The sequence below is a fragment of the Stegodyphus dumicola genome, chromosome 3, assembly GCF_044657685.1.
Source record: "Stegodyphus dumicola isolate Sdum_Otavi_A_Nest chromosome 3, ASM4465768v1".
Classification (NCBI taxonomy): domain Eukaryota; kingdom Metazoa; phylum Arthropoda; class Arachnida; order Araneae; family Eresidae; genus Stegodyphus; species Stegodyphus dumicola.
In genome coordinates this window covers 266,875,882-266,989,897 of record NC_140770.1, presented here as the reverse complement: position 1 = coordinate 266,989,897, position 114,016 = coordinate 266,875,882, and the positions used below count along the sequence as shown (strand labels likewise).

Here is a 114,016-nt window from a genome sequence, read left to right as displayed (position 1 = left end):
CGTCCTATTTATTAATTTTTTTTGCCACTATACTCTCCGCACTCTTTAATGTCTACCCGCCACTGCAAGCTAAAAATTATCGTGAATTAACCAAAGAAAAGTAACATAAAAAGCTACTTTATTTTAGCCAATGCCAGCCCTGGGCAGTCCTCCCACTTGGCAACAAGCTTTCTAGTATAGGCTGGACGTGACGGTACGTTGCGAACTCGGTATGTTGGCAAGCTCACTGCAGTTTCGCAGATACTCTCCATCCATTTTTCCATCCTGACGGATTAGGCATGTGTCGCTGTATGTTAGACTAAAGAGGTCGTGCCGGACCCTGAATTCCACCATCGTGACTGCTCTGGATGGAGTTCTTGGAATGGGGCCTTTTGAAAATAAGATCTTCTCTTGAGTTCTTGATGTTCCTTTCTACTGAGGTTTCAATGGTGCATTTGGTCGATGTTGGGGAGGTTAGAGCGTGTGCTTGCAGGAGGATTATTCCCTTCTTAGCTAACTCATCAGCTAATTCATTTCTGTCGATAAGAACAAGATTTGGAATCCATTGTAGGTGGAGGATAACATAAAAACTGTAACATAAAAAGTATTCCGCACATTTAATTAAGATAAATTAGATCTTCCTGTTTTGAACAATAAAATATATTTCTTTTTAAAACTGTATTCATCTGTATTACAATCTGAATAAGTGCATTGCCAGCTAATGAAGATCTATATTCTGATAACTAAACAATACAATAAGAAATGCATTTTCTCACTTCTATTTATATTTATAATAAGCAATGAAGAATGATAGCGGAAAGTATTTAAGGCTAACGAATATCTTCGTCAGTCTTTTTTCTGTTGTTTCTTAAAGGTACAGAAAGCACAATCAATAATATCTAAAAACCATGTATACTCTGTCGAAGAATAAAATTTATTAAGAACCGCTTAAAATACAAGGCAAAGCACAATCGTAAGCAATGCAAAATATCTTGATATTTTCTATCTCTTAACGTTTTCATTCTCTGAGGAAGAATGTCTCAATAGTTCTATTAACTTTCCAGTTGAAATGTGATAAATTTTATGATGCAAAGTGCTGTACCATGTAACTCTGCGCATATTACTCATACACCGAAAGGGTTACAATTTTTTAAGCTCTATTTAAAGGAAGAAAATAATTTATATCTTGAAAATATTGAAATATTGAAAAAAAAAGAATTAAGTGATCACACAAGATTGCATATATCTACGGGTGTTGAGTCTTGATTATTTATTATTTTTAAGAAATTCAATTTTTTCTTCTACTTGTTTTTGTGTGCTATGTACTGAGTGCTCACTATTGAATGAATATTTATGACAAGAAATGTCTATTTATTATATTTTAATTGTTAAAATCAGATTTTAATTTGGTATATTTCTTAGTTTAATTCCGGATTCAATTTTAGGAAAGGTATTAAAAACATTTTCCTGTAGATGGTGTACGTCATCTTAGTTAGTCGGAATTCAGACACAGACGATGTATAGATTGAAAACTCAAAATCAAATTCGAATTAAATGTTTCATAAAAATGAAAACAAAGTCAAAACTAATATTCTGAAATGCTATAACTCAAAGCTACTGAATCAGCAATCTTGACCGTCGAAGTAGCTTTTAATCATGTTGTTTGCGAGGTAAATCTCATATTATAATCCATCTTGGAAGATGCGTTGGTTAGCGAAATTCACCTCGTACTGGTAAACCAGACTTGGAATGGATCTTTTAGAATGCTGTTTCTTTGAACGCAAGGGCTTTTATTCGCAATTTATCTGATAATTTTCAGAAAACCTTTAGTGGCTGAGAAAGATGGCTCTGATACCCTGAGGTTCAATTCCCGAGGTTATTTTGGACAGAATTTTATTAGAGAAACCTAGATAGCATTTATTTGTTTTACCTTAATTAATTCAGTCCACATCGAGATGTAGACCATAGAAAGGTAAAACAAATATGGGGCTAACAAAAGTGCAGCGCTTATTAGTAATCTTTTCAACGAGGTTTTCTCGCATATCTTTATGTCTTTTAAAGCAAAAAGAAAAACAAACATTGCTGATTAATCCCATGATTTAAGATTTTAACAATTAAATTAAATGAAATTCCTATTAACTATTTTTAATATAATTTTAAGTCATAGAAATTATATCTCTATTCCTTTATTTTTACATAAAATTTAATATCATTTTTCATAAATAATTCTGTCTGCGTTTTACATTTAAAACAAAATTTGATACTTGAGATTGTTGGCCTACTTATCTCACATATCCCGGAATTTAAAGCTATTCCAGTGCCCTTATATATTTTTTCCAGATCATAAGTGCCACAAGTAATTCAAATTTCAAAGTATCGCTGAAAAGCCGATTTTTTGTCATAATTTTTTATTTACATGCGTCATGATTTTCTGAATTAGCTGTAAGAAATTCTTAAAATTTTTCATCTCCCATAAAATCGTTCGAATATACAAAAGCTTGGATAATTTAAGTATTTTAAAGTATGCCTGATATTACCCACGGGATATCATTAAATTGCCATTCGTTTCCAAAACCAGAAGTAAAAGGAATTTATGAAGTACTTGTAAAATTTTTTAACCTGCATTATATTACGTTTACCTTAGAAAATCCCACATATTTTTCAGGCTTGCGTTTTTTATTAATTTATTAGGTTGAAATTCGCATTGAAACCAGAGTAGTTCAGAGAACTTATCTTCTCCGTGTAACATCTCCCTGTAAACGTATCGTAATAACGCAGAAATATTTTGTTAGCTTTTTTAAGTATTTGCCTCTTTATTAATGCTTGATGCTTTGTGAATTTTGATAAAAATGCCTAACTAACAGAAGTGACTGTATAATGTAATTCTCCCACTTTCCTAGCATGTCTTCGTGGTGTGGTTGTCTGCACACTGGGCCGGTATTCCAAGAGTCCGTGGTTCAATTCCCGGTGAAGGAGATTGCTAATTTTTGCTCTTCCTTGCTTCCAAAAAATTCCTAATGTCTCTACAACTGCTTTAACGAAAATGCAATATGAATTATCAAACTATAAATTAGTTTTATAAGACAAGACAAATTCTAGAAATTTTTGAAGCTATACGTTGTTGTTATTTCAACTGGACGGGCACTTGCAATTTAATGCTTTCGTTGGAAATAGCATTGTTACGAACTTTAGGCGTATGTAAATAACTTTTACATACGCCTAAAGTAAAGGCGTAAAATTTTAAACGAAACTGTATGTCAAATCGCAGCATTTTTGTATAATGTAAGATGAAAATCTAAAGATGCGGAAAATAAGATTACAGTGGTAAGTCTATTTAACATTGAGTAAATGGATATCTGTCTAAATTGGCGAGGTATCGTCAAGCTGGCGCTGGTTTTGGCGACTAATTTTTGTCTTCAAATTCGGCGAGAAATTGCCAAAAGTCGCCAAACTTAGCGACTACTTGGCAACATTTTGTTCCTGTCCCTCTATAACTCTAATGGGTATTTTAATTAAATAACTGTAACTGATGCTGTAAGTCACTGTAACGTATTCGGCCCTCATAAGCCTTTCAGTAATTTCGAGAAATACTAGAGATTTCTCTGCGGCCGGGTGAAAACTATACAAAACCGGAAAGAGCATCTTCTCTCAGTCGTTAGTTCAAAGCTGAATTAGGAGTACTGAGATACCAGTCTCAGTTTCGCTTTTTAGATGCGCTTTGCACTGCGTTGTGTTTAACGTTCTTAGTAGTTTGAAATGTACGTTTTGATTGTATTCTGTGATAAAGTGAAGAGCTGTACAAGATTTTTATAGAAATCCAGAACTGCGAAATGTTTCTTTAGCCATCTCATCGTTGAGAATGTTGCCAATATCCACCACGGAAGGTGTCCGATTTTACACCCTCGAAAATTGAGAAGGTCCGTGCCAGTTTCATTGAGAATACCAATGAGAAGGATACGAGATCCCATTTTATCAACCACCCTTCTTTTATCTACCACCAAGAAAGGAATTTTGGCTTGCAAGTATTTTAAGTGCTTCCATGTGGCTTGGCACTATATACTTACAAACACAGAACTCTCCCTTTGGATTTGAATCCAGCTCAGCCATACAACTATTATACAAATCAGAGCGGTTTTTGTTGCTACGTTTTCAAAGTATTTTATAAAAATGCAAAATGTCATGTTAGGTAAAGAATGGGTAACAACAAGAATAAAAAGCAAAAGTAATGAACTTATTTATGTATTCATTAAATAAGATAATTTTCAATTATATTACTGGGTATGATTTAACGTGATGAACTAGAAATAACATTCATATTATAGTTGACACGAATTGCCTAATATCCCTCCAAAAATCTGAAATATATAGTATAATATATCAAGTGTAATCTTTCTCTTCTGCTTCTTGAGAATTAAATGAAAACACTTCAGTAAATTTCAGTTTTATAAACTATAAATTTCACGGTTTAAACACGTCAGTTTCAAAATGAATTAAGTCAATCTGTAAACTCGGACTCAAAATAAAAATCACACATATTAGAAAAGAATTTTGGGCAGACTTTTAATCTGAATAAAATGCAGTAAAGATGTGTTTCCAAAATGTGTCATTTGGAATATAAATATTTTCTATATCTACCCAGTCGGAACTAATGAACTTCTCAAACGGATTGAAATTAATGAATAATTCTCGTTAGTTGCAGTGGCGGTGAAATAAGAATCATTAGCAAAAGATAAACTACTTGAATCATCTAATTTGGTGAATTCATAGTTTAATTAAGTAGACATCAATTCTGTCAATGCCTTCCAGTGCAACAATGCAGGAGACAGTTATTTATAAAAGTTATGACAGTCGCAATTCTGGCGTTGCTTCTTGTGTCTGTTCGACAAGGCCGATGTGTCTCTTGAATCATCTTCAAAAAAAGAATAAATGAAATTGAATCTTCCGACGTAAAGGTATTCTTTCACTAATAAAAGCTAAAGTAATTAAATGAGAAAAAAATACATTTCGAGACTAATTTTATTACGTTCATACTAATTATTATAATGAAAGATGTTACCTATTCTCACATTTTGCTGAAGATGTCGGGCATATAATTAAGCTTTGACTGCCTCATTAATATAAGGCAATCTTTTGACAGAAGAGAAGTTTCTTAACAAATAAATTGCTATTTAATTATTTATCTTAGACAAATGCTAATTAATAGACGATTATTGACGCACTTCCTTTGTCTTCAAAAAGAGAAGCATTGTTAAACATATTATATTTAATGACCTAAAATGGCATCTAGTCTTTTGCTGAAAGAAATTTAGGAGATCAATACCTATTTAGGAATATATTTGGACAAAAGTGTCTAAATGACTTGTTAACATATTGAGTTTCGAAAGTTATCCTTCTTATACAATGAAAGTGAGTTGGATGAAACTGTAATCATTGAAGTTCCAAATTCAAACTTTCATTGCCAAATTGGATGCATAGTTTTGGCTGAATGTACGGGAAAGCTGGATAGCTCAGGCAAGGTACATATTTATCATATAGATATTCATAAGCTATTCATTATATATATTATGAGCAAGCTGAACAGTAAAAGTTGAAAGTCAAGTTTCTGAAACTCATTGCACAGCACAAAACAGCTGGTTAAGAGATGCATACAAGCTATATGAGTTATATCAAAATCTCATATAATATTGATAAAAATTTATCACTTAGTAATAACATAGTTATTCCAAACGCTCATTGTTTTTAAAGCTTGTAAGGTATATTTAATTTTTATAACAATTATTTTAATTTAATTGTGCTTTCCTATCTTCCCTCGTTTCAACTTACAACTCTCTACCAGAATGAATTTTTAGAATCGCGTTGAATGCAAATAAGTAAGAAATAGTATTAAAGGAAATTTCAAATTACTTCGTGAAAGAGAGCTAGGAATCCTGAGTAGCGCGCGTTTATCAATAATTCGCTTAAGAGCTCACTAGGTTCTTTGACATTTAATTTAACAGAATCAAAGTGAGGAAATCTATAAGCTAATTTACTAAAAATAAGATTTACAAAAGTTCATTTTACCTTTCGTCTGAGGATATTATTTTCCCCGTTTTTAACTATTTAGAATAATTTATTGATTAATTTATCTGGCTTTCATAATTCACTTTCAATGAAAAATGATTTATCAAATGAGTTTCTCTTCATTAAATGATTGAATTAATGGTTAATTTCTATTACATTAACAATCATTTTCGATTTCAATTGATTTATGGATTAGGTTCTCCAAATGACTGTCATTTTATTGTTGAAAGTGTCTTGTAAAGCATATGTTTCTGAAGTTAAATTTTCTTAGTTCAAGGTATGTTTATAAGGTATTTCTCCTGCCTTCTTAACGTGCCTTCGTGGTGCAGTGGTCAGCATGCTGGGCGCACATTCCAGAGGTCCGTGGTTCGATTTCCGGCGAGTAGCGTTGCTCGTTTTTCATCTCTCCTGCTTTAAAAATACAGTGGTGGCCAAAATTGTGGCAATTAAATGCAACTTATAGATTATACTTTTCATGAAAAAATACCAGTAAAAACTTTATAAAAATGATTTATTAATGGCCTTTGTTAGTTAAGTATGTCGGTTTAACATTTTATTAAGTGCTATAAGTTGTATTAATTTTCTAAGTTTAAATTTCCTTCTTATTTTCTCATCAAAAATTTACTAGTTAATAAAAAAGATAAAGTAAAAATTATCCTTCTTTCCATCTTGCGCTCACAAATCATTAAGGGAATATCCATTTACAGTTATTAAAGCCTGAAAAAAGCATGTCCGCGATGTTATCGTCATGCGATGATTTGTAGATACTTCATTTTTTACCACGATATTTTCGACGACGATGTTTTTAAACTGCGAAGTTTTTGAACTGCTTTATTTTCGACGACGATGTTTTGTACTACGATGTTGTAGAATTGCGATGTTTTTGTCTTTGCGATGTTTTCTCCCACGATGTTTTGTAGCACGACGTTTTCGCCTTACGTTGTTTTCTCCGCGACGTTTTCATCCGCGATGTTTTCGGCTGTAACCGGCGATGAACGTAATGTTTTTTTTTTTTTTTTCTTTATTAGCTTAGATGATTTTATAATTTTGTTCACAGTTCCTATAAATATATTTACGAATATTTGGAAAGTTCTTCATAAAATCTTCAGCTTAACTTCCGTATGCGTTGTAAATTCAATCACAAAACTTCGTTCTTCTTCTTTAAATCCCATCTCCATCTTGCAGAAAACTATACACAAACTAAAATTTTAAGTGGTAAACAGAGGGTGTTCACACAGTTTTGTAACGAAGTTGCAGAAGATTTTGTTATAGCTCTTTGAACGGCTGGATTTTCCTTTAAAACATGAGAGGCAAATTTAGAGTTAGAGCAAATTAGAGCTTTACGTACATTTGTTGGGCATGCATTTTTTGCCTTTTTCTCTGTCAGATATAAATGTTGACGGTTGTTTCCTATCACATTAATTATGCCATTTATTTTACGTGTAGAAATATTAAAACCATGTTTTTCACATCTTTTCTTTATAATTGAATATAAGTATTTCTCTTCGGACAGCGCAAAAATATAGCCTTCGATGCATTCTTTATTTTTCAGCGACATTTTAAAGGAAACATTTTTAACGCTGCAGACGATAATTAAACCTTATTCCAAATTGATGCCAGTCACGCTTGTATTTTAAAATATATATTTAAATTCAGGGATAAAATCAAAATCGTTACAAAAATGTGTAAACACCCTCTATTTCATGTACCAGAATAGAATGTCATATATTGAAAGAGTTTGCAATTAATATCCAATTTAAAACTTGGAAAAAAACTGCAGTCTTCCACTTATCTCCTGATTTAAAAAGTTTATAGAAGTTTACAAGAAATAATATCTTTTTCTAATTCATACGCAGCATAAAACAATTATGTGGATATCACAAGATTTCCTTGCACGGCCTATCAGTTTTTGCGCATTTTTTGCTGAAATTCATTTAAACTTATTTCCTCGAATTATTCAAACTTAATAAACCGATCCCTCGAATCAAGTTGAAAATGACATCGAAAATTGCAAATTTTGAAATGAAATATGCCAATGAATTTTTGTCGTACGTTAGTCATATTTCTTATAACTTTATTTTTTTCACAACGAGTTTAAAACTTTCCCAAATATAAGTAAAGGAAGCGGGAGACCGCATTAAAAGTTAAAGTCCATTATTTGTTAACCATTAAAGTTTTATAAAAATTTTCATCATTTAAAACACTCTGCCAAATAATAATACAACAGGTGAAAACTCGTTTCAACTTCAAAACTCGTTTTAATTTTTCTTCTAACGTCATCAACGTATTACCTAAATTCCAGGATATATACAGAGAGGAAAAACGTAATATCTGTTAAGGTATTGTTTTGATACATAATTTTCCTTGACGCCTTGTATACGCATTCGTCAGTAATGCTATTTATTTATAAAACGCATTCTTTCATGCCGCATACTCTTACTCCTTCGTTCTTTAATCGGTCGTCATCTTTAATGGAAGCCAGGAAATGGCAGATGTTGTAAAGTAACATAGAAAATATGAAAGAAATAATGCGTGCCTTGTTTATTAGCAACAACGTTTCTACGTGTCTCTTCGAGAACGACGACGGATTCGAGAAGAAAAAGCGCAAAAAGGATTGCATATGTACATAAAATGTGCCATAACATTACGCACCGGAGCATAAAATATGCAATATATCTGCGCGCTTCAGACATAAGCCATAAAACGTTTTCTGGTTTATTCAGACTTTCGAGATGATGGTGGACAAATATTGCGGTGTTTCCTGATGGTAGTCGTTTAACCTTTCCTAATATACAAGTAAATGCAGTTTATAGACTTATGTAATTATACTTCCGATGAGTTACTTTTAATTTTCACCCTGTAAATTAATTTTTATTCATTTTACTGAATTTGTATGAATAAATAAGATCAGTTCAGAAGACGGTAAAATTTAGCTGACGCGGCACACACACACACAAAATCTAATGTGGACGCCACATGATTTCTTTATACGCCGTATTAAATCATACACATCTTTTGCTGCGTTTCATTTAAACTTGTTTCCTCGAATTTCATTAGAGATATATTTCTCATTCAATTAATTCTGTTCTCATTTTGCGGCAAGGCAAAAATACATAAAACGTCAAAACATCTTCATTAAAAATTGTAAAATACAGAAACGCCTAAATCACCAAATATAGTTAAAAGTAGTTTTAAGAAATTTACAACTGAGATTAGAGTTTCTACGCAAAACAAGCAATGGCACCGTTGGGCAGGAAGACTGATTTTTTGGTGCAGAAAACGGAAAGTTTACTTTTAGTCCCACTTTGCAAAAAGACACTGTAGTTGGTGCAGAAACTGACTTAATTTACTGTTCTAATAACAGTTTCAAATGTAAACAGTTATAGGTTTCGTTAGGCTTAGTAGCACTTAATAACTTTTAAACTGTTGATGATTCTACAGCTACTGCATGCAAATTAAATAAAGGCATAAAACATTTATAAAAAAACATAATTCCGTCGCTTTCAAAGCAAAAAACGCACAATTTACCAATGTAATAAGAATAAAAAAACTGAGCTCACTGAGCCGAGTAATGGAGTATCAGAAGTATACCATTATATACTTTTGGTACTGCCCATTGCAACCAAAACGGTAGATGCATAGCTACTAGTTCTAGCAGTCTCATATATAAAATTTCAACGCTCCGAGGTTACTCGTTGAGTTATGCGTACGTACCAACGTAAAGACATCACGAAAAATATCTTCTGAATACATCTTAAATCCATTTTACAATCCGTTTTGAGAAAAAAATAGTCCTTTATCCTGTACGTACGTAAAGATATCCCGCAGAAATATCATTTAAAAGAATTCGACAGCTGTCAAAATGTCCTTGAAATAAGATACCCGAAATTTTTCCCGATTACATTAAAAATAAAACTAATTTCTTTTTATTAATGTAACTGCTTATTTTCGACATACTTGTATATACTAGAACATTAAAATGTCATAGAGTATTTAGCACAAACGTATTTGAATGCATTTCCAAACAAGTAGACTTAATATTTTGGATTTATAATAACATCTGCAAGGAGATAAATATAATACTATAATTCCAAGAAATTTAATTTAAGGAAATACACATATGCTTTTCTTTGTTTATATAAAATTACTCAGCTCCTGAAGATCATTTTTATGCAGTGGAGCTTACATTCCATTAACCTCGATCTCTTCCATGTTTCTAGCGATAATTCTTCGTCTCATGTAGAAGCTTCAATATGAAGAGTTTTTTACTTCCTTGTAGGAAGTAAAGAAGGGATTGTAATCGCAAAAAATTTCGGATATCATATTTCCCCCCAAATATCCATTTTGACAGTTCCCGAATCCATTTATACAATTTGTTTTGCATAATGTTTATACGCACGCACAGAATAAAGGATGGTTTTTTTCCTCCCAGAATGGATTGTAAAATATATTTTTTCTTGACGTCTGTGCGTCCGTATGTATTTCGCATAATTCAATAGCTGTAGAACGTTGAAAATTTGTACATGGGACTGCTATAACATCGGCTGTGCGTCTGCCTTTTTTATTGCAAACGCCAATACCAGACATACATATACAGGGTGATTTTAAATTGTCTTTATAAATTAAGACAGGTGATAGTACTCATCCAGATGAGTAATAATTACCGTAGAACATAGAGTCGCACTCCACTCTGAGAGGCAGAAAAGAAGAATATTAGTATTCCAACCCGAACTTACAGCAGTATAGGGAGAGCGAAATGAAAGAGACCAAACGTTGCACAAGCAGTTTAGTGAAAAACTCACAGAGAGTGCACAAAATGGATAAAACCGAAAACTTGGGGTTCGAGTATTAATTCGTGCTCAGACTTTGATGGCAAATACTCAAATGTACATCTTTGGTTCTCAAGGTCTCAACCTCGCAAACGATTGCAACAAGTTAATTATCTAATTAATGGCTGGATACCTTAATATTTTTTCAAAGTATCACTTTCCCGCTCCCTTCGTCATCTTCTATCCTGTTCGTCCTGGACATACTGTGCTGCGCTCATTTTACTGGAAGCACCCTTCTATGTGAAACGAAGTTGTAATATCCAAAATGCAGCATGAAAGTTTCACGGCAATGTCGGCATACAGCGAAGGTTGGAGTTAGTTGATAATATTCACCCCTTGATTAGATAATTAACTTGTTGCAATCGTTTGCGAGGTTGAGACCTTGCGAACCAAAGATGTGCATTTGAGGGTTTGCCATTAAAGTCTGAGCTCGAATTAATATTCGAAAGCCAAGTTTTCGGTTTTATCCGTTTTGTGCACTCTCAGTAAAATTTTTCACTAAACTGATTGTGCAATTTTTGGTCTCGTTCATTCGCTCTCCCAATACTATTGTTAGATCTGGTTGGAATTCTAATACTCCTCTTTTCTGCTTGTCATGATGGAATGCGACCTTATGTTCTATGGTAATTATTGCTCCTCTGGATGAGTACTATCACCCCTCTTAATTTGTAAAAGCAATTTAGAATCACCCTGTATGTATTCCCACCCCTAACGCGGCTTAAAATTTCTTACCTAGCTTTTACTTTCGCAGTCGTTGGTCTTAGCCACATACTTCTAATTACAGAAAAGCTTTAAAGGACGAAAATATTCATGTTTTGGCGATGTCAAATTTAAAGAAATTGGACAAATAAGGAAATCTAACTTTTAATGCAGTCTCCCGGTTCCTATAATATGTTAAGTGATATGCTATTAATATGTTAAATGGTATGAAAGTCAATAGTTTCAGAGTGTTGAAAGGTGCTTAAGGGTGCATTAAGGAGAATTATAAGCATAAAAAACAAAAACAAAAGGTAACTTTTTAATAAATTATATATGTAAAAATTTGTATTAACTTGCTAGAAACATTAGTATAGACTTCTTTTAACCAAGGCTTCATTTTCTAGAGCCTTACTTTCTACAACCTGACGTAATAATAATATACCTTCGATTTAAGCTATAATTAAAGCCGATTTTAAAATGGAACGAACTCACTTTTAAGAATACTTAGAAGGTTTCGTATATATTTTACGCTGATTATCTAATTCATATATGAGGTATATGTGATGGAGATTCATAAAGCATTTTATTTTCGGGAGGAAGCTATTCTTCTGAAGCCTAAATGTACGTAATAAAATCATTTACAGTGAGTAAATGTTAACCACAGTCACATTCTGAGTCACTCCTTGACTGTTGTTTCGATAGTGTGACTGTGATTTGATAGTTTTATTTTGATAGGTTTGGGTGGATTAAATAATTAATTTTTTTACCGAGTTACGTTTTCAAGATAACTTGATATGTATAGTGACCCGTATAGTGTTTCAGGATATTTGGAAAGGAAGCTCTGTAAGCTGAAAATAAACGTCACTGCTACTATCTAGGATATACAGAAAGAAGATCTCAATACGATTGCTAGGGAATGATGAAATGTGTGGACAAATTAACTAAACTGAAGGAATATCAACGGCAACATGGGTGTAAGCAAGATATATATCGAAACATGTTTACTATCTCTGTGAGGGTCTACAACAGGGGTTCTCAACCGGTGGTACCCCTACCACTGGTGGTACGCAAGAGAAAAATTGGTGGTACGCAAAGATTCAAAGTATTTGAACTATTAAATTCAAAAATTAAAACCCCCAACATCCTGATTTTTCTCTCTAATACTCGTAAATTTATGCGATCTGAGCTTTGTTCAAGAGTGTTGTTGGTAGTATTACTTTGTAGTGGTGGCAGTAAAGGTTTTCATTTTTTATTTAGATGGTACGCGTTAGTCTAAATGTTGAAAAGCGCTGTCTACTCCTAAACTGGATACCCTGAAATTTGTGTCTTAAATTTAAGTTTTAAATAGCAAAAAATTTTAGTTCAGCACCTGAAAGAATGAAAGTCCGCTTTATTAAAGATCGGTACAACGGAGTAAAAAAACAAAAATATTTTTACAGCGTGCTGTATGCAAATATTATTTATTAATTTTATTTCCTTTTGAAATTGAATGCGTCAGCCATGAGTTCTCTTTGTTCGCCCTCCAGTCCAGTGAAATCCAAGAAACGTGTCTGCAAGTCCTCTTTGATTGTTTGCGAGCAGTATTGCTTCAAGTGATTGGAACGCCGCACTATATCCAGGAATGTGCTCCGGGCGAGCTCTCCGCATTGCAGGTTGATTCTTATGGACAGGCATGCTACCTTATAAGCTTGTACGCTATTGGAGGAAAGAGTTATTAGATTTTGAAAACAGTAATTTTACTCATATTTGTGTAGGCAAATGTTCTTGGTGCTATATATTAAACAGTAGACGCCGCTTGTGCCATCTTACAGTAAACAAAAATGTAATATATAAAACAGGAATTTTGAAGAATAGATTCTGACTTATTTTTCTATTTGTTCGGCTCAAAAGACTTACTGGCAAGTGTGTTGATCGGAAAGTAATGCAGACTAGTGGCAAATATTTTCCAAAAAAAGAAAGTATTGCTGAATAAGTTTAATTAATAATATTGTACCCATCATGTTCTGTGGTTTTCCCCATGTGTAACATGTATACGAGCCAGTTTCCCTTAGAAAGTTCTCCACGAAGGCATCCCTCCCCGTAGGCAGACAGCCCTCGAGGCTTTGCCATAATCACACACTCACACCCATCATGTTCTGTGATTGTTGTCTATTTTTGCAGTCGACTTGTGTCCTCTTTGAAGAATTCTTTTGGTTTTGCTTCGAAACGTTTATTTATTGCATTTTTTGAACTTCTCTTAAGAATTTTTCATTACGTTTTCGTCCAGTAACTCTTACAGTAAGTGATTTTGTATTATCTTGCTATGAAATCACTTCGGGTCTTTTAACCAATATAGAGATCTTTTTTGTGAATTCCATTTCAAGTTATTTAATTGGATTGCAATACACGTCTGCATTATGCGATTTAATTGATTTAGTCATTTTCAGACCAATCAAAATAAATCACACATTTGGTACACCCGCCATATGCAGATCAATCTATAGATGCTATTCCGGTTTATGTTGCTTAGCCTTTCTCTTGGCCTCAGCCACAATCGTTTTTGAATTCCATTAGCATAAAAGATTTATTTCCGTCTTTTTTCACGATACGATAGGCCTTTAAAAAGGTTTCACTTCATTCCTTGTGAAGAGATAAATACAAATCGATACGGATTCCCGTCGATACCTTGGAAGTTCAGATCGATGCAGTTCCCAACAACGGATTCATGTAAACCTCAAATACCAGCGCTATAAAAAGCTTTCCTATTCGTTTAGAACAGTGGTACCCAAACCTTTTGACCCATGGACTCCTTTCTATACTCAAAACTTGTCTACGGACACCCAAGTGAAAAAGCTACATAAATGCGTAGAATAAAAATTACAACTAAAAAAATTGTTGAAGAAGTATTTATTAAAATTAAACTTTTTAAAATAAAATAAAAACAATTAATGGCTTGGATGAACTTGATGAGATGTTATAAGTGTATTTATGTCCGGCTCAATGTTTGTGAGTAGCAACCGCAAATCCGCACGAGCACTAATTTCTAGTCGGTTTCTTTTTTTTTTTTTTTTTTTTTTTTTTTTTTTTTTTTTTTTTTTGTTATTTCGTTATTATTGTGTTGTTATGTTCTCGTTAGCGTGCTGATGAAAACTGAAACCTTAAATTTGACAAATAACACTAAAACAATTTATACGCACCCCTGTTACTACAAGTGACAAATCAGTGGAAATAAGTTTTGTCATTGTTCATTCACAAAAGATATTACATAACGCTCAGTACTTGAGTAGCATACTGTATTTTAAACACCCACCTATATTTACATTTTACTAAAACCTTAAAAATCGTTATTTATTTAAATTTTCATAGTAATAAAAATAGATCACAATTTTACTATTTTATATTAAAACTTGAGCGGACACTCTTACGTTTTCAGGGACCTCAAAATCAATTTTAGTTTGTCACGGACCCCAAGAACCCCTGGGGGTCAGTAGGGACTACTTTAGGAACCACTGGTTTATAATTATATTTTGTTGTTGAATCAGCATACCGAAGCCTTCCAATTACTTCTTCACTGGTAATACGTGGATTTTATTTTATCACATTTTGAACCTACGTCAGAAGCTCACATCTTATAGGGTATTTTCGCCCTCTTTTCTGCATACCTTCGTGGTGTAATGTTAGCACACTCGGCGTGTAATCGAGAAGTTCAGGTTCGAGTTCAGGCGAGGGCATTGTTCATTTATCAAGTCTCTCACATCAAAAAAGTTCTAATGACTCTACATTTTAGGCTCGTATTTCAGACTAAAATTTCCGTTTGACGCTTCTTAAATCACTCTTCTATATCCCTTTCCTGATAACATTCGATTACGTTCATAAACGAATCATTAATTGGCTTCTGCAGCAGTTTTTAGCGGGCAGAATTTATGAAGCATTATGAGTAATGGCACCATTATGGGTAAAAAAAAAACGAATTTGTTTTTTAAATACAGTGGAATTGGAGATGTGAGTCTTTGGGTATCAATGTTACAGCAATTTGTGAAAATTTCAATTTCTTTATCGCTTTAGTTTATTTTTATGTACTTGAAGTTTAACAAGCTCAAGTATTGCATTACTTTGCGATCATACTAAAATTTAGAGAAAATTCGCATTGCAATGTTTAAACGGTTTCTACGAAATTCTCTACCTTGTTTTGAGAAATATTGCAAGTTTACCTTCACATGTCTAAAACTATTATTTAAGGAAGGAAATAAGAGGGAGGTTTATTTATATTCCCAAAATTTGACTACGGGCGTTACATTTCCTTCTCGAAATACCTACTTTATTAGAGGTATTTAACGTGTGTAGTTGCACACCTTTCATTCTGACTTAAGGGGGCTCATACACCCTAAACCCCTTATGATCTCCGAATATGTCCCTTGCAAGAATTGGGATATTTTATTTATTTTAAAAGCAACTACTTCCAACTTTTTGCAGCTGACTGCATTTTATAGTTGCTTTGGGAACTAGTAGCCAGAAAGTTTGTGTTGCCGCAAATATTTTTGTAATTTAGTCCGCTTTGTGACAAAATATTTCGTCATGTTTCCACTTTGCGCTCACGATATTTTAAAAATGGCTGACGGTACGTACTTGAAATTGGATGAAGTTCTTTATATGGGCACTGTTTTCTAACTGAATCAAAAATCTGATGAATATTTTAATACTAAAAAATTTATGCACGAAAGCATTACAGGTTTTTTTTAATAAAATACATTTTATAAACTCAACCCCAAATAAAATAAAAATTTAACATGGAATTCTTAGAATTTTTGGTTCACAGTAATTTCGAAATGTTATAAAATCTATATATTAAATATGGAATTAAATTATGCAATAGAATGTTTTAAACTGTGCGCGCAAGGTGGAAACATGACGAAACATTTTGTCACAAAGCGGATTAAATTATAAAACTATTTTTGGCAACAAAAACTTTCTGATTACTATTTCAGAAAGCAGCTTATATTGCGTAGTCAGATGTAAAAAGTTGGAATTAATTACTTTTAAAATAAATACGTTATCTCAATTCTTGCAACATTCACATATTCGAAGATCTTTTGGGTTTCAAGGTGTATGAGTCCCCTTAAGGAAGACTTTGGGAAGATAGAAATGTAAAATAAACCATAAAAACAGGCTATCAAGTGGAATATATTCTTTTCCCTCTAATGCAAATGACGAATGCACACTGGCAAAACTCTTCCTCAGAAAGCTTAAAATTCTCCATTTTTATCAAGAAACCATAAGGTATTTTCTCCCTTGCGGTATTACATATCCTGGCACAGGGCATTCCATCTGTTATGCCATCTAAGAGCTGGTTATTACATTATGGATATTTTTTTTACAATTCGGTGAAGAAGTTCAGATAGGAGCTTAATTTAATTAAGACTTTGGAGTATATTTCGTGTTTTTTGTTAATACACGTATTTCTTTCTCTGGGTTCACATTAGTTTAAATGTTATTTTTAAGTTATACATTCATATATCAAAAATATTAACTCTTAAATAATAAGGAATCCGATTAGAGAAATTTCAGCAGATACGATTTATGACAAATAATTTTTCGAATTGGTGATATTTTTATGTTTTTATTTTTTGCATATGGTTCCGATAAAGATTAAAATAAATTAAAGATTAACTTTTATATTAGCAAAATTTATTTACTGTAGCAATGTTTTCGAAGCTGATTAAACAAATAATTGAAAGTAGCTTCACACAGTTCTGATAGTGGACGTCGCAGAAAAAGCGATTTTACTCAATTATTTGGTAATGTTATGCACAATATTTTCAATTTCTTCTATAACGATAATTTTAAAACGTTTTAAAAAGGTCCTTTACTCGAAGAGATATTGTTGATTGAAGCAAATTTCTTCAATACTTACAAACAGTATCTGTAACGTCCATTTTTCATTTCTTCCATTTCCTCGGTATCTGATTGTTGGTACTGCTTATACGTTTGAAAAATGGATCCTGCGTGATTTTCACATGCCTCCGCTGTACTAAGAAGAGATCGGTAACAATCAGCATTGCTCACGTAATCTGAAATAAATCACAATACTATCTTAGTAAAGTACAGAAAAAAAAATCTGAAAGGTTTCAGATTTTAAGGTACTTCCAAAGGCGCTTTTTTTTTTTTTTTTTTTAATTACATTACCTTTATTTATTAAATATCATTTTCTTCACACTTACAACATAAAATTCAGTTCAAAAGCAATATCGTAAAATAATTTTAAAATAAACATATCTTTAGAATTTCCGATACACAGGCTCGCGCACTGGAGATAGAAATGTTTTTTTTTTTTTTTTTCGTACAGTGTTCCCATTGTTCGCCTTGAAATCGTTGTTGAGTTTGTTAATTCAAAATTCGCTGAAATGTTACAAAATATGAAATCGATAAGAAAATAAATTTCAATTTTAAATTAGGTGCTTCCACATCCCACATTCTATGGAAGATTACGTTATTCAAATTTCGATGGCTCTATATACCGTTGTTTTAGCACAATGCGAGAAACATACATACATTTATGCAGATTCTTCATTATTTAATTTCTTTAAAAATAATACAAGGCGATAATATTTGGTGGAAACAATTTGAAAAGTGAAACAACGCTTATCGTGAATCGACGGAAAATGCCAAAACGAAATTAATAGTCCTTCTGGGCAAATTGAGGACTAAAACCTGTCTTTAGACACTTGGGCTAAATAATTAAATGCTCTAATATAATGCTAATTAATGCGTAAATGGTCTAACACTGAACAGCGATATGCCAAATTTCGCAAACAAATTTTTATACCTTTATTGGGATTTTAGAAAAATGCCTTTCATGCTTATAATAATAGACTTAAGCACGATAATTAAGCACGTAAGATTAAGGCAAATGTGTTAAATTAATTTCAGTCTAAGCGGTGGTTTTACAGACTAAAAAAATGTTTTGAAGTCTTGTGTAAGTAATTTTAGGTTCCGAATGTACAGAAATGTACACAAGCCAGAAAATGTTTTCAGTATTCATCTACTTAATATTTTCTCAAACATCATTTCTGAATTCAGAACTGTGACAAGAATACGAGATGTAGTGTTCATAGTTTAATAGATATTACATTCGAACAACCGTGTTTTGGAAGATGACATTATAGTCAATAGCATCTATCACTGGAACAAGGAAATCCAACCCAAGAAAGGAGAATGAATTCTATACACATATAAAACTCGAAATTTCCTTCAAATTTCGCAGATGGCGTGAAGTAAGTTTTGTTCATTTACAGTGTCTTGAAAACTTATTGGAATACCTGCTGAACTAAACATTTAAACAAACTTTTATCTATCTAACAGAATATCTGCACGTTTGGTTGCTGCTTTCAGAACTTCGATTCACTCGTGAAAGATTTTCACAGGATTTGGAATATTACAGTTCACATTTATTGCCACTCTTTAGGAAAAAAAATAGCAGAGCTGGCTATGGTTTTCGAGGTCAAAATTCCATTCTTCATATTTATCCCGCAAGGGACCGAGCGATCATTGAACATTAGTAGCTGGTACAGGATTCGAATTCCGAAAACCGTGTGGGGTGCAGCGGTTTTTCCGTGATTTTCCTGGTGTGTAATGTAAATATGAGCCAATTTCAATTAGAATACTCTCCACAAAGTCATCCTCCCTTTTAGGTAGGCCTATCAGGTTCAATGTTTCTTCTAACCTTCTTCGGAAACATACAATGACCTGACTAGAACAGAGAGCTTACTAAAGCTATGTTCACTAATTGTAGTAAGTAGACAGGATACAGACGAAGGGTATACAAAACCCTTTATTTTTTTCTTTATATACAATGACTTTACAATGACCCTCCACTCGGGGTCTAACTTAAAAGATATCAAAATAAAACAAAACTCTAATTTAACTTTAGAATAAGATTGGCCTTATAATAACAGAAAGCGTATGTAGCACAGAGACTGTGAACACTACAATACGTTTAATTTATCAAGAGGATTAAAACCTCTGGCCTGGAAGGCAAAGTAGCAACTGCGTAACTTCTAAGGTAAGCGGCCTGCTTCGAACTCACGGCTTCCTCTCTTTTGCTTGGCAAAAAGGCCACACTTAAATACTTGGCGTTCGCCAGACAACTTTGCATAAACTCCTTCACGCTTATAATTCTGGCCGGAAGTAGAAAATAAGAAGTGATAGTAAAGATTTAAAATAAAATAAACGTTAGTAAAACTTAAGATCCTTACATACTTCCCGCCAGAGTTAATTAGTTTGAAACTGAGGTCTAAAACGACCTTGTTGAAAACTTTTAGCTCTAGAAACTAACGCGAGGCCAACCTTTAACAATCATAACTTAGCTAGAAACTAGAAAATTTTAAAAGAAAGAAATTTGTTACAATAGCAGCTCCCGGAATATACAACAATCTTTTTTCTTTTTCATCTGTACTGCATCAAAACAGGAGCTTTATTCAATTCTGGTTCCTTCCAGATCTCTGGAAGGAAAACTAGTTTAATGAAATGTTACAGAATGACATTGTAAATAACATATAGAATATACTTTTCTTAACATTCTTATTTCATTCATGACTATTTTAATTATCTCTCCCCGTGCTCTCTGACATGTGTTGTAAAAACACCAAACACGAATGTGTTTCTGTCTATGTGTTCAACACTTCCTCCTACAATCAAAACACTAACGTGTTAAAATTCAACATACGAGACCTCTTAACACACCCTAATTTCAACTCTAGACCCTGAGGTACTATTCTGAAAGTGGCTAACTCTAAAGTGTAGCGTCAGAGAGCCTAACTACATCATTCAACCTTTAACACATATTCACCATGATTTAATCTTTCCAGTCACACGAATAACAAATTTTTTTAACATTACTTTCACTTTTACCATATCACGGTATTTCTAAACATTCAAAATAACAGTTCACATGTATACAAGAACATATCAAGATGCCGTTAATTTTACACATTTGAAAACATACATTAGTAGTACATTGTTAACTTCTATTCTTTTCAAAGCAAGTGTCAATTCTTTCTACATTGAAATAATACTACATTTCAAAAAGTCTTTCAGACTAAAACGTCTTTCTTGTTAGAATGTTTTAAATAAAATTTATACAATAACTTTTTACAATATTTAAGTCTTTATACAACGCTATTATACATCAACTTTAGTTTTACGCGCGAGTAATTGAAAAACATAATAAGAAAATCGGTCACAACTCATTTCTCGCCCTTTTGGCGATAAAGGTAGACCTCGCATGAGGTAAAACTTCTTGAAATCTGCCACTTGCAGTAAGAATGAAAGATTAACTTAAGTTTGTAAAGTAACATAAAATTTTACTTATCTTTGTAATATTCAGACATCCTTTTCTGGGCCCAGTCTTTAAAGGTGCTGCAGACCGTAGCTTGGTTGATCCTCCTTCTTGTACGGGCTCGCCCTTCAGTGCTTTCCTCTGGAAGCTTCCGTTTTTCACCACTACGGCCACCCTTGAACATCTTCCTTCTGTCCTCTGCTTGTGGTCTTGGCCGTTTGAAGGCAGCTGGTCTTGGTGGAACCGGGAAACTTCTGTCGTGATCCTGCTTGGACCTCGTTGTTGGCCGTTCAAATTTTTCTTGTACTTTTTCCTCCGCCGCTGATGGCCCTTCCGCAGTTCGGCGACTTTTGCTGCGGAGAGTTCTGTCGGATGAGTCAATCTTCCGTTTCACAGCCGGGTTATAGTTGCCGTCCTTTCTCCCTTCTTCATTCTGGGGGTGTTCGTGAACTCTGTTTTTTGGACGGTGGAACGGCTTCTTTTTCTTTGTACCTTCAATTTTTCCGCGGGGCAATTTTCTTTTCACTTGCTTCTGTCTCTCATTGGCTTGCCCTTGTACTTGTCGTTTTCCCACCTCTGGAACTTGTACCTGCGGTGTCTGCCGTACCGGATCCTGCAAAAGATCTGAAAAGATTTGCATTTTATTACGGTCATAGAATGGTTTTATCTGGTCAATGTTTGCGGAACAGGTTTCACCATTTCTTGCCTTTAACACTACAACAGCGTGAGTTATTTTTTCTATAACATATGGTCCTTCAAAGCGTGGAAAAAATTTGGCAGTTTTATCTTCTGGTGCTGAAGAAAGTGAATGCTTAATTTTTAGTACTTCATCCCCTACTTTATAAGTTACTCCCCGTCGTTTCAAGTCATAATACAATTTTTGTTTTCTTTGTGCTACTTCCGTATTCTTTTTTGCTTCTTTTATTAGTTTTTCTATATCACCCATTTTAAATTCTGGGGCTCTTTGTTGCACATAAAATAGTTTATCTAACGGTGTTATAACCTTTCTGCCTAGAAATAACTCAGCAGGAGTTTTGCCCGTTGTATCATGTTTTGCGGTCCTAAGGGCGAAAGCAAATTCATTGACATAGTTATCCCAGCTTTTATGAAAATTTTTAACATAACTACGGATAATTTTCACTATATTTCTGTTGACCCGTTCCGCTATATTTGATTGCGGCCGATACGGGACCATTTTTAAATGACGTATGCCCAGTTTTTGGCACATGTCTTCAAATATATTACTTACAAATTGAGGACCATTATCCGATATAACTTTTAGGGGCGCCCCGTATTTTAAAATATATTTATTTAAAATAGAATCGGTAACTAATTTCGCGGAGGCTCGTTTTAAGGGAACAATTTCGGTCCATTTACTAAAATGATCAACTATAACAAGGAGATAGCGACTTTTGTTTAACTGACTTTTTGGGAAAGGGCCCAATAAATCGATGCCGATTATTTCATTTGGAAATTCGGATTTAATACTATTTAGAAACCCGGCCGGGCGGAAATTAATATAATTAACGGCTTGACATGTTGGGCAGGACTGGACATACGCCCTTGTTAACTTTTGCAGTTCAGGAAAGTAGACTGCCTCGCGTACGCGTTGAGTAGTTTTTCGAATACCAGCATGAGAAGCTAAAGGGCTGTCATGGAGCTCTTGCAGGATATTTAATCTAAGACTAGCTGGGATAACAGGTCGAAATTCGTTGTTGGAATTCGTAGTTTTTGTGTAGAATAATAGACCATCTATTAGTTCGTAATGGGCCGCCCTATTTCTTATCGCCACAATATCTTGGTGGCTAAAATTTTCAGGATCCTTCAAATACTCATAAATACTTCCAAACTCAGGATCCTTACCCAGTTCGGTTATTACAGTTTCTCGGGAATTTATTGTACACGCTGTCAGCATTGCAACTTTTACGGTATTACCCTGTTCGTCTAATTTAATTCGTGACAGGGCATCTGCTACGATATTTTCCTTTCCGGGGGTATGCTTGATTACCAGATTATATTCTTGCAGCTTGAGTGCCCATCTTATTAACCTTGGGGATAAATTTTTCCCAGAGTACAATCTAGTTACCGCCGCATGATCAGAATATACTGTTATCGGCGCCTTTCCAAAATAGACTCGGAACTTTTGCACTGCTAACAGAACTGCAAGTGCCTCTCTCTCGGTCGCGGAATAGTTTCTTTGTGTTTGATTTAAAGTTCGGCTAAAAAATGCTACTGGCTGCTGATTTTGCGAAAGTACCGCTCCTACCGCATAATCCGAAGCATCCGCTGAAATTTCTAAATTTTCATCCTTTTCAGGAAATTTCAACACAGGGGCTTGCGTTAATGCTTGTTTTAATTTTTCGAAAGCACTATTGGCTTCGGCCGTCCACGAGAATCTTGCCTTTTTCCTTTTTAATTTTAACAATGGCTCAGCGATAGCCGCAAAATCTTTTATAAAGGACCTATAATATGAACAAAGTCCTAGAAAAGAAGAGAGCTTCTTTGCCGTGTTTGGAGTCGGATACTTTTGTACAGCGATTATTTTTGATTCATCTGTCTCGATCCCTTTTTGCGATATTTTGTAACCTAAATATTTTAATTCAGGGGCTGCAAATTTGCATTTTTCGACATTAACTTTTAGACCGGCCTCATTTAATAAAGAAAACACCTGTCTTAAATCCTGTACATGTTGGTCTAGATTATCACTAGTAATAATGATATCGTCTAAATAGATAAATGTGGACTTTCCGAGAACAGGTCTTAACACAATGTCCATGCATCGCTGAAATGTTGCTGGGGCGCCTGAAAGGCCAAACGGCATTCGCAAAAATGCATAAGTGCCAGACTTGGTTATAAAAGCAGTCTTAGGCACGTCCTCAGGCCTGATCCCTATTTGAAAATAACCATTCGTTAAGTCTAAAGTTGTCATAAATTTGGTTGATTTTATGTTCCTTAAAATTTCTTCTATAATCGGTAACGGATATACCGGATATTTCGTTATGGAATTTAATTTACGGTAATCAATAGCGAATCTCCACCTTTTTGGATGCTCCAAAGGATAATCATTATTTTTCTTACATAAAACCACCGGACTAGCATAACTACTTGAGATAGGCGTTACGATCTTTTTACGTAGCATATCGGTAATATGCCATTCTATAATTTTTTCCTTATTCTTATCATACCGGTATGGTTTTTGACGAACCGGCAATGCATCTCCGGTGTCAATACTATGGTTAGTAACCTGGGTAAATCCTGGAATATCACTAAATAAGGAAGCAAATTCACTTACCACTTGTCGGATTCTATCTTGCTCGTCATTAGGCAGGTGGTCGAGATTTAACCTTGGCGGTTCAACCTTTTCTACACGCACTGGTTTCATCGTCAGCTTAAGAGACGCTTCATTAAAATCCAGTGTAGCTTGTGCGTCTGAAAGAAAGTCTATTCCTAATATTAAGTGTGCTTGCAAATTCTTTACTATAAAAAACATCACCTTTACTTGTTCGTCCTTGATACGGATGTACAAAGGTACTTTACCTACGCACTTACATTGTTCTCCTTGCGCCGCTAATACTGTTGTATTATCCGCATTATATATGCGGTATTTGCGAAAATACTTTCTAAAAAAGACTTCTGCCACACAGGAACACTGCGCGCCGGTATCCAGGAGTGCGGTGGCCGGGATATTATTTACCAAGACTTCAATCTTCGGAAGAGTTAAATTTTTCACCATTACTGTATTTAACTTGTAGGAAGAGGGGTTTTCGTGGCCTTCGGATTTCCGCACCCTCTCGTCAGCAGAAATCCGTTTTAGTTTAAATTATTTTTCCTTTCGGTGCTTTCCTTCTTTCTCCACTGGCCTTGAGACTTTTTTCCTGGGTTGCTATTGAACTGTCGACGTTCGCCGGCTATTTTTGAATGCTCGGGTTTCCTTGCCCACTGATTCGCTTTTTCTCCGTAGCCATGTGCTTGAGTTTGCTGTAGTCTTGGCGTACCAAATTGGTTTCGCTGTTGATATTGGCGTCTTCTTTCGACGTCCGCCGTTCTTCTACTTTCAAACTGGATTGCTAGCTCAAATAATTTTTCCAGTGTAGTCGGATTTCTCAATTCAATAAAGTCTTGCACTTGGGGTAGTAACCTCGGCAAAATCACTTGAATTATTTCAGGATCCGGACGGTTTCCATACAAGAGCTTGAAAACGTGAATTTTTCTTAAAATAAACCTGGAGAGGTTTTCCATTCTTTGTTGATATATACTGAAAAGTTCTGTTTCTAATTTCGCACGATCCCTTACAACAGGGAAGGCTTTAAGTAGGGCAGTCTTGAAATTTTCGTAGGTATAGGTGGGACTTCCTGCTTGACCCAAGAGACTTCTGCCGATACATTTGAACCAGTTAAGCGCTTGGCCCCTCAAAGCGCTGGTAGCTAAGGTAACTTTTTGAAACTCGTGCACGGGGTAGAGCATGAAGTGGTCATCCAATTTTTCCAAAAAACTGGTTACCTGTGAGTTTCCATTAAACGTTGCTTCTGGTTTCATCGAAGCGCGCATGGTCTGGACAATATACCCAAATCCTTCCAGGGCGGCAGCTGGCATTTCTGGATTCTGAGCTGTTTCTGCAGGCAGCACAGGTTCTTCTTGAAACTCGGCCATGGTTATTCTTCGTCGGGCGCCACTATCAGGTTCAATGTTTCTTCTAACCTTCTTCGGAAACATACAATGACCTGACTAGAACAGAGAGCTTACTAAAGCTATGTTCACTAATTGTAGTAAGTAGACAGGATACAGACGAAGGGTATACAAAACCCTTTATTTTTTTCTTTATATACAATGACTTCCGTACTTCGGAATACAATGACCCTCCACTCGGGGTCTAACTTAAAAGATATCAAAATAAAACTAAACTCTAATTTAACTTTAGAATAAGATTGGCCTTATAATAACAGAAAGCGTATGTAGCACAGAGACTGTGAACACTACAATACGTTTAATTTATCAAGAGGATTAAAACCTCTGGCCTGGAAGGCAAAGTAGCAACTGCGTAACTTCTAAGGTAAGCGGCCTGCTTCGAACTCACGGCTTCCTCTCTTTTGCTTGGCAAAAAGGCCACACTTAAATACTTGGCGTTCGCCAGACAACTTTGCATAAACTCCTTCACGCTTATAATTCTGGCCGGAAGTAGAAAATAAGAAGTGATAGTAAAGATTTAAAATAAAATAAACGTTAGTAAAACTTAAGATCCTTACAGGCCTTCCTCGAATTCTTTGTCGTAATCAAATACCCCTTCTCCAAAACATCTATCATATATGTTCGGCTACTGTTTATTATCCACTCTAAGCTTTATTTGGTTTTACTAGCTTCCAGGTAACCTCATGAATCCAATTTATAGTTCTCGGCCATCCGATGACATTGATTCTTGCAAACTTTCCATAATCTTGAAAACTTTCTGAAGAAAACGCATTACCTTTTTCCAGATAGTGTTGCATTCTCCCAAAGAAGTCTTGTTAATTTAATATGCAAAATCATGTCGCATTAGTAAATTTATTTTGTAAAAACAACTACTTCAAAAAGCAGCTGGGGACTCCATCTTTGAAATAGTCTAGCGAACTCACTTTCTGTCATGAGAAACTTATGCTTCTTGATTTATTTTTGGCGTTTTTGGCTCCCATTATTATGTCTCATTCTTATTTTTAAGCGAACTAGTGATTCTCATTTTATTTGTTGTTTCTTTTTTTGTTTTTCGCTTCACCATAACATAATACCGGATATTCCATCAAAAACGCCCAAACTCTGTACAGCCAGATACCTTGCTTGGAGATTAAAAAAATACCCAAAGAACTAGACTTGTGCAAACTATAACTTTTCAGATAAATACGAAAAAAAGAGTATGATGTTATGTCTGTTGGCAAGAAGAAAAACTTTACTGGAAACATGAACATAAGCATTTTCATATGTTTATATGGAAATATGTTGAAATTCAACGCACGCTGTTGTATGGCATCTAACTGGCGATAAAATGTTAAAAGGCTGTGTCTAATACGTAGCGATAATCTTTGCATGGTGGCAATGTATTCCGTTCGCTTTTATGGTGGCCACAATTGCAAGATCTGACATTTTTAGATTTCTTCCTATGGTGCTATACGAAGGAATTGATATATCAAGACTTGGGTACTGCAGAAAGTGAGTATCTTCATGCTGCATGTGCTTGGTGGACACCAGGCAGCTGCAGTATGTGCAGTCAGCCTTTCTACGGCGCGAGTATATATGCTTCGATATGCGCAGTATACGTTTTGAACATTTTACCACTTAAACATGCGCAAATGCCGATACTCAAGCTTGCAGGTGACAGGTGACAGGTGACGGAGGACGGGGCTTGCAATAAATTTTCTATTTCCCTTGTACCAAATATGACGCTATACTTTTTTCGCATTTATCTCGTTAAAGTATGGCCGCCCAGATATGGCCCTACAGGTACTATGGCCGTACGGGTACTGTTTATGCCCCCACAAGTTTTAGGTATTTTGTTTCCATTCCAACGGTTTTTTGATAGTTTGACTATCTTGATCGGTCCCCGCATTTTTGACAGACCTATTTCCGCCAACTAATACTGTTTGATGAGGGCAGGACCATACGCGTGTATCCCAAACCTGTCAAAACCTCAGAGCACCATACTCTTATGTGTACGGTCACGTACATCTTTAGAAGGGGTACAGATAGCTTTTAGACATTATGTTTGACTTCGAAAAAGTTTCTGGATTATTTTCATTCAGTTAATTTAATATACGGTGTAGTATATTATAAGCTCTCTGTCGTTGACAAATAACATAATAGAAAGCCCGGCGGTCCTAAGAAATGACCGCTGTTCTAGATAGTATAAATTTTAATTAAAATGATTTGTGCAAAGGTATCGGCTAATTCAAAACTGAATTACCCAGGGCAGTCGGAGAGGATGCCCCTTTGCTTACTGCCCCACGGGGTTTCCCTCTTCTACTTGCTTAAAGTAGAGTGCAGTGAAGGAAACTACTGGCGGTACATTTCTTAAGAGCGACCGCTAGCTCAGTAAATAAAGGTGATTCGAATAATAAAATGTTAATCAAGGATATTTTTGTGCACAACATTTGTGTAGATCTTACCATCATTTTTAAGCTCGCCTAGCAGAGGACCATCCATTATTTTTTATTTTACGTCCGTTCTTTCGCAAACTCTTGAACAGGCAACATAAAGTTGACCGTGTCCGAATGCAGGCTCAGGTAAAAAAATGCCAACACGCTTAAACGTTTGGCCCTGAGACTTATGGATGGTCATAGCAAAGGCAAGTTTTACAGGAAATTGTCTACGTCTCAATTGAAACGGCAACCCTGTGCCGTGGCAACTTTACCCCATTGGCTAGTAAAGTTACGCAAGCAACCAATAAACTATCGGGGACAAACAGACACTTAAACCGCATATATATATGGGGTGAAGTAACATCATCTCCTCCGAAACGGCTGGCTCCCGGGCTTAGTGAAACACACCGTTGGATTCCGCAGGTCCGTGGCACGCCATTTTGACGATTCGCGTCTTCGTAGGACTTTAATTAGCCGAGATATTAATTAAAAACTAATTTTCGCCTAAGTTTCCCCTACATTTTCCACTTTCTTGGTTTTTCCGTATTAGAGGGATTTGGCTACGTGCCTATTTTTTTTCTCGAATATCTACAGCGCCGAGTGGAAATTCGAGACGCGTGTCGTCGGATTCCAAAAACTTCTCCGAATACATCGATACCGTTCTCATCTTCGTATGACTCTAAGCGGCCAAGATATTAATTACAAACTGCGGAAACGTTAATTTTTGTGCTCATTTTTCCGAGTGGCAACAACAATCTATTGTCGACAAGCACTTAAGCCGCTTATATATATAAAGATAATACAATCTGCCTTCTTTCTATAGCTTTTGTGTTCACAATACTCATGAAGTATTTTTAAGAGTTACTGAACCAAAAGCGAAATGAACAAAATTAAATTCCATGTTTTATCGGCTTTAAGAAACATGGAAACGGATAAAATACCAAAAGATATGAATTTCGAATCCGTTAGCAGCTTACTTGCGTGCAAAGTTGAGCCTTCGTCACACAGTTCATCAAGGACTGCCTTTGATCCTTTTATGAATTCAACGAAGCCCTCGTGTTCCGCAGTTTCAGCTTCTCCGCACTTTTCTATCTCCTCAACCATGCAATTCTTATTTCTTTGCAAACTCCTGAAAACAAGAAAGATATCAAATATATAAAATGTTACAATCGATTTATTATCTGCAAATGTTCCGGTAAATTTGAGTTTCGAATTACATTTTAGTAAAGAAACGGCAAATTATGTCAGAATAACTTTATTGAAATGCTCTTTATTATGAGAGTTTTAATAAACTTCTCCATTTCATTTCTAAGGTGCAATGCATTATTATAAGAGTAACAAGAGGTATATATGTCTAGAAATTTGTCATAAAATTTTTCTTATAAGAGACGTAAAGTTAGTCGGTTAAAAACTAAATTTATAGCTTTAAATTTTGAAGGAATTATATTTTATGTTCAAAGAATTTGGAGGTTTTGAAAGAAATATTTATGATCTCGATCCATAATATTTAGTGCTCCGGTTATCAGATATTCACTTGCGCCGCCAGTAAGGTTTCAAATAAATTTTATAGATTTTTAATAAGATATCCATAAAGATGAAATTATCTTTTCGCCTAGAAATGGAAGTAGATAGAAGGTAGTTCGTTTTTTTTTTTTATAAAATATCGATCAGCATGCTCCTTACACTTTAGGGATTAAGTATTGAAGAAATTAGTATTCTGAGAGCATAACTGTAAAAAATTTTTATGACTAGTTTTTATTTTCTTTTATCTTAAAAAGTGCGTTTTGGGTTATTACTCACACAAATTGGAAATTTCTTCTAAACTTTTACTACTTTATTAATATTTTATCTATCTTCGCAAGATTTAACATTGCTAGTTTCAGTAAGCAATAGTTTTTCACTTTCTTTTACAGGAGATAAACCTAAATAGAAAATAATTGTTATACATACATATATAAAAATTCCAAATCAAATTATCAAATCTTCGCGTTTGAATTAAAATTTTAATAGCAAGGAAGTTAAATTACTGTGTTTTTATTAAAATAATTACTGCACGCTTAATTATCAGTTCTGATGCCTGATGTGCACTTGTTTAACACCATAAACTCAGAAGTCCGAGGAGTGTGTACTATGCAAGTGTAAGCCCACCAGCGGCCGAGCGGTAAAGACGCTGAACACTGGAAGTTCGGTCTGAGCTTCGAATCCCGCGAACGGGCTGGCTGCATGGGTGTTTTCGTGGTTTTCCCCATGTGTAACGTATATACGTATATACGAGCCAGTTTCCCTTAGAAAGTCTTCCACGAAGGCATCCCTCCCTTTAGACAGATAGCCCTTGTGTGCTTTGCCATAGTTAAATAATGCAATTCTATGCAAGTGTAGCTCCAGCAGTTCCCGGATGGTTATGAAAGCTAGCACTTCAATTCGGAGTTGAATCTTGCTCAAGGTTGGTTGCATGGACATTTTTGGAGATGTTTCTGCATAATATTATTTAATTATAGCAAAGAATGCGAAGGATATCTTGCCTTCAGATGCTTTCGAGGAGGTCTTTCTAACAGAAATTGATACGTATTCATGTACATATGGGAAAAACCACGAGAACGCCTATAACGCCGGGATTTTGTGGGCTGCACGCGTGACTTAAATACATCGCTTTTGTTCTCATAAATTTTTCATAAATGTGAATTTAAAATTACTAAAGAAAAAATCTCGAGCTTAAAATTCAACTAAATATTCGCAATCATTAAATAATGAATAAATGGTGTTTGTTACCTCAGATTTCAGTTCGCGGGTTTATATTTAAATAATAAATAAAATACGTTACAGAGCAATTTACAAAATTATGGAGATCAATTATGCATTTTTTTGCATGTTGCTTCAAAAATCCGTTTTGTTAATACGTGTAAACGTTTTTAAATAAGTTGTAATGATTATGTTAATTTATTTAACCGTTAAATTTCCAGTTAAAGCTCCTTTCCTGTCTTCCTGAATTTCAACTTACAACTTCAAGCCAGAACGTAGTTTTAGATTCGCGTTTTAATGCAAATGAGGAGAAGTATTTAACCGCGAAGTTCTACTGACTTCGTTAGAGAGAGAACCAATGATTCTGACTAGCGAGATTTCGCCTTCTTAGGCTACTCTCTCTCTTAAGCTATTATCACGCTCGGCCGTACTTTAGACCCTTGATAGCTTTGTCGTTATTTAAAATTAAGGGGCCAACTCTGTTAGAATCTTAATAGCTTCGGCTATATCTTTTTAGCTAAGATTAGTTTAGTTTTAGTTCTTAGTTGACTACGTTCAAGCCCGAACGTCGGCTTTATTGTACAACTCCAAGACGGAGTTCCGTTACACCTTATTGGAATAATAAAGGGTTATTTCACCCGTCTTACGTGTTGTTCTCTATCTCACGAACTCAAGCGATTATTCGTTGATCAGTTCTCAAGGTTCTTAAACTTCAACTGTAACTTAAACGTACACAGCACAGAATCATACAAAGTTTTAGGAAGTCCTGGAATTAATTCTTGTTCTAGTATCACGATTCTTGCCAATAAGGAATGGAACAGTTATAGCACTTGAATGGAATAAAAAATCTTTTGCAGTAATGAAATGAATAAACATGAAATTACGGGCATATCTCTCTGAGCTCCTCTTCGGTGGGTGTCAGTCCAACATCTCTTGCTTTATTCTTTTCTTCTCTCGAAAGAGTGGGATCACAAGCCGTAAAAGCACCGGGTATGCAGTGCTGCTGTCCATGTGCAGCTGGAATGGAAAAGAAAATGTCTTAAAATATTTAAAATGTATTGTTAGAAGCTAAAACTTGAAATCGGTGCTCAGTGGGTTTGAAAATGGAGATCTAACAACTTTCATAGTAGTTTCATGTATAGCTGATAAAAAGAACAGTGTTTATTGCTAATTATGTGTAAATGTATGTATTTAAAATTGCATTAGTAAGATTGTGGTCCATTCTATTCAAGGCTATATCTCAGCGATGCAAGAAGATTTCGAGTAACGTGCTACAAGATCGTAATGCAAATTTGGCTAGAGACTAGAGCTTTGAAACTCTAAACTAACTCTAAACTCTTAACTATTTATGAGCCAATTTATGTAGTCAGATTACCAGAATGTACTCCGGTGCAAATGTGAGGCTAAACATGGAAACAATTGCTTTTAGATGTACACAATGCACAAAGAAAAAAAACTGAAAGGTTTCAGATTTTAAATTACGTCCAAAGGGGCGTTTTTTTAACGCTTTGAGTGTTACCTTTATTTATTAAATATCATATTCTTTGCACTTAAGCCATAAAATTCAGCTCAATAGCACTGTCGCAAAATAATTTTAAAATGAGCCTATCTTTAGAATTTCCGATACACAGTTCCGCGCGCTGGAGATAAAAAGGTTTTTTCCCCCCGTAGAGCCATTGCTCTCTTTGAAATCCTTGATAACAAACAAATCTTTAACAAACTCAAGGATTTTGTTAATCAAAAAATCGTTAAAGTTTTACAAAATATGAAATTGATAATAAAACAATTTCCAAATTTCAAATTTGGTCTTCCTCATGCCCATATTTGCAGGAGGATTACGTCATTCAAAATTCGATGGGTCTATGTACGGTTGTTTTATCACAATGCGAGAAATATACATACGTTTATGGAGATTTTTCATTATTTAATATCTTCAAATATAATGCAGGACTCTAACATTTGGTGGCAACAGTTTGAAAAGTGAAACGGACATTTATAGTGATTCAACGCCAAATCGCAAAACGAAAACAGTAGTCCTTTAGGGATAAAGCCCCTTTGGACTAAAAAGGGGAATAGTTCTATATCTCCTGTTCTAGGAGGACCGATTGTCGAAATTTAAGTTGCGTTTTCCATGTCGACTTAGCGTACTGTCATCTTGATTTCAAAGACTTTATGGTAGCTCCGAAGAATAAATATACAGTAGACGAACTTTCTTCACCGATTTGACCCGCCGATTGATTCTCGCTTCCTACTAACTAACCGTCCTATGAAAGTAGGAAATGTAAGGGATTAAAAAGATGTTAGACTTATATACCTTTGTCGTTACAGCCCTTTTACAACCGTTATCACATCATGAAAGCAAGTAGAAATTCTCAAGCCCGAATTCCAGCGACAGCTTTGTTGATTTGTAGATATTCTTGCGTAGAAAAAATATAACGACTCTACAAACTTGGAAATTTGTAAAGGTCTTAATTTCTAAAGAGATACGAACCAAACAATGGGTATGCTATCATTATGCCACACAAGCTAATATATGCATCCTTATCTCTCGTGCACGCTCACCAGCGACCAAGTGGTTGAAACATCTAAACAATATTAATAAAAAGCAATAACTATTTTTGTCTTGTCCTCAATGTGCTAAGCGTCCTTCAATTAAACTGTTATAGACGGGATTATTATAATAATTAACAGAGCTAAAGGGTGAGGATTATTAATACATCTTAAAATGCGATAAAATCCTGGTTGCATGGTAGTTTTCATGGTTTTCTCCATTTACAATGCAAATATCAGTTTGTTTTCCTTAGAAAGTTCTCCATAAAAGCATTTTTATCTGCAAGAAGAGTTTTCAGGATCTATTTTGCGTTGCTCTATCGAAATAAACTAACTTATATATTCAATAACGATTTGGGCATGAAAACAATCTCCATGTGCGCAATCTGTGAGTTTTTCATTAAACTGATTGCGCAAATTTTGCTCTCGTTCATTCGCTCTCCCAACCACTATTGTAAGTTCAGGTTGGAATTCTAATATTCTTCTTTTCTGCCTCTCAGAGTGGAATGCGACCCTCTGTTCAATGGTAATTATTGCTTACCTGGATGAATACTATCATCCCTTTTAATTTGTTAAAACAATTTGGAATCACCCTGTATATATATATATATATATATATATATATATTAAATAAAACGTAAACTAAAAATTATGCAAAAATGGACTTCCAAAGCCAAAATCGTGCTCTAACATAGCTAAGATTAATTAAATGTATAAGCTAGAGAGATTATTTTCCCAGAAAAAAACACAGTTAATGTATGTATGTATATATATATATATATATGCATAGTATATATGTGTGTGTAAGATAAAAAGAAGGAGTTCTTTTCCTGTAGTGCTTCATTTCTAAATTAATACATAACCATATTACTTTTACACAATGATGGTGGCAAAGCTAATTGGCAACTCAAAACGTCAAAACGACGAAAGCCAAACCTTTCCCTTAATAAGCTTTCAATTATTGCATAACTACGCATGTTGCTTCTACCTCTGTTACCGCTAAGAAGCTGAAGCACTGCTATCTTCCTTTCGCAACAATATCAAAAATGTAAAATTCAGCGAAATGTAAGATATGTATCTTTCATATTGAATCTGTCTGTTATGGTTGAAAACAATAAATGTATTTCTTAAGAATATTATTACCTTACTTTTAAATCCGATTGGTTTAAATAATAAAAATGCAGTTATTTCACCATCTGTATAATTAAAAATATACAGTATTTTCGAAGAATTACTTTATGTATTTTTTAGCCCAAGAAGAGAATTTGTCGAGAACAACTATTAATTTCGTTCTAGCATTTTGCGTTGGTTCACTATAAACAGTTTCACTTTTAAAATTGTTGCCACCAAATAATACAACCCTACATTATATTTAAAGAAATTAAATAATGAAGGATCTGCATGGATGTATGTATGTTTCTCGAACTGTAAAAAAATAGCAGTACCTACGGACATCAAATTTTGAATTACGTAGTGCTCCACTCACAATGGGCATCTAGAAGCCCAAATTTGAAATTTGAGATTAGTTTTATTATCTATTTCATATTTTGCAAAACTAACTTTTTATCTTAACTAGTTTTTGATTAACATACTAAGGATTTCAAAGTGAGCAATGGTAACACTGTACGGGAGGGGCATTTGTTCTTCCAGCGCGCGAGACTGTGTATCGGAAATTCTAAAGATATGCTTTTTCAAAATTATTTTGTGATATTGATGTTGAACTGAATTTTATAGTTTAAGTGGGAAGAACATGATATTTAATACATAAAGGTAACGCACAAAACGTTAAAAAAAAGCCCCTTTAGGCGTAATATAAAATCTGAAGGCTTTCAGATTTTTTTAATTTTATTTATTGTTTATTTAATATTTTGTAAAACTTGAATGAATTTTTAATAACAAGATAAGTGGTTCATTTTTAAGACATGCTGTAATATTTTGTTATTTTTGTGTTGAATTGAATTTTATAAGGCGTTAATACGTGATATTAATTAAGTGTAATATAATGTGTAAAATACGTGATATTAATTAAATAAAGTTAGCCAGGAAACGTCCATAATAAAAAGACAGAAAAAATGTGTTATTTAAGCAATCTTACTAAGGAAACTGGACATGGATACGATGAACTAAGTAAGAAAAGATTGAAAAAAATAGAAAAATGCATGATAATACTTAAAGCTGAATCGGGATATATAAACATATGGCGCTATTCTGCCTTTAAAATTTTAGGCTTTTTTTTTATTATTGAATTGTGTATGGCAACAGGATGAAGAAAATGATACTTAATAATACAGAAAAAGAAGACAAAAAAAAAAAAAAAAAAAAAAAGCATTAGTAGGAGTGAGCGCAACAGCAGACTGTAACACTGCGAACTCAGTGAGAGTGTTAAAAACCTTAACAAAGCCTTTTGAGCGCGACCGTTAAAATCTGATCCATAACTGCGTTCCAAGTAGCAATTTGAAAAAATTGCTACTTACATCATATTTTTCCATATGAGTAATTTATAAGTTTTCAAACGCTAAGAGTACTTTGCTCGTGGGATTTTATTAATTTGAAAAACATGCCACTTTGATATCTTAGAATATTTTCGACAATGACAAAGTGGTTATTGAGATATAAAATACCGCAGCTGTAATAACTGTAAAATACTTCAGCCGCAACTGTAATAATGCAGTAATAATGACAATTGTAAAATAAAATCTTGTCTAGAGTAATATTTGATTTTTAGCATAGTAATATGAGAAGACATATGTCCAATTAAACCCTTTCGTTAATTTATTCTTAAGATTTAGATCTTCATAGACTGCTCTCATATTCGGAAAATCCGTAGCAAGCTTATTTAAAAAACAAGAGTCAAATGGAAGAGAAATTTTGAATTTTAAGTTAAAAAACACGGTTTATTTGGAAATATAATTGTACTCACAGAATCAGGTTTGATTTGCTTGGTTTTATGTTTTATGCTTGGTTTATGACAAAGCCTCGAGGGTTATATGGCTAAGGGGAGGAATGCCTTCGTGGAGCACTTTCTAAGGAAAACTGGCTCGTATACATGTTTCACACAGAGAAAACCACGAAAGGGCACATGCAGCCATCCCGTTCGCGGGATTCGAACCGAAATACCAGTGTTCTGCGACTTTACTGCTCGATCCCTGGTGGACACTGACGCACGTAAAATTAAACCCTCATATTTTATATCAACTTATAAAATACTAATTTTCATGTTTCTATTTAATTTTTTAATTAACTCTTAAATTTTAATAACTCTAACTATAATAATACAGAATAGAGGCATATTCATCTTCATTCCGTGTGGCAGGAAACAATAGTGCACAAATTATATAAATAAATACTATTGTCTGAAATTTGTAACAAAGAATAGAATATCATATTATCTGCGAAACGTTTGAGAACAATATCGAAATCCTTACCTTTTGAAGCCAATAAAATAAAAGCAAAAGCGACCCACATCGTAATTAATGTCTGCAAGTACCTACAGTTTATGCACGAGTGAGCTAATTAACTTAGTTTGCACATAATTAAAAGGAAAATCTGAAAAAAAGGCTTCAGGATACGGAAATGATATTATCTTTTTGTTCCATACTTATTCATGGAAGGAAACCAAGAACATTCCTTTTGCTTATCAGCTTAGGAACGACACATCCTGTGCTTGTAATTGGAATATGTTTGATTTAAGATATCAGATGTTACAAGTACTCCCGATTTGTGAGCTATTTAAACATATAAGTTTCATAGGGAAATATCCTGAAAATTAATAAAGTTCTTAAGATTTTAAAAGTTGTTTAATTATTAATTGCTATGTGTGGCTATATTATGGTAATAAAAGTTTAGAAAAAAATTTCGTTTAATTAATTTTAATACATGGTAATCAGACATTTATGATTCTTTCATTTGGCTGGCTATAGTTCATTACTTTACCATTTCATTCATAGTCTCCATGGCAATCAGTGACTTCATACGGTTGCATACCGGTTGATCATAAAAGAAAATATTTGTGAATAAAATTCTAAAGAGTTTGACTAACGATAAAACAAGGAAAAAATGTTTTTAATACCGTGCATTATATTTTTCTTTTAAAGAAATTTAAAACCTAATAAGAATTTGCTTTTTAATTCAAATGTCTGGTTGTAATATTTTATTTTTTACAAATTAATTCATCTTACGGTTATTTAAAACCATTTCCTGCATATTGCTTTTATAATCATTTCTAAGTATCATTTCCTATCATGATAAAGAATTTCATTTTTAAACAGGAAAGAGGGTCATACACGCGTTTTAAGCAACAGTCAAGAGAAGGGATGAATTTCTGCTCAGAATTTAGTAATGTAATTTAAAAATAAATAAGTAGATTTATAGAGAACGCGTTTCAAAACTTTATAATAATTTTTAATTAATGTTCCTAAAATCAAAATTATATGTAAGTTTAAAAGTAATTAAATATTCGAACCCTCTTAAAATGCTTCAGACTAGATTTATTTCGTTTCTATTTAGTCTAAATTTATTATCTCGACTATGTTTGTTTATTGCTTATATTAATATTTCTGAGTTTTGCTTCTGGGTGATGTGGTAATATAGAAAATCCAGTCTCTTAGGAAATTACTTACAGTATATAAAAAATTATCAACTGCAAGGAATATTTATTGCTAGCTTCATGCACCAGCGATCCAATGCATAATATTTTTTGCTAACTTTGTGCAGTTATGGGTGGGTTTTTAGAGGCAGGGAACGTGAGAAATCTGCTATATCCTAGTCGGAATTCGAAATCTGGACCTCGCGAATGCTAGCTGGACGTTACCGTACTTGCTTCAACATAAGGTTTTCAGTGATAATGCAGATTTTGAGATGATCCAGAATACTAGCATAGTTTTCGGTTACGCAAATGGCATTGTTTGCTGCAATACTAATTGAGATTAAAAATCATTCTTATTTGATTTAAATAACAGTAGATATACTAAGTGAAATAGTTATATGTAATGCGAGAAATATCCCAATTATATTCAAAATTCACGCAATTACATACATGTTTTATAAAGAACGGAATAAACTTATATTCCGCTTTACTATATTCCGTTTTATAAAGAACGGAATAAACTATATAAACTTCGTAGTGTAATGGTAACACACTCGACGCGGATTCGAGAGATCCAGGTTCGAGTTCCGGCGAGGACATTGCTCATTTTTCAAGTCTCTCGCATCAAAAATATCTAATGACTCTACAAGCTGTCTCGTCAATCTTGAATCTCGAATGTAAGAGTAATTTCTTTCGAGAAATACTTGAATACTATATAACGAAGGTTAAGAAATAAACAAACGTTTTCTTGTAAACTTGAAGAAATAAATGATAACTATTGCATCATTTAAATCATCGTTTGGTTTAAAATTGTGGAACATCGCAAATATACAAGGCATAAATAAAATTCACTGTTTACAAAATACACGTTGAAACAAATTAAAGCTTTCGATTGCAGGAGCAAAAGCTTATAAAGTTCAGTCAGAAACCACTCAAAGTTCAGCTAAATGCATAACTCATCTCGAACAAGAGTACGCGGTTTAAGTTTTCTATTCATGCTGTCAATCAGAAGGTGAGGAATTCTTGCAGCAACAAATTTCCCCTAGCATCTCATCTAGTGATCTTGGTGACAAATTAAGAATTATCTGCAGTCTGCCCTGCTGAGCGAATAAATGAGTCCTGAATTAAGGTTAAACGAGTGAGCAGGCCATTATTAAAAATATTGTTGATTGTTACCATTTGCGCCTACAAGTTCGACGTCAGCATCTAAGCCTTCATCTCCGTAGATTCTCGCCAGTAAGTGATGTGACACGTATTAGAGAAGAAGCGGCTGTTTGTGCGATCATCAAAAGGATCACACTCCACATATTAACTACATTTGTAGAGACATCAGGTTATTTCGAAGCAGGAGTCATGAAAAATGCGAACCGAATACTTTCTTCAAGTTACATTCCGGATATAAACATTACAGCGAATATTAAAGGAAAGAAGCACATGACACTTTCATAGAGACATCAGGTATTTTTGAAAGTAGGGGAGATGAAAAATGAGCAGTACCCTTGCCAGGACTCGAACCTTGGACCTCTCGAATACGCGTCGAGTGTGTTGACCATTACACCAAGAAGGCATGCTAAGAAGGCGGGAAAAATACCTGCGGCTGCGGATTAGGCGACCTAATTGCCAGATCCTGGTGGTGGAGAATCGTTATCCACCATCTTTTAGTTCGGGCGCCCCTGTAGAGACATTAGGTTATTTCGAAGCAGGAGCGGTGAAAAATGAGCAATGCCCTCGCTGGGACTCGAACCTCGGACCTCTCGAATACACCCCGAGTGTGCTGACCATTACACCACGAAGGCATGCTAGGAAGTCGGGGAAAAATATCTTACGCATTGTCTTAATATATGCCAGCTTAGCTGTTTGCTACTTATGATATCAGATGTCTCTTTCTAACTGTAACAAATTGTGATGAAGCATATTCTGCAGTAAAACATGGTTTATGTTCAAAAAATTTGATGGCCATTTTTGTCTCATCGATATTGAATACTCACAAGCTTATTGTAGTCAACTTCTAGATGAAACCTGTTCAGTTAGTTTTATTGCATTCTACATCTTGCACAGGTTCTTTTCCTAACAGATGAAGGCGAAGTTCGTCGTCTACTTGCTGCAAAATGACATAAATAAAAAAAGATAGGGTGCAATTCCCTCACCTTAGAGCTATAAAGCAATCATTAGCTGCTATTCTACCTTGCAGATGTTCCTCTGAAGCTCTGCGTGAAAATATATTTGTTCGTTTTGGAACAAGTTTCTAGATCTGTGGACGTATCTCACAGTTCGAAACGTACATTTAGCCGATGTGCGTTTCAAAGTGTGAGGTACGCACTTCCATCCAAATCACAATCTTTCATATTAAGGAATTGATTAAACAACAATTCTGGGATATAAACTATGCTGGATCTCTTTTCATGTTATTTATAAATGCGTTGTTTAAATCATTACTTGCTACCCGGATGTCTTCTCATTCTAAACTTATTTTATCTGCTGTTTTCGTTTTTACACAACGGAACGTCTAAACGTTGCTTTCTGCTTAATGTTTGAAAGTTATTATCGCTTAATGTTACCTATTAGAGTCTTTAGGGTTTTTTCAAAGCTGAAGACGTAAAAAATGTGCAATGTCTTCGCCGGAACTCGAACCAGGACCTCTGGAATACGCGCCGAGCGTGTTACCGCTACACTACGAAGACATGCTGCAAGAATGGAGAAAGTACCTTCTAACATTAAAGAAACATGCAAAAGCTTCAATGTGATTCTCAAAAATAGTAAATTAACAAACATCAAACTGCATAGCATATTAATTGATCAAATAAAACTTCAACTGAAGGCAATGAAAGTGCTTGCTCGACATAAAATGGATCAGGCTCTTATTTCCGTTCGAAGATGTACTCTAGTTGCATCTACAAGCAGCATCGGATTACACTGATAAGGGTTTCTTGCAATTTCTCCCTTGAACGTAATCGATGAATATACTAGGTCCACTGGATGCACTTTTATAAACGAAATTATTAAATATATTGATTTTAATAGGATGTCAAAGAATTCATTTATCAAGCTTATTAAAGCATCATTTGCAGGAAGAAACTTAAAAAATTATTTATTTCAAAATAGAATTAAATCCATTGGTTGCAATAAGGAAATCAACAAATGCTTGTACTTTATTAAATCATTTCTTTTTCACACAAAGCAGTTTACCGCTTAACAAAAGATAGTTTTGTCTATTTCATTATTCAAAATCTTTCATTTTCTTTTAATATCGAAGGCCAAAGTTAGTAGTCTTCTTTCAGCATCGTCCTCTTCCATGAAGTCCAGAAACATTGTATTCAGCTCTTCAATCACATCTTCAGAACAAATTGTCCTCATTGAATGGGACCGATGGACCACTTCTAGGAACGTCAAATAGGCAACCTCATCACAATCTTCCAAAATAGACAGGGAGATGCAAGCAATTTTATAAGCTGTTTCACTGTAAAGAAAGCAAAACCTTGAATGATTTGTCACATAATATGTGTTTCATCAAATGCTAAGCAAATCAGCCTGTTATAAATTTTTCGTAAAATATTTATTCCATTCATTCATTTATTTGAATAATTTATTTCCAATGCTTTTATTATTTGTTCCAATAAATTCAAAATTTAGTTGCTTTTTATCGATTCACAAGAAACAGAAATAACAAAGAAGACAGATACAATGTATAGACTTTTATTGTACCAGTAGAAGTAGTGCAGAGTGAAATTCGTTGCCTTTTAGTTTTTTACATCACGTAACATTACGAGATGTTATTACAATAGTTACAGTGCTATGTTTGAAATGTGATCAAATGCAGAATATTTATACAGTAATGTGAACATTACGTATGCATTATGACCAAATAGTAATGTATGGTAATTAAATTTGCTCACATTATTGTTTGCCTCCACATTGTTCAGTGCTGCTGAAACCTAATCCTCAAATTTTTTATAGTTCTTCTTTCCCAAGGAGCTATTATAATTTGCTGCGCATTGGTGCCTACTTAGTTCTTGTTCCCTGAAGTGCAGTACTGTCCTTTAAAAGATTTTATCGACATAATAATTCTTTTAATTGCTTCCTAAGTTAATGCTTTAATTTCATCTGGACCGCCTTTTTGAATAAATAAATTGCGGCGTTTACAGGGATGACGCATTTACAGTTGTTTCCATAAGAAGAATTAGAAACTGCGAAAAATAGGGAGCTAAATCTAAGGAGTGTCATTATGTGTGACTCGTGACAATGTGGAAGGATTGAAATTATAAACTATTTCTCCCGCTTTCCAAGCGTCCTTCGTGGTGTAGTGGTTCTGCACGCTGGGCCGGTATTCCAGAGGTCCGTGGTTCGATTCCCGGCGAAGGTGTTTTTAATTTTTCATCTTGGTTGCTTCCAAAAAAATATCCTAATGTCTCTACAACATGAATGCTTTTACTATGCAGTAAGCTAGCATCTCTTAGTATCATAGTACCACATTCTGGTTTCAACGCGACAAAGAGTATAACTTGTAATATCAGTTATATATTACATGTTAAATAATAAATGTATATGTTAAATTTTTTTCAACCTTGTTATTTCCATCTTTTATGAGAGATATTTTTCTGGACTCTGCAGGTTTGCTGAATTACTGTTATGATTTAATACTTAAATTTCATTAATTCCAATACGTACATTACAATTTGAATTACTTACGAAACGTAATTTAATATAAAGAAACACCATAAGAATAAGTGGAATAAAAATGTGATTTAGTTCTATTAGTAAAGTTCTGGTTGAGAGGCCTTTTAAGCAGGGCAATTAAATTTTAAACTTGCGATATTAATTTCTTTATTTTATGATTAGTAGAACATGCACTTATTAGAAACTGATGTCATTACAAGATAAGCTAGTGCTTATTTAGAGCGTTAGGTTTTTATTTTAAGTTCTTTGTCATTCAAATATAATCTAATGAATTCAAAGCTTTTCGCGCTATGTAACACTGCAACGCAGTTTTCATATGGTGATGAATTGAGTATAACACAAGAGAGTTTTGAGTTAATTTAGCTGAATGTGATCTTTCATCCTGCCCTTTCGTTTGTTAATTTAATTAAAGCAAAACTCACAAGGTTTATCTTAAGAGATTTTTCACTTGTCATTGTGAAGAAATTTTTAAGAAAAACTGGTTCAAATTCATGTTACAGGTGGAAGCCCGTGCAGCCAACCCGTTAGCCGAAATTCAAACCCGAGTCGAATTGCGGGCTATCAGTGGTTTTTAGCTACTTATTCTAGGTAGGCAGAGCAGGCATGTTTATTACATCGAGAATTTCCAGATGAATGTTTATATACAAGAGACTCGCTGCTGACAAATAAATATACCGTATAATTAGACTCACATGCTAATTATGCGATAGAAACGACAGTATATGGTTTAATATATAGCATTTTTGAAATATGGAAATAAAAATTGACCACAATAACACACGGTTGGGTAGAATTAAAACGTAATTATCAGGAAATATAAACTTTGATGTCATATATAGCGTACTTATTTGAATAACATGGATCACTTAACTTCTAGACCATTAAAATAAATATCAAACTGAAATAGTGCTGTAAAACGCATTAAGTGTACAGCAATTAGATATTTCTTAAATGAGCATGCGACATCTTTCCACTTTGAATATTAAGTTTAATACTTTTAATTCGACTGTGAATATAATTAATTGCTTGAGGTAAACGTCTTTCCTGGAATAAATAAAGGTGTTTTATATGGCATGGGAACGATTCAGATTTGTTCTGGATTATGTTTAATTTTCTCTTCACCAAATATTTTGGAAACAAAAAATAGCTAAAACAGAATTCTTGAAATGTTCAGTGAGAAACAAAGAGCTTTCTTCACTTCCTTATACAAAATAAAGGAACCATTGTAATCACGAAAAGTTTCGGGTATCATATTTCAACGGAAATATCCATTTTGACGACTCCCGAATCCGTTTCGATGATTTCTTTTGCATGATATCTGTATGTGCAGAATGAATAAAGAACTTTTTTTTCAAAGACAGATTTGTAAAATGGATTCAGAAAAGAATTTTTCTGACGTCTCTTCGCACATACGTATATATCTATGTATGTCGCATAATTCATAAACAATTAGCCGCAGAACGTTGGAAACTTGTATGTGGGGCTGCTATAACATTTAGTTATAGATATGGGCCTACAGTGCTTTCATTGTAATCGGCCGCACCAACCGCTTTTATATATATAAGAAAAAAGAAGAAAGAATAGTAGAGAAAATTATTGAGGTTATATGTTAAGAAATATATGCATCCCTTTATAGTAAAAATTTAAAAGTTTAAGAGTGCATAACAAATTAAATTTTACTTTAATTTTGGCATTGAATATGATTCTCTAGATACAAATTGTTGTCAGAATGGTTCAACGAATAACTCCGAAATTAATCAATATCCTGACACGTAAAAATCTGCTTCAGTGAAATCGAAGATATTTCTATGAATTTTCTTAACCCTTTGCGGCACAGTATGTCCGGTCTGGACACAAATAAAAATTTCCTTCTGTACGCACAGAAAAATTGAATGAAAAAGGATTTATAGCTTGCTATAGGTTAATCTGAACCTTTTTTATTTATAGTAGATGGCAGCTGAACACGAACCAGTCCATATATTTTAGCCATGTTTGACTTTTTAAGACCCTCATTTTTCAAAGAAATCTTCCAGATTTTTTTAGGGTATAAAAGGAATCGTTTGAAAATAAATCTATATGTCCTTTTTTTGGCTGTATGCTAATTTCCTTATTTATATTAGTTTTAAATTTTTTCCTTGAAATCTTGCCCAAAATCAAACGACGAACCCTAGGTGTGCCCAGATCGGGCTCACCGATAATCTATTACAACTGAGAGTCTGTATTCTTTGTCTCTGCGCATCCCCTCGGTCAGTTCATTGACACCAATGCTCGTTTGAAAATTCTTTTCGAAGCTCTATTCAATTAGTGTGCCCACTTTGGGCACACCCACAGAATAAACCGATAAATGCTATCTTCACAAAATTTTACTTGTGTACTCCTCTTGGCCTAATTAGACTGCCTACCTTTTTTTTTTTTTTTTTTTTATCAAAACTCCAACTTTAATAGATAGCGTGCCGGAAAGGGTTAACTGAGTTAGTACAATAATTTGATTGCTGCACTGAATTTCAAATGCTCAGATTTGTAAAACTAATTTTGAAAAATGTCCCGACCGCATTAGTTACTGTTCAATGTTATAGAGGTATAATGCTCAAAATGTTTTGGACAAAATGTGTAGACACATTCTAAGTAGATCTTTCAGTATATTCTACTAAAAATAATTAAGAATTCTTCAAGCATTCTGAATGTTTAAGAATTCATGCTTTAAGAATTCTGAAACTCAAGTGGGATACATCTTATCGAGTAGCAAAACACAACAACGGCGCTCCCATAGGGAAAAAGTGCCATAAGTTTAGCAGAATCACTTCTGTTGATTGGTAACGTCCACTGAGGATTAGATTTGGAATATATATACTTACATGCAGTATCTGTGACGAGTTCTGTCAGCATCATCCACATCTTCAACTTCTTCTCTCAAGAAATGAAGGTAAGCATTATAAAGTGCTTCAGCCCGCCTCTCGCAAAAAGCACCCACATTCGATTTCTCAAGAGATTTATAACACTGGACACTGTGAATGTAATCTACGAAATAGGAAAGAAATAAGTTATTCCTTTGAGACACATATTCGTCTGATATGAACCACTGTCATAACATTTATCTTTTTTCTTTCCGCGATTCAGAGCTAAGTGTCAGATCATGCAATTGATATAGACATGACACGAATTACGCAGAGTTGAACTGTACGATTTTTTGATTATGCGCGAGTTAGTTTTTATAAATATATTGTACATTATTTGAGGATTTTTAGCAGTCTGAATACGAAAACTGGTGTATGCTGGTGTATGTATTACGCAATTAATATATACATACACGTGCTCCTCAAAACACCTTACCCAGCTTTTATTTTCTGAATCGTTGGTCAGTGGTAGACACATATTTGCACTTTATGTTTTAAACGAACACATATTTGCACTTTATGTTTTAACACTAAATGTTTTAAAAGACGGAAATATTCGTATCTCATCAATCTTAAATTTAAAAACAAACATGAAAAATTATTTCAAGCGAGGACGTTGTAAGAAAAAGATGAAACGATTTACTAACTTAGAATTAGCCGATATGTATTACTCGTGTGGAGCCGTGGACCAGTCGTATGGCCACCGCAATCCCCCGACCTGACTCCTTTGGTTTTCTATCTGTGGGGATACATGAAGTCCATAGTATACGAGACGACCGTAACATCGCGCATGGATCTCTTCACCAGGATCGTGGAAGGGGCGGCACGTGTTTGTAACATACCTACCCAATTTGAACGGGTCCATGAATCCAAGCTTCCAAGTTGTCAAGTATGCATTGTGGCGTTTGAAAGGAATTTCGAACATCTTCTGTGATTTAAAAAATCATATTAACACCCCATTTGGACTTGTTTTCGTTCTCCCCCTCTACGCCTGCGAACCTTGTTCTCTAGCACTCACCGTCTGCATTTTCGGACACAAAGTGATAAAATTTTAATTTATTTTTATCCCCTTTAATATTATTCTTAATAAAGAAGATCTCCCTTTAAGTTACAACCAATTTTACCACATGCGATGCCCTATTTTATTTCGATTTAAACTTGAGGCAAATGCGTAGTCATTAATTGGCGGCCTTTTGGGGAAAATGCCTGAACTAATGTAAACATTTTAATTGCTTTTTAACTATGTAATCGTAATTCTTGGCAGTCGTGTAAGGGGCGCCGACTCTCATCCAATCCTATAAGCCGAGCTCATTAATAGGTACTTATGATTTAGTAATAACAGCCTCCGGTGAGATTTGCATTCCCTTGCAAAATTTCAAGCGAAAATCGCTTTTCTAATGCTTGAGCTCTTTGAATTGAGTAGTTTGTTACTTGTATTTCTTTTATTGTCTTATTACACGCCTTGAGTATAGGGAAACATTATAATCTTGAAATTAAAGAAACGTTTTAAGGTTGGAGATTTATAACACCTATATATTGCTTGATTTTGTTTACTTTAGTAATGTTATGAAACATTAATCTTTAATAAACATGGCATGTAACAGAATTAAACTCTTTTTTCCCCATATCTCGACTCATTTTGCTATTACATATGTAAACTTTGAAATTTGTTGTAGCATGCATGCGCAGAATGCTTGTAGATGCTAATCTGTTATCATTTGCTACCGTGAAATGGATAAAAATCAATAATACAAAACTAAATCCGCCAGTATATTAGTGGACAAAATCTTTCATGGCTTTGTTAGTAATGAAATATAAAATTAATGGGAACAAACAAAATATTTGCTTTCTAATCTTTTTGCTTTATTTTTACTTTGTTCAGTAATACATACTGTGAAGCTGAAATAATATCGCAGCCACACACCGCTAGTGAGTTCAAGTAGTTATTGTGAGTCTCCACTAAAACTATGTCGAATGAGTTTCGATATTTACGCCTGTACAGTCAGTCACTTCAGTAAACTGAGCCGCAGTAGCAAAGCGCGATTTTCTGCAATAAAATTTCATCATATCTAGTACACTGCTGCACAGCTTAATACAATAGGTGCTTAAAGTATGTAAGAAATTATTTTAGTTTTAAACTAACCAGTTGTTTCGGTTACATATCTTTTCTAGCTTTCCTCATTTTCGTTTCCTTCCAGAATGATACTTCTGCTTCGAGTGTTATGCAAAGTAGGGTAGAACGATATATTTAAGCTGGTGTCTGAGTTATTTCAGACAGAGTGTGTTCTGCCACGTTGTTTCTCTGATTTACACTTGCTATTTTAAGGCTATGCATATTAATTTGCGGTTTGTGTACGCCAGTGGTAGGGTTAAAAGCCAGCTCGCCTTAATTATCTCTGTGTAGCTTCGGTTGATTACTTAACTTAGTTAATGCAGCCACAAGTATCGGCTAAGTTTGTAAGCAACAGAAGTGCCGTAAAAATTACATCTTGAGTTGAATAAAAGGGTATTTTTACTCTTCACGCGTCTTATCATTGGTACAGTTTGAACTCAGCGAATAGACGCTCTACAGTTCAAGTAAAGATCTAGCCAGTAAAGTAACTTTATAGGTAACAGTTTACAGGTGACAGGTGACGGAGGACGAGGACGCCTGATGTTTAACAGAGGTAAACGGCATGCGTCCCACTCCCTCCCCTACCTAGAGGCAACAACTCCCTGGAGCCGCAAGAGGCCCGCCCCGGGAGTTTATTGAGACATTGAAATGAGTTTGCTCACGTGACAAAACAGGGGCGTCTTAAATGTGGTAACAGTTTACAGGTAGACAGACACTCATGTTAAAAACTTATCTTCAGTAACCCTCATACGACACCCTCACAAATGTTTCTGAATTGACGATCTCTGGCCCACTGACGTACAAGTGACGTTATCCTTATGAAAGCATTACATCAAGCTCTGTGAATCGTGGACCATTCCCACACAAGGACAACTAATGGACTAAAATATTTGAAACAAACTGAAAGCGATAACCAATCAACAAAAAACAAAAATCTTTCATTCAAATGTAATTACAGTCGCTGACACTCCCTTCTGTTGCAAGGCTTCAACTGTAGTCCCCGTTCATGAAGAACACCTCTATAATATACTGTTTTTTAGGACAAATAATGATCCAAAAGGCTTTCTTAAATGATGTTTAAATCTTCTAAGAGATAACAAGATTGTTAGCGAGGTCTGTGCTAGAGAAGCTTCCCTGTTAGTTATAAATATCATTATTGTAGTTATTTACATTTCTCAGATAAAACTAATGAAAGGCATATATATCATGGTTTGTTATTCAGATGTTCAATCGAAGCCTGCTTGTACTATAAATCTTATGTAGAGTAATTAAACTTTAAAATAAAATTCGCGGTATTTATGTTGCAATTTAGACATTTGAATTATTAAACTTCGCCAATAAATTTCATGACGTAACCTACGATGAATGATAAATCTAAACACGGTAAACTTTAAAATTTGGCATTCTAAGTTGCATTCTTAAAGGTTAATATGTGATAGCTTAAGAACAGTTTAAATCCAAAGCAAAAAATTTAAGATCCACTTACCAAACATAACAAATCGTTGCTAAAAAATAAAAATTCAAAATTTTTAATATTATTCCCTTCATTTCTTAGAGAATTATCAGAAAGCATACAATACTGAATTCGACGTATGCTTTAGTTTACCCTGATTCGCATCTACCGCTAGGAAGAGTGAAAAGTCCCTTTTATTTAAATAAAGATAGAATTTACAGATTGCACTGACGGTGCTTACAAACTTAGCCAATTAGGCTAAGTATGGAGATACTTAGACTAATTGGCTAAGTTTGCAAGCACCATCAGTGCAATCTGTAAATTCTATCTTGAGTTGAATAAAACGACTTTTCACTCTTCCTGCGCTTTGTCATTAATGCAGTTTGAACTTAATGAATAGTCGCTTCACAATTGAAGGAAAGATCTAGCAGCAAAGTAAAGTTAATTTAGCTAGAATTTTACAGGTATTAAATTATTTCAAGAATCGTAAGTAACACAAGAAATATTAAAGAAACTCCGAAAGTCGTTTTTAAAATGCTAAATGTTTGGTTCTAAAAGACAGAAAAAATAAGCTCATAACAATTCTTTGGGGAAACACTGAATTGCTTGGTATTAGAATTGCCTGAAATAAAACCTTGAATCGCTTGCTACGAACTAAGAAAATTCTTGAAACATTTCCTTTATTGCAAAACATTTCAGTATAAGTTTAATGTTTGCTTGTTGATGAGCCCATATTTTGTAAGATTTTCCTTATTTTACATAACAAATTTATTTTAAGTTGATACCTTTTTCTAAACTTCTCAACTTCCCCTCACATTCTCTCGTCAGGATGTAAATTTAAAATTAAGTGAAAGGCTCATTTAAACGGGTGAATCTCTGAGTTTATTCAGAGCGTGTTTCGCTAGCCAAGCGCACGTTTCGTTGTTGTTGCGGTATTACGCTAGTAAGCCTCTTTGGCCATATCGCATTAATCATCAGGCAGGTTTATGTTCTTGTGAGTCTAGCTGGTAGGAGTAACTTAAGTGTTATCTTGCACTATTTATTTTTAGTTTGACTTAAATTATATTCTACGTTTTAGTTTCACCGCAAGTTGGACGGTGCCTTTGTAACGCACGAAGACTGTGCCTTTCTGTTAATTGTTTTGAATTATATTAAAGGGTTATTTTTCACTCTTCTTCTCGAGTCAGTAGTTTTCTTCATGCCTGTGCAAGAATTCGAGAGATCATTTTAGGATCTACTCTAGTTTATGTGGAACAAGAGAGTAAGACTCTATAATTGTATGAAAAAATGGTTGCCAGAGCCTCAAGAATGCTGCTGGATTTCTACTTCTCCCCAGCTTTGAGGAAGAGTATCCGGGGAATTGATCAGAGGGTCTCCTACCGCTTTCCCTTCCAACCAAACCACAAACTTTTCGCTAGCCATATATTCAGAGTGCCCAATGCCGCAAAGGTACTAGACATTTACAAATATCCATACTTTCTCTGGGATTTGGGTCAGGGTCTTCAGTAACGTATACGGTCATTAATAGTGGACGTTTCAGTCTCGAAGATGTTGCCCTTTGTAGACGACCATCTTCTATAAACAAGGACCTGTTAAAAGGAAGTCTTACTGATAATCCTAAGTGTATATAATTCAGGCACTATCAGACAGAATGAATATTCCAAAAACACAGTCAGCTATGTGATCTTTTTTCAAGACTGCTGTAGCCGAAATGTCAACGAACAGAATGATTATATCTACTATTTAACATGGCGGATTATTGTTTTGCATCCCAAACTATGCCCATGTTCACTTCTAATTACGATAAACTTAACAAGTTAGGATAACCCACCCGTCATTTATATGCAAACATTTTTGGGTTTCATTGGTAAATCGTAATAGAAAATATCAGCTGTATGCAACCAAGCAGAGCAGATCTACTTAAATATTTTTCGCAAGCAGACGTTATTTAAAAGTAAAGCGAATTCTGAGTATTACTAATAACAACCGTTATTAATTCTTTGGTAGCTTCGCTGGACCATTTACAGTGATTCGGGCATAAAACCGTTTAAATGCGTTGCTTAAATTGCTTCCCAAAGAAGTGATTGGAAACACATTTTTACCTTTGTGAATATCTGAATCCTCATCGCAGATTTCCTTAACAAGGTCACCCGTTACCAACAAAGACTCTGTTGTTTCGTCACCTGGTAGGAAGCAGTCTGACACAAAATTCTTAATGCAATCAAAGAATTCATAAGCACTCCTGAAAAAAAAATAACATGATCGTCTATGTTTTACGAGTCAGCGAGAGTTAGCAGGAAAAAATACAAAAATCAATGAAAGAAATAACAGCATTAACTCTTGAATATAACAAATAGTACTTTTAATACTGGTACTAGCAAGGAAGATCTGACAAACTTGAACTGTCAGCATTTTGGGAACAGTTAGACATGAAACTGTTCAACTAAAATTACATAATACTAAAAAATGAGCAGCTAAACTATTTTGCGTAAGCAAATAAAAACATGTAAATTATAAGTCTATTTTCAGAATTTCAGAATACTATTTTTAATATTATTAGTCTCGAAACGAAAATAAATCGTTAATAAATAATCGAGCTAGGACACTATGAAGGTCACAAAAAGGAAGCATCGTTATTCTAATAAGAAAGTAAATAATAATAAAAAAATAATAAATTGAAAAGAAATATATAAATAACAATCTGTAATTTTTAGAATGTCCTTTTATTTACAGGTTCAAACTTTCAAATTTGAGCTTCAAAGTTGCTAATAAATGTGAAGAGAAGAAATTCTGTATTAAAAATCGTTAATAATCGAGCTAGGACACTTTAAAGGAGACTCTCATTTTAATAAAAAATGTCTTAAAAATGAAGTTTAAAAAATGTCCGTAAAGCATTTTTTAATGAGGACACAATATTATTTTTAAAAGGACGTGGAGAAAATTATAATTTAATTTTTTGAAAAAAAGGATGAAGTTAAAAATATAAATACTTAAAATATTAAAATATATTTTTGAACAAGTCCTTATGCGAAGAAAAATGATATGACAAAAGACGTTAATAAGATCTTAATGAAATGTTCGAATGACAAAAAAGCCATTAGAATAAGTTTCGCTTGGAAAAAAGAGAAGAAAGGAACTTTTTCCCCCTTTTTGTGAGAACGTTATCTGATATTCCACTTCCTGTCTCAGTTTGGCTGAGCTCTAGTCTTTGAAATCGTTCCAGTACTTCATTTCATTTGGGATAAATTGTTTACAAAATGGATTAATTCCTCCTAACAGGAGGTAGATACATAACAGACAAGCGTTGCGCTTGGAGAAATAACGAAATACTTTTCTCTTTTCGAACGCATTTTTTAGAGGAGAATGTAACATTCAAATAACACAATCCAACACCCGGTAAAAGATAATTCCGATAACAAAACAATATTGTCTAAAAAAACATATCTAGAGATGATATGCACTAAACGTTTACTCTCGATGATAACTGTTTATGATAATCTTTGATATGATCAAATATTATGCAGTCTACCTTATCTTTATGTTCTAAAATAAAAGGTTAAAAACCGATATTCAGAAATAATTGTCCATTCTACAGCATTTCAAATTCCTAATCAAACGTTCAAATAATTTATTTGTCCTCAGATTTTCTGGCCAGTTCATATCCGTTTATATAGGATAATCTTTTTTGTAATTTTTAGTCATAATACTTCTAATTTATTTTACATTTGAAATTTAAAATCTCCTCATTTAATTTTTCAATGGCTTCATCAGGAAATTTACCATAACACTTTTTTAAATTATAACGTTTTCATTATCTGTTGCTAATTTACCTATTGTTAAACCTCCATATTTTGATGTGTTTTGTTTAAAAAATATCAGATTATATTTTCCTGGATTTAAATCATTTTCATTAAAAATTTCAGTGTTAGATCCCAAGCTGTTGAATTCTTCTATTATTTTTTAATAATAAAATTTTTAGAATGGCCTAACGTTCTCTTGTGTATTCCATTCACTCTCCAGATCAAAACAAGTCTATAATCACTGTTCAGACCATAGTTGGATTCATTAGTAAACAACAGTTGGGCCTAGTCGTCTTGGCTCTGTTGAAGGTGACGACGGCACTAGTTCGCATGAAAGGATGTTGTGATACTTCTTTGGCGAAATGAAGCAACTCCAATGATGGAACACAGCAATAACTTTTATTTAACACTAAAAAAAATGGCGACATACAAACAAGAAGAGAAAACATATTCTCACATTTTAAAAATAAATTACATTCTTCATGCGAGAGTCGCACGAGGCACTCGAGTCTGGTTTCAAATATTGTCATTCACAAATACCTTAATGTTCATCTATTTAAATTATTTAAACTATAAGATTTTAATACTATTTAAAGCTGTTACAACCTCTCCCCCAACGGAGAGACTTTTTCCGAAGGGAAACGTTCTGTAAAATTTGACAGTTTAATAAGCTCGGCTTGCTCATTTGCTTAAAGAGAAAAGGTAACTTCTCTCATAAGTTTCCGAATTTCAGGTCAAAAATTTAAAGTTTTAAACAAATATTTTTTCACCACATTTAAATAAGAAGAAAATGGACAGTGTTCAAATTAGTCTTCTATTTTTTTCTTGACGGCGCCAGATCTCTTCCAAGTTGATGTTCTAGATCTCTTCCATGTTGGACCAGTTCCTTGGCTATAATTCACAGCAAAGCCTTTCCTCAGTTTCTCTGTGCCTTTCGGATAATATTCAATTGCCATTTGTTTCAGCAATTGTTTTCTTCGTCTATTAGTAGCGGCTTTGATATTAAATCGAAAGCCGAAAGATGATGATAATGTTGCGTGGCAAAATGATTCTCAATATTAATTTCTTTATCGTTTTCCAAAATTTACGTGAAAATCTTCCACGTTTAATTCCGGTGATTTAACTTTTTCTTCAAAGATATCTCTGGATGCTTTATTTTCTTGCTTCATCGGTTCCAACATCTACTCTTCAGCTATTTTTGTTTTCCTTTGAGCTCTAGTAGAAACGGCATTAAAATGGTATCACTAAGTTTACGTTCAAGTGATGAATTAATAAAATAAGGCAATTTAATATCAACAGGAAGTAATAATCTGGTATCACTAATATTACGTTCAGTGATGAACTAATAAAATAAAGCAATTCAATATCAACAGGAAGTTACGTTCAGTGATGAACTAATAAAATAAGGCAATTTAATATCAACAGGAAGTAATAATCTGGTATCACTAATATTACGTTCAGTGATGAACTAATAAAATAAGGCAATTCAATATCAACAGAAAGTAATATCCTGGTATCACTAATATTGCGTTCAGTGATGAACTAATAAAATAAAGCAATTCAATATTAACACGAAGTAATAATCTGGTATCACTAATATTATGTTCAATGATGAACTAATGAAATAAAAATACGCACGATTATTCGATTTCGTCGGTGCCTCCAAAATAATTATGACTGTGATACTTCTTTGGCGAAATGAAGCAACTCCAATGATGGAACACAGCAATAACTTTTATTTAACACTCAAAAAAATGGCGTCATACAAACAAGAAGAGAAAACATATTCTCACATTTTAAAAATAAATTACATTCTTCATGCGAGAGTCGCACGTGGCACTCGAGTCTGGTTTCAAATATTGTCATTCACAAATACCTTAATGTTCATCTATTTAAATTATTTAAACTATAAGATTTTAAAGCTGTTACAATGTGATTATTTCAAATGTCACGCGCAACCTAAAGATGAGAAACCACAAACAAATCCTTTTAGGACAAGCTCTCTGCATTAAACTTATACAATGCATATGGGGTACCTGCACGTGTTACTGCATTAGAGGAAGGGAAGAAAGGAACATGGCAATCTTGGTCGTTTCGGGCGGTTGTAGTCTTTTAAATAAAAGGCTGTTTCGAGCGTTTAGGCCTTCAAATGGTTAAGCCTTCGAGCAGCAGTAGAACGGCTAATTCGAGTTCTTGTGGCAGCCTGAAAATCTACCACCAAATCTTTTGTGGTCGCTTTGCGTTTTCTTCGAACCGGCAGCAACAGAAATGGTTTTCTTATGCAGTTGCTGCTCTTGGTCGCTCCTTGAACTGGCTGTCTATCAATTGATTCAGTGCTTAAAAACAGTCTCCAAACTCTGGATATGACAATCTCAAGAGGGATATTCAAATCTTGGATGACCTTGGATTATTAGAAGTTCATGTATAAGATCAATTCTTAACAAAGCGTACGTCCGTTTTTAAAACGTATTAATAACGTCCTTCTAAAACGTCTTCATTAGCGCTTGTTTCTGTCTTTTTCGAACATTCGATTGATATCTAATTTAGTGAGATAAATATTTACATAATTATATTACATAAGAAATTCAAGTACTTTAAATATTGTTCTTAAGAATACTTCGTTTTCCTCTGTAATATTATTTTACGGAAGTGTCCATAGTGATAAAATATTATCTATGTATCTGAACTTTATAAAAATTATTAAAAGAATAAAAAGCCTTCGTGCCTAATCTTATAGAAGCCTATTTATTCTACTGAAAAATTCAATTCTATTGCATATTTATGTTTAGTGAAATTTCAGGGTATGTTTATCGTCTATAATACTTTACCTCTGTGTTGGAAACTTAGATGTATATCTTTGGATTACTTTTATATATTTATGTTTGTACGAAGTTTTGCCATCTTTGCTGTATTTTTTAGGATGTTTTCGTGAAAAACGTATTCTGAAAGAGAGGTACACTAGAATGTTAGACAGATAACAGCACATAGATAATTCGAAATTTTTATCAAGCTCAGTTAAATGTTTCCATCAATGAATTTTATTTAAATTGACCTTGACGTTTATAATAACTCGATATTTCTTTATATCGATGTTATTCAACAAATGCATTTATTCATTTATTGGAATACACTGAAAACATTGTCTTCATGTTTTATTATTTTACGTTTAAATTTATTCTAAATCTTTCCGTTTCAGTGTTTTCACATTAACGTTTCAGTGTTAAATGCTGAGTAACTAAAACTTTCATCGATTTATGGTCAATAATTCAAAGATGAATGTAAGATGTAAGGATTATGTTAATTTATCTAACAATTATTTTGAGTTAAAGATACTGTCCTATCTTTTCTTAATTTCAAGCTTACAACTTCCGGCCAGAACGTATTTTTAGAATCGCGTTTGAATAAAAATGAGAAATATTTAACTGTGAAGTGCTACTGACTTCGTTAGAGAGAACCAGTGATTCTGACTAGCGCGCGTCCGACTTTTTAGGCTACTCTCTCTTAAGCTATTATTACGCTCGGCCATACTTTTGGCCCTTGATAGCTTCGCCGTTATTTAACGTGTAACGTTTTCGCCGGTTAACTCTGTTAGAATTTTGATAGCTTCGGCTGTACCTTTTTAGTTTAGTTAAGTTCCTTAGTTCCTGAGATAAAGCCCGACGGGAGGCTTTCTTGTAAAACTCCAAAAAGGAGTTTGTTAAACTTTATTGGAATAATAAACGTAAATTCACCTTTCGAACGTTTTGTTCTCTGTCTGACGAACTCAAGCGATTATTCGCTTATCAGTTCTTAAAATTTTTCAACTTTAACTGTAACTTAAAAGTAAACAGATTAGAATCTTACAAAGAAAATGCCCTCTCGCTTTCTGGAGTATTTAAAGTGTAATAATTAATTATACGTACTGCTTTCTATAAAAAAAACTAAAATTAGTTTAAGAAGTGAAATTTATGTTTTTATTCAGAATGAAGAAAAATTGGTCTGTTTGGCCTTCTACCCTTTTATTCTTTGCCTCAAAACACTAAACAGATTTTCCTCCAGAAATAAAAAATACTTTTTTAAATTTTATTTGTTTTATTGTTACCATTTCCATGTTTTACTGTCGAAACCACTCGTGGTAATACCTGTTTACAAAATATCCACTTTATCTAATAGGTCCCAAACTATAAAAAGTTATTTCTGCGAAAACATTCTTTCCTACGCAGAAGATGCTTTTCTTTGCCAAATCGAACATTCTTTTTCTGTTCTTAAATGCAAAGTTTTGAACAATTTTGTGTGTATTTTTTTTTTCGTCCTAGCTTGCACTCCTACTCGAGGTTTCCAGATTTTGCATGCTCATAAGGGTTTTTGTTTTTCTAACCTTCTCTTAGAGGTTTTCCGAGTTTAAAAACTATTTATTCTGTCTGATAAAGTTGTTTCATTTGAGAAAAGTTCCACTATTATGTTTTTCTCCGTTCTCAGAAACTGGCACATTTTGTTAGATTTTGTTAAATTTGTACGTTTTGAATAAAAATTAAAGTAACATCCATTTTACGCATTATGCATTAAAATCTAAATGCGCATGTTAATGCATTAAAATCTCGAAAGAATATCAATCGAATAAAAAGTTCTTATTTTAAGAGTAAATATTAGTTTTAATTTTTCAAGTGAAATTAAATGCTCACAAACTGAATTGATATAAAGTTTTAATATTTCTGAATCCCATGTTAAGAGACTGCTGGAAAGGAAAAAAAATTTCGGAGCGATTCGGAATCAAAAAAGAGAAAAGGCAGGTAAGAATTCGACAAAGCACTTTTAGAATGGTTTCTCGAAAACTGAAATCGTAATGCATTTATTAATCTGACTAACATTGAGACAAAAATGTGAAGGACTAGTAATTATGAGCTGACTACAAAGCTGCAAACGATAATGGAAAGTATGGCATGAACTTTATGACGCTCTTTTAACGGTGCAGCGAATGAAACCCCTTCCTGTAAAGTAAATGGAACTTCATTTTCTCGCATATATAGTTCGCCCTAAATGTAGATGTATAAAACGTAAAATTATTTATACCGTTATTATTGGTTTTTATTAAACTATCACTTTACTGCATCAGGCATTAAACTTTCCTGCTCAAGGGAATGTATTTATTCGTCTGCATGATTTTGTGTTATAAATCTTATCACATAATAATAACTCGCACTATTACTTTCAGCTCATCAGCCATTTTCAGAACATTTCCAAATGCTATATTTTTGCAAGTTACCATATGTTTATTTCTTTTAATTTTCAATTGTTTATTTTTGTTAGTTTTCAGAAGTGTCTTGGTTAGTTCCGAGTTTTGTTTTACAAGCAATGTGATGGTAGAAGAAGATAAAAACGAACAGGAGATGGAACCGAGATTCACAGAAACTTAAGGAAAGTTTAAAAAACACTTAAACCCTCTTCACTAAGCTTAGCATCAAAACGACAGCAGTCATAACAGTCTCAAAAGGTTATATTTTCAAATGAAGCAAAGTTCCATCTACAAGCAAAGGACAATGTACTACTTATTTGAAAAAATATGGAAACACCTAATTAAAAATATATTACTCTGACTAATACTGTGTAGGAAACTCGTTGGCATTCAAAACAGCATGCAGTCTTCACGGAGTGGATAAAATGAGGTGTTGTTATGCTTTGCAAAGTCTTGTACCATTCTTCCTATAAAACGTTCTCAAGTTCGGTTAACGATGACGGAGGTGGATAGCACTCAAGCAGATAATTCTCAAAAATAACCCATAAATGCTCGATATTATGGTAACTGTGGTGGCCATGTAGATGGTAAAGTTCACCCTTATGCTCAGAAAACCAGTCCTAGACGATGTGAGCTAAATGAGCTTACCATAGAGGAACTAAAAATGTGAAATGCACTCAGAACTGTAGAGAACACTGTTTCGATAACGAATGACACTTACAACGTATTGAGGATGTATAAAGATGGCGTTAGTGAGCATACACATCAGCGCAACCAACAGCTTTTGCAAGAATAAATACTTCAGTTTAAACATGCATTTTCTGTCTAGGGCTGTATATCAAAAATTGTGTGCATTCAATGCTTCAGAAGTGCAAAGTCTTAAGTTCTGCTTGAGGAATGGAATGGATAAGAGGTTCTCAACATATAGACAAAAATTGAGAAAGTTTAGTACTACCACTACATTTTACAATGATTATTTTTCAATTTCTCAATTGAAATATTAAAAACATATATATGTATTGCCATTTGCACAACCTATTGGCTATTTGTATTAAATATGCATACATAAAAATTAGATTAAAAATTGGTTATCGTTTTAATTATCAAAATTTAAGTTATGATAATTTAGTTCTAAAATTTGTAAAGTTTGGGCCTGTTTAAACAGAGATCAATTTTTTTTTTTATGTTTTATCTTATTTCACTTAGTTTTAACCGTAAATTAGGATCTACTTTTAATTTTGTTCTCTATTTATTTTTCAAATATGACATCGAATAAAAACATTATTTGCAAAAATAAATTAAGCAAAAAGACAATGAAAAGTTAATAGCTTTATTTCAAATGCCTTTAAATTCTTTTTTTTTTTTTTTTTTTCGTTCAACTAAAAGTTAACAAGTGTGTTATTTTTGAAATGTTCAGTTAGATTTCGATCACAGGAAATTCCTATCAATTGTTCTTTTTCTTCACGAGAAAAAAATTTCAGCTACACTTGAACAACATAGATCTCTAATCCAGTTTTCTTTTTTTATAATCCTCGAGAAACATGTATCGAAAATATTTATTAATGAAAAAAAATGATTTTTAATGTTCGATGCTTATTCTTCTTTTTTCAAATTATCTTCCATTAGAAAACTTTCTAAAATAGTAAAAACTGAAAATATTATTAGCTATTTCTTTGATTATTAGCTCGATTTTTTTATCATTGCTTTTGTTTTACCTCTAATGGTAAATAAATTAACATTTTGTTCTTGTAATCCTAAATTTAATGCATTTAACTTTCCAAAAAATATCAGCAACATATGCCAATCATAATTTACTAAATGAACGATTTTGCAATTCAAATTTTGAATCACAGAGGAAAATTTGAATTTCTGATCGATGTTCGTAAAAGCGATTTAATATTTTGCCTCTGGATAACCGCCTTACTTCGGAATGTAACAAAAGCGTTTCATGTTCACTGCCCATCTCTTGGTATAAATCGTAAATAGTCTTGAATTTAAAACTCGGCATTAAATAAATTTAATAATTTCCACAGTTCTTAGCGTGCCTTCGTGGTGTAGTGGACTGCACACTGGGTGCGTATTACAGAGGTCCATGGTTCGATTCCCGGCGAAGGCGTTGTTTATACCTTATAATTTAAATCTTGAATCTGGAAAATTTCAATAAGAAAAAAGTTTCATATTGGAAAGTTTTGGAATCAGCTTATAGAATTAGGAATGGAACTTTTCCAATAAACATATCTCAAAGAAACCGCATTCAGTTTTACCTCCTGAAAAAAAAATGTTCTTTCTTGTCTCTTAAAATGGCGGTGTCGTAGAAGACGCGTTGAAAAAAATAACAAAATTCTAACCGCGAATGATTTTAGAAGATAATATTTACATTATTTTGAAGACTATCACACAAAAAGAATTATTCTGGATTTTCTAGTGTTCAATATGTTTTAGCTCATCACAGTTATTATGAGGAAAACTTTGTTTAAAAAAATATTATAAAAAATTACAATTTCTTTAAAAAATAAGGCATATAGTTACGGGCACACAGCAGTGAGCTCATCTTCATCTGGAGCTACTCCAATTTCATCCATTTGAGTTTTGGGATAGAGATGCATGCACGCTCGAAATGCATCTTGAGAACATGTCGCTTCTTTACTGAGCACTCCTAGGAAAGAGAAACAGAATAACAAAACTTTCCTTTCTGGGCATTTTCTTTTCTGTTGATTTATCATGTCAATAAATAAAGCGTAAACACATTTTGCGTTTGCCCGACTTGACAGCCCCAAGTCCTAGTTGCTCGTAAATATGAAAGAAAGTGACGTGAGACCTTTTTTTTACTTCTCCGTATTTTTCAAAATTTAACCATTTTTTGAAACGAATGCAATGAAAGCGGGGAAAGAAAGAGTTTATTTTGAAGAATACTTTTAAATGTCAAATGTCAAATCAAACTTAAATGGTATTTTTATATTTTGCCGTAATCTCGCGATATGTTTTGAAAAAAATCAGGACGTGTACTGTCGGCATCATGCCAAAACTTCCGAATCTGCAATTTTCGTTGTTTTCATTTACATGTTTTTCTTGCATTATGTTCCAAAGAATTACATTATATTCAAAACGAGCAATGCAGATATTTTAAGATAAACGTACGATAATTCTTATGTAATGTAGTAGTACTTCTTATGTATGTAGTAGTACTTCTTATGTATTCTTATGTATGTAGGTACTTCTCCCGCCTTCTTAGCGTGCCTTCTTGGTGTAGTGGTCTGCACGCTGGACGCGCATTCTAGAGGTCTGCAGTTCGAGTCCCGGCGAAGGCGTTGCTTATTTTCATCTTTCCCGCTTCCAAAAAATACCGAATGTGTCTACAAAGTCATAATTCGATTATTTTCAAAATTAATAATGCGCTAAATTTTTTAATGTGATTTTCTACATGCATGGATTTGCGTGGCGCTAAACATATTTTGTCGCTTAATTATAGAGACTATTATTCAACGCACTGAGATAGAATTTATTTTGTGTTGCAGTAAACTGTATATTGTTGCGTGTGTACGGGTTCATAACGCATTGAAATCTCTAGTACCTTCCACTTCTCAAACTTACTAGAAGGCATAGGAGTGCCGGATACGGTTACAGTTACATATAGCTATGAATTACACTTATTCAGTTCCAGTACTGACTACAATTATAAAACGACCAGATCCAACTGCCGTCAAATGGCTGTCAATTTTGGCCACTTTTAGCAGTTTTCCGCCTATTTGGAGACCATAATTAATCTCCAAAACCGATAAACGATAATTTTTGAGGACTAATTGCGAAACTTTGCGACATTTGGTCCGTTTCCTGTAAAATGTAAATGGCACGGCAAATGAATGAATGCAATTTATCGGTATATGTAACTGCAACCGTATGTGCCTTTCAGTCATTTCAAGAAATGAAACGTACTTCAGGTTTCTCGGTGGCCTGGCGGGGAAACGATCGAAGACCGGAGAGAGTATCAGTTCTCAGTTTTTCAGTTCAGATTTCACTTTGGAGTATTGAGATATCTCAGTGGATGTTGCAGTTTTAGATGCGCTTTGCATAACATTGTGTTTAACGTTCTTAGTAGTTTAAAGCGATAACTTCTGACTGTGTTCTGTTCTGTTATACTGAGAAGAGTTAGTAAGAATGTGTTAGAAAATGCCTTTTAAATGTAGCCTTCTTGAATATATTAACAAACTCAAATGTCATTGAGGTGTTATAAAAACTAATGTAAGGTTGAATTTTTATCTCGTTTTATGGACAGAAAAAGTTTTATATCAATATATTTAAATTAATCTTTAAATCGTCTATTATAAATAAATAAAAAATTCAGGTTTCATTTTCAGAATTAGCTTAGGTTGTTTGCAAACCTTAAATTTTCCATCAAATATCTCTGAAAAATACGTGACATGGCAAGAGAAAATTCTTAGTAAGCATTCTGATTTATAACTCTTTATTAAATATTTTTATTTGTGTCTTTTATTTTTATTTTTGTTTGACTAGACGTTTGCTCAGCCAACCGCTAAAATAGTTCCTAATGAAAAGAAAAATATATAAGCACACTTACGAACACTTACGAACTCATTTTCCCTTCTATTTAACTCAAATTACTTCTGCTTAAAATTTGAATACTTTGCGCGTTCTACTAAAATTTACATACTCTGGCATTGTCAATTCCAGGGGAAAGTAAGGCTTGACAGGAAAGATAGTTTAAACTTAAAATAAATGTTAGTTAAAATAAATATAAACTCTACTAGGTAAATTAAATATCCTTCACTTTACGTAATGGCATCGTACCGGCGCGTGGAATATGTAAGTATTTTAATTTTGGGAGTGGCAACATATTTCTGTTAACTTTGCTGAGTTTTTCGATTTAATTTAAAAAATAAATATTCTACGATTTGCCTAGGGGCAGCATATTACTTTTAAATTCTCGAGTTTTATAGTCAAAATGTTGTCGTATTCACATAGAATAAGACGTAAATAAAAGAAATTCGATATTTAAAACTCGAGCTCCGCAGTACGCATGTTTGGATGAAAGACGTTGTGTGTTGAATATCTGGTGGCAGTAGGTGTTTCCCAATGCGAAGAACATATATATATACATACAATACAAATTCTTTATTATTTAGTTGTAGAGATTGAAAATGAGAAATTATTTTGCTGTCGATATTTTAGACCCTTCTATTTATTACAGAAAACTTAATTCCCTGCGACAACTTCATTAATTCTTTAAGCTTTATTAATACAGTAATTACTTTTTATCAATTTAAAAGGAATTCATTTACCTAGAACAATACTCGGGATAAATTATTTATTATTTCTATTTTCCTCTTTGTCAGAATGTTTATTAAAAAAGAAAAAACAGCATTCCATACATTTAATTTTTCTAATAAAGAAACTAATTGTTTATCTTTCTTTCAGTATGGAACTTCGATGCGAAGCGAATAAAATATATTAAATGTCAGATGATATATGCCTTAATAGAATTAATTTGAAAACGTAACGTTTTAATTACTTCCTTTTTTAAATAAATCAATTATTTCTTTACTTAATTAAGTAAAATTACAATTTTATGAGAGTTTCGCTCTGGCGGATAAACCGATTTGCTCGGACAAACAGTTAGGAATTAATGAAGAGAAAGCATTTCCAGGTACGTTTTATTCTTACAATCAACAACGTATTATCCTGCAATAAAATTGCTTTTTAATAAAATGTTACTCAGTATAGAGGTTCAGTGTTGATTAATAATAAAAATACACTCTTTTGCAAAAAAAAAAAAAAAAAAAAAAATCGATGCGTCATGAAGGAAGTCACATAAATGTCGTCATTTGCGCTTTTGCAGCTGAGGATGATGGTTCGGTAAAACCATCGAAACTAGTCCTGTGAAAATTTGAAAATATAAAGCTTATTTTTGTTGCTTGACTTCTAAATTGATGATGTAATGTAAACAGTTGAGATTCCAGTGATCAAATTTTGATATTTTTTGCTGACAGGGTGCTGCTTAGCACCAAAAATAAACTTTGTCACAAAATCCAAGTGACTACAACCTTAACGATATGTAAAGCTTCACACATACACAAAAAAAGACCTGATAATAACTGTGATTTAGGCATTGAAAACTTAACTACCACATGTGGTTAAAATAAAGTTAAAAATGAGACAAAACGTTAAGTTGACATGTCTGAATCATGTTTGAACACAAGTAAAATACAGATTGCTTTTGCAGATTTTTTTTTTTTTTTTTTTGAGTATTTAAACATTGTTCTGGTATATCAATCTAGAGTTAATTAAATATTAATTAATAATGAAACAAAGGTTTAATTTTTAATAATAATGTATCATATAATACAGTGTACTATACATAATGTTTAATGTGTATGATACAGAATTTGTGCAGTTTTCTGATGTTAAGTGAAAGTAGATCACCGCATACATAGGAATAACTTAAACGTCGCCCACTTATAAAATGTAAAGAGGTTACTGCATACGGTAACATGCACTCTGTTAACAGAAAAAAAATCAGGTTTCCTTTGAATCATGATAATAAATACCTACTTTCTATCAATTCAGACTGTCCGTCAGTGATATCCTCGTACATACCGCAAGATGCTCCGTAAACACCTGGAATTGCATTTTCTTGTGTCACAGCTCCCGTCTTCAACATTTGAATGTTTGTCTAGGAACTGATGCATTACAACAACCAAACATCTTTATATTTTTGTATGTAAATGATATTTTTTATTTCTCAGTAACATATTTTTAAATTATCTGAAGATAAATAGAGTAGAATATGTGTTGAGAAAGCGTACGTATTGGTCGGTTCATTCAAAAAAATCTTTAACTCCAAACGTTCGTGCTTTCCTAAAGTACTGACAATAGATAGGAATTAAGTGACTTCAACCTTCTAAATATTCTGTGATTGATTCTACATAAAACTCTTTTAGAAGCGTAGCCATAAATTCACTTTATGGTTCTGTTTATTTCGTAGCCGAAAATAAATAAAAGTGCAGCGATAAATTTTATTTGTAACTATTGTTGACGGAAGTATTTGCAATAAAACCAGTCTCTTTCATAAAAACGTAAGAATAAAATGCTTCACAATTTCTGTTAAAATATATAGGAGCACTCAAAATTCATGTGCTTTCATCTGTGGTAGGCTATTACCATTGTAAATAAACGTACTGTAATAGTAGGCTTTCATTAATTGTTCTTTACCAACAGCTGAAACTATTAAATACTGCAACCAGAACTAATGCTATAGTGAGGCGATGGACAAACTAGAAGGGTGCCAAATCAGCTATGAAAAATTAATTCATTCCGAAAACGGAAGCGATAGCTGTTAACTTTTAGTTCTGAAATATATCAAGAAGCATCGTTTTCAGGTATTTAATTAAAGTAACAAAATCTTATAAGCACATTTGACGCTAGTATAAGAGTGTTACATTCTCGATTTAATATTACAGTTCAGAGTCATTTAGTGGATAAATGGAAATAGCCTGTGGAACACCATGCTAACAATATCAGCGTTATTCTTTCTTTGGCTTGAACTATATTTTCTATCAAAGATAATCTTTTTTTATCTCTTGACAGTAATTTATACTTTAAGAAGGAGCAAATGCAATCTGAGCTATCACTTAGGGCTTTCCAAATGCAATCATCAGCAAAACACGGAAGGCCTGGTGTTGTGAAGAGTTTTATCCGGAAGATTTAATGCGCACTTGTTAGCTATTAATCAGCTATAGCAGTATCGGACTATTTAAATTTGTGTATCTAAAATGTAGTGAAATGTACATTAGTTTCTTACTTCATATGATAAATAAAGTTTGCTATATTACAAGATATACCGCCTCTAAGAAGGGAGCTTACTGCAGTGCCAGATGACAGAGGTTCGAATCCTAAGTGTCAGTCCCTTCATAGGAGGTAACGGTGGCCGCCTATTAGGTGCCTCCACAATAAAATGGCCACCACTTCTGGCCTTAGGAGTGGCTAATGCTGAATAGGTTGTAGGGTTTATATTTATTTTAACTAACATTTATTTTAAGTTTAAATCTTTCCTGTCAAGCCTTACTTTCCCCTGGAACTGCCAATGCCAGAGTATGTAAATTTTAGTAGAACGCGCAAGGATTCAAATTATCAGCGGAAGTATTCTGAGTTAAATAGAAAGGAAACGAGTTCGAGGTGTGCTGTTCTTACTTCACGAGCGCGGAGGTAGTTAGCCAGAAATTGAAGAACCCCGCGTTTCGGCCTGTGTGCTTGCCTGGAAGAATTGTTAATCGTTCAAGTGATCTTCAAGTTTGCTGAATTAGCAGCGGTATTGTAAAACGCGGTGAGGTTAGTTACTTTTAGAGCCTCGTAGTTAAAGTCTTGTCTTTAGTTTCTTTTCAGGTTCTTATTTTTATTTTACCGCCGAGTTGGCGTAGTTTGTGAGCGTCAAGAGCACGCACTTGTAATTTATTACGTTGAATAAAAAGGGACTTAAACCCTTAGCAAGACTCTGTCATTTATCCAGTTTCAACAGTCACATCTTGGTTGCGTGCAAGTTGGAGGCGCGCAACGCTACAAGGTAAATGACCGCCATTAAATTAAAAAAAATATTACAAGATATTACGTTTAATATCTGTGTTCTACTGCAACTCTTTTCCTCGAGGCATGCACAATCGATTACAATGGTGATAAATTAGTTGGCCTCATCTTTGTTCAAAATTCTCTCCCATGCAAAGTTCTTCTAAATCGCAAAGAAGCCTTTGTTGTTAAGAGGTTTCTCAAGACCAAAAATAAAAATTTGTTTGAAATGATAAAAATATTAAGGCTGATGAGAATACTATTGATTATTTTGTAGTGTTACAACCTGAAATGTAACCAATAATTCTTAAAGAGCAAGAGAGGCAAATATTGTTATCGCCCCATCAATGGAATCACAACAGAGTCCTAAGAAGAACTTAAACAAGCTCCATCAACGAAATTACAACGTAGTCCTAAGAAGACAAGTTACATCAATAAAATTTTAACAGAATGTTAAGAAGACTTAAAAAAGCTCCATCAACAAAATTAGAACAAAGCCGTAAGAAAAACAAGTTCCATCAATGAAACTACAACAAAGTCGTAAGAAGACTTGAAAAACTTCCATCAATGAAATTGCAACAAAGTCGTAAGAAGGCTTCAGAAATCTCCAACAATAAAATTACAACAGTGTCCTAAGAAGATTTAAACCTTTTTTATTAAAAGTTTTAAACTAAAGAAATGCACGAACGTATTATAAAAAATTAAATATCCTCTACTTGCGGTATTAGCTAACAGAAAAGTTAATTTACAATTAAATTTGCAATTAATCTAAAATTGCATTACAACTCAAAGTTTTTAGTAACATTTGTTATTTTGAATGATTTATTAAAGCAATAGTTTAATTTTATTAAAGCAATAGTTTATTTATTAAATCAATAGTTTATTTATTAAAGCAATAGATTAATTTTTGCTGTTGTCTGAATTGCAAATAACATAATATATGAGCAAGCTCAATTCCACTAAAAGAGCGTTTTACTTCGGCTAGAAACTGGCATAATGAAGAATGACTAATGTAGTAGATCTGGGCGGGATAGTGATATTTACGGCAAATATCGCTGCAAAAGTTTGTCTCTCTAAACCCCCCCCCAAAATCCGAATTTCATACTCTTGACACATTTATAATGAGGTGAGAGCTAGCAAAACGGATAACTGATAGTAAAACCCTAAATCACAAGAAAATGATTTAATTAACGCAAGCACTATAATTTAATCAATTTTTGCAAAGATCGTTCAGACACAGGATGAATGCCTTTGGGAATGACTTCATTAAGAGAATTCGTTTGCATTCACATTACACGTAAGAAAAATCCCATGCAGTCAGCTCGTTTGTCAGAAACTCAACCCCAGAAAAATTTATAATATTAAGCGAATTTAACCTAGTTGGCTATTGGTGAAAACGAGCCTTAACGAAAATTGTAGAAGCACAGAGCTTATTATTTAAGGATGGTAGTTAATAGCTTACGAAATCAATCACATCTGTCAGGTGAACTGCAAATTTTTTTTACGTACGGAGAGAAAGTATTAAAACAAATTTTAAAAAATAATAAACAATATTATGATGTATATAATAATATAAAATAATGTACTAATAGAAAATTATTACATTTCTTTGCAGCAGATGGGAGAGAAGGATCTTGAAATATGTGAAATATTTGATATTAAAGGTGAACGTATCAACGGAATTTAGAAAGAAAAAGATAATAAAGATTAATCATTTTAATGAATTTAATAATTAAATTGAAGAGTTCATGGATAGAGTTTAATATAAATCGAGCGAACTAGCTGACGTTTTCATGAACACGAGTAAGGTTTTTTTAGAAATTCTTTCACGAAGGCATCTTTCATTCGGTAATTATCTCTAGCGTACTTTGCCGTAATCTAATAAAGCCAAACCAAACCCTGCTCGAATTTCGACGTCACATAAATGTATTTTTCCTGTTTCTGGCTAAGTTTTTATGGAAGTAGTTCAAATCAGCTTCTTAAAATACAGACAATGTTATAAAAGATCTTTGTTCCATCGAGGAAAACTGTCCAGTATAATTATTCCTGTAGAGAATACGAATCCAGTTCTCAGGTAGATTTTAGAAACTTCAAAATTTCGCTTCTATAAGTGCAAAAAAATATTAAAATTTACAAATATTTGAAAATCAGTGCGATGTATTTTTCTATAACTGCATTAAAACGCAAAGGTTTTAGTAACATTGTTATTTTGAATGATTTATTAAAGCAATAATTTTAGCATTTTCAGTTTTAAAACTAAAAACTGTAGATATATATTTCTCTATCTATAATACCGGGTGACTTAAAAGTTCGTTAACATTTCAAAAGTCAGTAATTCAGAGAGTATAATGTAGTTTTTTTTTCTTTCCAACGGCGGGCACTTGCATATGCCGGCATCGGCCACTCCTGAGGCCAGATGTGGTGCTCTCTTTATTATGGAGGCACCTAATAGGTGGACCTCCTTTGCCTTCCATAAAGGGACAGACAATTTTTACATCCATGCTTTCTCCGGTCATAACAGTCATAATACAGGGAAGAACCAATCCTCCTAGTCCCACTGGACCATATGATTATAAAGGGTCGACCCCATGCCTTCTCCGGTATTCTAACCCGGGCCTTTCGCTATCGCAGTTTGCCTCCCTTAACCACTATACCGTCTGGGCAGCGGCATAATGTGGGTAGACAGGCGACAGGTGACGGAGGACGAGGGGGCCTGATGTTTAACCCTTTCCGGCACGTTACCTTTTAAAGTTAGAATTTTGATAAAAAAAAAAAGGTAGGCAGTCTAATTAGGCCTAGAGAAGTACACAAGTAAAATTTTGTGAAGATAGCACTTATCGTTTAATTCTGGGGGTGTACCCAAAGTGGGCCCACTGATTGAATAGAGCTTCGAAAAGAGAGCTGAAACGAGCATTGTTGTCAATGAACTGACCGATGAGATGCAGAGAAACAAAGAATACAGACTCCCTGTTCTCCTAGATTATCGGTGAGCCCGGTCCATGCACACTTAGGATTCGCAGTTTGATTTTAGGCAAAATTTCAAGGTAAAAATTTAAAACTAATATAGAATAAGGAGATTAGCATACAGCCAAAAAATAATATAGAAATTTCTTTTCAAACAATTCCTTTTATACCGTAAAAAAATCTGGAAGATTTCTTTGAAAAATGAGGGTCTTAAAAAAGTAAACATGGCTAAAATATATGGACTGGTTTGTGTTGAGCTGCCATCTACTATAAATAAAGAAGGTTCCAAATAACCTATAGTAACCTATAAATCCTTTTTCATTCAATTTATCTGTGCGTACAGAGGGAAATTTTTAGGTGTGTCCAGACCGGACACACTGTGCCGCAAAGGGTTAGCATATGTAAACAGGCATATGCCCCGCGTACTCCACTATCTAGAGGCAAATGTAGGTAGGCAGATAAACATTGACATACATACTTGAAATGACACAGAGTTTTATTGGAAAAAAACCCAATAAAATGCAAACATATATGGCGCTTTACAGCAAAATATCAGTGACGCCGCATGAGAATCGTGTATGAAATGAGCTGTAGTGAGAGGTGGAATTATCCCTTCACGACTTCGTCACTTTTCTATCGCCTCCGGATATTAGTCACGGTGTGAGGGGCATTTACCACATGAATCGTGATCGTATCATTATTCTTTGAACGTGGTTCTGCTATTCAAAATTAAAAATTAAAAATTTGTAAGTATTCAGATTTTAAGGGAACTTGTGGTGCGACTCTTTCATAGCACGATGTAGATAATCGCACTAAAACAAATTTTTGGCATTATATTATTTTGTATCATTATAAACGATCATGCATCGCTTGAAAGGTTAAACTGAATATAAGTTTGAAACGTGATACATCGCAAAAGTGAAATTAAGTGTTAAATACGTTAGAAGCGATATATGTTATACGCTTTGCTGCGTCGCTCTGCTGCATTTTACTTCACTGTTGTCCAAACGCTGCTCAGGATTAATATAATGACTTTCTAGCTATAAATAGGACCGATGTGAATACGTATTGCTTTTTCTTTTTCGCTGTTGCCTGAATAACCCACGTCTCCCATTTCGCCTTCTTCTTCATTGTCTAAAACGTAAACTACGTATATCGAAACAAGAAAACGTGTTTAGCACTTTTGGATGTTAGCATCGATTTTAACGAAAAGTATATATAGGAATAAGTATTCTTTTAAGAAATAAAAATGATGTAATGGTGTTTTAACCAGCAAGTCAGTTGTGATTTTCACATCAGTCTTAAGAAACAGTCAGCTCGGATATGACTAAAGTGTATATATATATATGTGTGTGTGTGTGTGTGTGTGTGTGTGTGTCATGTACCAGCTTTTGTCCGGAATAAATAGAATGCTGAAGAATCATAAAATGTAGTCGTAACTTAAATTATCAGACGATAAGCTTAAAAAACAGGATCCATTTATTCAGGAGAAATAGCAGTTACAAAATCAGATATCCGGAGTAAATAAAAAGAATTACTAATAACTTTTTGTATGAAGTTTACTGCATCGTGACATTTAAGAAAAAGGTTCCCGATATTCCTTTGCGAGTCCTTTTATAGCCTCTGGAAAGGCGAAGCTTCAAAGAAAATGACGTCAGCCAATCCAGTTCGCTTTTAATATTTCCAGAACATTCTATAACTGTACATGTAGAAAAGGCGGGAAAAACAACTTGACTACGGGGCTGTGAATTTAATTCCATGTACTTTCGAATAAGAGACCGTCGCCATTAAAAAATTAAAAGAACATGCAGTTAGAAATTTAAGTGTATTTTTGACTATGGAATTTTATTATTACATATATATATATGTGTGTGTGTGTGTGTGTAAGAAAAATAAAGAATATGTAAAAGGTATATTATAATTTTAATTAGCAACGTAAACTAATTTCCCTTCTCTATTTTAAAAATAGCAATCTCTGTTTACCCTGCGTCATTTCAAGACTAATCCATATCATATTCTTACACAGTTCTGATAATGTAAATGAAAACAAAAACTCAAACAGCCAATAATAATTTTACAGCAGCATTATTTATCCAATTAAAATGCATTCAAAACCAAATGATTAAGATTTAAGATTTCATCCTGAACATAACGCACTCGCTTGCTACTCTTCGGCTTAGCTGGACTGCTATCTTCTTATTGCAAAGTACTAAAAATGTAAACATTTTGAAATATGCACAAATAATGTGCCATGTTGTTTTTGACTTCAACAGGTTTACTGAAATAAAATGAAGATTTAATCTACCTTGGCTGCCAGTTTCCTATTTATTATGGATTGGCATTTCAGCATTCTACACCATCAGAATTCCTACTTTTCATTACGGGTTCAACACACCATTAATATTACAGTCCTCTCTTTATTACACACACACATATATATATACATGCAAAAATACTTGGCATGTTCGTGTTTTGTTTTCAAAAGAATTGTTTTGTAATTATATATACATATATATATATATATATATTTGAAGGTGATTTTAAAATTGATATACTACAAACACCAACATCAAGAGTAATATTCTATCTGAGGCTAACAAACACATTGCTTTTAGCCCAAAGAGGCGTTAGGTCAGAAGGGTTATTATTCTCTAAATGCATTTTGCGCGGAATCACTAAAAGCGCTTAATCAGTTTTGAAATTATTGCTACCAAATGTTATCACCCTGTATTATAAAAAATTAAATAATGAAGAATCTGCATGAATCTGTGTATGTTTCTAACACTTTGAAAAACAACGGAACCTAAAGCCATCAAATTTTGAATAACGTAGTCGCCACCCGAATATGGGTACAGCACATAGAAGACCGAATTTTTATTTTACTTAGCTATCTCTTTCATATTTTGTAAAAAGTTAACGAATTTTTGATTAAAAAATTCAACGATTTCAAAGCGAGCAGTGGCAACACTGTACGAAATAAAACATTTTTATCTCCCTCGCACGAGACTGTCTACCGAAAATTATAGAGATAGGCTGTTTTTAAATATTTTTAGGCCAAAGAGATGTTAGCCCAAATGCTGTCGAAACTCTGCTTGTGTATTAATTAAAAAAAATAATGATAATAAAACGCCTTTTTGGGTGTAATATAAAATCCTAAATCTTTCATATCTTTTTTAATTTACTTTTTTGTGTTATTGCGTTGTTTTTGTTTTAAATACTGATTGAATATATATAACCTAATGAATTTATTTTCCAAATTAAACTGCTTAAAAATGACGTGAACTGTTATTTATTTTTAATCATAACGTAGATTATTTCTTTTTCTCATGTTTTGTAACTTCTTTAGTGATAACCACGATTTAGAATTAACACGCTAATTTCCTTACTGCATATCAAACGTTCGCTAAAATATAAATTTTGTAAAAGTTTACTAAATTTTAGATAAACCTGATAATATTTGTTCAGCTGGGAAATAGTATCTAAACGCATATGAACTAAGTTATTCTTGCCGAAAATCCCAATGAATAAATCACAATCAAATTGGACTTGTGCTGGATTAAAATTAAAATCCTCTGGGTCTTATTAGATTCGCTGTTGCTTTCATCTATTTTAAGCTTCTTAGAAGCCACAAAGCGTAAAATAACTTTATTGCCCGTCAAGTCAACACATTAATCAGAAAACTTTACTTGTTACCTATTGCATTTCCTGTTCGTATCATTTAAGGATTAAAATTAGTGGAATATTCAAATATTTCATAATTACATGAACATTCCTTATGAAATCAGAGATTTAAATTTCTACGATATTAAAAAATTCATTTACGTAAACTCCGTTTGTTTTTTATTTGAAATTTCACACATAATCCTCTAACCTACGAACACACTTCGATCTATGCTGTTCTGTTGTTTGAAACCTCTGTAATAGAGCGACGCTTCATTCCGCTATTTTTAAACTAAGGATAAGCAAATTGTCTCACCTTTGTCGGATTAAAAATCTTGGAATTAAATACTCGGTTCTGTAACATCACTTTTACTTCCAACGCCTCTCGCTTGAAACGTTAATTAGAAAGGTTAAAGTTTAGAGAAATAAACTGTTGTATAATGTTGCATAATGTTAACTTAGGAGAAAGTTATTATTTAAACGTCTTTTGTTTTTATTCAGAATTGAATTAATTTTTTAAAATACTAAACTTTCACTCTTCATATTTCTAAAATGGTACTGACATCGAACTCCAGTTTACTTTTATTTTCTAACCCCCCACACTAAACAACTTTGATCGGGATATTTTTATTTCTTTTTTTTTTTAGTCTAAAAGGCATTTCATTTTGGCATTTTGCGTTGAAAACTTTAAATGTCGGTTCACTTTTCAAACGGTTGCCACCAAACATTGCAGTCCTGTATTATATTTAAAGAAATTAAATAATGAGGAATCTGCATAAATGTATGTATGTTTCTCGCACTGGGATAAAACAACGGTACCTAGCGCCATCAAATTTTGAATAACATACGTTTGCGCCCGAATATGGGTATCTGAAAGCCCCAATTTGGAATTTGTTTTATTCCCTATTTCATATTTTGTAAAAATTTAACGAATTTTTGATTAAGAAACTCAACGATTGTAAAGCGAGCGATAGGGAATAAAAAACATTTTTATCTCCTGCGAAAAAGCGAGACTGTGTATCGGAAATTCTGAAGATGTTAATATTGTTTTGCGATATTGCTGTTGAACTGAATTTTATGGTTTAAGTGCGAAGAATATTAGTACGAATATTTAAGAAATAAGGATAACCCACTTAACGTTAAAAAGCGTCCATTTGGGCGTGATGTAAATTTTTGCTTTGGGCGTCATATAAATTTTTGCTTTGGGTGTCATTATTATTATAATTTTATTAGTCTTAAGGGACAATTTGCCCAGAAGGACTATTCATTTCGTGTTGGCATTTTGTGTTGATTCACTATAAATGTTGGTTCACTTTTCAAATTGTTTTTATTTTGGGGGGCGGCAAGATGTTTTACACTGTTTCGGTGTAAATAAGAATAAAGTCAAATGAGAATGAGTACATAAATTTGCCAAAGAGAGTGTTAAAAATGCGTTAATTGGTATTGTTACTAATTTTTAATTTGAATTATTTATTTTCACTATTTTTAAACTAAAAATAATTACCTTAGTTTTTGACTTCGATGATTAAATCTGAGAATTAATTCATTTTTAATGCTTAGTTTTATTTATCAACGCTGTTGGGTTCATCTGGGTTCTTGATATTTAAATGTGCTTAACTTACAAACCTCTATAGCCTAACCTTTTAACTTTTCATGCCGTTGAGGTTGTGTTGTTAGTGATTTACCTCTGATTTACTACCTTTATATTTTATTAATATGGCAATTTTGGGAGATATCGCTTTAACTTGGAATAATATCTTTAAATGAACTCAAAAGCGGCCTCGCAACTGTCGACATACTTCGCAGGATAAGAATTTGAACTTGTTTTTTATGTTAAATCACAACCTACTGAAACTGAATTGGAATGATTAGATTATGAAACTGGGGAGATTAAAAACTTACAATATTTTTATTTACATACACTGTGATACAGTATAATAACTTACACGTTATTTATCAGTCGGTTTGTGATATTTCCCTGAAATTTTAAACTAATTTTATATTGTTAATCGGCCCAATGCGATACCTGATTCGTCATACATAGCTCAATGTAACGATGATTTATAATTGCCGTTATGTGTCTTTATTAGTGTATTACAAAAAAAAACATGAATCTCATATTTCAACAATAGTAACTCTAACCCGTTTTCTTTAAACAATGAGAGATTCCAACATTTAGATCTATGCTTAATCAAATTGAAGTAAATATCCAGTCTCTATTTTAAGCTTCCTCTGAAGAATAAAATAAAATATATTACCTTGAAAAACTGCAAACAACACAAGCAAAATATTCCACATGGCTAGCAGTTCTTGGACTTGTTTTAATTCTGGCTGTTCAATAGCAAGACATAATTAAGAAACGGAAAAGCTTTTTAAGAGGTTAGATAATTGATGTCTGGCAGGAAGCGATAAATGATAAGAACAGAATCGAATGGTGGCAAAATTCACATTGATTAGAATGCAGCTGGATCAAACGTAAGAAACGAATATTATTGCCTGATGTAACATTCCAACAAACAAGTGCAGTTAAGATCTCTATAAAGTCGTTAAATACCAGAAGTGGGGTTCATTGTAAACGTAAATGTGACTGCCTCGTATTTTCTTAATTTGAAACTTATACTTTTATTTTATTTTCTCATTTTCAACACCACAGATTCTATTAGCCTCGACGCTAATTTTTTGTCTGTGTCAATTTCGTATCCAAATCACTTCACAGATTTTTGCCGCCGAATGTTATCCCGATGCGTGTTCCTCGCATTGTGAAAAAACGACGATTACCTAGGTCCACCGAATTTTTAATACATGTACTCCTCTACCCGAACATGGGCAGCTCGAAGCCCGAGTTTGGATTCCGAAGTCATTTTTTATTATTTCATATTTTCCTCGCTAGAAAGTGCTTGATGCAAATTAAACTGAATGAGGACCTGTTGCCTGACTTCAGAAGCCAGAGAACCATTTGAGATTTTTCAGGCTTAACAAACTGATGACTTTGCCAAAACCTCAATCTTATTTTTTTTTTTTTTTGGTTTAATTGATTGCAAAGCATGAGTTTACTTATGTTTTTCTCCGGTATAAATTATTTGTGAATAATCGCTTTCCAATCAACAAATGTTTCTCGACACAATCTTTGGTCGAGATTTTTGAAATCAAAATTTCTGAGGTCTTGCTTATAAATTTATTAATTTATGTAATAATACCCAACCCGAGAAATTTATATAACTAACTTGAGAACATAACTGCCGTTGTTTCTTTGAAAAATAAACGTTTTTTCCAGAAAAAAAATTGGTTTGAAAAAAATCAAGTTTAATATGGATCAAATCAGGACATGCAGAAATTCGACCTTCATTCTAATGCGTAGTCAATGTACGACGCATAAGAACGAGTGTTTCCTTGCGAAAGATATTTCAGGGAGTTTAGTGAGCAGTGTTTATATTGATGATAAGCTTGTCAACTATCGTTCAAAGACAAGTGTGATGTTTTCCTGTTATATAGCTTTTTTGATGTTCTCTTAAATTCGAGACACTGAAAAAGATGAACACTCGTGGATTTATCATTAGGACCTTCGCTCCTGTCACGAAATCATCAGTACCAACTAAAGATAACAAATGTTAATGCTGTATTAAATCATGAAGGATCCGTATGTATGCATCTCTCTCTATATATATATATATGTACATATGTATGTATATTTCTCTGAGTAAAAATGGCAGCACGTAGATTCACTACATTTTGAACACATGTAATCCTCCACCCGAAAATGTGTGTTTCGAAGTACGGAATATTGAATTTCCAGTTTGTTTTGTCTTCATTTCATATTTATGAGAATGTTAGCAACTCTTTGTAGAGTCATTAGGATGACCTTCCGAACACACACCGCGTCTGCTAACCGTTACACCACGAAGGCATGCAGAAAGGAGGGAGAAAATTCCCCCTTTTTAAAGGGCTTACCCAGTCGTCAGATCCTGGGGAAGAATCATTATACACACTTTCTTTAGTTCGGGCCCGATACAGGTAGAGTTACATAGACATTAAGGCCGATTACACTTATACAGGGACTGGATCAAAACATCGCCCAACGTTCGCGAAATTTGGTGATTTCTCAACTAATTTTCAAAACTTTAGTTGCCCAAATCATGTCGAGCTTGGTGATATTTTCCTAATTTAGGAAGGAGTTGAGGCCCGGAGTTCGAACCTCGGGCTAGGTAAGGTCGACTCAGCCTTTCATCCCTTGATTTCCATCACTTGGGTCGATAAAATGAGTCCCAAGTTCGCTTGAGAACTAAACACTGGGGGGTCCTTAGACAAGCCGACCACTTGTTCAGGGCATATGCTTACGCACCCCGGGGCCCACGGTTAAGAAAGTAGATTCCGGGGCACTGCAGGCCTTGGCCCATTAGGGTTCTTTTTGCTACTGAGTTTAGATTAGTTTTAGCAAGGAGTCATTTACTTCAATAGATTTGCCTCTGCATTTCTATTTTTCCAGCGAAGCTTGAGGCCGTTTATGTTACATTATCGTAACAATATCATTTTTTTTTGTCATTGAGTTGTAATCAAAAGTGAAACTTTCCGATTATCGTAAAGGTAAACTTGTAGAGTCATTAATATTTTTTGGAAGCAGGCGACTTGAAAAATGAGCAATGCCCTCGCCGGGACTCAAACCTGGACCTCTCGAATACGCGCGGATTGTGTTACCGTTACACCACGTAAGCATGCAGAAAGGAGGGAGAAAATAACTATGTGATATAAATAGTCCGGGTTGTGATTCCACAAAGAGTAAGCTATTTAATTTCAAATCTAAACAGGAAGGAAGGTCAGTGACACAAAAGAAATGTGTTGCCGTTCGGCAAAACGCAGTATATTTATCTTTTGAACTTAATCAGCCAATTCAGAGATTTAAAGAAATGCATTACCATTGCTCGAGTTAAAATATATCTATCTTCCACGTGGTATTGTGTAGTAATCCAGTAAAGGGTAAGATAATATTTAATTTTTTCTTTCAAATTCACTCTGTTATTAATGAATAAACAAAGAGATTTGGAGCCAATAAACCCAGTTTCGTTTCAATTGTTATTAATTACTAGCTGGGCTCTTGAAATTGAAGTAGCTGAATTTATTAAAATCCTTATATATATTTTCTTTTTTTAAAAAAATACTATTAAAAACTAGTCTTTAGATCCTGCAGAAGTATTGTGTATTTTTAAGATTTATTCCGGCGCTTCTTCCAATAGCAAATTTACATAAAAGGGATTACGTTTATCAGTTCTTTACGTGTAACATTTATCAGTTTAGTTTCAGTAGTCTTTCTAGACATTACTGATATTTACATACGTATAAAAATAGCACTGGATAGTTTTGATTTATATTTTGATTGACTGATTTGATTGATCCGGATTTAAAATATTAACACAGCCGTGTTTATGAACTTCGAAACAACAGTATAATACGAAATTCGGAAAGCAAATTCCACAGCTGCAACAAAAAGGCTATGGAAAAACATACATCTTAGCATTAGAGATTACCACTCTCCATTTTTATAAAGCAAACAGTACGTTGCTGAAATGCTGAAGATTAATACGGTAAGCAAAAATTAACCATTTAGGAAATTACTTCATTCACTTTTTCGTTCTTATTCATCATTTGATATGCACCAATTCATGTTTAAAATGAATAAAATTGTTTAACTAAGCCCTTAGAACTAATTAATCATTTCCTTAATCCTATACGAGCATCCAATAGCGGGAGAAATGTTCAGAACGTGATAATGAGCGCATCTAAAAATAAATGTTTGAAGAGCAAAGGGAAAAGTATTAATCCCAGTATATTCTTTTTTTATTACTCAGCCAAGAGATAATAACTATCTTCTTTTACGATATAAGCTTTGGAAATGAGTTCAAACAAATCTTTAAATTCTTGATTAGTTTCTCATTTTTACTTATATAATATGCTTCATTTTGGTGATTATTTCGAATCTTTAAAATTCAGGAATACTTTTACAGTTTCGAGTCATATAATAGCGCAGTAAAAATATAATTTTTGCGCTGAAATTTGTGCTAGCAATTACGTTTTTTTCCAAAAATTAATTAATATTTTAAATGCAACGATGATGTTTGACGGAAGCATTTTAAATTCTTGAAATCTAATTCGTATTCATGGTGAATATCTAATTTAAAAAATATAGCTTTTTAAATACATACATATAAAATATTCACAACGAGCTAAAATTTTCAGTCAACATTCGATAGGACGTCTATTTTGAGGCAGTTAAAAAAGACATATATTAGCCTAGAGCACACCCAAGGCAGTGTTACGAAAAATGTTGAGTTACTCTTCTAAGATTTTCTTTTTTATCTCAATATTAAATCCTCGATGTGAGTCAAATATATGACTACACGTTTGACATAAATGAAGCTCGTTACTTTATGTCTTAGAGGAAAATGCCGAATGGTATATTAAACTTGAAATTTAACCATCCAGACGGTATATTGGCTAGGGTAGCCTATTGCAGTACCAGGAGAAGGCCTGTATTTGTAAACGTATAGTGTCTTTGCGGCATGAGGGCACTCTAAATGTATGGCGAGAATAAAGTCCTCCTCTCCTGTGGCTTAGTGATAGTGGACAATAGTGGGAGTCATTCGAACCACCTCCGGGGTGCTCTTCCTCCGGGGTGGAAGTAAACGTCCTACCTCCTTCAGCTCTGGCACCATGAAATACATGGACAAGACAACAACTTTATCATTCCAACAGTCACGTGATAGAACTACGTCATTAACCAACAGGGCGTTGACTATGCAAAGGCAAGTTAAAATTACAACATCAGTATTTGCATTTACATTCACCCATGCTGTAATTAGTTATTACCTAGAGCCCCCTAAGTAGTGATCTGGCTAATGACTGAGCATTGTCCATAATCATCTAGAGAGCGTGATCACTTACCATCTCTGGAGTTGTCCACAAAAATATTCGTACAGCTCTTCACAGTATTACAGAGTGCAATCAGCAGTTACACTACAAACTACTAAGGACGTAAAAGACAAGTCAATGCAAAGCGCATCTGAAAAGCGAAGCTAGCACGGAGATACATCAATATTCCGAACCGCACTGAAGTAACAACTATAACATCTCGGAAACTGATGCTCTCTCTCCGGTCTTATGCAGTTTTCCCCCAACCACGGAGAAATCTCTAGTACTTTCTTCTTCTCGAAATTACTGGAAGGCGTATGAGGGGCCGGATATGATTGCAGCTAATATAGCAATCAATTGCTGTTATTCAATTACAATATCCATTACAGTTATACAGGTAACGAACCCAAATGTCGCAAAATAGTACTCTAGTTTGGCGACTTTTGGAGATTTCTCTGCAAATTTGGCAAAAAAAAATTAGTCGCCAAAACAGTCGCCGTCTTGGCGATATCTCGCCAATTTGGCAAGATAGTGATTTACTCAATTTTAAGCAGTCTTGTCCTTGTATTTTTTTCCAGCTTTTCATGCTACATTATGCAGAAAATATAAGAATTTCACTAAAATTATCTATCTACTTACAAAATTCGTAACAATATTGTAGACTAGTTCTCCTGAATCTCAAGAACTGACTTGTTGATGACACCATCTTAATTTTCCTATCTATAAAATTATCATCACTCTACGGGATCAATCTGAAAGCCAGAGTTTTGACTCAGTCTTGCTATATCAGCAAAAAAAAAAATACATTACTTACTAACTGAATTATTTTATTAACTGTCAATTCAACTTTCATTACACGTAAAATACAAAAATTAATTCTTTTACAAGCTTGGCCAACGTAAAGAATCCCTACCTATCGTTTCATTCCTGGATGAAATATAATAGATTTATACATTCTAAACCTTTCTTAGTTAGCGTTTCTGTATATAGTGTTAAAATAATTTCTGGCTTCTAAGAATTGAGCAACTATTGCGCAATTTCTGCAAAACTAAAATTCCTTATTTGAATCACATGTTGTTCCTGAGTGGTTTCTTAGTGCTGCCTGCGTTTTGCTTCCTACGGTTCAGCGAAGGAGCTTCCGGGGTATTTCCCATGTGTATTGTAGAACAAGAGCTTCTATTTATTTATTTTCTATGTTACAAAAGTGCCTTATTAAATGCAGCATAAATGTTAATCAATGCACAAAAAAATACTTAATTCTTAATTCTTGGGCATTGTGAAGTAATTCAAATCATTTTAAATTAAAACTAATGTTCCAAGGTATTATCTCGACATTCTTTGAATCCCAGAGATCCGTTTTGCCTTAAAAAAGTTCTGGAAAAAAATATTCTTTTTAGAAATTACACTAATGAAAATTTACCTGTTTACAGCAAAGGTTTTATTCGCAGGAGATAAGCGACGTTTACATATTTATCATCTTGCTTATTTGTCAACCTACTCGAAATTTAATGAATCTGAAGAGTTTTCAGAAACATGATTACCATTTCATATAGGATACAGTGTGTTAAAATATTGCGTTGCTTTCTCTGCTATTACGCAAGCAAAGAAATTTAAGCTACATACTGTCTGAGTAATATACACGTACATTAAGAATTATTAGACTACAATGATGCTGTAAATGTTGTATACAAATATTTGTTTGTAAACTTTGTAAATAATTTTAAATCTCGAAAAGAGAGATTATTACTTTCAGTAAGGGCTACGGTAAAAGATCATAAACAGGAGACAAACAAATTCTTAGTAATCGATGATATATGAGAACTTTAATTAATTGTTCATATTATAAAAGCATATTGCTTCTCAGCATGAAAAGTTAACTATTATTAGAATAGCTATTTTATTTTAACTTTTGATAACATTTTACAGTAAGCGTCGTTTGTTACCATAAGCGTAAAAAATATATGTATTTAGCAAAATGTCTAACTTTTATTTTTCTAGATTCTAGCTTCGGAAAAGAGTTATTACAAAAAAAAGAGAGAATGGAAAATGATTTTAATGAATCTAACTAATGTAATTTCAAGGGCCCAGCAAATAATCAATAATAACGGAAGTAGAGAACGCGTTTCTTATTTTAAATTCCTTACTTTGTTAATTAATAACAGACAGATTTAATTTAAAAGGAAAATTAAACATCTAGAATAGTTATGTTATTTTACTTTTAATAACATTTTACGCTAATCACTGTTGGTCCCATAAGCGTAAATAAATATCTATCTTATATATCTTATACCCTATAATGTACAGATAGGAAATCGTCTAATTTTTCTTATTCTAGATTCTAACTTCGCAAAATAGTTATTATATAAAAGAGAAAAGTAATAATGGGTTTAGTGAATCTAGTTAATGTAATTTCTACGGCTCAGTTAATAATTAATCATAGCAGATGTGAAGAACACGTTTATTGCTTTTTGTTAATCAATAACAGAAAGATTTAATTTAAAGGAAAATTAAACATCTTATGTTTTGCCGAATGACAACACTCTAGGGCGACGAAGTTAAAAATATTTTCTGTCGAGCAGTCGCAACATACTTCTTTTAAATATCTGAGTTTGATGATTAACTTTGAAAAACAATATATTACCTTTTGCCGAGTAGCAATACATTTCTTTTAAGTTGCTGAGATTTGTGATTAAATTTGAAATATAACTATCTTGCGCTTAGCCCATGGGCAACATACTGTTTCTAGATCGTAGAACTTGCTAATCAAAATTGTATTCATTTCATACAAAATATTAAAAAAGTAAAATTCAAATTAGGAAAACGGAATTCAGGCTTCTGTGTGCGTATGTTTAGATGAAGGATTAAATGTATTTAAAATTTTAAGTTATCTTAATTTTGTGCAACAAATTTGAGAGTATTTTTAGTGATTTGTACTATTTTATATTTCAAAAACTTCGTGTTTACTTGTACAGCTATTCTGAGGTGTTTTAATTTATAAAAACATGAGGGGAATCTCTAAAGGCATGTAGATATTGGCAGCAAAGCAATAGATATCGCTTGTCAAAAGCCATCTTCTCATGGGAACAAACTATGATACTTTGCGAAATATATCATTTCTTTGTTCAATTCCTTCTCGTAAAATTAAAATTCAGCATTTTGCTTGTCTGTAACCTTCTCTTGTCTGGATGTAGCTCATAATTATGCAACTCAGTTCCGTTTCAGATGTATATTGATGGTAGAAAATATGCTTTAAGTAAATCAGGAAAGGTTCTACTTCGTAACCAAGCCCAGCATGAGAAATCCGTTATCATGGATAGAAACATTGAATATTACCTCTTTCTCTGACAATGGCAGTAGTTTAATTCTGACTCAGAGCGAAATTTCCGCTCAATTTCCCAAACGCTGTCAAATAATATAAGTATAAACAAATAGACGTACCTACAATGGCAAACCTAAATGTGTTAACAACCAGGCTGTCGAAAATTTAAATCCCTTACTTTCCAACAGATACTTTCATTTGTTAGCTTGTCCGGAAACTAAAAACCTGAACCCCTTGGCAAAGAACGTTGCAAAAAAAAAAAAAAAAAAAAAAAGTGTGAAAAAATGGGCTCAAGTCTTCTTATATTAAATCTATATTTAATCTAGGGCAGAAGGTTTTACCGGTGAGAAATCTTCGCTAAGAAGAGGATTTGTTCAATCTCATCCAGAGACCATCGAATAAAATTATAATAAAGAACTCACTGGCGAAAAAATTCTAAGGTGTGGTTAAAATTGCATAACTGAAAAGGACTGAAGAATGTTAAATTTAGGCATCATGTGAACATTGCGAGGTCCATAGAAGGTTTACCTTCCTTAAATTTATTAAATATAATAAAAATGTCCATATAAAACGTATTTATGAAATATGATAAAATTTTAATTTGTGTGAGCTTTATGATATACCAACCGTTAAAAAAATTATTCTAGCTTTCATATGTTACTGAAACACCACTAGTTAAACACGGCGTACTATCTCGTAGCGGAAAGGTATAGGAGCAATCAAAGTCTGGTGTAACAGCTTTAAATAGTATTAAAATCTTGTAGTTTAAATAATTTAAATAGATGAACATTAAGTTATTTGTAAATGACAATATTTGAAACCAGACTCGAGTGCCACGTGCGACTCTCGCACGAAGAATGTAATTTATTTTTAAATGATAGAATATGTTTTCTCTTCTTGTTTGTATGTCGCCATTTTTGAGTGTTAAATAAAAGTTATTGCTGTGTTCCATCATTGGAGTTGCTTCATTTCGCCAAAGAAGTATCACAGTCATAATTATTTTGGAGGCACTGACCGAGATCGAATAATCGTGCGTATTTTTATTTTATTAGTTCATCACTGAACATAATATTAGTGATACCAGATTATTACTTAATGTTTATATAGAATTGCTTTATTAGTTCATCACTGAACACAATATTAGTGATACCAGATTATTACTTCCTGTTAATAATAAATTGTCTTATTTTATTACCGCATTTGATATTATATTTAATATTCATTTTAGTTGTGCAGACGGTAGATATATATATTGCTCTATGTTATTATTCTTATTTTAATCACAATTAATGTGGTAGAGAGAATGAACTTCATATAATTTAAATATTTCATTTTTGAGGTATACGTACTTAACAAAGTGCATTTAATTTCGTGATTCCTGACTGCATTAATTAATTAAAGTAATTGAATTGAGCTATTTTGAGGAAATATAAAGAAAACAGTGTTCGTTAATTTTAAACATAGAAACAATGTCTTACTTAGGAAGAGCTCGTAAGGAAGATTTGCAAAATCTCGCGGCTGATCTGGGAGTTCACGTGACTGCAGATTTGAAAATAGTCGATTTAAAACAGAAAATTGTTGAAAGTAGAGATTATGATGAAGTATTCGTCAAAGGAGTCTTAGACACAATAATAGAAGAACGGAAAGTGAGGGAGGAAAGGGAAGAACGGAAAGAGAGGGAGGAAAGAGAAGAACGGAAAGAGAGGGAGGAAAGGGAAAGAGAAGAACGTAGGAAACAGGAAGAAGCGGAAGAGCGGAGAAGGAAAGAACAGTATGAATTAAATTGATTAAGACTTGAAGCAGAGACAAAGTCTCAAAATACCGGACAGATCCGGCCGAAAACGGAGCTGCGTCACCTTATGCAGGAATTCGATGACAAGAAAGGAGATATCAGTCTATATTTGCTATTGTTTGAAAGGCAAGCAGAATGGGCTAAAATTGATAAAGAAGAATTTGTATCTCATTTACTAGGACTACTTCCTTACGAAGTAACCCAGTTAATAGCTAGAGAACCCTCCGATAAAGCTAAAGACTATGAACACGTGAAGAATTTATTGTTAAGACGGTTTAAACTAAGCCCGGAAAAGTTTAGGCAGAAATTTATGAAACATCAAAAGAGTACCGAATCCACATGGGTGGATTTCAATTATGAAATAGAAAATTATTGCAAGGAATGGGTGACTGGTCTAGGAGTTAAGACTTTTGATCAGTTGCTAGATTTGATGGTGATTGACCAACTTAAGCGTCGAGTTCCTCCTGAAATTCGAGATCATTTTCTTGATGAGTGGGTAGAGATGATTTCATCTAAAAAATTAGCTGAAAAACTTGATGCCTATGAAAACGTTTGCGGAAACTTTAAAAAAAAAGCCTGTAGTGGATAGGCAGAAAGAAAGATACAATGCACTAACTCAAGGTAAACTGAGTTCAGATAATAAAAATAAAACTGAAAACAAAATGTCATCAGGATTTAATACGCAAAGCTTGTTTCATAGACCTAGAAGTTCACGTCCAGATGATAAATATGAAAAACGAAAGACGCCACAATGCTATCAGTGTGGGTCCTATCAACATTTAAGGCCCCAATGTCCAAAACGTAAGAATAGTACTGAATCTCCTGCTAATCTTAACAGAATTAGTGCAAAACCAGAGGATAAATTTCTATTACCTTATACTAGTATGGGTTACGTAAATGGTCATAAAATTCCTATATTAAGGGATTCAGGTGCTAGTATTGATATAGTTTGTCGCAAATACATCACGCCGGAAATGCTGACAGGTGAAAATGTGTGGGTGCAACAGCCATTAGACTTGAATCCAACCTGTTTACCATTGGCTGAGATCGAACTAAATTGCGATCTTGGGCGAGTAATAACTAAGGCTGCCATTATTAGAAATGAACTCGACAAAGGAAGGTATTTATTAGGCAATCGAACTTTTGCACTGTTGAATAAACAAGGAAAGGAGCCTGATAGTTGTCCTCACCAGGTTAATGCTGTCTCTACTAGAGCTCAAAGGAAAAGAGAAATAGCTGAAGAGAAGCTCTTGGAACCGATGAAGGAAGAAAATAAAGCATCCAGAGATGTTTTTGAAGAAGAAGATAATTTACCGGAACTAAATACGGAAGATGAAGCTCTCATGAAACTGGTAAAAATTGACTCAGAAGAAATTGCACAACTTCAGCTTGCTGATAAGGAACTGTCTAAAATCATCCAAGAAGTTAAAGAAGGTACATGCAAAAATGAGAACTATAGTCTGACAGGAAAAGAACTTTTAGTTAAAAAAACGACGGATAAAATGGGCTTTGAAAGTCAGCTTGTCGTTATACCTGAAAACCTCAAGCCGTCAATTATAAAGATGTGCCACGAAGGAACTTCTGGTCATTTGGGTGTCAAAAAGACAGACTTGCTAGATATTTTTACTGGACGAGGTGTTACAAAGAAACTGAAGATTTTGTAAGAGCCTGTGATGCTTGTCAGCACGCTGGAAAAGGAAATGACAAAAAGAAGGCTCCAATGACATTAGTACCAGTAATTTCCGAAATATTCACTAAAATAAATGCCGATGCCGTTGGTCCGCTACCTATTTCGAAGACTGGAAAAAAATATATTATTACAGCTCTATGTATGTCGTCCAAATATCCAGATGCTGTAGCGGTGACAGACATTTCTTCGCCATCTGTGATTGATGCTTTCTTACAGATTTTCAGTCGTATGGGTTTCCCAAAAGTGATCCAAACAGATCAGGGGACCTCTTTCGTCAGTGCTTTGACAGAGGAATTTTTGGAGCGTTTCGGCATTAAACATGTAAGAAGCTCTGTTTATCATCCGCAGAGTAATCCCGTTGAGCGATTCCATAGAACGCTAAAAAGGGTGTTAAGAGTCGTATGTATAGGAGCGACTTCGGATTGGGAGAATTATCTACCATCAGTTCTTTTTGCTCTCAGAACAGTCACACACGAAAGCACTGGTTTTACACCAGCAGAATTAGTTCATGGCAAAAACCTACGAACGCCAGTCATTTTACTTTATGAGCAGTGGCTAGAACTGATTGAAGAAAGTAATAATGTTGTCAGTTACGTTTTCGAACTTATTAATGAATGAAGAAATGCCAAGAACTTGCCGTGGAAAACATGAAAGAAAGGAAAGTGGAAAGGACCTGGAAAATTAGAGCAGAAAATTTCAAAAACCAATTATATTGTAAGTTTCGAGGAACAAAATGAGCCAAATCAAGTATATCACATTAACATGCTTAAACCATATTACAAAAGACCAGAAATGATTAATATGATAACTGAAGTGGAAGGAGACTTAGAAATGGACATTCCTCGTTTACCTTCCAATCCAAGTATATTAAATTTCTCGGACATCATAGAGGAGAATGAACTCGAGAAAAGGTTGAAATCCGAGCAAATAGAAGATTTACGAAAGATTTTATGGAAATATTCTGGTTGTTTTTCAAATAATCCTGGACTAACAAACTTAGTTTGTCACGATATTGAGCTATTAAATAACGAACCAATACAAATAAAGCCATACAGACTGTCACCCCGACAGACTGAAATTCTCAAAAAGGAAATACAGAAAATGCTCGATCTTAAAATTATAGAGCCGGGAGAATCGGACTATACGTCTCCCATGATTTTGATAGAATCTTCATCAAAGGATCCTCGGCCTTGTATTGATTATCGTAAACTCAATGCTGTTACTAAAACTGAATACTATCCTTTGCCTAATATTGAAGAACGTATCGAAACTGTCGCAAAAGCAAAATATATTACCCTATTAGATTTATCTAGAGGCTACTGGCAAATTCCGTTAACAGAAAGAGCCCAAAGATATACAACGTTTGTAACTAGTTTTGGAAGTTTCAGGCCTCTACGTTTACCCTTTGGATTAAAAAATGCCCCATATTTTTTTAGCAAAGTTATGACTAAAGTCCTGGCTGGATGCGAAGGTTTCGCTGTACCATACCTGGATGACATTGCCATTTACTCAGAAAACTGGGAAGAGCACCTTAAAAACTTAACTTCTGTTCTAGAAAGAATACAGAAAGCAAATTTACGACTAAAACCATCAAAATGTAAATTTGCACAAAATCAAGTGAGATACCTAGGCCATGTTGTGGTACAAGGACAACGAACCCCGGATGAAGTAAAGATCCTGGCTGTAAAGGAGTATCCTACACCTAAAACCAAAACAGAAGTACGTGCTTTCTTAGGACTGGTAGGGTATTATCGCCAGTACATACCGAGATTTTCAGAAATTGCTTCACCCCTCACGGACGCTTTGAAGGGGGTAACAAAAAAAGGAAATATACAATGGTCTGAAATATGTGACAGAGCTTTTAAAAATTTAAAAGAGTTGCTATGCAAGAAACCAATTCTGTATGCTCCCGATTTTGATAAAAGGTTTATTATACAAACCGATGCCTCAGACAATGGCATGGGTATAGTACTATGCCAATTAGATGATGAACAACGTGAACATCCTATCTTGTATATAAGCAAAAAATTTACTAAGTTTGAAAAGAATTATTGTACTACTGAAAAGGAGTGCGCTGCTATCATCTACGCTATCAAGAAACTGCATTTTTATCTGGATGGTCAGCAAGAATTCTTGATTCAAACTGATCATAATCCTTTGGTCTGGCTACAATCCAACGCCAAATGTAACTCTAGATTGATGCGCTGGGCACTCTCATTACAACCTTATAATTTTAAGGTTATTCATCGCAAAGGATCTTTGCACAAGAACGTAGATGTTCTGAGTAGAATTAAGTAATGTAACTCTTAGTGTATGTAACCACGTTTAGAATTAATTTTATTGTTTAATGTATGCTCAACTAATGTGTTTGAACGTTCTCCATTTCTTTCTTTTTAAATGTGGTGTAAACGTATTGTTTAAAACTTAAAATTTTTTGGCCTGAAATTTAGAAATTTATAAGAGAAATAACCTTTGCTCTTTAAGCAAATGAGCAAGCCGAGCTAATTAAACTGTCAAATTTTACAGAACTTTTCCCTTCGGAAAAAGTCTCTCCGTTGGGGGAGAGGTTGTAACAGCTTTAAATAGTATTAAAATCTTGTAGTTTAAATAATTTAAATAGATGAACATTAAGTTATTTGTAAATGGCAATATTTGAAACCAGACTCGAGTGCCACGTGCGACTCTCGCACGAAGAATGTAATTTATTTTTAAATGATAAAATATGTTTTCTCTTCTTGTTTGTATGTCGCCATTTTTGAATGTTAAATAAAAGTTATTGCTGTGTTCCATCGTTGGAGTTGCTTCATTTCGCCAAAGAAGTATCACACTGGGAACTACTGTTTTAGAAGTTTCCAAAATGTAGCATATTTCCCCTGCTCATTGTTAATACTCGGCCAAGCGTTATGGTTTGTTGCCTCGATTATGGGTTGAAAATTCTTTTACTGGATGAGCTGTCTATAATTAGAAACAGGCATATCCAAAGCATGGTGTCAAAAATAATAAATGGCGAATAACTAATAAAAAAAATCTGGAATATTAAATTATGCGCATTTTTCTTGCATTTCATTTAAACTTATTGGATTGAATTAAATCAACTTCGCCGACAGCGCATAAACCACAATAGTATAAATGCATTCTTTAAAATTCACTCTAGTATTTGTTTACTATAGCGACACTCTGGCGCTAGATTCACTTAAAAATTATTACTGTAACTAAATTTGTATTACTGTCAGTTTGCGCGCAGTGCTTCAGAACAAATTTTAAATTTTCGGAAAATATTGTTAGTTTTTTCTTTATAAAACAAATTCTTATACACTATTAAGTAAAATAAATAAAGAAAGATAATCATCTATGTATAAAGATGACACACTGAAAATTTCATATATGTATGACAAAAACAATTTGACTTATGAAAACTCGAAAATAAGCTAAAATTCTCACTTTTTGTGTTGCGCAAAAGTGATGACTCCACTTCAGTATTATATTTCGTTCATATTGTAACTCATAATGCACAAAATTTATATCATTTAAAGAACAGAATTATTTAATCGTTGCCACATGTTCTATTCAATTATTATAATAAATCTAGAACGATATATAAAAGAAATTAAGCAAACAAAACAAACAAAAACAAAAAAAGTTTTTCACAGACGATTGAGTATTTCTCATTTAAAAATTCAGTTCTCACTTCGCGAGAAGGCAAAAATACATAAAAACTCAAAATATTTATATTAAAAATTACGAATTAAATCTTAAATCCTTCTTTCCTCGAAAAAAATTCCAGAAAGGATTAAGCATGATTTAAATAATAAATGAAGGCGTTATCTTTGTTGTTGGGAAGCTAAGTTTCTCTAGATTGGCAACAAATCCACTAATCTCCTGTTTCAAATGTAAACATCAATGGCCGCCATTAAAAAAGGCTTAGCGGCAATTAAACAACTTTAAAATTGCTGATAATTCTAAAAATATTGCGCACAGATTTACTAAAGGCTTAAAATCCTTAACCGGAAGATAAAAACAACATAATTCAATCATTTTTAAAGCAAAAAATATACAATTTACCAACATAAATGAGTAAAGAAACTGAGATCACTGAGCCGGGTAACAGAGTGGATATATATATCAATATATTTATATGCGTTTGGTGCGGCCGATTACAACCAAAATACGAGGTGCACATCTACATGTTATAGCAGTCCTATATACAAAATTTCATCGTTCTGAGGCTACTCGTTTTTGAATTATGCGAGATACGTACGTACGCACGTACGTACATACGTTCGTACAGACGCCACGAAAAATTCTCTTCAGAATTAATTTTAAAGCAGTTTTATAACTTTTTTGAAGGAAAAGCGTATTTTTATCTGTTTTTACGTAAAGATATCACGCAAAAACATCGTTAAATTGCATTCGATAGCGGTCAAAATGGATATTTTCGTTGAAATATGCTGCCTGAAACTTTTCGCGATTACAATACTTCCTTTTTACTTCGTACAAGGAAGTAAAAATGGTGTCAAAATTCTTTCCAGTTTTCTTTTACTTATTACAGTTTCGATTTCTTCATTTTTCTTGACAATATCGAAGTGTTCAAATATGATATTTTGTAACTTCCTTGTAGAAAATAAAGGAACTAATATAATCGCGAAAAATTTCGGGTATCATATTTCAACGAAATTATTCTTTTCCGACCGCTTTCGAAACCACTTAACGATGTTTTTGCGTTATCTGTACGTACGGGCAGAATAAAGGACTCTTTGTTTCAAACCAGATTGCAAAATGGATTTGAAATGGATTCAGATGAGATATTTTCGTGACATTTCGTACGTACTTATGTATAGACAATAGCTGTAGAATTATCAACAGGTTTAAAGTTGTTTGAGCTAACCCTACTAACCTTAAGGAGGTCGTCATTTGTTTACATTTGAAACTCTTAGTAGATAAGTGATTTAAATCAGTTTCTACAACAACTTCGGTGTCTTTTTACCAAGAGGGACCAAAAATTTTTTTTTTTTTTTTTTTTTTGTATTGTACAATCTGTCTTCCTACCCGCTGCCCGACTTGCTTGTTTTGGCGAAGAAACTGTAATTTTAATTATAAAACTTATTTTAAAACTTTTTATGTTTTTTACAATTTTTAATGAAGATGCTTTGAGATTTTGTTTGAGATGCTTTGAGTTCTTGTTTTAGGTTTTGAGTTATTCTGTTTTATTTATTTATTTTTTTGGCCTTACCACGAAGTGAGAATTGAATAAGAATTCAAATTTATTTTGCATTAAATGTTAACTTTATAATTCGTTATGATACAATTCCTTGAAAAGAAATGTATCCTTTAATTGTGTACTCACTACAGTTCATAGATTAAACTTAAATTTTATTATTATTAAATTTTATTTTATTTGTGAAACAGTTTAGCTACAGAACAGTCCCCTAAATACCCCAGTCTCACTTTAAAATAGGGGGTGTATATAAAGTATTTCTTCCGCTTTCTTCGCATGCTACACGCTGGCAGCGTATTCGAGAGGTCTGCGGTTCGATTCCCGACGAAGGCGTTGCACATTTTTCATCTCTCCGGCTTTTCCAATTAACCTAATGTCTCTGCAAGTGCATGAGTTTCATGTGCAAGTACGAACCAGCTTCCTTGAGTAGGATTTTAAGAGTCCTTTTTCAGAACGTACTACATACGCTTAACCTGAAATCTATGATAAATATACCATTAAACGAAAATTTATTATTATCTCACAAACGTCAAAGAATATTTTCCAAATAGCAAATGGCTTAAGTAAACATAACTATTCTATAAGAATCATTTATTATTTTAATATGCGAAGCGTCTTTATAAACACAATTTTTATACCACATTTTTAACAACCAGGAGCGAAAATTTCCTTAAAATCAAATAAAATTTCAACGATGCAAGCAAAGAAGGTTGTGGAATGAATAACCTGAAGTAAGAGATACGATAAAAATTACGAGGATTACGATATGTGTTGTATAGGCATGAAATATGTATACATGAAAATATGCAAAATGTGTATATAATAAAAATGTATGAAATATACATATATGAAATATTTATATATGAAAATTATACTTCTTCGCTATAAAGACTTCAGAGATTTATTTTAGAAGCATTAGAAGATCCCAGGCGTTTGGTTTTGATCATAGGATCCGTGTCTGTATCCGCATTTTTTCGCAACGAGTTTTATAAATTATTTCTAAGAACATTTGTTTAACGTATGACTACAAAAGCTCCCCTCATATTTATCTGGAATTAAAAATTAACGCTGCACTGATATGAATGTAAATTTTTATACGGCTGCTGGGAAACTAGTGTAATATATGGAGGGATTAACAGTATAATATTCAAAGTAATCAAAGAGGGAAAAACAGCACATATTTTCAATGCTTCAAAGCAGTTGCATATTATAAAAACTTTGTATTAATTAGATGACAAAAATTTTACCTCATTCTTTTGCTACATGAAGTAAGTTGCTAATTTCCAGTTGGCAATATTTTTCATAGAAAATGTCAGATTTTTGTTACTTTAGTTCACTTTTAATTCACACTTTTAGTCCACTGTTATTTTAGTCATGTTTCAAACACCTCGAAGCAGTATTTACGGTATTCCATAATTTCAGATTTGTGTTTTAACAAAATAATAAATATTATCACCTAACATAATTTTTTGTGAGCAAGCGATCTAGGGAAATAAATGTATAAAATCCGCTATCGAAATAGCTTCTTGTGATCTAAGACGAAGCAAAAGTAGTCTCCATCAGAAAATCTAATATACTTGTCAGATAGTAATCTGATTTTTATATAGAAATATGCATATCATATCTCTTTATATGATACCAGCTGTTATGCTTTGTTAAATAGACGGATAATTTAAATGTTCGGAGTACCTAACTATTTAATTTTAATGTAAAATGCAGGACATCTAATTCTAAAATTTCATTGTAACTTATGCATGAGATTTAAAAACTCTTTTGGAGTTAAATATTTCCTGAAATATGAACCATTGACTAGAGCTCCAGTTTACCAACGAGGAGGGTTTTAAAACTCAGTAGTTTGGGTTATATGACACGTTTTGATAAAAAAAAAGGAAAGTTTTATATTCGGGTATTACAAAGTAAACTATTATTTATAAGTATCTTTTTATCCTCCTAAAAATATTCTCGACCCCTTTTCTTTCCCAAATCAGAGAGAAAATTGTTCCCATGGTTTGCAGATCTACCAGTTGAGTGAGATGCAGACTTCAGCTGAATATTAGTAATTCCTCTCTAGTTTTGGTTTCTGGCGAAAGACAATGTTCTCCATATAAAACGACAATACGAGTAATGGTGAAGTCCTCCATAGAAGCATTCTTTGTTTTATACAGGTGGCTGTTGCAGTCTTTGTTTGAATAATTATTAATTACCAATCTAAGATGGCTCCAGAAATAGACGAAATTATGTTACTTAAGACCACCTGATCAAACAAAATGGTATAAAAATGTTGATCATTTGACTCATATAGAAATTTAATTATTTTAGATAATAACTTTCGATATTTTGCACATTTCCCAATGGAATTTTCAAAACGATAATTTTCTCAAGAATTCTAATAAACGCTACATTGCCATTTTCATAGACTAGGTTAATTCACCTATGTAAAATATTTTTTGCGTTATGTTTCAGTATCTACGCGTTTAGTATCAAAATTTAATTTAAAGAAGTTATAACGACTTACCTATCATAAAATGTGCTCGACCTTAGAATACTGTTTAATGAAATATCACGAAGTCCTTAAAGTACTGCAATGTCAGGAGAAGGGTGTAAAGAACGCTCTATTAACTCAAATCAGGTTTCACAGAAGGCATCAACTCGTGATTACCAAGGCCCAAACTTTTGGCTTAGCTCGAAAGTTAATAAATAACCTAAAATTTAATTAAGTAAAGTATAGCCTTCACAGGTTACGATCGCGTAAGTTGGCTCTGATTCGAAAGTCGGCATAAATACCCTAATGGTAAGTATATCTCAACACCACAAAAGTCCAAGCGCTAGAGAATCAAAGCTATCAACGTGACCGTCAAGCAGGCAGAACACGCTCTCATTTCACCTTCCAAAACCTTCCATCAAATACTAATATTTTTCTAACTCATTGAATACACGGACGCGAGTCAGTTCGCATTCTGGCAAGAAAAAGTGAGTTGAAAGCGAGAGAGATGGGAAAGCTGCTTAAACGTAAAATAACTGTAAAGTAAGTTAAAAACATTCCTTCGAAGTATGCGACCCGTTAATGATACAAGAACTAATATTTTCGTATATTTTTCCCAAAATGTGTAAAATTTGTCTAGTAATATAAATTTTCGCAGTTTGAAGACGTATATATTATCTGGCCCAATCATCCGAGGTACTACTTAGTATAATTTTTTTAAACATTATTCACACTTGCTGAAGAAATCTATGAAAATATGAAAGAACTTCTCTCGCATGTAAAAAAAGAATGATTATGAGTATGTAATTTTCTGAAAACACATACGCCATTTGGGCCGTTACCCTTGAAGCTCAATAGAAAATGCGTTTTTGCTTGGATGCTTGTGTTATGTATGTAAAGTATAAGCCTTTTTACATTTATATGCATATTTAATATATGTACAGTATTTGATTTTACGTCTCAGTAACGTGCAATATATATATTATATGAATATATATATATATATATATATCATACATACATCATATATATATATATATATATATATATGATGTATGTGTTCGAGTTTTCGGTGCTTGTTTTCATTAACGGAATAGTGTAAAGCTTTAAGGATAAAATGCGTGCACAGGAGCGAAGGCTAAAATATCTTGCATGATTTTTGGTTTAAAATGTTGTAAAGTATTTTCTCCCTTCTTTCCACATGCCTTCGTGGCGTAATTGGAAACGTACTCGACTGGTATTCGAGAGGTCCAGGATTCGAGTCTCAACGAGGAAATTTCAAATTTTTCAACTACCCCTGCTTGAAAAAAATCTAATGTCTCTACAATTGGCGCCCGAATTAAAAACAGTAATGGATAATAATTCATCACCACCAGGATTTGGCGATTGGATTCCCTAAGCCCCAGTTGTCCTTTGAAAGGGGAGAGTATATAAGGTATTTTCTTCCTCTTTCCTCATGCCTTCGTGGTATAATTGAAAGCCTACTCGAGAGGTTCAGAGTTCGAGTCCCGGTGAGGGCACTGCACATTTTTCACGTCTCCTGCTTTAAAAGATACTAATGACTATACAACATGGTTACCCATGTGTGCACATTTCACATATAATTACAGCCAAAGATACTCACTTCCAATAAAAACGCAAGTAAATACTTTTTACAAAATCTTTTCAAGATGGAAGTAAAATTATTTTGCAAAGAGATTTGGCAACAAAATGTAAAACTAGATCTCAAGAATAAATTTATGAAAAGTTTTGATTAAGTCGCCATTTCTTAAAATTTCTCTGTAAAACATCTTATCAAAACCCAAAAATGAAAAAAAAAAAACTATTTTTGTCGTCTAAATACTAGATTTAAATTAATCATAAACGAAATTGAAAAGGAAGCCTTCATTTCGGTAAAATACCATCGTTGAATTTGTGCTATGGATACGACTCTGAGGATATGGCCATATTTAACGATAGGTTATAAAAATTAAAGTATTTTTGTTTCTCAATAAGAATAAAATTATACTTTCGAAATGCGTTAGTAAAATAGTTTCAAAAATTATCAGAATAGGGAGTGAGCAGGAAGAAAATAAATTAAAGAAATACTTAAATGATTGAATGTTGTATTGTGAAAACTCAGTGTGCAAAGAAAATTGCAGCATAAGCGATTTTACTAATACAGGTCAAAAGTTTGAATAAGAATTGTTAATAAGTGTAAATGGTCGTAATTTAAAAATCTTTTATATACATGCATATCATAATATATTCTTATGCAAATTGTTTTCTGCTAAAGTGTTTACTTGCATTCTTTCATCGTTTCAGCATATAAATTCAATTCGCTTCAAATTCAGTAAAAGTTTGACCATTAAAGGTAAACATTAGAGAGCATCATGATAAATTGTTTGGTTGCATTCAGAAATGGAAGTCATTTAAAAATATACGAACATCCTATAAATTAGAATAGGTAATAAAGTAAAAATTAAATGAAGATTTTGTAGGGTTTCAAATGATCTAGGTAACGCTACTTAAACCCTACAACCATAACAGATGTGAAGTGAGTTATCGTTTTGTTTGATAAGAGCACCAGAGTCTTGAGAAGGTTAAAATAACCTTTCTATTTAAACAGAACCAGAATCATAAGAGCACTCTCTGATGCTAAAAAATTACTACTCGTGGATGATTAATTAAAATTAATTAATAGAGCGGATGATAAATTAAATGATGCAATTAAATAGAACAATCCAATTTAAATTGAAATTGAACATTAATTAAAGACTACACAATTAAATACTAAACTAGAAGCTGGCTCAGTCGCTCTACCGGAGCGTCCGAATTAAAATGTCGGCAGCGAGAGATCGCAACTCGGATTAATTACAACTATCAGAGCTAGAAGGAAACTCACCACGTACGATTCGTGATTGCAGTAACATTCTCACTATCTCACATCGAAAAGCTTCAACTTAAATACTCATAATACAGATAATCTGCATTTTGGTGAGGAATAAGGAAGAAGAGGTTATAGTAAAGACTGAAATTATAATAACTGATTCATTAACATAAGATTCCCTACACTTTGATGATAATATTTTGGAAGGAAAATATTTCGATTAACAATTTCAAGACGTCAAGATAAAGTTCTGCAGAAGATTTCAGTGAAGCGAATTCCGAAAAGAGCCTCAAGGCATCTTTGTAAAACTGTGTCAAAAATTCTAAAAAACTGAAACCTTTTGCAGAGTTCTTTCCTTTTTCATGGAACTTTTATATCATAGAAGAAAAACAAAGCAGATGTAAAAAAGGAATTGACTCACTTGGAAAGGAAAAATTTCTGTCGTATGGCTTTGATATCATTTTTGCATTTCGAATATGTTTGGGACTTCCGGAAGGCAGAAAGACGGGGAGATCTTTTTTGCGAAAGAAGGAGGAAAAGCCCGACTATGTAGAATAAATCTAGTTGGAATATTGTACTCTGTGGTATACTTTGAGCTTCTGAAATTTGATACTCGAAAAGGGAGCATTTCTGAAGATCGTGTGATCTGAAACGTAAAAATAATATTTATATTTGAAGTATTTTTTTAAATATTGTCTTCACTTAACATCTGTAGAGAACTGAGAAGCAGGGAGACGTTGTTAAACTAAATCAAACCACTGTCAAAACTGAAGTGGGCTGCTTAAATATTTCTAGGATAATATAACTTGAGATAAAGCTTTTTAAATGTAAGACTATAAATATATAACACTTTTGAAAGTATTTCGTTCTTTTAATTTTATATCTTCAAACATTAGCTATGTTTTATGCTAAATTCAGCGTCAAATTATAGTGGAATTCCGACTGTATGGGAATGTTATGCAGAAAATTAAAAGACAGTTCGAGTAAAAGAGAGCATTTTTCCTAATTGTTGTTTGCAAAATTCTGAAAAAACTTTATAAGTTAAATCCTCTCCTCAACATCTTTCTTTATTGATTTCAGTTTCTACTTGATCTAACAGAGTATGGTTTAAATTCCGACCCACTTGCAATTATAGTTGCGTAGTTACATTATAATTTATTTCTCCCGCCTTCTTAGCATGCCTTCGTAGTGTAGTAGTCTGCACACTGAGCGCGTATTCCAGAGGTCCGTGGCTCGATTCCCGGTGACGGCGTTGCTCATTTTTCATCTTTCGTGCTTTTAAAAAATACCTAAGTTCTCTACAACATATCACTTGAAAAAACAATTAATATAAAAATCGATATTGTATTATTATGACGCATGCGGCGTCTGCTCTTTCGCTCCTTCCATTCGCATAGTGGTAAATCCAGAAGCATAGGGTTCCCTCTTCTTTACATTCCCTCGCTTTTATAGTCTCTTATCAACTATTACCCCCTTTGGCGTGCTTCCTTAGCGAAATGCGTCGTTTCATCGTCCGACGCGGCATTTTACGTAAGGTAAACATTAAAGAGTACCCACCACCACCGAAAAAAAGGACGGTGCTGTGACTTCTACCTCACAGAGTAAAAATGTCTAGAGTTAAAACTGGGAAATAAACAGTTGAGATATTTTTTTCTGCTATGTAAACTATTATCTCTGTATTCCAATATACATGCCAGGTACTAAATAGTTATAATATCAACTCGGGTTTTACTTAAACCTTTACTGTTCTATTGCTGAGCTTACTCTGAAGAAGAGGAGAAACTTAAGGAAATGCTCGGTATTTAACATACATATGGTTTTGTGTGTTTATTACTAGCAATGTAAGGAAGAAGCGAGAGAGATAACTAGGATAGTGTTTCTCAATCTTCTTTTGGTTTGCGTACATGTGTGAAAACTTTCGTGGTTGGGTGTTTTGTGCACCCCCAATATATAAGGAATGAACGCTGTGCAGGGAAGACACTTTTGCACGTTCTTCGGAATATGTACCACATTTGGACGACCATATCTTTTATACAGCTGGGTGCAAATTTCCTTTTATGCAATAGTAAAATTATCGAAACCATGTATTTGGAATGAGCACTCCATCCAATTACGAAATTAATATGCAAAACGCAACAAGTGGCATATGTCAGTGGATTCTAGTGTTGCAAACTTTCAAAGACAAAATTAAGGATTCTAGATCGTAAAATTATAGCACTGTAAAGTTCTACTGACTTCGTTAGAGAGCCAGAGATTCTGTCTACGGTGCGTTCGCCTTTTAGGCTACTCTCTCTCTCTCTCTATCTTAACCCTTTGCGGCACAGTGTGTCCGGTCTGGACACACCTAAAACTTTCCTTCTGTACGCACAGAAAAATTGAATAAAAAAGGATTTATGGGTTATTATAGGTTACTCTGAACCTTCTATATTTATAGTAGATGGCAGCTCAACACAAACTATTCCATATATTTTAGCCATGTTTAGTTTTTTTAAAATCCTCATTTTTCAAAGAAATCTTCCAGATTTTTTTAGGGTATAAAAGGAATTGTTTGAAAAGAAATTTCTACGTTTTTTATGTATGCTAATCTCCTTATTCTATATTATTTTTAAATTTTTACCATGAAATCTTGCCTAAAATCAAACGGCGAACCCTAGGTGTGCCTAAACCTGGCTCACCGATAATCTAGGATAACTGAGAGTCTGTATTCTTTATTTCTCCGTATTTCATCGGTCAGTTCATTGACAACAATGCTCGTTTCAGCACTCTTTACGAAGCTCTATTCAATCAGTGTGCCCTCTTCGGGCACACTCACAGAAATAAACGATAAGTGATTCACAAAATTTTACTTGTGTACTCCTCTAGGCCTAATTAGACTGCCTACTTTTTTTTTTTTTTTTTTTTTATTAAAACTCCGACTTTAAAAGGTAGCGTGCCGGAAAGCGCTAAGCTATAATTACGCTCGGCCGTACTTTAGGCCCTTGATAGCTTCGCCGTTAGTTAGCATTAAGGGACCAACTCTATTAGAATCTTAAAAGCTTCGGCGATATCTTTTTAGTTAAGATTAATTAAGTTTTATTTCTTAGTTTTCTGAGTTCAAGCCCGAATGGAGGCTTTATTGTAACCCCAAGCAGGAGTCGACTGTTAACCTTTATTTGGAATAATAAAGGGCATTTAACCCTTCTTGAGTATCTGTGACTACTAAGTCAACTAAACAAACAATTCACAACTAAATATCATCCACATCTTTCCGCGTGCCACTAAAGTATCATGAAACGTTTCTGGAAAATTTGTGCAACAAAAGCATTAAACGAATGATCATGACATTAATCATGTTTAGAGATTTTTCTTTTATCCTTTTATTAACGTAAAACTGACGTTTTATTAAGACAAATTTTGAAGTGTCCTTAACTAATGTTTTTTAAACTATACTGGTAAAATGTCGTACACCTTCTGCAAGAATTATAAAAAGTAAACTTATTTATTAAGCACAAATATCTCGGAAGCTGAAATTATGAGCAGCCTTTGAAGGATAATTATAATGAAAACATCTCGACTAATTATTAAGCATTATGAAATCAAATCATGTCGTTTTCCCGAACACAAACTGCTCATCAAACTAATTATGGAATAACAATATTGTTTCTTTCGTTAAAACCACGAGAAAAATCTCTTCCTTGGATTTCTCTACGTATTAGAGCATTCAAATATAATTTATTTGTAATGCATGCATATGCAAAGAAAGTGAAATTGTTTAGAATAGTGGGTACTGATGTAGATATTTGAAAAATACGATAATGTGACTCTTTTCTATACATAAATACATTTTTAGGAATTATTATGCAGCTAGCTACGAAATATACCATTTTGTATTCAAAAGAATAAAATATACAACAGTTTTTTCTAAAATTAATTGCTTTTGTATTGTCCTCAGCTGTAGTAAAGGATGTGTATAATTGGTATCCGCAGTGAGCTGTTTTGTTAACCATATGAACATTTATTATCTGCGTTTACTACAGGCCAGTAACAGAATCAGTCTATAGTAATCTTAAAATTTTCATTTTTACTTCGTTGTACGAACTAAAAAAGGAAGTATTGTAATCGCGAAAGATTTCGTCTATCATATTTCAACGAAAATATCCATTTTGACCGCTATCGAATACAATTTAACGATGTTTTTGAGTGACATCTGTACGTAAGGACAGAATAAAGACTCTTTTTCCCCAATGGCGTCTTTACGTACATATGTACGTACGTATGTATGTATTTCGCATAACTTGAAAACGAGTAGCCTCAGAAAATTGAAATTTCGCATATAGGACTGCTATAACATATAGATATGCACATTCTATTTTTGTTGCTATCGGCTGCTCGGAGTTGCAATAGCTTTTGACACCTTAATGTGTATTTCAGCGGACGCGTCGGGAAAAAGGAACAGAGCAGTGAAGCTCCAAAAAAGGATTTATTCCAAAAAAGATATGTTCGGGAATACTAATGTTCTTTTATAAAAAATGTTTCGCATTAAACAAGAGCTTCAATGGTCTGTTTCGGCAAAACGCGTAATCTTTTTTTCCCTTGAAAAGCCAATTGAGAGTACGAGTGGGTTAATTTACCATTTTCCGCTATTTAATTATTGTATATTGTATTGTTGCATTTTGTGTCTTCATTTTAATTTTTAATTTTGCTTTTTATGTATTGGCACTTTTTTTTTAATCTATGTTATTTTTACTTTTCTTATATATTTTTTCCGTCGATCTATTTTTCATGTGAGTTAACTTTTCACATATCACAACGGTCAGATTAATTTTTTCGTGCATTAGCAAGTCTTCCAACATTAATTTTGGCTGTTTTTTCGCGTGTATACAGTTTTTTTCCAGTTTTTCCAGACAAATTTCTTCTTATTTATGTAAGACTGCGTTCAAATATTTCGTGGAGCTACAGCTCCTGGTAACGTTTTAGCAAGATCGCTGCAATGTTTCTACCTACTACTATTATTTCCTATCTTTTTGCAGCATTATGCGCAAAAGTTTTTGAGACCAAATAGGTCTTACGTCTAATTACCAGTTAGCTTTACATTTTCTTTTTCAATTAATACACACACACACACACATATATATATATATATATATATATATATATCCGCTCTGCTGCTCGGCTCAGTAAACTCAGTTATTTTATTGTTATATGTTTCTAAATTGTGCATTTTTTGGCTTTAAATCATTGAGTCCGCTCATCAAATGATTGAATTATGTTGTTCTTATCCTCTGGTTAAGGTTTTTATGACTTTAGTTAACCAAAGTATTATAGTTGCAGAACTATCAACAATTTAAAATTTGTTTAAGTGCAGCTAAGCCTAATTTTTTTGCCATAGCAGCCACATTTTTTTACTTTTGACACTTAGCAGAATAGTGGAATTTTTTACCAATCTAGAGAAACTAAGCTCGCAACAACAAAGTAACGCCTTCTTTTATTATTGCAAATGAAATTATGCTTAATCCATTCTGGAATTATCATTTAAGTTATTAAATTAGCTCATATATTGACTTAGTATAGCGTCCACAACAAATTTAGTTTCTACGCCTTCAGTGTCTTTTTGCCGAGTGAGACCGAAAGTGAACTTTAAGTTTTGTGCACCGAAAAATCTGTCTGCTTGCTCGCTGGACGAATTGCTTGTTTTTGCTTAGAAACTGTGATTTTAATTGTAAAACTTTTTTTTAAATTTTTTAAACTGCATTTTGGTGTTTTATGTTTTATCTTTAAATTGTTAATGAAGATATTTTGTGTTTTTATTATTTTTGCTATGCCGCGAAGTTGGAACTGAATTAATTGAATGAAAAATACGTCTCTAATGAAATTCGAGGAAATAAGTCTTTCAGATTAGTAGAAAAATCTGTCGCCAATCTGTTTTGGATAGAGGAGCACAAGTAGCGCATGCGCATTATGTAAACGGCGTTGAATCGTCTGTGAAAAACTGTTTATTTATTATTTGTTTAATTTCTTTTATTCATCGTTTTAGATTTATTATATTATTTGAATAGAACATGTAGCAACGATTAGATAATTCTTCAGATGATACATTTTTTTGCATTCTGAGTTATAAAATGAATGTGATGTAATACCGTTAAGTGAACCTAGCACCAGAGTATCGTTATGGTAAATAATAATGGTGAATTTTTAAAATGCGCAGTAATTCTGTTGTGGTTTTATGCGTTATCGACGAAGTAGTTTTAATTCAATTCAATAGGTTTAAATGAAATACGGGAAAATGCGTATAATTTAATTTTCCGTACAAGAAAGTTATTACAAGTATGAAGTATGTATTGCAAGTTCAATATATAATATAGTGGTTTTAAACTCAAATTGCGTGCAAGTCAAATGCCGATTTAAGCCACCTAATAGGCTAGGCTTATTAACCAAATAAAAGTATCTTAAATAGTATTTAAATTCCGTTTACTAAATTTTATCAAACCTTGCATAAACATGATCGGTAATAATAATAATGCAAAGGAAAAAAAAGTCAGATTTGTATTATTTTCGGTCCGAAGTCTGAAGTTTTTATACTCAAGATATTTGTGCTTGCTGCATAATAGATGGAAAGGTAAATATTCAGTTTTCAGGCAGGCATTTATTTCAAATCATTGTAACATGTTCATTTAATCATTAAATAACTTATTAGCCCAGAACCTTATTAGACTCAAAGGGCTATTAGTTTCAAAACGGCATTTTGCGTTGTTTTACTTTCTGCTTTGATTCACTTTTCAAACTGTTGCCATCAAATATTATCGCCATGTATTATATTTAAAGAAATTTAATAATGAAGAATCTTGAATGCATGAATGTCTCTCGCACTGTAAAAAGTCGATGGTACCTATAGCCATTCAGTTTTGAATAACGTAGTCCTCCAACCGAGCATGGGCGCTTGGAAGACCGAATTTTGAATTTGTTTTATTATCTATTTCAAATTTTATAAAACTTTAACAAATTTTTGATGAACAGACTAGACTATTTCAAAGCGAGCAATGGCAACACCGTACGAAAAAAAATTTTATCTTCAACGCGGGAGACGGTGTATTGGAAATTCCGAACATGATATTTAATAAAAAAGGCGACACATAAAACGGTTAAGAAAACGTCCTTTTGGGCGTAATGTGAAATCTGAAAGCTACAAAATTTTCTCTTTTTTTTTCCCCAGAATGCAGCACGAGCACATTTCTCAAATGCAGCACGAGTCTATTACGATAGCAGTCGGAATCTGACCGTTATATTAAACAAAATCCTCGCAATTGTTTGAAAGTTACAAGTCTCTATACACATTAAATTCATCGATTGATATATTTGTTACAAGTCCTATCGGAGAGATTGAAGACACTTGAACGAACTGTAAAAGCAAATATTTCAACATAAAATTTGCTCTTTCTCATAAAATAAAACGTATTAGCTGCTAAACTTCAAGTCTTAAAAATCTATATAACCTTAAGTTGTTTATATACTGTTGTTTAAATTCCTTGCTCTACAATTAAAAAAAATATCCAAAATTTTCTGTCTTCCACTGCTTTCAAATAATGTATGGTTTCAGTATGCCCGTGCCCTCTGTTAGTGCAGAAATGAATTTATTCCTTTCATGTCAGCTGTAAATGCTCATAAGTTTTATACTTTTACAGCCTGTGCCAATTTACGACGCACTAACTCTTGGATATATTTCTATAAGCGTGGCAATTTATGAGACACGTGACAGGTCTTAGGCGCTTTAAAGAGAAGCTTTCTTCTTTGCTACACATACAATGAGGAATATGCGTTTCAGAGAAACAGTGGCGTTAATGACTGAGGAAGATATTTTATTGTTAAAACATTTTATTCTTATTTCTACACATCCCGTCTCATTTAAGATGTAGTTTTTAATAAAACTAATAAAACCTAATTTTCGAATCTCGTATATTTACCCAAATGAAAATGAGTAGGAGTTAAAATTATAAGGTTATTTCTCCCGCCTTCCTAGCGTGCCTTCGTGATGTAGTGGTTCTGCACGCTGAGCCGGTGTTCCAGAGGTCCGTGGTTCGATTCCCAGCGAAGATGGTTGCTAATTTTTCATCTTTACTGCCTCCAAAAATCCTAATGTCTCTACAGTGGCTCCCGAACTAATAAAAGGGTTTTGGATGATGAATCTTCACACCCAGGATTTGGCGATTGGGTCCTCTAAAACCCCAGTCTCCCTTTAAAAGGGGGAGTATATAAGGTATTTCTCCCGCCTTCCTAGCGTCTCATTGTTGTGTAGTGGACCGGTATTGTGCACGCTGGACCGGTATTCCAGAGGTCCGTGGTTCGATTCCCGGCGAAGGCGACTGCTAATTTTCATCTCTCCAGCTTTCAAAACAGTACCTAATGTCTCTACAAAATGATGGCAGGAATTATTATCGAGTAAATAATTTTTGTGCAATGAATGACTATTTATTTAAGCAACGGTAAGAATTAATTGCATATGGATAGGAAAAGAAGCAATTCTATATGTAAGTTTCCCAAATGCTTTTCAGATTGAAAGATTTAACTTAGACAACAATTTATACCTTACTTCATACCAGGTGTAAGCAATTCAATACGTTTCTTAGTTATAAGATATTTCCCACTTCCCCCTCATTCCAGCATGGCTTCGTGTGTAACGGTAGCATACTCGTATTCCAGAGGTCCTAAGTTCGAGTCCTGGAGTGGGCATGGCTCATTTTATCGTCAAAATAACATAATGATTCTACAGTGGCGCCCGAACTAAAAAGTGGTGGAGTATAATTCTTCATCACCAGGATTTGGCGATTAGGTGCTTTCATCCCCAGTCGTCCTTTAAAAGCAGAAGTGTATAAGATATTTTCTTTCTCCCTTCCGCATGCCTTAGTAGTGTGACTGGAAGTATACTCAACACGTATTCAACAGATCCAGGATTCGAATCCCAATGCACATTTTTCAACTCTCCTGCTTCAAAACAACCTAATGACTCTACAATTGAGAAGATTGGTTGGAAATGGTTTACAACTTCGTGCTAGGTACAGAGATTGACCCCAGAAATTGACTAATTGTTTAAATGAACGTGAGAAAAGACGAAATGTTTTATCTGAATTTGGAAATTAGAAAGGATATATTCATGGAGAGCATTTTAAAGGAAACTGGCTTTGTTCGCATTATATATGGTCAAAACTAAGATAGCACACGCAGTCAAACCGTTTATCAGGAATGAAATCGGAATGAAATTGCTAATATTCAATGGTCTTATCCGTTTAAAAAGTCGATCTTATTCGTTTTCGCTGTAACTTAATGCTTACATTCTATGCATTCCACTATTGCATACAGTACACCGTACATTTTCTTACAAATCCATAATAGTTAAAGAGTGAAACGTATGCCTCTTATATTGGCAAAGTCAAGTACTGAAGTATATTATTTTTATATTTATAACTCGAACATGTTTCGTTCTGGAAAATTATTTTGTTGTTTACTTTTGTATTATACTTTGATTCTCTTTTTTCCTGCGGAAACGATGAAATTTTTAAATTTTTCTTTCTTGGATTTAAGCTACTGCTTTAAGGAGTATTTCACTCTTCGAAATGCTGGCAAGTTCTTCGAATATTGTCTACATTTCGGCTGGGTCTCATAAAACCCGTTATTGTTTCCATCTTTTTATAGCCGACTTCCGAGTCATCTTCTCGGCTTCAGAACGGTTTCTTCCGCCAATAGTGGCTGCCATTTTTATTGACGGCCACGGCTTATTTTATGCCTTTCCCTACGATATTACCAATTTCGGGAAACTTTCAAGTGAAATGACATTTATTTTTTGCCCCTGAATTTTCAGTTTTCACTTCCAGTTTGTGATTCCGGATGTTTATTTTTATGGAAGCTGAATTTTAAAGCATATTCAAAGAACAAAAATGCCTTGATTTTCAAAGAACAAAAATGTGCAGATTTTCTTTTATGTGCATACGAAAATTAATCTGTCTGGAATTGAATCACTTTCGATATTATTATTCTACGCCTGGTTCAAAAGTAAAGGATACAGTAGTAATAAGTTCTGTAAAATAATAACAAAAGCGAAATGTCAAGAAGTTAACAAGTCATAAGCGTTATGCGCAGCACAAAGTAGCAAAAAATATTTTTCATATTAACAGATATCCTATTAGCACATGCTAAATCAACCGAAACTCGAAAGCATTTCGGATACATATCCAAATAAGGCTTAAGAACTCTGAGCTATCCAAACGGGATAATGGGTAGGGACACTATTTGCCACATCGTAGGACCCGGGTTCGTATCCCACATAAAGCATGGATATTTGCAAATGTATAGAGTCCGTGCGGTATGGGAGTACTCTAAATATGCGGCTAGCTGAATATCCTCTAGAGAGGTTGGTGGAAGGGGGTTGGGAGATCCACGGACCTCTTTCCATAGGGTGCTCTTCATCAAAAGAAAGGGGGGGAACAGAGCAAAGTCTCAATGTCACCTGAATTGTGCACAAGGCCCTTGTCAAAAGACAGTCGCAATCTTGCTCTCCATGCCCCGATGAATTTCGTGGGCTTGTCCTGGTGTTACTGTCAGACAGGTGATATAAGGCGCAACAACAAGAAGAAATCTGAACATGAATTGTGTTATCGAAAGAACGGAATCCGCATAAAGCAGCTTGAAATTTCCTTCGGTATCATTCCGAGATCTGCATTCTCTAGAATTCTTGAATGGCTGTGGAAGGATCTCAATTTTTTTTACGACAGAACATAAAATTCGGTTAAATACCTTAAAGAATAATACTGCTATCCTTATTCAAACATGCCTATCGTTGCTTCTTGATTTTGTCACACACGAACAAAGAACGTGGTTTTCTTCCTGAACATGGTTTTGGATGATATGGCGTCTTAGGAGACATTACGCGATAAATCATGCTTACAAATCGGATCAGAAGTTTCAAAATGTCATTAACAGACTTACCGTGCAATTTAAAGTTCAGAATCCTGTTAACTTCAGCATCAGGAAGTTGAGTGGTTTTAGGCATATTTAAATGCAGTCCAAATGATTTTTTTTTAATTCCCTGTACGAAGGAAGTATTGTAATCCTGAAAACTTTAAGGTAGCATCTTTCAACGAAAATATCCATTTTGACCGCTTTCGAATGCAATTTAACGATGTTTTTGCGTGATATCGGTACATAAGAACAGAATAAAAGACTCTTTTCCGTCAAAAAAATTATAAAACTGCTTTAAAATGAATTCTGAAGAGAATTTTTCGTGGCGTCTGTACGAATGTATGTAAGTACGTGCGAATGTAGTTACGTACGTACGTACGTTCGTGCGTAAGTACGTATCTCGCATAACTCAAGAACAAGTAGCCTCAGAACGTTGAAATTTTGTACATAGGACTATGTACTATAACATGTAGATGTGCACCTCGTATTTTGGTTGCAATCGGCCGCACCAAACGTATATAAATATATTTATATATATATCCACTCTATTACCCGGCTCAGTGATCTCAGTTTCTTTACTCTTATATGTTTGTAAATTGTACATTTTTTGCTTTAAAAATGATTGAATTATGTTGTTTTTATCTTCCTTTTAAGGATTTTATGCCTTTGGTAAACCTGTGTGCAATATTTTTAGAATTATCAGCAATTTTAAAGTTGTTTAATTGCCGCTAAGCCTTTTTTTAATGGCGGCCATTGATGTTTACATTTGAAACAGGAGACTAGTGGATTTGTTGCCAATCTAGGGAAACTTACCTTCGCAACAACAAAGATAACGCATTCATTTATTATTGCCAATTAAATCATGCGTAATTCTTTCTGGAATTTTTTCGAGGAAATCAGCGTTTGAGATTTACTTCGTAATTTTTAATATAGATATTTTGAGTTTTTATGTATTTTTGCCTTCTCGCGAAGTGAGAACTGAATTAATTAAATGAGAAATACTCAATCGTCTGTGAAAAACTGTTTCTTTTTTGTTTTGTTTGCTTAATTTCTTTTATACATAGTTCTAGCTTTATTATAGTATTTGAATAGAACATGTGGCAACGATTAGATAATTCTTTAAATGATATACATTTTGTGCATTCTGAGTTATAATATGAATGAAATATAATACTGTTAAGTAAGTCTAGCGCCAGAGTGGTGTAGCTATGGTAAACAAAGTGACTTTTAAAGAATGCATTTATTCTATTGTGGTTTATGCGCTGTCGGCGAAGTAGGTTTAATTCAATCTAATAAGTTTAAATAAAATGCAAGAAAAAATGCGTATAATTTAATAGTCCGTACAAGGATGTCATGTGGTGTAAACATCAGATTTTTCTTTTTTAAACTGGAGGTTTGGATAAGAGCACCTTCATATAAAAGACTCATGTTCCCCATCATGATTGTTGATAACCAATTTGTATAAAATTACATTTGTCTATAAGCTTTTGGAACACGTATTTTTTCGAAAAGATAAATTGATATTTTTATTAAATATTTGCTCAGATGCAAGGCACATGTGTTATAAAGAAACATATTTAATTGGGTAATTCTATACATTTCTATTTTTCTTAAACATTTTATTTACTTAAATCTATAAACTTTTGGGACAGGGTGTATATCCTGATTTTTAGCCGAAATCATCTGAAACAAATACCTACTTATTTCGCAAACACGTGAACCAGCGGAAAAAGATAGATTCCATAGTAAAAAACATCATTATAATTGACATAAAGATCTTCTTAGTCTTTGATAATGATGAAAAGAAATTATCTTTCTCTATAACTGTTTTTGTTTAATTTTAATTTCTTTAAATTTATTCTTCCTCCTTCGATGGGGAAAGTAGATAGTTCCAATGAACACAATAAATTGTCGATACTTGACAGAAGCTAATAAAAAAAGCTCGTTTTATAATTTGAAACACAATATCTTTTTGATACCACCTCCTTTCTCACTGAATATAAAGCGGTATAATTACTTTTCAAATGTCAACAACTAAGAAATTAATTTACTGGTAATTGGAAAAAAAATTTTAAAAACCAAAAACATCAGGAATTTGAAACAATTCTAAAAAATATAAATCATCTGCCTCTTAGCGCATAATATTTTTTTGCAAATATTTTTACCGGCATTAAATTCTCGACATCTTTAAGGATAAAACTATACGAGAATTTAATCGCTGGAAGTTATTCGGTCGCTGAGATTTCTAAACTAGTGACATATATTGATTTATTGGATTTTCATACCCACTTTAATTAATGAGATACTTTAATTCAGTCTTGATCAGCTACTGTACCCTTAAGAGCAATTTAAGCTATGTCTCGGGGGCTGTTGGTGCAGAATATGTTATTTAAGCAAATACATAGAAACATGTCATGGCATATTTAAACAATTGTTACTTCATGATTCTTGCGGTATCGATCTCAGATATGTTTTAAATGAGTAGTCCTAATATGACTTATATTGTGAAAATGTAAACAATTTCGGAATACTGATCAAGAACTATAATAACATTTTTGAATCTAACCGCGGGTGCAGCAAAATATCTTACTAATCATATGTGGTCCACCCGTTGATCTCATATATGTGGTCTACCAATTGATCTCACTTATCTGACCATATCAAAATAAGCCTACTTATTTTATCGTTGAAAGGAACTGAAGATTCCTTAATTGAATTAATTTCTTTTTTATGAAATTTATTGTTCTTGTGGCTAATCTCCCTTCTCTGATCTAATTAATACAAGCCTACTAAATTTATCGGGGTGAGGAACGCAAGTTTGTGTCTATCCTTGACATAAGCCTTGAGAATCATATGGTGACAGCACCCCTTTGCCCAGTTTTATCCCAGATTTGAAGGAGGACACCCCCGGGGCGGGAATGAAGGTCCGTCCTTCCCAACCTTCACACCACTCGTGAGGACTTTTGGCACGTCATATATTTTGAGTGTTCACATGCCGTGTAGACATTATATATTTCCAAACATCCTTGCCTTTTCCAGAATTCGAATTCGAGCCCATCAGTACCGCAGTCACCAACCACTACAAAGTCTGGAAGGGTCTATAAATGGTAAAATATTGATCAATATTGAACAAAAGTTCGAGGATTATAAACGAGTTACCGATACCAATGACTGAAGTCTTTCACATTTGTCCCCTTTTGGCAGTGGCCTGAACATACTTATAGTTTTTTCAGTTCAGTTAATTGAAACAACTTCAATATTCATCTAAAATATTTTGTAGTAAGTAATAAAACAAATTTATTCATTTATTAGTTAGTTTCATTTTGCAGACGAGAAGATTTCTGACCGTATAGTTCTTAAGCTCACGGAACTGGTGCTAACTAGTGGGAAATTAATAACAGTTATTGATATTTTGACTGGATTACTTTTACCGACAAAATGTTACACTAGTGTTGTTTGCATTCACAGCCAAATAGAGCACAAGTCTTTTTGGAGTTCACAGTTAAAGGTTTAACGCTAACAGACATATGTTTACAAATCTCTTGAAACAGTTTTTGTTCTAGCAAAATGTGTTACTGTGAACATTGCCCAAGATACCTTCAACTGGAGCACATTATTATAGATCATTACAATCAGTGTCATAAATAAATTTAATATTAGACTTAAAACATGCACTTTAAAAGTATTATGTGATTGGAAGTCGTATTGTAATTAATAGAAAAACCTATAAGATATTTTCTCCCTCCATCCAACATACTTTCGTGGTGTAATAGTTAGCACACTCTTAGCATATTCGAGAGATCCAGGTTCGAGTCCCGGGAAGGGCATTGCTCCTATTTCATATATTCTGTTTCAAAAACCCTAATGACTCTAAAACCGTTATCAAAAATATTAATTAAATAAAATTAAATAAACACATAAATATATATAACTAATATGGAAAATCAGTACATAAAACTTTGATCCCCAAATTTTATAAGAATAATTTTTTTTCAATCAGTTGCAATAGATTTGTCAAATAATAACTGAAGGCAGTGACAATCTTATGTGAAATTGTTTTGAAGAAAAGGGTTTGAATTTATGCAGCCAATACCCAAAGTTGCTGGTTATACACCTGGTGAAAGAAAAACGTTAAAGTTATGATAGTAAGCTCGAATAGTTTAAAAAACAGCAGTGGATCAGTGTTGGTATTTTAATTATAACACAGATCCAATCAAATAACTATTCGCATTCACTAGAGAAAATTCTCTTAGAGCAAAGATACATTTTATTTTCTTCTTGAATGCCAGCTATATTTTTACAAGGAATCTTTTTTTTAAAATGGCAAACACGAAATTCTCTCTTTTTCTAAGAAGTGCAAGATTCGATTTATAAATATATTTTAACTCATCAAGCTAAAAAACGTTCTATAACTTGAAAAGCTTAGCACAAAGCGATTATAATTAGGCTAACGATTAAAATGAAAAAAATGCAAGCTTATTAATCATTCCATACACGCCAGATTGGCATCTTTTAAACTTATTTCAGTTACAGCAACTGGCTTTTACGAAAATATTCAGAAATTATGTAAACATATCAGAACAGTATTAAATAAGAACATATGCAGGAAACTAAACACAGAAAAAGTCGTTTTCTTCAATGATTGAGTTTTGTGAATTCAGTCTTATTATTCAACAGACGTGCTGCATAGATTTTGTGTCATCAATCAAATATAAAGTGAACCGGTATTGTTATAAAACGTCCAACTGCGGTAAGATAGCTTCCCCGCAAGGCTGGTTTGGGTTGCCGGAAAATGGCAAGGGAAGGCAATTATTTTGGTGAGAAATATTCATTCGGCAAAATTCATATTTGGCGAAAAATCGCCCATTTGGAGACAAAATTGGCGATATGTCGTAGACGGATGGAGAACTTTCTAGAACGAATTCTTACCGGTATGGAGCAGAATTTTCTCTAAGGCATTCCAAAAGTTATATAAACACTACTTGCCAACGGAGTGGCAGTCAGTCAGTCAGTCAGTGAGTCATTCAGTGTCTCGTAGTCTAGCGAGTTGATCGTAGGTCTATCGAGTTGATCGCGAGTTGTAGCGTGGAGAGTCTCGAAAGTACGTAGAGTTCCGAGAACGACTCAATCGAGTCGGGAGCTGTACTTTGGTGCTTTGCCGTGAAGCGTTATATCCCGAAGGCTGTGTTGCTGATTGTTTCAGCGTGTTTGCCATAGTTTTTCGACGACTGTAAACGTGTTTTGGGAGCTGTTCTGAGTAATACGAGCTAAATCAATTGTGCCTGATTCTTCATTAAGTGTTGTCGTCAATCACACCAAATCCACGAACCCGCACAAAAACGCAACAGTGTGTACAAAAAGTACTGCCTTGAATTAAAACTTAGCTTAATTCAGTCTTGATTCGGCGTTAATTTTAGGTATTAGATTTATGGGATCACTGTGAAGCACAGCTATATATCTAAAGGAAAAATGCTGTCATGGAGGGTTTCTTAAGGACACTTGAATCGTATTCATGTTACACATAGAAAAATGACAGAAACCAGAATGCACCCAAAGCTTTCGCAGGTTTGTTTTTATCCGGTGCGACTTTTATAATATTTAGCAATTTTAGCTCTCGGCCAC

At 33.6% G+C, this 114,016-nt stretch overlaps 1 protein-coding gene across 1 annotated transcript; it reads right to left on the bottom strand.

Moving 5' to 3' along the window:
- Nucleotides 1-12,937: 12,937 nt before the first annotated feature.
- LOC118188767 (uncharacterized) lies at nt 12,938-75,594 on the bottom strand. The gene is made up of 7 exons (XM_085814110.1): nt 75,460-75,594; nt 60,533-60,659; nt 51,094-51,233; nt 31,607-31,739; nt 28,961-29,112; nt 17,458-17,614; nt 12,938-13,262 (listed from the first exon to the last, which is right to left on the bottom strand). The coding sequence occupies exons 1-7, from the start codon at nt 75,497-75,499 to the stop codon at nt 13,037-13,039; spliced, it is 975 nt and encodes a 324-aa protein (XP_085670236.1). The 5' UTR covers nt 75,500-75,594; the 3' UTR covers nt 12,938-13,036.
- Between the last annotated feature and the right edge of the window lie 38,422 nt (nt 75,595-114,016).

Excerpts from the sequence above, each read along its gene's own strand:
- LOC118188767 (XM_085814110.1), bottom strand. The coding sequence starts at position 75,499 with ATGTGGAATATTTTGCTTGTGTTGTTTGCAGTTTTTCAAG. Across the intron at positions 60,660-75,459 it reads GTTGTTTGCAGTTTTTCAAG|GAGTGCTCAGTAAAGAAGCG; the intron begins GTAATATATTTT and ends TCTCTTTCCTAG. Across the intron at positions 31,740-51,093 it reads GGATTCAGATATTCACAAAG|CTGCACATGGACAGCAGCAC; the intron begins GTAAAAATGTGT and ends TTTCCATTCCAG.